The sequence below is a fragment of the Homarus americanus genome, unplaced genomic scaffold (genome assembly GCF_018991925.1).
Source record: "Homarus americanus isolate GMGI-L3 unplaced genomic scaffold, GMGI_Hamer_2.0 scaffold48406, whole genome shotgun sequence".
Classification (NCBI taxonomy): Eukaryota; Metazoa; Arthropoda; class Malacostraca; order Decapoda; family Nephropidae; genus Homarus; species Homarus americanus.
This window is the reverse complement of record NW_024753828.1, coordinates 64,646-205,000: the sequence shown is the minus strand read 5'-3', so window position 1 is coordinate 205,000 and position 140,355 is coordinate 64,646. Positions and strand designations below refer to the sequence as shown.

General features: G+C 40.3%; 1 protein-coding gene across 1 annotated transcript; it reads left to right on the top strand.

Moving 5' to 3' along the window:
* The first annotated feature begins 43,763 nt into the window (after positions 1 to 43,763).
* LOC121855483 (unextended protein-like) lies at positions 43,764 to 91,003 on the top strand. Its single transcript, XM_042350458.1, has 11 exons — positions 43,764 to 43,832; positions 49,898 to 50,069; positions 51,625 to 51,816; positions 57,202 to 57,348; positions 58,713 to 58,856; positions 59,898 to 60,037; positions 60,435 to 60,570; positions 63,128 to 63,246; positions 64,357 to 64,473; positions 65,213 to 65,284; positions 88,643 to 91,003. Exons 1-11 carry the CDS (start codon positions 43,764 to 43,766, stop codon positions 89,108 to 89,110), a joined length of 1,776 nt encoding a protein of 591 aa, XP_042206392.1. The 3' UTR covers positions 89,111 to 91,003.
* Positions 91,004 to 140,355: the final 49,352 nt, after the last annotated feature.

The following is a 140,355-nucleotide window of genomic DNA, read 5'->3' as shown; positions in this document are numbered from 1 at the left end:
GGTACACTTTGGCGGGAAGTGGAATCTGGAGGGGTGGTGATGGAGGGTGGAGGCTTGACTTGGAGGCTAGGAAGGCTATTCTTTTTTTATGCAACCTACTTTCTTCAGTTACTACTACCACTTAATTCATTATATCGTACAAGTCTGAGTGACAGGTGACGCAGGTGTTATGCTGATGACAACGGCTTACCTTTCATCACACACACACCTCACACTCTAATCAGGTATACAATTAGCCAGTCGCTCGAGTTAACCTTGTATCAACATAACACTGATACGACTTGTCTAAATTATAATCTAAGCCAAGTATTAATACAGAATACTCATACATACATACATCCACACTAAGTACTTAAGAACTATGTACACCATCTCAGGGACATTACTCAACGAGCTGTGTGTTAATAATCAGCAACTTTTAAGCCCTTGGTGTTATATTTGTGTTTATTTCAGCGACTTGATGTTTTTGCTGATGTAAAATTAATCTGGCCTCCACCGTCTTGTTGTTATAGCTTGTGTGTTGTGAACCATAGCAACAAGAGACTAGGAAGTTGACATGAAGGTTGCCCCTCCCCCATTGTTTCATCCTTCTCCCTCTGTTCCCCCTTCTCCCTCTGTTCCTCCTTCTCCTCTGTTCCCTTCTCCCTCTGTTCCTCCTCTCCTGTTGCCCTTCTCCCCCTGTTCCCCTTCTCCCACTGTTCCTCCTTCTCTGTTACCCCTTCCTCTGTTCCCCTTCTCCTGTTCCTCCTTCTCCCTGTTCCTTCTTCCTCTGTTTCCCCCTTCTCCCACTGTTCCTCCTTCTCCCTGTTACCCCTTCTTCCTCTGTTCCCCCTTCTCCCCTGTTCCCCTTCTCCCCCTGTTTCCCCCTTCTCCCTCTGTTTCCCCTTCTCCCTCTGTTCCCCTTCTCCCCCTGTTCCCCTTCTTCCACTGTTCCTCCTTCTCCTTTTACCCCTTCTTCCTCTGTTCCCCCTTCTCCCTGTTCCCCTTCTCCCCCTGTTCCCCTTCTCCCTCTGTTCCTCCTCCCTCTGTGCCCCTTCTCCCTCTGTTCCCCCCTTCTCCCCTGTTCTCCTTCTCCCCTGTTCCCCTTCTTCCTCTGTTCCCCCTTCTCCCCACTGTTTCCTCCTTCTCCCTGTTCCTTCTCCCTCTGTTCCTCCTTCTCCTCTGTTACCCCTTCTTCCTCTGTTTCCCCCTTCTCCCCTGTTCCTCCTTCTCCCTCTGTTCCTCCTTCTCCCTGTTACCCCTTCTCCTGTTCCTCCTTCTCCTTTCCTCCTTCTCCCCCTTCTCCTGTTCCCTCCTCCCTGTTCCCCTTCTCCTCTGTTCCTCCTTTCTCCCTCTGTTACCCCTTCCCTCTTTCCTCCTTCTCCCTCTGTTCCCCCTTCTCCTCTGTTCCCCTTCTCTCTGTTCCTCCTTCTCCCTCTGTTCCCCCTCTTTTCCCCTTCTCCCCTCTTCCCCTTTCTCCCTCTGTTCCTCCTTCTCTCTGCCCCCTTCTCCCTCTGTTCCTCCTTCTCCCTGTTCCTCCCCTTCTCCTGTTCCCCTTCCCTCTGTTCCTCCTTCTCCCTCTATTTCCCCTTCTCCCTCTGTTTCCCCCTTCTCCCTCTGCTCCTTCTCCCTCTTTCTCCTCTGTTTCCCCCTTCTCCCTTTACCTCTCTGTTCCTCCTTCTCCCTCTGTTCCCCTTCTCCCCATTCCCTCCTTCTCCCTCTGTTCCCCTTCTCCCTCTGTTCCCCTTCTCCCCTCTGTTTCCTCCTTCTCCCTCTGTTCCTCCTTCTCCCTCTGTTACCTTCTCCCTCTGTTCCTCCTTCTCCTCTGTTCCCCCTTCTCCCTCTGTTCCTCCTTCTCCCTGTCCTTCTCCCCCTGTTCCCCTTCTCCCTTTTCCCCTTCTCCCCTGTTCCTCCTTCTCCCTGTTACCCCTTCTCCCTCTGTTCCCCTTCCCCTCTGTTGCCTTCTCCCCTGTTCCCCTTCTCCCCTGTTCCCCTTCTCCCCTGTTCCCCTTCTCCCTCTGTTCCTCCCTCCCTCTTTCTTCTCCCCCCCCCCTTCTCCCTCTTCCCCTTCTCCCCTGTTCCCCCCTTCCCTCTCCCTTCTGTTTCCCCTTCTCCCTCTGTTTCCCTTCTCCTGTTCCCTTTTCCCCTCTGTTCCTCCTCCCCTCTGTTTACCCCTTCTCCCAGTTACCCCTTCTCCCTCTATCCTCCTTCTCCCCTGTTCCCCTTCTCCCTCTGTTCCCTTTCCCCTGTTCCCCTTCTCCTCTGTTTCCCCTTCTCCCTGTTCCCTTTCTCCCTCTGTTCCTCCTTCTCCCTCTGTTCCCCTTCTCCCTCTGTTCCCCTTTCTCCCTCTGTTCCTCTCCCTCTGTTACCCCTTCTCCCTGTTACCCCTTCTCCCTCTATCCTCCTTCTCCCCCTGTTCCTCCTTCTCCCCCTGTTACCCCTTCTCCCTCTGTTTCCTCCTTCCCCTGTTCCTCCTCCTTCCCTTGTTCCTCCTTCCCCTTGTTCCCCCTTCCCCCCTCTCCTTCCCCTACATGTCCTCCAGGTTTCCAACATTTTGTTATCTGGTGGGGTTGGGTTAGGTTAGGTTAGGTTACGAAAAAATGTCCAGGAGAGCGTAAGGTCACGAGAAATGAGAGAGAGAGAAGAGACAGGAATCCTATCTAAGAAAATCCCATCAGCCAATTTTCCACTGGACGAGCAGGGTCTCAGCGCCAAGATAATGACGTGCAGACAATCCCACCAGCCCGGGTCCTCTCACTACAGCTCTTGTGAAGTTGGTCCAGCTCAGGCTAGATTGAGGTTTGGTTAGGTTGGGGTGGGTCAGGTTAGGTGAGGGTGGGTCAGGTTAGGTTAGATAAGGGTGGGTCAGGTTAGATCAGGTAGATTATGTTGGGTCAGTTTGTTAAGTTAGCTTTAATGTGATTAGATTACACTAGGTGAGATCAAAGTACGTTAGGTTAGGGGAGATAAGAAATAGGTTTGATTAGGCAAAGTCACAATGGGTTAAGTTAGATTAAGTAAATAGTTACGGCAAATTTAGGTTATGGTAGGTGTAGGTTAGTTTAGGTTGAGTTGTTATTTGTCCACCAACTGTGCCTCAACCATTTACTGGGTATAGTTAGGGTCATGTTCACATTGGATAAATCGACTAAAGTTGTGTCCTTGTATAAAGTGTTAGAATACCTGGGACGCTAATTATAAGTGAAGGAGCTCCGGGTGGCAAGGTTGCTTGTAAACACAGAACACAAATAAGTGGCGTGTTGAACCATTAGCCACACAAGAGCAGATACTGTGGTAGAGTTGCGACATGTGTTTATATCTCTCTCATGGTCAACATCTCGTGGGGTCCCCGGACTGCCAGGTTACCGTGGGTGGATGGATGGATGGATAGCAAGTTGGCAACCGCCTGGAATGCGCAACTTTCTGCGGTGAATGGAAACTTGCCCCGGCGAGTGAGGATATACTGGGACGGATGACAACTTGTTCCGACGGGTGACAGACTATACTGTCTGGTTACCCCGACTTGGTGACAGCCTGTTTTGATAGGTGATGGCACCTTCAAATGACATTATTCTGATGCGAGACGAATCTCCTCAGTTAAATGGCAACAAGATTTGGTGGATGGGAAACCTAGTACCTCTCGTGACACTTGAGAACCTCCCTGGACGAACGCCCACCTTCACTGAGGGAGGAGAGCACTGCTTTAGGGCTGGGAGGTTGTAGTCCACTCTTGCACCTGAGTGAATACCAGTGGTTTTCTCTGGCTTCACCACAACTTCCTCAAGGTGAAGTGTCACTTGGGGTAGAGGTGAACGAGGTGGTGGTGGTCACATGCTTCATGGGCGAGGAACACCTTGTGTTTCTTCCTGGTTCCTTCAAGTTTAGATAGGCTCATGGAAACGGTCGTGCATGTAACACTTTGTGTGTTTGTATTTTGTATAATACCACAGGTCATTACGAGTGGTAATTTACGACCGTGTTTTCCACGAGTCGTTTCATGCAGCTTTTATCCTCTGACCCGAGCTGGTTGTGGTTTTTGACCTTGGCATTAATAAAAGGGGTTGAGTCTTGTCCCGTTTACCCGATTGCTTCACTGTGGTACCTGGCTGCCTCACTCCACCTACCTTTCATTACAGCCTACATTTAGTTTGTAAGTTGCCTTTTGTGAGTAATTTTTATTAAGGATTCGTTTTCTGTGATCATGAAAATTAGGTAACTCCTGCTTGTTACTTGCATGGTTAGGTTAGGATATATTAGGTTAGGCTCGGTTAGGTTATGCTAGTTAGGCTAACTTGGCGTTGGGATAGATTAAATTACATTAGGTTAGGTTAAGTTAACGTTAGTATTTCATTATCAAGTAAAATAAGCCGGGGTACCCAGTCTTCACGTGATTCGTTTTTGTTCATATAGGCTAATCCGGTTTCATCTAGTTCAGTGTGCTTCCCGGTGGATCCAGTCTTGATGTAAAAAATTTCTGATATATATATATATATATATATATATATATATATATATATATATATATATATATATATATATATATATATATATATATATATATATATATATATATATATATATATATAATTTTTTTATATATATACTAGTTTTGAACCTTAAGATTCACTCCATTCTATATTAATCCATTTACACTTGTAAATTACCCCTTTCTCTTTACCTTAAGCACATTAGACATAATTTTTCCTCTTAATTAATTTCTGTATTTTTAACTTACAATTTTTATGGACCTTTTTTTCTCGTCTGGTTTGACCCATTTGTTACGCACGTGTTGTTTAGACGAGCATAAGTCAGTTTCTAGCGTTGATACTTTCTCTTTTCGAACAAAGCTTTCTCTTTTTGAGTAGAACCCTTTTTCAGCAGAAGTCTCTCTCTTCGAACAGAACTTTAGATTTTTAACAACTTTCGCAGTCCAATATTAATTTTATTTGCAGACCTGTGCCCCTTTTTCTTGTTCTAACATCCTTTTTTCTTGTTTCTTCAAACTCGCCCTTTCTTTCTGCTGCCTACCTCCTCCTTTATTCTCTCTCTTTTCTTTCCCCTCTTCCTTTTTTTCCTAGTCCTTTCTTTCCTCATTCATTTCTATTTTCACTTCCTCGCTTCTTCAATTTTCAGCAACTCCTGCTTTCTTTTTTCTTTTCCTTCCCTCTTTATCGTCTCCTCCTTCCTCACTTTCCTCTCTCTTTCCCCTTGCCCCCCTCTCCTCCCTTCCCATCTTTTTCCTTCTCTCTTCTCCTCTTTTCCCCCTCTCTTCTCCTCTATCCCCCTCTCTTCCCCCTCTCTTCTCCTCTTTTCCTCCTCTCTTCTCCTCTTTTTCTCCCTCTCTTCTCCTCTTTTCCCCTCTCTTCCAATCCTCCCCTCTCTTCCCTCTTTCCCCCTCTCCTCCCTCTCTTCTCCTCTCCCCCCTCTCTTCTCTATCCCCCCCTCTCTTCTCCTCTTTTCCCTCTCTTCCTCCTATCCCCTCTCTTCTCCTCTTTTCCCCCTCTCTTCTCCTCTACTCCCCCTCTCTTCTCCTCTTTCCCCTCTTCTCCTCTTTCCCCCCTCTCATCTCGTCTTTTCCCCCTCTCTTCTCCTCTTTTTCCCCCCTCTCTTCTCCTTTTCCCCCCTCACTTCTCCTTTTCCTCCTCTCTTCTCCTCTATTCCCCTCTTTTTTCCCCCCTTTCTCCTCTTTTCCCCCCCTTTCTCCTCTTTTCCCCCCCTTTCTCCTCCCCTCTTCCTTCCCTCCCTATTTCGCCTGTCTTTCTCCATTCTCTATATTCCTCGCTTCTGTTTCGTCTTTCCCCCATTCCTCCTACAGTATTCACCACCTCTCTCCTCCCCAATCACTTCTCCTCCTCTCCCCTCCTTCTCGTCTCCTGCTCCCCACTACTTCTCCTCTCCTCCTCCCCCACCCCGCCTCCCTCTCCTCATCCCCAACCGCTTCTCCTCTCTCCTCCCCAACCACTTCTTCCCTCTCACTTCTCCTCTCTCCTCCCCAACCACTTCTTCCCTCCTTCTCCTCTCCTCCTCCCCTGCCCACTTCTCCTCTCTCCTCCTCCCCCCACCACTTCCTACGCCTGCCTCTCCTCCCCTTCCTTCCTCCTCCTCCCCAACTACTTCAAACCTCTCCTTCCCCCAACCACTTCTCCCCCTCCTCCCCCAACCATTTCTCCTCCTCCTTCAGTACCAACCTCCCCTTTCTTCGTCTTGCCTGGTTGTCTCCTGCTTCACCCCCCCCAACCCATCAATCCGCTTTAGGGTCTTGAGTCAGCAGTGTAGCGTGGTTCATGACGTGGTGGAATGTCCTGTTGCTAATTTGGGTCACGCAATCATACTCACACTACACCATGGGTCACATCACCACTCCCACACTACATCATGGGTCACATCACCATTCCCACACTACACCATGGGTCACGTCATCATACTCACACTACATGTACACCAGGGTCACGTCACCACTGCCACACTACACCAGGGTCACGTCACCACGCCCACACTACACCATGGGTCACGTCACCACTCCCACACTACACCAGGGTCACGTCACCACGCCCACAATACACCATGTTCATGTAATCATAAGGACATAAGAATGGAGGAAACTGCAGCGGACCTATTGGCCCATACTGGGCTGTCCCGTTTACACTTAACCCCTATTGCTCATATATCCATTCAACCTATGTTTGAAGCTATTCAGCGTATTCGAGTTAATGATGATGTTTGGTAACTTGTTCCACTCTTCCACTACTCTATTTCCAAACCAATGTTTACCTATTTTGCGCCTAAATCTAAATTTTTTTAATTTAAAATCATTGTTACGAGTTCGCTCCTGGTTGGATAGTTTGAGTACCTTTGTAATGTCCCCTTTGTTTAGCCCAGACTTCCATTTATACACACCTCTATCATATCGCCCCTCACTCTGTCTCTTGAGGGAGTGCAAATTAAGATGCTTTAACCTGTCTCTGTACTCAAGGTTCCTAATGCCCGGGATTAGTTTTGTCATTCTCCTCTGAATTCTTTCCAAGGATTCTATATCCATTCTGTAATACGGTGACCAGAATTGAACTGCGCAATCCAAGTAAGGTCTCACAAGCGCAAGATATAGTTTTACGATGACCTCGCTAGTCTTGTAACTAACACTCCTTTGTATGAACGCAAGTACTTTATTAGCCTTGTTTCGAGCAAACGCACATTGTTTACTTGGCTTAAGATTCCTACTTATCATTACTCCTAAATCCTTCTCGCAGTCGGATTTCTCAATAACATCGTTGTTCATCTGGTTTCCCTGTTTACATCTTCTACAATGAGTACTTTACATTTGTCCACATTGAATTTATCTGCCATTTTTCGGACCATTCGAAACATTTGTTTAGATCTTCCTGTAGTTTTGCTGAGTCCTCGTCAGATTTAATTACACGGCCTATTTTAGTGTCATTAGTAAATTTACTTATGTTGCCATCTACGCCGATATCTATGTCGTTTATGTATATAATAAATAATAATGGTCAAAGTACTGAGCCATGGGGAACTCCACTAGTGACGTTGCTCCAATCGGATTTAGTGCCGTTAATGCTCACTCGCTGTTTCCTGTCCTGTAACCACGCCCTAATCCATTTTAGAATATCTCCTTTAATGCCATGAGCCTCCACTTATCATATTAATCTTTCGTGGGGGACTCTGTCGAAGGCTTCGCTAAAGTCGAGATATACCACATCGTAATTGTGCCCCTCGTCCACTGATTCGAAAACAGATGAAAATAATGTTAATAGATTAGTTAGACATGAACGCCCTCTTGTGAAGCCATGTTGGGAATCATTGATCAGCTTGTGCTTCTCCAGGTGATTTCGAATAGAGTTTGAAATGATTGCTTCCAGTAATTTGCCTTCAATTGATGTTAGACTGATTGGACGGTAGTTAGAGGATAGTGATCTATCTCCCTTCTTGAAAATCGGTATTACCCTCACTATGCTCCAGGATTCTGGTACTACACCCGTTTTGAAGGACATGTTAAACAACTTTGGTGAGGGCATACTAAGCTCTTCCTTACATTCCTTTAATACTCTGGCAAATATCTCATCGGTGCAAATATCTCTTCGGGACCAGGTATTTATTAGGCTTTAGTTTGTCTATTTGCTTACTAACATCATTACTTGTCACTAATATTTCGCTTAATTTATTTTCTTCACTATCTCTGTATAGAGTCGGTGCCTCGGGTATCATGTTTAAATTTTCGGTGGTGAAAACTGTTGAAAAATATTTATTCAGATTATTGCTCATTTCTCCATCGTTATCAGTTACCTCGCCGGTATCTGACTGTATTGGTCCAATCTTTTTTCGTGTTTTAGTTTTATAAATTTGATAGAATCCCTTGGGGTTTGACTTCGCCTCCCTTGCTACCTTCAGTTCATTATTCCTCTTTGCTTTTCTTATCTCGGTCTTATCCCTACCGGCCAATACCTTATACATGTAATAATCTCGGAGGTAAACGTCACCACGATTTATTGTCCTACCTTTAGCCTCCCTTTGTCCAATAATATTCTTTAAATAATTATTTATCCATTTAGGGTCATTGTTGTTTGATCTGAGTTTTCTGTATGGTATGTTCTGCCTTTGTGCATTAATTAACTCATTATTTAAATTGTTGTGAAACTCGTCAACCTCAGATGTAGTGATCAGGTCATCCTCAACCGTCAGGGGTCTAAGTAAAGTGAGGTCGCCCTCTGTGGGTACATTGTGTGAGGTCACCTCATGTGAGGTCATGTAATTAATCCCCAAGTGTGATACCCCTTCTCTTAGCTGCCTCTTCAAACTATCAAAGTTTGCCTTTCTGAAATCTGGGACGTAAGTGGAATTTTCCTTGCGGTTGCCCTGAAATTCTAATTGAAATCTTATTTCTTTGTGATCGCTGTTAGCAAGTTTGTTCCCTACCTCGACATTACTAATGAGGTTTTCTCTGTTTGACAGAACTAAATCGAGTATATTATTACCCCGGGTGGGTTCGGTTATATGTTGGCTTAGGAAACAGTTCTGGATTGTTTCAAGAAAATCCTCTGATTCTGAGTTACCCGTAAGGTCAATCCAATCTATTTGGCTAAAGTTAAAGTCGCCTACCATACAGACTTTGCTATGTATAGAAGCCCTGCGCATTTCATCCCAAATAAGTCGCTCATTAACTCTTATCAAGATTAGGAGGTCTATATATTACTCCTGTGATTAATTTTCCCTACCATCGATTAATTCTGTCCAAATTGTTTCTGTATTCCGCTCAGTTTTTATTTCCTTATTTATTTCACACTTCAGATTATCCCTGACATAGATTGCTACCCCGCCTCCTTTCCTAATCTGCCTATCGGTATGGAATAATTTGTAACCTGTAATTTGGTATTCGACAGGTAACTCACGTGAGTCTAGGTTTATCCATGTTTCGGTGAATCCTATTATATCGATTTTTTCGGTGCATACTAACGCCCTGATTTCATCCATTTTGTTTCTCATACTACTAGTGTTTGCGTTGTAGACATTTAAGTTAGTCGTGTTCTGGGTCCTCTCATTGTCACGTTTAGGTTTTAAGTCCCTGCCTGATTTAGTTTTGTCATCATTCCTAGCACTATTTCCCTGTAACCTTTCACTTTGTTTACCCGCTCCCACTGCAGTCTCCTCCACCCCCGTGCTCATATGTTCTCTTAGCAGTTTAATGACTTCGACATCTTTTGAACTGCCCTCTCGAGAGAACCAGCCAGGGTTGCCACCCCATCCCTAGACAGATGCACCCCATCCCTAGCATAAAGGTTCCTTCTGCCGTAAAAGTTGTCCCATTTGCCAATGAATGGGACTGATATTGACTTGCAATGTCTGTCGAGACGGCCGTTGACACCAACTGCCCTTAACAACCATTCATTGCCAACTCTCCTTCTAGGCAGGACACCACATATGATAGGAAGCCCTCCCTTTGACCTAATGAGTTCTATAGCTGTCTTGAACTTATCAAGAGGCTCCTCACTCCTACGCCTGCCAATATCATTGCCTCCTGCACTGAAGCAGATAATGGGTTTGTTCCCATTACCAGAGAAGATAATTATTGTCCATCCTGTCAACTATATCCCCCACCCCAGCTCCTGGCAAACACACCCTCATCCTATTTTTATTTTTACCACAAAAAGCTCTGTCCAGATACTGTACCTGGGAATCGCCAACAATTAAGGTTTTCGTACCTTCCTTGACAGCCTTGTCTCTGACTATGCTAACGTCCAATTCGTCTATCAAACGACTGAAAGAGTTGGTACACTTAGCTGTTGATGTCGTATCCTTGGTGTGTTATTTTTTTCACCACCAGTTTAGTTGTCCCTCTCCTCACAACCTTCCATTCGCCTGAGTTTTCGTCAGACACATGCTTTTCTTGTCTCGTTTCTTACTTCATCCTCGCTATCACTTCCTTTAATTTCAAGGTTTCTTCCTTGGCCCTCTCTAACTCGGCCCTCTGAAGGGCACAGCCCTGTTCACAAGTAGCACCATTGATCACGTCATCATACACTACACCATGGGTCTCGTCACCACGCCCGCACTACACCATTGGTCACGTCACCCTGCCCCCACTACGCCATGGGTAACGTCATAATACTCACTACACCATGGGTCACGTCACCACGGGTCACGTCACCACGCCCACTCTACATCATGGGTCACGTCAACGTGCCTACACTGCACATAAGAAGAACATAAGAAAATAAGGAGTCTGCAATAGGCCGGTTGGCCTGTGCATGACATTCTTGTATAGAGTTACAACCACTCTCTATCATCCATGAATTTATCTAGCCTCCTTTTAAAACTTTCCAGCTTTCCAGCACTTATACAAAGTTGCTAAGCTTGTTCCACTCGTCCACCACCCAATTTGTGAACCAGTTCCTTCATATCTCCCACCTAAACCTAAACTTATCCAACTTAAATCCATTGCTTCGAGTCCTATCCTGCTCAGATATTATAAGAACTTTATCTATATCTCCTTTATTGATTCCTTTCACCCACATAAATACTTCTATCATATCTCCCCGCGCTCTTCGTCTTTCTAGGGAATGCAAGATTAGTTTCTTTAATATATCTTGATATGGAATGTTTCTAAGTCCCAGAATCATTTTCTTCATTCTTCGCTGCACCGACTCCAGTGAATGGATATCCATTCTATAATAAGGGCATCAGAATTGAACAGCATAATCGAGGTGCGGCCTGACTAGTGCAAGATATAGTTGCAATATGACCTCCGCACTCTTATTACGTACACTTCTAGATATAAAACCTAATACTCTGTTTGCCTTATTTCGAACATATGCACTGTTTTCTAGGCCGTAGGTCCGGGCTTACAAATACCCCTAAGTCTCTTTCACAAGTCGACTTCTCTCGGTTGTTGTTGTTATGGCTGTATACATTGACAGTATTTGTTCTTTCAATATTAAGTATGCTGCACCTGCTGGTGTTGAATTTCATTTGCCATTTTTCTGACCACGCCTGCAGTTTATTTAAATCCTCCTGTAGTGCATTTGCCTCCTGCCCTGAATTAATGTGCTGCCCTATTTTGGTGTCATCTGCAACCTTGCTAATGTCACTGCTGATCCCAGTATCTAGAGCGTTTATGTAGATTATGAACAAGAGTGGGCCCAGTACTGACCTCTTGGGAACCCCACTGGTTACACAGCCCCACTCAGATTTAACACCGTCTACGCTGACCCTTTGTGTTCTATCGCTGAGCCATGATTTTATCCAATTTAAAACTTTCCCCTCGATACCATGAGCCTTAACTTTTCTCAGAAGCCGCTGATGCAGTACTCTATCAAGCGCTTTGCTAAAGTCTAAGTAAATAACTTCGTAATTTTCGTCATTATCTGCTACCTTGAAGACTTTCCTAAAAAAACGTCAGCAGATTTGTTAGACAAGATTTTCACTTTGTAAACCCATGTTGAGAGTCGTAGATTAATTTGTTTTTCTCTAAATGGTATCGGATGCTATTTGCTATAATTGATTTAAGAAATTTCCCCACTCCTGACGTCAAACTAATCGGCAGGTAATTTGACGTTGATGCTGTCTCCGTTTTTGAATATGGGTACTACATTTGCCTGTTTCCATAAGAATGGCGCAACTCCAGTGTCAAATGATTTTGTAAATATATTTACGAGGGGTCCGCTAATCTGTTCCCTACACTCTTTCAAAACTCGAGGGAAAATTTCATCCGGCCTTGGGGATTTTGTGTTCTTTAATTTATTTATCTTCTTAAGAACATTCTCTTTTCTGATAGTGATATTCTTTAATTTCTCTTCTTCATTTCCCCTAAATATCATTTCCACCTCTGGCATTTCCTCGTGAATTTCTTCCCTAAAAACTGATAAAACGTCGCTGTTTAATGCTTTGCTTATTTTCTCACTATCATTGATCACTTCCCCTCTCTCTGACTTTAAAGGTCCCACTTTGTCTTTGACCTTTGTCCTATATACCTGGAAAAATCCCATGGGATTCGCTTTGGATTCTCTTGCTATCCTGATTTTGTAGTCCCTCTTTGCCTTCCTTACATTTTTCTTAACATTCCTAGATAGTTCATTATACCTATTTCTGAGATGCTCCTCCCCTCCCTTTAATTTCTTATAAATTCCTTTCTTTATTCCTATGTCATGTTTAAGGTTTTTGGTCATCCCCCTTGGCTCATTCTTATTTGACCTAATTTTTCTGTATGGTATATTTTGTTCTTGTGCTTTACGTAGTATACTAGTGAATATATTATAGTCATGATCAATTGTTGTGTCGCCGGTGACCTCACCCGATCCTACCTGGGACTGACCCGACTGTTCCCAGGTGACCTCACCTAGGTACCTTCTTAACCCCTCATAATCCGCTGATGGAAAGTCTAGGACTGACCATATTGTCATTGTTTTTCGTTTCCCAATTTAGGGTGAACCTGATTTCTCTGTGATCACTGTTCCCTAGTTCTTCCCCTACTGTGATATCTCTGATAATATTTTCTTTATTTGTTAATACTAGGTCTAATATATTGTCACCTCTACAGTAGTAGGTTCTGTAATAAGTTGTTTTAAAAAATTGTCGTGTACTGCGTCTAGGAAGTCTTCAGATTCATAGTCACTAACAATGTTGTCCCAGTCAATATTTCTGAAGTTGAAATCCCCATAATGCACAGGTTGTTGTATTTTGCTGCCCTACTCATTTCCTGCCATATGAGCTAAGCTGCTTCTTTCCCAAGACTTGGGGGCCTGTAAATCACTCCCATAACTATTTTTTCTCTTCCTTCTGCAATTTCTACCCATACAGACTCGGTTCCTATTTCAACCTTTATTGAATTATTAATACAGCATTTTAATGTATCCCTGACGAAGAGTGCGACCCCTCCCCCCTTCCTACCTTCCCTGTCCTTGTGAAAAAGATTGTACCCTTCTATGTGGTACTCTGATAAAAAGTTTTTGCTCGCCAGATTCATCCAAGTTTCGGTGATTGCTATGACGTCTACGTTCTCGGTACATACAACCGCTCTCAGCAAGTCTATTTTATTTCTAACGCTCCTACTGTTTGTATAGTATACATTTAAACCTACCCTTCCCTGGTCCTGTTTTACCCCTTGTCCTGAGTAACCAATTTTACTCCTCAGGACCTGCTTGTTTTTTTTACTCCCACTTACCCTGACCTCTCTCTACTGGCGAAACCCCCTCTTTGGAGTGACGCCACTCTGACCAGGGTGCGGTTGTCACTATATAATATGTAATTGCACCACCATGGGCCGCACCAGTCTTTCCACCTCACGCCATGGGTTACGTCACTCACCCACTTGGCTGTGTCTTATAGGAGGACTCGGGAGAACACCAGAGAGGGTGTTTGTTAACCCAGCCGTGTGTTACAATTACCTGCTTAATATTGTGGAGTTGGCCATTACTCCTGAGGTTTAATATTATAATGCTCCAGTCGTATCTCTCTCACACACACACACACACACACACACACACACACACACACACACACACACACACACACCAGTTGAATACTTGTTGTTGTTGACCGGGAGACTGATATACAACACTGGGGAAGGAGTTAGGGGGTAGGAGGAGGAGGAGGAGGGGGATGACGATGGAGGAGGGGAAAGGGAGGTTAAAATTCAGGTGTGCGGAAGGTGAGGCTTCGTGAGAAGGTTACGAGTAGCCGTAAAGGGTTGATAATGGATACTTCACCTGGATGTATTAGCGCTAATTATGTTTACCTGTTGGTGTGGGTGAGGGATGGCGAATACGAGAGGCACTTCCCAGCTCCCCATTGCCTCTGGATAGTGGCGTTGGGGGTACTAGCAAACATGAGAGCCACTTTCCATTCTCCCCTTGCCTGTGGGTAGTGGCGTTGGGGGTACTAGCAAACATAAGAGCCACTTTCCATTCTCCCCTTGCCTGTGGGTAGTGGCGTTGGAGGTACTAGCAAAAACGAGCGCCACTCCACCCCCCACCCCACCCCACCCCACACGCCCACCCCACCCCCAGTCCCCCTTCACCAGCCTGGCCACAGCTCGGCTCTGTAGTGATATGAAACGGTGATTGGTGCTCTTATGGTGAGTTTCTATAGTGACTGGTGATTTTTTGTTAAAGTCTCTCTTCCTCTCCTCCTGAGTTACGAAGCTCTGTATCAGGGATGAGGCAACATGTGTCTGGTTTCTGTTGCTCAGCCAGTCTGCCAACTCATGGTGCATGCTTGAAAGGATTTACCAGGTTATTCCTTGCGGGGGGTGAGTTGTGTTGCTGCTGTGTCATGGTGGGTGGGGAGATAGGGTGTTGAAGGTGGGGGAGAGTCATGGTGTTGAGGTGGGGGAGTCTGTTGGGGTGGGGAGTCAGGGAGGGTGGGGGAGAGTCATGTGTTGTGGGTAGGGAAGAGTCAGGGTGGGGGAGTCAGAGTCAGTGTGGGGTGAGCTCATGGTGTTGAGGGTGGGGAGAGTCAAGGGGGGGAGAGTCATGGTGTTGTGGGGTGGGGGAGAGTCTGGTGTTGAGGGTGGGGGAGAGTCGTGGTGTTGAGGGTGGGGGAGAGTCATGGTGTTGTGGGTGGGGGGGAGAGTCATGGTGTTGAGGGTGGGGGAGAGTCATGGTGTTGAGGGTGGGGGGAGGGTGGGGAGGTGTTGGGGTGTGGAGGGTGGGGAAGAGTCTGGTGTTGTGGGTGGGGGAGAGTCGTGGTGGGTGGGGAGAGTCATGGGTGTGTGTGGGGGAGAGTCAGGTAGTGTTGAGGGTGGGGGGAGAGTGAGGGTGGGGGAGAGTCATGGTGTTGAGGGTGGGGGAGAGTCATGGTGTGGGTGGGGGAGAGTCATGGTGTTGAGGGTGGGGAGAGTTGAGGGTGGGGGAGAGTCATGTGTGTGGGTGGGGGAGAGTCATGGTGTTGAGGGTGGGGAGAGTCATGGTGTTGAGGGTGGGGGAGAGTCATGGTGTTGGTGGGGGAGAGTCAGGGTGGCGTAGAGTCGTGGTGTTGTGGGTGGGGAGAGTCATGGTGTTGAGGTGGGGAAGTCATGGTGTTGAGGGGTGGGGGGAGAGTCGTGGTGTTGAGGGTGGGGGGAGAAGGGTGGGGAGTCATGGTGTTGAGGGTGGGGGAGAGTCATGGTGGAAGAGTGTGGGTGGGGGAGTCATGGTGTTGAGGGTGGGGAGAGTCATGGTGTTGGTGGGGGAGTCATGGTGTTGTGGGTGGGGAGAGTCATGGTGGAGGGTGGGGAGAGTCATGGTGTTGAGGGTGGGGGGGAGAGTCATGGTGTGAGGGGTGGGGGAGTCATGGTGTTGGAGGGTGGGGGAGAGTCATGGTGTTGAGGGTGGGGGAGAGTCGTGGTGATGAGGGTGGGGGAGAGTCATGGTGTTGTGGGTAGGGGAGAGTCATGGTGTTGAGGGGTGGAAGTGTTGAGGGTGGGGGGAGAGTCATGGTGTTGAGGTGGGGGAGAGTCATGGTGTTGAGGGTGGGGGAGAGTCATGGTGTTGAGGGGTGGGGAGAGTCGTGGTGTTGTGGGTGGGGGAGAGTCGGGTGTTGTGAGGGTGGGGGAGAGTCATGGTGTTGAGGGTGGGGGAGAGTCATGGTGTTGTGGGTGGGGGAGAGTCATGGTGTTGAGGGTGGGGGAGAGTGTGTGGGGTGGGGAGTCATGGTGTTGTGGGTGGGGAGAGTCATGGTGTCATGGTGGGTGGGGGAGAGTATGGTGTTGAGGGTGGGGAGAGTCATGGTGGTGGGTGGGGGAGAGTCATGGTGTTGAGGGTGGGGAGATGGGGAGAGTGGTGTTGAGGGTGGGGGGAGTCATGGTGTTGAGAGTGTGGGAGAGTCAGGGTGGTGTTGAGGGTGGGGGAGAGTCATGGTGTTGAGGGGTGGGGAGAGTCGGTGTTGAGGGTGGGGGAGAGTCATGGTGTTGAGGGTGGGGGAGAGTCATGGTGTTGAGAGAGTGGTGTTGGAGAGTCATGGTGTTGAGGGGGGGGGAGAGTCATGGTGTTGAGGGTGGGGAGAGTCTGGTGTTGGAGGGTGGGGAGAGTCATGGTGTTGAGGGTGGGGGGAGATGGTGTTTGGGGGAGAGTCATGGTGTTGTGGGGTGGGGAGAGTCATGGTGTTGAGGGTGGGGAGAGTCATGGTGTTGAGGGTGGGGAGAGTCATGGTGTGGTGGGTGAGGGTGGGGAGAGTCATGGTGTTGAGGGTGGGGGAGAGTCATGGTGTTGAGGGTGGGGGAGAGTCATGGTGTTGGGTGGGGAGAGTCATGGTGTTGAGGGTGGGGGAGAGTCATGGTGTTGAGGGTGGGGGAGAGTCATGGTGTTGTTGAGGGTCATGGTGGTGTTGAGGGTGGGGGAGAGTCATGGTGTTGTGGGTGGGGAGAGTCATGGTTTTGAGGGTGGGGGAGAGTCATGGTGTTGAGGGTGGGGGAGAGTCATGGTGTTGAGGGTGGGGGAGAGTCATGGTGTTGAGGGTGTGTGTTGAGGGTGGCGTAGAGTCGTGGTGTTGTGGGGTGTGTGAGTGTGTTATGGTGTAACAAGGATAATGAGTGTAGTTTAATTATGTAAATTATTATTATTGTTATGACCTTGGGAGTTCAACCGTACCTGTCTGCTGTTTGTGTTTGTGTGTGGGTGGGTGGGGGGAGGCAACAGACCTTAACGTAACCTAATCAAAAATAGTCTAATCGAATATTATCAAACCTAACCCAATCTAATCCGTTTTAACCTAATCTAACGGCTTTATTTTATTTTTTTTACTCTTTAAATTGATTTATTGTTTTTTTTTACTAATTTAACATTTGTTGCTTTTGTTATGTATGTTTTAATTATTTTATTAATTGTTTATTAGTAATCTTCTTATTAGCGTAACGCTAACAGTATATGTTTTTTCTTTTCACAGGTAAGTTGTCGTGTGTGGCGGGCAGTGGTGTCGGCAGATGGAGGTACTGTAGTGTACATAATATACCTTGAACAGTTTCCCTCTTTCACTCGCTCTCTTTCGCAACTCTTAGTTAAGGGAGTGTTTTATTTTAGTTTGTTGTTAACATAATATAAAACAGCTTATGAGAAGTTATATTTTTCTTTAATATTTAGAAATTTTGTCTAGTGTGTTGAGGCTAGCCGCTAACGCTTTGTCACCAGAGGCTGTAAAGAAGGTGTTAGCTGTTGAAGTACACACTACTTTCTAAAAACTAGAACAGGAGAGTAAGATGCCAGTTATAGCTTTATGAATGAACTTTTTGACGTGAGAAAGTATAGGGTATGTGTTGCTTATTTGATTATTATTAGGTAGTACTGTACTAGTCAGATGTGTTCGTCTGCCTTGTTACCGGCCGACTGAGGGAGGTTTGTTTGTTTGTGTACCCGACGTTGCATCATCACACTAACCAGCCGAGAGCAAGTTTTTGGTCACTAACCCTCGGCATCACGTGAGGAGGGGGGAGGTAAGATTGGTGGTGGGTGTGCGTGAGAAGTTAAAGTGGTAAAGTTTTAATGTCATTTGAGTCATGTTTTGAGTGGTAAGGTTGCGACTGTGTTTGTTTATTTTAGACAGCGGTTATTCAACCCAATGCACGCAATGTCCTGACCTGGCCGAGGGGAGTTGTTTAAAATGTAGCCTCACCTATCGTATTTCTGGGGTTAAGTCATCGTATTCAAAGGGTTTGGTTAGTCCGTTCGTCTGTCCGTCCGTTTGTCTGTTATATTATTTCCATTTAGCTGTAAAGTTTGTGTTTAGATGTGTGTCTCGGGAGCAGCGCCTTCCATGTAGCTGTGAACTGCCTCCTGTTTATCCACCTATTAAAATATTAAATGTGTGGCTGTATCATAAGAGATGAGGTGGTAATGATAGATATTAATTGATAACAGTGAACGTAGTGGGTACTAGGGGAAGACAGATATTGGGATGGATGATGGAATGTACAAGTTGTGGTCCCTGGAAGATACAAAGTCTTGGAGGAGTGTTAAAGACCGCACGATACTGTTGGAAGTAGATGGACGTGGTCGCCAATCCTCATACCTGGAGGATGGTACCTTGGTTGATTGGAGGAGGTGGGAGGGGGCTTATATCCTTGATTTTTTTTATGTAAATAACTTTCCCTTGAAGAGGAAAATAATGAAACTGGGGTTGGCGTCCCCGTAGATTTGAACACTTAAGCAGACGAGAGAGAGAGAGAGAGACTTCATTTTACATCATGATACACACCGTAATGACAATAACAACCTCGATTCCTTCAAGGTCAAGTTACACCGCTATCAAAACTTAATTGGTTCCATTAAGTTTAGTATTTTTTAATATAGAAATATCCAATTAAGATGATTAAGAATTAAATCGTCGTATCCCTTATGCAGGTGAATAAGTTTAATGTTTACGTAATGCAGTATTTCGGAGGTAACTTAATATATTTTAGGTAGTAGGCAGCTACCAAACAGGGAGGTACTGCCGCCTGGGAAGATATTGGAAACATAATGTGTTGTCTAATGGTTGACCCTGCTGCCATATGACACCACAAATATTGTGACCAAGTCCCAGGTTGCTGATCTGGCTTTCTGCCTCATTCACACACAATTGCAGGGTCTCAGTTGTTTTTCTTACTATTGACAACACAACATACATATATCGTTGCTCACTTTTGATCTTTTTTTTCATTCTTGTATTTCTTTATGGTTCTTTATTATTATAATTATTATTATTATTTTTTTTTTATTAGTGTTATTATTGTTATTATCATTACATTTTATTTTATTTTAAAGTTTTTATTATATATTATAACATTTATTTACTATGAATTATTGTTGTTATTATTATTATTATTATTATTATTATTATTATTATTATTATTATTATTATTATTATTATTATTATTATTTCATCTCCCCAGGCCCTGATGTGGGTCAGTGATCTGTACCCGGGTGGGCTAATCCCCCTCCCAAAAAAAAGGGTCACCTGTTGATTAGCTCCCTGCTTAGTTCACATGAAGATTAACCACCCAAACGTTACCTGGGGAGTTAGATTAGATTTAGGTTACGTTAGCGTTAGGGTGAAATACGCTGGGGGGGGACTAACCGTTAGATGATCCCGTGATTTATGTTGGGAAGAAAGTCAACCCAAACACCTTGTAATTATATCTAGTGTCATGGTTTTCTTATATCGGTGGTAGTCAGAGTGGATTATATTATATAAAGATTATAATATATTGTGTTTCTTATATTTCTTACCGCAGAGTTCGATACCTTCACACTGGTACTTACAGGAGACTATGGTGTATCTACATAGAAGTTCACTCCACCACCCGACATTCCATGATTTATACTTGATAAATGATGATTTAATGAATTCCGTTAATTTCCAACATCCATCTAAGTTATTGGTTATACTTTGTCATAACCAATCAGTCATTACCTTTAGTAATAATAAGATAGGATCACAGATATGGGCAGATAATTGCACTTACATTTATTTGTCAAGCTTCCATACAATGATTTACAATTTGCATGGATATATGTGTCACTCACGTTCACGCTGTAATAAAATTAGTCTTCTAAAAGAGGGAATTTTCAACTTGGGAACACATGTGGTTACTCTACTATGGGTATGACTTAACAGAGCCTTAATTATTCAAGTGATACATTTACTGCCAGCCTGGATTGCTCTTGTTGCAACCAGGCTTCATCACAAGAACTTCTTTCACGGGGAATAACAACAAAAAGTTCTCTTGTGTTACCACACATAGTCTCGCGTAACTGACAGTCACTGTGGACGGTTGTCGCGGCAAGGAGAACTGGTAGGCGTGACTTGAATTAACCACTTAGGTGCAATAGACCAGCCTGGATTGCTTTTGTCGCAACCAGGCTTCCACACGTGATATTTCCACGGGGATAACAAACCTAGGTTAACACACTTAGTCTCGTGTCGATCATGGTCACTGTAGACGGGTGTCATGCAGGAGAACTCTGTAAGCGTGAATTGATTAACCATTTACTGTAGGTTTGGTAGGCCAGCCTGGATTGCTCTTGTTGCAACCAGGCATCCACATGTGATATTTCCAAATCTAGGTAACACGCTTAATCTGCAGTCGACGACGGTCCACTGACGGGAGTGGCTGTGGGAGGACTCTGTGGAGGTCTCGTTCTTCAGGAGGGAGAGGATGGGGACGTTCAGTTCAACCCATGGCTTTCAAGAGGATACTACTTTAAATGAGGTTTTGTGGTTGTGAGAGGCGATGAACAGTACAACACTGGCTCATTGGCCCTTAAAGGCTGGCTAACATACCACTAATGGAAAATATATGTCCCAGTTATGCCTAGCCAGGTGCCTTATCTCTAGTAAAACAAACTTTGGAGTTGGTTGCGTGGGTAAACCTAACGCAACCCATGACATCCAGGTAAATGCACGTTAGCAGGTAACTGGTTGACACGTTTCCAGAGAAACAACAAAGTGTGAATTACTGAAACCCATTAAAAAGTTTTTCTTAAACGTTTCAAGCACACGAGGTGTTGCTAGTGACAGAAACGTGATGGTAATAATTACTAACTGGCATGTGCTGAGTGCTCATCGTTGACTCACGCAATGGTTGGGTATGTGTGTTGTGGATGCTGCCGTGATAGTTTTTTTTAGTTTAACAAATTTATTGACAAAGCTTGTAGTACAGTTTGCCTATTCTGAGTAATTGAGTCAGATCTTGACACTGAGGGTGGTATCACTTCTCACTGCCACGCAGGACAGAGGTTCATACACAAAGGAATAGATCATATTCATTAACAGTATATACAGGTCAGATTCATGTGGGTTGATGTCGCTGTTCACTGCCATGCAGGACAGAGGTTCGTACACAAAGAAATACATCATATTCATCAGCAGTATATATAGGTCAGAGTCATGTGGGTGATGTCACTGTTCACTGCCATGTAGGACAGTGGTTCATATACATTGGACGTCATATTCTAATTGAAGACTAATCAGTGTGGGCTGGCAAATTTTGGATAAACAGCAAGAACGTCCTCAAGCACCCCTGATTCAATGTAGTAATTACAAAGTTCATGATACAATAAGCCAGGTGGCCTGAAGTCTTTGACAGTGTCACATTCAATAATATAGTGTTCAAGAGTATGCTTTAAAGGTTTATCAAAGTTTACATGCTGAGTGTTCCGGTATGGGTACAGCGTTACTAACTTGCTAGATGTGTCTGTATCCTTGCCTAATTCTGGCCACAACTATATCACATTGTCTAGTTCTGTCCTTATGCTGGCCATACCGGTACCTCTTGTCACAAAATTTGTCATATTTACTAATGCTACAACTGTCAGGTCTCTCTGCATTTCTCACTTCTTCTAGATCAGAGTTCATGATTCTGACTTGTATGTCTTTAAGTACAGCATTGGACAGACCAAGGTAACGGTCAACATTTTCTTTCTTACATGCCTCATTGGCCAGTTTATCAGCACGGTCATGATACCAAATTCCAACATGGGACGGAATCCACACAAATTCGATACGAGAGTTGTTCTCATTGGCAGTTATTACATTTCTTTCAATTTCACATACCACTTTAGACATAGAACCCGACGGGCTGTTCATTGATTTCAAAGCACTTTTTGAGTCACAGAATATCACCCCACCTCCATTTTCTTTAAGGTAGTTGTGCTGGCCCAGTTGTTCAGCCTGTGCCTGTTTGACACTATCATCTCTTTTTATTTATATATTACAATTGCACAGCCTGTTCTACCTGTGTTTGTCTGCACATAACCATCAGTAAAAGCATAACATTCACTTGATTTAATAAGAACATAAGAACATAAGAAAATAAGGAGTCTGCAATAGGCCGGTTGGCCTGTGCATGGCAGCTCCTGTCGAGAGTTACTACCACTCTCTATCATCCATGAATCTATGTGTCTGTTAATAGTTTCTAGTGTGACACATCTCACCACATCGGTGTTTAACATTTGCTTACAACCAACAGGAGTGTAACTAATAGGAACTGATAGATCCAGCCAAGGAGGAATGGCATTAATGGGTTCGTCTGGGGTGATTGGGACATTCAGTTTCAAGAGATCTGCAACACTTTTATGAAACCACGCCCCATAGAGAGTCTGTTGTAGAAGGTTGGTGAGATAGTCAGGATTAGATAGATAGAACATCAACTCAGTTTGAGCTGTAGTTTGGGAACCATTGTTCTTCAAAACTTCGACACAAAACATGGTATTAAGTAGAGCTATCCTCTCAGATAGGGAGGGTAGCCCGAGCTCTTTAAACCTCATGTTTACAATTCTGGTTGATTTTAAGCCTCCTAGAATGATGCGCATGGCTTCATTTTGCACTACCTCAAGGCTGTTGAGTTGTTTAGGCGTAATAGTCACAAGATGGAGTAGTAGCAGTTACAGTAGAAAGGAAAAGTAACAATAGTTGGAAAACAAACCAGCACCAGTTGGAACAGAAACAGCATAAGGGATATAAATGACACCATTAAAGGAGAAACAACAGAGCAACGCTGCAGAAGAAACGGCAGCAGAACACCAGCGTGGGATCACCCTGGACCGTGCTGGCTAACCCTCCACTACGTTACGTAAGCGTGCTGGTGTGCCGCGTCTGGAAAGGGCGGTGGTGCCGCCTCTGGCCACACCTCGTGTGTTTACATACCGATCATTCACTCTCACTGCTCAAGTATTTACAAGTGTTCTGCTGTGTATCCAAGTAACTGTTGAGTGACTCTGGGTGTGTGTCAGCGCTTCCTGTCTTCTTTTTCATCCTCTACGTGGACGCTAGGCGCTTCAGCAAGAATATATCGGGAGCTGCGATCTTGCATCACATAAACGGGAACGGCCCGAGCCACTCTCAATAATGCTGACATTAAAATTTTATTCTTCATTATATCTTCCACGTCTATACTTTACTCTTCCCTCCCCTCCCGAATGTTGCTTACGAGGTAGTACCTTGACTTATTTGTTTTATTTGTTGACCCTGAACCATCTTGTTGACTGGTATCTTAGTGGATGATGTTTGTACAGTACACTAGGCTGTACTGATGGTTATGTCCTTAAGTTATGGGGGTCTTGTAATTGTTATTCCATTGAATTAATTCACAAACGACAGTTCAAGTAAAGACACAGGTTGAAGTAGATAGATGTTAAGGTGTAGTATATAACACGACTGGGTGTGTTGGGGGTCTCGGTACACAACTAAAAAGGCCGTTTTAACGTTTCCAGGTACGACATAACCGGAGACATGGCCGCTAGTCCGAGACGTGACCTTGTCTTACGGTGTGATGTTTCCCGTGTGGCTCACCTCATAGCAAACTGTAGGCGTTATATGTATCATGATCGTCACAGAGGCTCCTTTCACCACACTCAGTGTGGACGCATGCGTCTCCCAAACCCTGGAAATGCACCTGTCAGTGAGGTGTTGGTAATGATAGGATACTGGTGGTTGATGAGATAATAGTTTTGGACGCGGTGACTCGCTGTAACCTGGACGTGGCTTTAATATAGTAATTTTAAAAGTTCACTCGTTTAAGTTTTTCTTTAAATGGGTATAGTACAGTATTGTAAGAAAACATCCAACTCGCTCTTTAAGGTGCGACACAAAGCTCGAGTCCGATGGGGTGTTGACCTATATTGACATTCTTCCGTGGCGAGATATACAGTATTCTCAGGTTCCCAGTACGAACCTTGAACAGTCCGGAGCCTTCTTTATCTCAGACTACAGTGGGTTTACTTGTTGGTGTCTAGGCAGTAGCAGTCGGCTCCAGGGTTCCCAAGACAGAGTGACTTTCTATTTAAGGCACTTACTGACACTTCTCTGAGCACAGTTTATAATTTGTGTCTCTATTGTCACAAATATTGATGTTGGCTCTTAACACAAGCATGGTGGCCGTGATCAGAAACAACCCTGAAGGCAAATTTATTTTAATGTTGACGTAATGGTGACAGTTAACAACACGTGGTTCCCAAGTTGTGAACCATGGCTGGGATTGTGCGTGGTTCATCATTGTAACCAGAGATTTGAGGGAATATATCTAATAGTTAGCTGCTAACTCACGTAAGCTATGTTATTGGGTCAAGGTTGCCATAAATGTCGCGTTCTTGTAACGTCTTATGCGAGTTTTGTCGAATCCGGATTCAAGTCAAGAACTGTTCGTTTGGTTCTTATACTACAGCCGTTGTTCAGGCTCAGCGTGGAGGAAGAAGATACTAGGATGATACTCATGGCTGTGAATTTTAGTGTGTTGAGCGGGTGAAATTGTTTATGCACTCACTAAAAAAATATTCTGCACCCTTGATTTTGAAACCATCCGCAACGATCACTGCGACAGAAGCCGTGATGATGTCAGATTTCTTGGTCCGGTGTGTCATATTGCATAACTACGTAAAGATGCAGAATAATCTTTTAGTGAGTGCGCAAGTGCATGGCGTTTACATGGCTCTAAATATCAGGTGTTTTGAGCAGGTAGCCACGGTGTGATGTAAGTAATTTCATGTTGAGGAGGAGAGGTGGTGATGATAATGGTGGTAATGGTGTTGGTGGTGTAGCAATTGATGGTGGTATTGGTGTAGTTGGTAGTTATGAAGGTGGTGTTAGTGACGTAGATAATGGTGATGGAGGTGGTAATTATCAACTTTTCTATGCAGCCCATTATTACTTTATTAATTTAGGTTAGCGTTCGTTAAGGTTAGGTTAGGGTAGGGTGTTACATCATCAGATAAAATAAGCCCCAATTATACCTCCTTGAATTTTATCGACAGATCTGATGGGCTTTCTGTTTATCATATTCTGATGGGCTCACCTCTGTCTTCTGATGTCTAATACTTTTCCTCGTTTCCCACTCTCTGATGGCCTTCGTCTTCCATGATGTTCCACCTTTTTGTCTGATTGTCCTGCTGAGAGAGAGAGAGAGAGAGAGAGAGAGAGAGAGAGAGAGAGAGAGAGAGAGAGAGAGAGAGAGAGAGAGAGAGAGAGAGAGACTGCATGTGAGAGTGAGTCAGCCGTCTCAACACTTGACTCCTCTTTGTCCTTCATCTCTCTTGTAATTCTCTAGTCCGTAATCTTCTCTGTTGTAATGGTCTCTCTTATGGCGCAATGGTGGTGATATGGTGTATTGGTGATACTGGTGTTATGGTGTATTGGTGATAGTGGTGTATTGGTGACACTGGTGTTATGGTGTATTGTGTATTGGTGATAGTGGCGTTATGGTGTATTGGTGATAGTGGCGTTATGGTGTATTGGTGATAGTGGCGTTATGGTGTATGGTTGATAGTGGTGTTATGGTGTATTGGTGATAGTGGTGTTATGGTGTATTGGTGATAGTTATGGTGTATTGGTGATAGTGGCGTTATGGTGTATTGGTGATAGTGGTGTTGTGGTATTGGTGATAGTGGTGTTGGTGGTGATACAGGTATGGTGATAGTGTTTTGTTATGTAGTATTGGTGGATGGTGGTGTTATGGGCATTATGGTAGCATTAAGGTATTGGTGATAAAGGCGTTATGGGTGTATTGCGGAGAAAAGGGTGTCGTGGTATTGGTGAGAGTGGTGTTATGGTGTGTATTGGTGATAGTAAAGTTATGGTGGGATAGTTGGCGGTGTATTGGGTGATAGTGTCGTTATGGTGCATTGCGATGGTGGTGTTATGGTGTATTGGTAGAAGTTATTGCGGGTATTGGTGATAGTGGCGTTTATGGTGTATTGGTGAGTGTGTTGTGGTGTAATAGTGTGAGTGGTGTTATGGTGTATTGGTGATAGCGGCGTTATGGTGTATTGGTGATAGTAGCGTGTGTATTGATAGCGTATGTTATGGGTGTATTGGTGATAGTGGTGTTATGGTGTATTGGTGATAGGTGGTGTTATGGGTGTATTGGTGGAGTGGTGTTAAGTGGTGTATTGGTGATAGTGGTGTTATGGGTGCATTGGTGAGTGGTGTTATGGTGTATTGTGTGATAGTGGTGTTATGGGTGTATTGGTGATAGTGGCAGGGCAGGGTGTGCATTGGTATAGTGGTGTTGGTGGTGTATTGGTGATGGTGTTATGGTGTATTGCGGATAGCATGTTATGGTGCATTAAGAGAGGGAAGTTGTGGTGTATTGGTGAGAGTGGTGTTATGGGCGTATTGCGGATGGGAAGTATGTTATGGGTGTATTGGTGAGAGTGGTGTTATGGTGTAGCTGGGTGAAAGCAGGTGTATTGGGTGGGATAGTGGTGCGGCGGTAACAGAGTGGTGTTATGGGTGTATTGGTGATAGCGGCGTTATGGTGTATTGCGATAGTGGTGTCGTGGGTGTATTGGGTGAGAGTGGTATTGGTGATATGATGTATTGGTGAGAGTGGTGTTGTAGTGTGTATTGGTGATGGTGGTGTTATGGTGTATTGGTGATAGTGGCGTTATGGTGTATTGGTGGTAGTTATTGCGTATTGGTGATAGCGGCGTTATGGTGTATTGGTGATAATGGCGTTATGGTGTATTGGTGATATGGTATTATGGTGTTATGGTGTATTGGTGATGGTGTTATGGTGTATTGGTTATAGCGGTGTTTTTGTGTATTGGTGATAGTGTTATTGCGGTGTATTGGTGATAGTGTTATTGCGGTGTATTGGTGATGATGGTGTTATAACGATGGTGGTGTTACGGTGTATTGGTGATGGTGGTGTTATGACGTATGGTGATGATGTTTGCTGTGGTAGTGGCCTCGTCCTCCCTGACCTTAGTAAACACACACACACACCACACACACATATTATAAATAATAATGGAAGCCCCTCGAAATCGAGGATGGCCGGCCCAAGGGCCACCTAGGCGTGAATTTGTTTAAGGTGTAGAAGCTGACGCCAACACAACAACCACACCCTAAGTTAACGAGCTGCATGACCCAGTGACAAGGAATGGTCCGAGAAGACCGGACAACTCGCACACTGCACTGGCTAACCATTACCCCGGAATACGATCCGCAAATCGATTAACATCCAGGTTCCCAATTACTGCTGGGTAGACCGAGGCAAATGGCGAAAAGAAACTTGCCCATAGTTTCACCCTGCGCGCGCGCGCACACACACACACACACACACACACACACACATTCATACATTCATTATCTCTCACCGTTCTAAAGCCTTTGTGTCCTCTTCCTCTTTTCTCGTTTATTCTTCTGTTTTTTACTGACCTATTTGTATTTTCTCTCGTCAGCTTAACCATATACTGTACGCTGTTTGTGTGCTCCTCACTCTGTTGTGTTGGGGAGGGGTAACGATCCCGCGGGCCTACACCGACACTAACACTATACTGCTACCACCACCACAGCCACCACAGCCACAGATTTAACCTTGACATTGGCTCGAGTCTAACCGATCGATGCATCCAACGGACCCCAGCCACCACCACCGCTGCCACCACCGCCACCACTACCACCACCACCACCACCACCACCACCACCACCACCTGGCCTCTACCACCACCACCTGGCCTCTACCACCTCCATTTGGCCTCGACCATCACTACCCCTGGCACCTACCACCACCACCACCACCACCACCACCACCACCTGGCCTCTACCACCATTACCTTGTGTCAACCACCACCACCGACCATCCCCCATGTGTGGGTGAGGGGGCCATCAGCTCGTCGCGGACAAAGAGTCATTGTACTGGATGTAGCCCTTTAATGGGAGCTCGATGCGTTCCTTGCAAGCCTCTTCCACATTGATTAACTGGTTGTTGACGTTGTGATATTAGGCGGAGGACGACTGCAGTACTCTGGAGGAAGTCCTGTGTGTGTGTGACCCTTGAGTAGGACACACATGGCCGATGGTTAGGGTTTACTGCTACAGGGTCTCTCTCAGGGACAAGCTGGTGTGGGCCAGGTCTAGGGTCCGACACATCAACAAAAGAACCAGTCCTGCGTAGTGAATATACCCTGTACGGAGGGCGCCTTCAGCAGGATTTTTATTTTATTTATTTTATTTATTTTTTTATTTTTATTTTATCGGTATTGACCCACCAGTGGGACCTTGGCCATCCTGTACCCGTGTTCACTCACGTAATATCTTCATCTGACCTTTAGGAATTTTACTGTTGGTGAGCCCTCTGCCCACCTTGTCCCTATGGATGACCTTAATGATGTTGGGTTTATCGTTGGTGATCTTGCCTGGTTTAGTACAGAGGATGGGCTGGGCACCTCTACCTCCTTCATCCATACATTACTTAGATTTATTAGTTTGAGCTTATTGTTATACATAGTCCTTTTGTCCCCTTACACGGAAGTAAGTTAAACCAAGTCAGAAAGTAATTTCAGGTGGGGTTTGTTTGCGTGTGTGTACAGGAGACTTTAACAGTGTGTATTTCGGATCAAGAGGCAATCAAATCGTGTTTAAGGGTAACCCTTAAAGAACGTACAAAATTTCGGCTGTGTTGTGGGAAAAAAAATAAGAAAAAAGTGATGTGAAAAGAAAATCGCTGACTTTTAATCGCCACCTCTGGGACACTGGTCAGTCTTCACCTTCCTTGTGGGGGACCTCAATGCCCGACACCCCAGTCTCTGCTCCCAGGAGCCTTACCCAAACTCCCGGGGTAACTCCTGACTTTCTTACCTACAAACCATTGATGACCCTTTTACCAACACCTCTTCCTTCCCTGACCAGATATCCCTCCTCCTAGAGACAGGCCTGGCACTTGACATTATTAGGGACCTGCCACGCTTTGTCATAAACAGATGAATTGTACCGGGAATTTTCCCCCCACATACTCCTCATTCTGTCACTTTTATGTAACTTGCTGACAAAACCCATGACCCTTCAGGCTTTTACGCCCTTAATGCATGAGTCATGAAGGCAAGCATGAACAATGCATGCTTCCCAGATGGGCGCTGTAAACGCTTTTGCGCTTCACCTTGCGCAGGATTATTTTTTATATTTTTTTTTACGGGAATTAGCCCACCCGGGCACAGGTCAAACGACCCACAGCGGGGCCTGTGGGGGGGGGGGTGAGGATGACAAGGGGGTGCCCAATAAATTAGCTCCCTCGGGGGAAAAAAAGTCTTCAACCCTACCCTGCCATTCTACCGTACATAAGCTGAAGAAAAAAAACAAAAACAATATCGTGTCACCCCTGAACTGCTAAAAAAAAAATCCCATCGAACTTATTAAAGGAATGATTTACAGACATTCCACGAGATCACGGTAACAGAAATAATGTTGTGCAACAGTCCGGTGAAAAGTAGGAAACGCGGCATATGCGTGTGGGAGGCCGCCAGTGCAACACAATACACTCGCACCTCAGGAACGCGTGAAAACACTCTTCTCGTATACCTGTTCAAGGTCACTTCCGTTCACTGTTCGGGGGGAGACCTTTACTAGATTTAAAACCAATGTAAAGTAGATAAAGCCTATGGTAATATTTTTTTCTGAACGCAACTCAAATTGGAATCGAAAAAAACCGCTGTATAATTTCGTATTTTTATAACATTGTGACGCCATAAAATGCTTTCACGATTAAAACTGTCAACATAAACAGCGGTTTAAGTAGCGTCTCAGGCTTCTGAGTAAACGAGTAAAACGAGATTTAAAGATAATATCACGTCTTTTAACTCAGCATTGTTTCTAAAAAAAATCGGGGGGGGGAGGGGGGGTAGATTAGGACGGAAGTGTGGAGGTGGAAGTAGCGGTGGTGATGGGTCAGTCAACAGAGGTGTGAGAGAGAGAGGGGAATCTGTAGTTAAAGTCTACGCGCCACACACTACCGGTTTCAGTTGGGCGTGTCAGCCTTCTTCAGCCCCATTCCCTCCCCCTAACACACACACACACACACACGCGGCAAAAGTGAATATAGTACAAGCTATGGATATAGAAGAAGAAAAAACATGCACATTGGAAACAAGAAGCAAAATTTTTTATTAAAAGAGCAGTTGTCATAATAGTTTTGGAGAAAAAGTGTGGGAAGTGATTATAAGAAACCAAAGAAGGACGCACTAAGACATGCATTGTTGGTGGATTGGATTAAAAAAAATAAAGCCCTGAATTATATAGTGTATTGTTTAGGTGTTTAAATAAGTATCAACAAATGAGACCAGCTTAGAATACCGCTAATCTGGCATCACTATTTAGACCCGGGAAAATGAAACCGGATGCGCCACAATGCATGAACGACAAATAATCTATATTTGCATCTATTTCACGCATGATTATACTTTACATAGACCAGTGAACATTATTTTTACATATTCGGCGTACAGAGTAATGGAGAGATTTTTGGTCCCGTTATTGACACATAGAGAGATAAGGATGAACAGAGATAGGCCGTCACGCTGTCTGTGGTGCCGGTGGCGAAATTTTGTTTTCCTGAGGGCTTCTGTCATTTTGAACAAGCAGCAGAGTCGCAGTGTTTGAAGCGCGGCACCATTGTACAATCAGCTGGTGGCAGCAAGAATTCGTTCCATCTTGGCCGTGCTGGTTAGGTTAGGTTATTATTTGTTTGTATTAATATCTATTACGTTAAGATTAAGCCAAGCATGAATGATCGTCTCTTATTCTCTCTTTCTTACGGAGTGTACAGTGGTGCCGCGCTTCAAACACTGCGACGGTGCCGCTTGTTCAAAATGACGGAAGCTCTTAGGAAAAAATTCGCGTGCCGGTGTGAGGGATAGAAGACGACACATCACAAGGTTGACCCATGGGCACATCAGTACTAACACAAATTTAGTTATAAACTATAGATTCAGTTATTTGTTTTATGACGAAAGTAAGATAAAGGAGATATGTGGAAAATATATCTCAACATTTTATATATATATATATATATATATATATATATATATATATATATATATATATATATATATATATATATATATATATATATATATATATATATATATATATAGTGTGTGTGTGTGTGTGTGTGGAAAGTTCATTCATAATACTTTACTTGTTTATATACACGTGTTGATTATGGTTCCTTAGCTTAAATAAGAATAGAAATACATAGAAGAATTCCATACTTTCATCATGAAGGTCAGAGTAGGTCTCATAACAGTGGGAATAGACCGCGCTGTATTATTAAGACCTCGACCCACAAGGAAGCAGCGTGGCCGATACTACTGCACAGTAGGCCTACACTAATAGTCAGTGACTAGACCGCGCGCCGCGTTCCTTCACCAAGTCTTATACGCACGTTTAATGATCGTGCCTTAGCATTTACACACTCTGATGAATTCGGCTGATGACCTTGTACACCTGTTAATTTCTTCACAGTAGATAAGTCAAATTGGCTGCAGGGGATCTCTCCCGTTGCCAAATTGAGTGCCACCTGGGGGACCTGGCACTAGCACTGGCACTGAATCCTGGCACCCAGGTATACTGCGCCCTCGTGGGGTAGGTCTGGCTCGTAGAAAGTGTGTTTGAGCGAGAGGGAGAGTGTATGAGACAGGAAGAGTGTCAGAGTGTGAGCGAGAGGAAGAGTGTCTGAGAGTGTGAGCGAGAGGGAGAGTGTATGAGAGAGGAAGAGTGTCTGAGAGTGTGAGCGGGAGGGAGTGTGTATGAGAGAGGAAGAGTGTCTGAGAGTGTGAGCGAGAGGGAGAGTGTATGTTGGGGAGGGGGGATTGAGAGGATGTAAAGGTTGAGGAGCTCGCCGACCTACATGTTAGGGATTACTGGAGGAAGCCCCAGCCACTCGCCCACCACAGACCCCACAGTGATATTAGTGAACCCTCCTTAACCTTCGACATAACATGGTTGGAAAACAGGTTTAATGATTGGGTATATGTGCATCATGGTGTTAAGAGGCACTGTCCCAGGACTTTAGGAGTGGTCTGCCCTGAGAGTTGTTGTACACTGATGACTTAGTGTTGATAGCGGATACTATTGAAGAGGCAATGGAAGGATGGACTAGAGTCAAATGGCTTGAGCGTGAATGTGGACAAACAAAGGTATTGACTAGTGGTGTGGGTGAGGGACCCGTGCTGGAAAGTCGAAAATGGCCATTTGCTCTCTGTATGAAAGGTCTTGGCAGCAACTCAATAATCTGCAGCGAGTGTGGAAGGTGAGTACACAAGAAGTGCAGTGGTGTAAATGGCAGAATGTGGAAAGTTGCTGACTTTTAATTTTGTGTGTGTAGGTAATCATGTGGCCTTCGTAAGGCTGGAAAAACACAATATTGGAGTTATATCCTTGGGTTATGTTGATGAGTTATGCTACCTGGGTGACATGAACAGTGCTGGAGGTGGTGCTAAAACTAGCTCAGTTTCAAGAGTAAGAAGTGGGTAGAGAAAGTTTAGGGAGTTGCTGCATTTATTGATGTCAAGAGGACATTCTCTTCACATGAAAGGAAAGATGAATGCAACTGCTGTGAGAAGGTTGTTGTATGGTAATGAAACATGCATGGGTATAGAGTACTAGTATAAAAGAGCTGAAATGAAAATGGTGAAGTGGATGTGTAATGTGACACTAAAATATAGGAAACCTTGTTTAGAGCTAAGAGGGCGGCTGGCTATTGAGAGTATGGTCGAAGTTTTCCGTGGATGTAAGTTGAGGTGGTTTGGGCATGTAGAGAGAACGGATGAACCCAGCAGGGTCAAGAGGTGCATGACTCATGAGTAATATGTAGAGAGGAGAAGAGCCGGATATAGGTTGAGAATGACACGGAGATAGGTTTTAAGGAATGAAATCAGAGTTAAGAACCTAAGGAGAGAAGCTGCAAAAGGCCGTACAACATGGAGAGCAGCCACCAGGTTATCGCGGCTAACCCACACAAGCGTGGAAAATGGCCTTAAACTTTGATGGTAATTATACATGTAAATATAAATGTTATGCCGACGAGCCAATACGTAGCACGATAGTGGGTGGCCAAAATTAAATACAGAAATGGAATTGTTTTTACTAGAGTGAGAAAGGATATACTGTATTATGTTGTGGTGTCAAAGAAGGAGTAACAATGGAGACCCTGCAATTTTGTGTTAATGAGGCAGAAAGTCATATCAGCAACCTGGGACTTGGTCACAATAGATATGTCGCCAAAGTAATTATACAGTGATTAAGAAGTATTACCTTTTTGACCATTGTGATATATATATATATATATATATATATATATATATATATATATATATATATATATATATATATATATATATATATATATATATATACACACACACACACACACTGTGTGTGTGTGTAGTCAAATCTAATTTGAAGTGTAAGCTTGTCGCTTTCGATAAACATACTGGAAGATGTGTAATGGATATAATGTCTTAAGTGAACAATATAAATCAACACGCTAACATATATCCTAAGTAATGATGAATGAAAAGTGTAATTAATAATAGTAATAATAATAAATACGGTACATAAGAAAGAAGTGAAGAAAGAGTAAACAGCGCTGGAAGGTTAGAAAGTAGGCACGTAGTGTCCTTGTGAAGGTGAAACTGTTGCTGACCCACCCAACTCTGTGCTCCGCCTCGCAGGAGGCCGTGAGGGCTCCGTTACGACACCCTTGTCAAGGTCAAACTGTTCCTTACTAACTTCCTGCTAATGAGATGGAGAGGAGAGGGTAGGGGAGGTATAGGAGGGGGAGAGAGTTGAACCCAGCACGCTTGCAAAAAAAAGCATGTTACTATGTTGTGCGACTTATTGTGGTTCTCACCTGTCGAATGCCAAGTTACTGGAATTATATAGATATCGTTTTGTCATCCTGCGTGTCGTAAAGCTTCTGCCAAGAGTCAGTAATGACAAGAAAAAGTAAACGGGTGGCAGGAAGTGAACGTGCATGCACCCGTGAGGGTTATGCCGAAGGAGTCATAAGAACATAAAGATGTAGGAAACTGCAGCGGGCCTATTGGCCCATACTGGGCAGTCCCATCTACACCCAACCCCTATCGCTCATATATCCATCCAACCTATGTTTGAAGCTATCCAGGATCTCTTGTTATAGTATTTTTTTTTATCATCTCACTTAAAATATTTTAGAAAACCTTAAACAAAGAGTCGGTAGGAAGTGCAAATATAAAGGTAAACCAAATGGGGGGTTAAGGTGGGAGGCAAGGAATGTGCTGACTAGTGTAGTGCTGTGGTTCCCCCTCGCAACTCATGACCGCTAGATCATCCTGCCTCCGCCAGTAAACAGTTCATTGGAGTCGATCCCATTTGTTTTTTCTTTTATTTAAAATTTTACAGTTTACATATATATACATAAATATTACATATTAATATTGGGATGACTTCTTTTAAAACACACTTGATCATCCATTTAATTTAATATATCCTGCTTTTAATAAAGTCTATAGTCTGCTTAACATTATAATTTTCCTTCCTACTTAACCACATACAGTAAAATTAAATGTAATCTGACATTAGCATGATCATTGTATTCTTATCCTCATTATTACTACAGTTAATATTAAACATTAAAAAATGCAGAAATAATTTGCTATTGACATTGCAGACTGTATTCAAGAAATTTTTCAACCATTTAATTATCTCTTTGTTATCGAAGCAGAAGTAAAATATATTGTAGGGGTATCGAAATATTAAAGTTGTCTCGCACTCAGGATGGAAGGAAACTCTAATGTGGTTTTCTTGTATAATATATATAAGATATATGATAGACAGTCTGGTGCTGGAGGTGCCGTGTGGTGAGGGGCTGCTTGGTAGAGACGTGCGGTGAGTAGCTTGTTGAAGGAGGTAGATGTGCAGGAGCTTCGTTAGAGAAGATGTTGCCTGTTGCTGGATTCCTGGTTGAATGAAATGTTAACAGCGTGGAGCTTGCTGGAGGAGATGTTGCTTGTTCAGGAAAATGGGCAGAATGAGAGTTGGTTGGTGAGGAAGCTCAGAGAAGGACATGCTCGCTGGCGGGAGCGAGGACCGCCAGGCAGGCGGAGGAGAGGCGAGGGTCGCCAGGCAGCGGCAGAGGAGGAGGTGTTGCTTGTTCAAGAAGATTGGTCAGACTGAATCTCAATGGAGAGACAGAGCTTATATACACCCAGCAGCAGCTATGAGTCATGGTGGGAAAACCCGAGAAGTAGCCGGTGACTAGTTCCGTTGCTAAGATACGGCGGGCATTGGAATGCGGATACGCTTGGTTGCTAGGGAAGACGGTAACAGGTGGTGGCGTGGCTACGCAGTTAGGCAGTTGTAGGGGAGAAGTCCACTACAATATATAGTGGATATTCTACCTCACCACATCTTATACAACTAGCATCTTGTTTATGTTTAAAATTGTTCGTCTCTGATTTGTTGATAGAGATTCATGAATATACCTATATATGAAACCTCTCTGGTGAGGATCCATATATTTACAGTCGACCCCATTAGTGGACACACTATGATACGAGCTCTCTGATACACTCGTACAGGGCTGGGTACTGGGTTTTCCGGTGCCGAAAAGAGGTTTGGCGCGAAGTTCGACCTTCCAGTTCGCAACCTTTGATTTTTATAAAACACAAGTATAGTGTTGTAGCCCTTACCCCACGCACCATTAATGCTGGGTGGAAGTGAAAAAGACAAATAAACATTGTATAATGTACATACTCCCTGTGTTGAACGTGCAGTATTATGTCACCTTCCGAATACTTTTACAAAATACTGAAGGACGATTATGTGCGTTAAGACGTAATGCAAAGGCTGGTATTACCACTACAATGTCATGTGTCCGTATTACATCCCACCAGTTTTACTTGCACATGCCCAAGTGCTCTGCGCACAATCAATAAGGTCAGAGAAAGCAAGGCAGGAACTTCTGTTTTGCCATGATTTATTTTTCACCCTAGATTGGTAACATGATCAGTCTAAAGGGAACTTCTATTGGTTGAAGATGATACTGTAAACTGACACAAATGCAGATAATAAGTACGTGTGCCAAGAGTGGAATAAGTGTTTGGTAATAGTTACGAAAATAAGAATACTATTAAATACTAATTATTGGCTGGTCAAAGCATTCACTGTAAAACAAGTTAATAGTAACACAATTGCTTACTGACCCTTTTAAGTGGCTTGGTGAGGAAAGTGTTGTGTAGGTTAGCCCAGGGGTCACCGTGTACGCACTGTGACCGACACTTACTATGCAGGGTTGCCAATGTACTAGGCGTGGCCGCACTGTTTGTAAACTTTGTGGTCAACTCGACTCCCACACCCTCTCTTACTACATCCTCACTTGCCCTATGACCTCCTCCTACAGGTCCCCAGCCATTACCAACACCTCTTCCCTCCCTGACCAGATATCCTTCCTCCAAGTAACAGGCCTGGCACTTGACATTATTAGGGACTTGCCACACTTTGCTATAAACAGATAAATTGTACCGGGAATTTTCCCCCACACACTCATCATTCTGTCACTTTGTGTAACCTGCTGACAAAACCCATGACCCTTCAGGCTTTTACGCCCTCAGTGCATGAGTCATAAAGGAAAGCATGATCTACGCATGCTTCTCAGATGGGCGCTGTAAACACTTCTGCGCGTCACCTTGCACAGGATGTAAGGGGGTGCCCAATAAACTAGCCCCCTCGGGGGCAATCTAAAAAAATAAAAATAAACTTACTATGCACTTGCCTCATTCACTCACTTATTCACTAAAAGCAGACTTTTTATGATGCATATTATTATATGACATTAGCTACTAGCAGGATTTAAAATTTTACTCTTAAAAACATTTGGTGGAGAGGGTGAGGAGTAAGAAACCGCGAATGTTGTAATAGTGATGACGTCTAGAAAACCGTTTCACCTTGACTTGCACTGGACGCCCAGGTGACAGGACGCCTGGCCCAGACCCTGCCACTATATTACTACGCTTCATCTCCCCTTATATTTACCTCTCTTACCTACCAGCTCTTGCCAACTTACCCAGGGGGCGACAAGCCTTGTCACAAGACAATACAGTCAGACACTAAAACAATGTCACTCGTGTCTCGCAGGACACTCTGTGACTTCTGATGTGGAGACAATATTAATATGATTTAAGGACAAAGGGAGTTAGCACCCACCAAATCGCGGGTAGCATACAAGAATTAAATCTAAATTACTGTGAATAAGTAGGTGGTGACATATAGTGGCTAGTGACTCCCTGTGGTAGGTGGTCACGGACAGTGGGACAGTCAAGGCAGTAGTGTTTTAACTGTCGAATGGTTCAACAGTTAAATGACGTCACTTCTTAAGGGTGAGAGAAACCCACAACGTGGACTCATTCAACGTTTATTGATTGATATGGTCAAAACCTGGAAAAGTGAGACATTCGTTAACTACTGATTACATTCCATTACATTATACGTCGGTTAGTAAAGACACTATTCTGTATAGTTATTATCCAAATTCCCTTACACTATGCACGTATTTAGTTCACAACATTTCACCATAATACAAACAATCACTGTGTTCTTTCACTCATGTGTGCGGGCTTATAGCTCCACTTAACCCCTTGTATCACTCCAAGTAACTCCTGGTTATAGCTAGTGTGTGTACACTCAAAGTGGCTGGACGATACTGTCAGCCAGAGGCGTCCTGAGCCCCTATCTATGATCATAACGAAAAAAACTTGAGCGTCCACAAACATCAAACATCAGGCGAAGTCACAGGTCGCATGGCCAGATGGGTTCAGAGGTCGCTGCATCCTGCTGCACCCCAGTAGATGCTGATGAATGTTGCCACATCCTAGTGAAACGATTCCCCTTATACGCTGACATCGAAGATGCGTGTGACTTTAATTTTAGTATACTGTACTGTACTCAGTATATGTCGACATTACCGGGGGAACACCCCACAAACTGCTGTCATTGTCAAGTGGAAGGGAAGGGAATGCCCAACCACTGTGGAGGCCCACCCAATCCTCCCTCCACTTTATGCAGAACCCTATCATCCTTGGCCTGCTTTTTGTGTTATCTGTTCTCATTGGGGTGACACTTTCACTGCCTGCTGCCGACGTGATCGTCCCAGATGTCGCTTCTGTTCAAGTAACCATAGCTCCGCTGCCTGTGCCCAGAAAATCAAAGACCACCTTAATAGGGGTGGTGTGGGCTATGTAGTTGATCCCAGGTGTTGTAACTGTGGCGGCCGGCACAATGCTGACTCACGGCAATGCCCCAATCGCTCATCTGTCCCAGGGGAAAAACCTCCCCGAAGGCCGCGTCTGCCACAACGCCTCCCCTCTGTCTCCAGCAACGCCTTCTTCAACAACACCTGCCCCTGCCTGGCCTCACCTGGCTGCAACACAGCAGTCCCGGCCGTCTCCTAACTCAATTACTACTGGGCCTCCTCCCTCTGCTCTGACGCTGTCAGGCCTTGTGCTCCCACTGCCCCACAACCCCCCCTCCGGTGACACGACACAGATCATATTCCTCTTCCACGAATTTACGAACCTTATTGAAAAACTCTTCGTTACATTCTGTAATACCATCTCCGACCTACTCTTGCCCTCTGTTGCCACCCAGTCACTCCTCTCTTCTGGTTTGACACAAGCTGGTAGTACCCCTGTGAGCCTCCCTGCTCACGGCCTACTTCACCGCCGGCGACCTTCACTACTGGGCCTGCCCTGGTGTGTCCTACTGCCCCTGAGCAAAGTCTTGCCTCATCTTCACGACACGTGGTGCCTCAACCTGTCCTCCACCCACAACAAGCCGTGCCCTCTACTGTGTCTGTTCTGTCTCCACCAGGGCTACCTATTGGACCCGAGGACACCACCCCCGGCTACCCGTACCCCGCCGGCAAGTCGACGCACACGCCATCACAATCACACTAAAAGGTATGTCCCTCAATATTGTCAATGCCTATGTGCCTCCCTCCACCGCTACTGTACCTGTCCTACCACACCATATCACCTCCACCCCCACTGTACTTCGCCACGCCTAGTACATTGGCAACCCTGAGCCTGGCAGCACTGTTTGTGAACTTTGTGGTCAACCCGACTCTCACACCCTCGCTCACTACATCCTCACTTGCCCTATGACCTCCTCCTACAGGTCCCCAGCCGTTACCAACACCTCTTCCCTCCCTAACCAGATATCCTTCCTCCAAGGGACAGGCCTGGCACTTGACATTATTAGGGACCTGCCACACTTTGCCATAAACAGATAAATTGTACCGGGAATTTTCCCCCACACACTCATCATTCTGTCACTTTATGACCCTTCAGGCTTTTATGCCCTTAATGCATGAGTCATAAAGGCAAGCATGAACTCAACATGCTTCCCAGATGGGCGCTGTAAACGCTTCTGCGCTTCACCTTGCACAGGATGTAAGGGGGTGCCCAATAAACTAGCCCCTTCGGAGGCAATCTAAAAAAAATCTAAAAGACGGCGATAGCAAGTGTTGAACAGTCTTAGCATTGGGACAGTTACAGAGTTTACAGGAAGAGAAGTGCGGGTCATTCCCCGCCTTACATACTTGCCAGATAAGTCTGCATCCTAACCCAATGCGACAGAGACAGCATTATGTCCACGTCGACGATGCTTATGTGGATAAGGAAGAGTGATCATAGTGTTGGACAGATATACTTTCAGCCCATTCACTATGCCTGTGATAGATTGTTGGGAGAAGAGTGGTTGAACATATTCTCTTTCGGTAGCAGAGGAAGGAGGGTGTAGCCCCAGCACCAGGGAGGTTCTAATGACATGAGAATAATGGGGGGGGGGGGCAAGGTGGGGAGAGAGAAGACATTTGACACTGAAGCAGGAGACATGAGCGTATATTCTCTCAACAAGGGAAGGAAGGTTGAGTTCAGTATACATGTTGACTATCCTGGTGGAGGTGGAAGAACCCAGGATAAATCTCATGACTGTTTTGAAACTTTTCAGGGGGATCTAGAGATTTTTTGGAGAGTTGATATAGAGCAGAAGGAAGGTAGTCAACAACAGATTGGTTAAACATAATGTAAACAGTTCTGGCTTCAGGGATAAAATTCCCAGAAGCATTGTTGGGGAGCCACATAAAGAGGGGTTAGATGCTGTTGCAGTCGATCTATGAGGTCCCGAACGATGGGATGGACATGTTGTCATACAGGTGTAGCTGGAGTAATCCGTACAGGTGCACCCAGGTAGATGTACTACATACACGAAAGGATAACACTGTCTCCCACAAGGAATTCTGGGAGTGTCCCCGGGTTGCAATGAGAGAAGATCTTATTCCTGTCTGGGGAGAGGATGAGACAACAAGCCGAAGATAACGCTGAGAATGAGTTGAAGAGGGTTGAAGATCTTCCGGCGACTCCGAGTGAATGCAGATACCTGTATAACAGTTAACTGTGGTACTGGGAATGTCAGGGAAAAAATAAAGTCGGCAATGCATAAGGACATTAAAAAGAAGTACCAAGATTGAAGTGTTTTGTGGAGCTACAGGTCTCTTTTAAAGAAGACATGGGAGGTTCTGTTCCGGAGATATCCACGAATCCATCTTAAGAAATTACCTTAACACTGAGGCTACTGGTTGATTGAGGATAATATCAAAGGCTTTTAATAAAGGTCGATGAAGGCTACGACACTCATGGGGGAGACGCAAGTATAGAGTTCCATGAGACAGTGATGCATTCCCTGTTGTGGTAAGAAACCATACAAGCTGGGTGAGAGTTTGTCCTCCAGCTGAAACATGGGACAGGTAAGGAGAATGTGTTCCATCACCTTGCTGAAGCAAGAGGTGAGGGAAATGGGTCTGAATTTGGAAGTGTCACATTTTGGAATGGGTATTATTGTGCTAGAGGTCCAGGCATTGGGTACATACCCCGTGTGGAGACAGAGATTGTAAAGCAGGAGGGGGAGGAGGTTGCCGAGGACTTTCAGGAGGAGAATTGAGTAGGTGACATCTTTATCACTGGGGGCTGTTGCCTTACCCCGAATGAGGGCACTGCGGAGTTCCTCCATAGTTATCTCCGTATCTTCTTCATCGGCCTTCAGCAATGGTGCCATGATACGGAGGACGTGGAGATTTGACTGGGAGGTGAGGTCCTCTTGAATGTGCTCCGGGAGATTATGGGCTTGGGATTGTTCAGACCGTGTTTCAATAAGTTCTTGTGCGTACTCTGCAGAGCTGTGGTGAAGGGAACTAGAGGACTTTTTCTTGACCACCTTGTTATGAGGTGCTACATGACCCCCCCCCCCCACACACTCGCCTTTTTTCCTGCCTGTAGGATACGTTGATCAAGGGTCCAGGCATAGTCTTCGTAGTGACGTTTGATGTGTGGCCAAGAAACATAGTGACTGGAAGTTATATGTGGAGTTCACCAGGGAGGAGAATAATTTCTCTGGCGACTCTAAATCGAATGTGTGGAGGTTAAACATGTACGAGGTGTAGGTAGGGCAGTACTTGGAAGGGATGATAACACAGGTACAACTCTGGGTAAGGAGTGGTCCAGCTGGGAGTGAGTAATGGAGTCTGAGGCGACGTGGTCGGATGTAAAGATGTGATCAGGAGTAACTCCTGAGAGTGGCATCACCAATATCCCAGGGAAATAGAAGACGAATCCCATTTTGGTTGGGATTAGGAGAGAGGTTCCCAAGCTCAGGGTGTCAAACATTGAAATCTTCCATGTAGATCATGCCAAAGATTGGAGGAGTAGGGAAGAGAGAGATTTATCCTGACGGGCTGGGTAGACATAAATACATAAACGTATCTTGGCTTCACCCACTGCTATCTCAAAAAGCTGGAAGGTCATATTGTCATCCTCAGCGCAGCAAAGAAGTCGATGTGGTATGGAGGAGCAGGCATAGCTGATGAGACCATTACTGGCAAGATGAACAAAGGGAATGTAGCCAGTAAGTGGATGATGGTGAGAAACATAACCTTTTAGTGCAGCCAGTTTTGTATTGTTTCTGATTCCATAGGCATTTCATGAGATAATGTGAAGTGGTATCTGGTTATCGAACTTGACGTTTACCGACATGATGACCTGTTGAGTTTCACAAGAGGGGCAAGAGTGTTTTCAGTACTGTATTGGTATGCCTGCTTCCCAGACCACCAATGCAAGTTTCAATGGCAAGTGAGGTATACTGAGACATCGAAGAGTTGACAGCATCACGGAGGGCAAGAACTTCGACGGAATCGGGAATAGTAGCGGTGACAGGTGGTGTGGCGCCCTGTGGCAAAGATGCGGGTGCACAAGGACCCCACCAGCGACACATCAGGCGGCATTGGTGGCGAGGCTGGAGCGGTGGACTGGTGTCTTGTGCAACCGTGTCAGCGTGCCAGACATTGACTCCTCGTTCATGGCAGAGAGGCATTTTCCATGAGAGGTATAAGATGCAGATGAGAGTGGTACCGGTAGCCTCGAGGTAGAGGCATCGGAGGTAATGGGTGGTGAAGGGATCCGGTAAGGGCAGGAATGAGAGTCGGGTCTCAGCACACCAGGCACAATTCTCTGGAGCATAGCAGTAATGGGATATATGACTGATTCCCCAGCACCTGAAGCACCATGGTTGTTTGGTCTTCATTCTGCGTAGTTCACAGAATGGGAGACATGGGAAGAAGCCTGGTGTGTGGGATGGGGGTCTGGAAGACTCCAGACAACAAGCCAGTTGATGGGTTTACCATTCTGATGGAATTGACAGGACAAGCAGAGTGGATACTGGGAATTTCTTTGGCAAGGGAAAGATCAATGCACATAGGATAGTGAGTGAGCAGGTAGCTAGGGAATTTGTGAGGCCTGTTGGGTGAATCCTGAACATTGAAGAGCAGGGACAGGAACTCGCCAGTCTTAACCTTATCTATGATGTCTGTGTATCATCTAGAGATGTAGATGAAGCAAGAGGTAACAGCAGACATTTTGACCCCAGCAAAGTCCTAGTCCAGGTGAAAGGTCCTGGTGACCTCGGCTAGCCAGCATATTTTTGTATAAATGGAGGGGTTTCCTTTGAATAGGTGTTTCATGGAGTCTGCTCAGGGAGCAAAAGTCGGATGTAAAGGAGCGAGCTGGGAAGCAGCCAGAGAGGAAGTGGCCCTAGAGATGTGCTTAGAAACTGTTTGTGGTCAGGTAGGTTGCATGTTCCCGGTCTGGGGGCTTCTTGTGCTGAAGTGCAAGAGAGAGGAAGTGGCCCTAGAGATGTGCTTAGAAACTGTATGTGGTCAGGTGGGTTGCGTGTTCCCGGTCTGGGGGCTTCCTGTGCTGAAGTGCAAGAGGGTTGATATGAAGGAGCCACGTGTTGAGAAGCAGAAGCCTCTGTATTCTTGGGGGTTTGGGGGGCAGGAAATGGAGATTCTCTGTCACTGTCTGAAGTGGACTCCAAGGGGCATTTGGTGGTTAGAGGCCTGGTGGCTAAGCAAAGCAGGAGGGGGCCAAACTTCCCCAGAGGGCTTATCCTTGTCACTTAGCGCTAGGTCGGCCTCCAGGTTGACAAGGGTGGCGGGTCCAGAGTACTCCATAATGCCCTTGGACACCATGACGGGAAGAACTCAGAGTGGTGGCGACAACGTCACCACAGCGTCACTGCCCTCTCACAGTGCTGGAGTAGGGTAGAGGTGTTGGGGGTGGTTGGGTAGTTTGGTAAATAAGTCACTACCACGTCACACTCTTCGCACTGTGCATTCACAGATGCGAAAACAACCAACCAAAGGGTCCAGGCAGAAAGTCCAGATATTTTATCTAAAATTCTAAGTCCAGAAACTTGAAATTTCATAAGTGACACTGTGCTGATAACTGGGTCTTACTGTAGTTCTCTGCGCAGACTAGAGGTAAGCGAATCACTAGATTTGTCAGAATTGATGTTTCACAGTGCACATGTATGTCATCATCTGATATCACTCGGTACAGTATGTAATTTAACACGTGAATCATCGCTCTACAACTGGTCGTATTTATTACTACCTCGTCTCTTCGTAATATATATATATATATATATATATATATATATATATATATATATATATATATATATATATATATATATATATATATATATATATATATATATATATATATATACAGTGGGTATGCTATAACGAAAAGGATCCTACTGCGAATATTCCTATAACAACGGTTTTACCTATAAAATTGAGAATGCTATAACGAACGAAACTCCTACAACAAACATTATTTAAAAAAGATTTTTTTTTTTTACTAATTATTGTTTTTTAACAAGTATTAATGATATTCTTTATTTCAGGGGTTTAGATGCATACACTTTTATAATTTTAATTTTTATTATATTTTCAGTGTTAAGTGGTTGTATTTGGGGCCTGGAGCGGATTAATCCTTTATGAACGAATGCTATAACGAACAAGGTTCTAGAACCAATTGAATTTAGATATATATATATATAATATATATATATATATATATATATATATATATATATATATATATATATATATATATATATATATATATATATATATATATATATATATATATATATATATATATACATACAGTAGTACCTGATTTACGGTCAATTGAACCCACAGGGTACCACGTTAAGTGAAATCGCGTAAATGGAACAACAGAACATGGGATTAATTCCAATAGAGACTGGCCCGACCCCCAAACTCCACTTTTTCGACACAATACCTATGTTGTAGTAAAAATAACATCTAAATTTTATGATGGTATGCTCACACAATTAATATTTAAAGAAATACAGTTGCCAGGTTAATGTCCATTCAAATAATAGACTCAAATCCCCCTCTTCCCAGCTCACTGGCCCTACCTCTCTGAGAAATGATTGGGTGAAACACTAGATTTTAACGTTTAGTAATAAATAATACCTCAGACTAAAGTTAGGATAATATAATTGACATTTCTGGATTCCTTGCAGGTCAGGAATATTTTTGAATGTAAACTTCATATATTTTGCACAAAAGATATAATACTTGCTTTGTGTAAACAAATTATTACATTAGATCTAAAATTTGTATGTCTAATGCAAAATCCATGATGTTTATATTCAAAATGATCATCATATTGTAAGAATTCAGCAATGTAAATTATATTCTGGTCAGTAATTTGTATGAATTGTATGAGCTAAAACAAATATCTTCAGTTAATAAAAAAATATTCTTCACGACACTATCTGTCAATCAAAACTAACCCACTCCACCCTCTTCCAACCGCGCCAGATGGTCGGTCGGTCCCAACCCTCCACACCCCACCTTCCTCCTACCAGAGAAATGTTGGGTGAAAAACTAATTTTAACTTTTAGTAACAAATAATACCTCAGGCTAAAGTTAGGATAATATTTGACATTGCTGGATTCCTTGTAAGACCAGGAACATTTTCAATATAAATGTCATATATTTTGCACAAAGATAACATATTTACTCAGAGTAAACATTACATCTAAAATTTGTATGTCTAATGCAAAATCTGTGATGTTTATATTCAAAATGATCATCAAATTGTAAGAATTCCAGCAATGTAAATTATATTCTGGCCGGGTAATTTGTATGAATTTTATGAGCTAAAACAAATATCTTCAGTTAATAAAAAAAAAAATATTCTTCAGTTAATAAAAAAAAAAATATTCTTCACACCGTGCCAGATGGTCGGTCGGTTCCTCCCTACCATGATAAATGTGTGGGAAAACCAGAATATTTACCTTTTTAGTAATAAATAATACCTCAGACTAAAGTTAGGCTAATATAATTGACATTGCTGGATTCCTTGTAAGACCAGGAATATTTTGAATATAAATGTCATATATTTGCACAAAAGATAACATATTTACTCAGAGTAAACATTACATAATTTGTATGTCTAATGCAAATCTATGATGTTTTTTCAAAATGATCATCAAATTGTAAGAATTCCAGCAATGTAAATTATATTCTAGGGTAATTTGTATGAATTTTATGAGCTAAAAAAAAAAAATTATACTTCCGCGTATATGGGTAGATGAACCACGTAAAGTGAAAGTTAGGTTCTGTGGGGCACGTATGTGAAATCGTAAAGTGAAACGCGTAAGCGAGGTACAACTGTATATATATATATATATATATATATATATATATATATATATATATATATATATATATATATATATATATATATATATATATATATATATATATATATATATATATATATATATATATATATATATATATATATATATATATATATATATATATATATATATATATATATATATATATATATATATATATATAACAGATTTTTTCACATATCCGTGAGGTATCATCTCGAGATGCTATTTTTAGATTTGCCCCACCCGCCACCTGCCTGACTGCCTGTTTTAGCTCATAAAATTCATACTTACCGCCAAATTTAATTTACATTGCTGGTCTTATAATTTAGTGATCATTTGAATAAACATCATATATTTGCATTAGACATACTAAATTTAGATAAAACTCAGAGTAACTATGTTATCGTGCAAATACATTATATTCAAAATATTCCTGGTCTTAAGGAATCCAGCTGTCTAACTTTAGTTTGAGGTATTATTTATTAAAATTTAGTGGTTATCCCACACATCTCCTTGGGACGGTTGGTGGGGGGGAGGGAGGGACCGACCGACCATCTGTTACCCCGTGAAGAATTATTTATTTTTTTATTAACTGAAGATATTTGTTTTAGCTCATAAAATTCATACAAATTACCCGGTCAGAATATAATTTACATTGCTGGAATTCTTATAATTTGATGATCATTTTGAATATAAACACCATATATTTTGCATTAAACATACAATTTTTAGATAAAAATTTTTCTCTAGGTAACTATGTTATCTTTTGTGCAAAATATATGACATTTATATTCAAAATATTCCTGGTCTTACAAGGAATCCAGCAATGTCAATTATATTATCCTAACTTTAATCTGAGGTATTATTTAATACTAAATGTTAAAAACTCTGGAAGGGAGGATTGGTGGGGGGTGGGGGGGAGGGTTGGGACTGACCGCGCGGTTGGAAGAGGGGGGGAGGCAAGGTGGGGTACTTTGATTGACAGATAGTGTCGTGAAGATTATTTTTTTTTTTATTAACTGAAGATATTTGTTTTAGCTCATAAAATTCATACAAATTACCCGGTCAGAATATAATTTACTATTTTTTTTTTTATTAACTGAAGATATTTGTTTTAGCTCATAAAATTCATACAAATTACCCGGTCAGAATATAATTTACATTGCTGGAATTCTTATAATTTGGTGATCATTTTGAATATAAACATCATATATTTTGCATTAAACATACAAATTTTAGATAAAATTTTTCTCTAGGTAACTATGTTATCTTTTGTACAAAATATATGACATTTATATTCAAAATATTCCTGGTCTTACAAGGAATCCAGCAATGTCAATTGTATTATCCTAAATTTAGTTTGAGGTATTATTTTATAAAATTTAGTGGTTTTCCCCCAAAAATTTCTCTGAGAGGGAAGAGCCGGCAGTGTAGTGTGAGAGGGGGAGGGAGTCGAGTCCATTATTTGAATGGACATTAACTTGGCGACTGTATTTCTCTATTTCTCTTAAGTATTAATTGTGTGCATGTACCATCATAAAATTAAGATGTTATTTTTACTACAACATAGGTATGTGCCTTCAAAAAGTGGAGTTGGGGGTCGGGCCGTTTCTATTGGAATTAATCCTATATGTTGTTCACTTAATCATGATTTCAATTTAACGCGACCTCTGGGGTTCAATTCACCTGGACTGCTAAGGGTATAATCAGATATATATATATATATATATATATATATATATATATATATATATATATATATATATATATTTTTTTTTTTTTTTTTTTTCATTTACCCAATAAACACGTGCTGACTTCTAATAATCAATACTATTCGCCAGGATTCTATCTCTCATTTAGCATGATCAGACCAGAACGCTACACAGCCTGTTCAACGAGCTTATGGCGCCGTGAACCTCTAATGGGGAAGTCCGCGTGTTTATTGAGCTAGTGAAATATATATGGATCCTCGTGTTTCGAAGCCGGATTTGGTAAAACGTTACTCTGACCACCTACGTGATACGGGTAATCCCCATTAGAGGTTCACGGCGCCATAAGCTCATTGAACAGGCTTTGTGTGAAATACAACAGAGTCTAGGACTGCTTTTAGTATCCTGGTGGTCCAGCGGTTCGCGTTCCCCGGTCACAGTCATGTGCTCGTGGGCCGTGGGTTCGAATCCTGTCGGGTTGAGGTGTTGATTGTATATATATATGTATATATATATATATATATATATATATATATATATATATATATATATATATATATATATATATATATATATATATATATATATATATATATATATATATATATATATATATATATATATCTCACCAACCTGGCATTGTCGTTGTTGGTAAGTAAAATTTTTGCATTTAACTTTGCAATTTTAAACGGAAGCTTTTGCATTCTGCTTGTGGTTTAATTATTGTCCATTGATGCAACCTTGCAGTGGGGAAGGGGAGGAGGGGGTGTTGATATGCTACCGTCCAATTCATATTGGTTAGCATGATTAGACAAAATATTATTCGATTATATCTGGGGTAGAGCAGTCGAATTTTGTCATATCTTTTGTGTATTTTTGGAGTCTGATTAGATCCTCAAGGTGTTAAGTAGATTTTTGCTGCCATTTTGGGATGAGGGTCTCACCAATACAACTATTGTTTTCTGATCATCTATTTCTCATCATCTATCAGTTACTGTACTTTGCTCTCAATATAAACTACTACTTTTTTTTTATATATATATACTGTACAGTCAGTTCTGCTATAACGCGATAGTTGTGTTCTTGTAAAACATCGTGTTATAGAAATTCGCATAATAGAAATAACAGGGCTTATGGAGAAAATAGGGTTAGGTGCAGATTACTACTAGAAAATAAAAAAAAATTTAGTAGTTAGCCTAACACAAAGGATAGCACAGTCTAAATAAATGTTTCATTCATATCTAATAATGAAATCATACTGTAAATGTAACACTTTACCTTGAAAAAATATGAATATAACTTGATGGGGGAGAAGGGTGATTTTGAGGTTGATAACATCGAGCTTCTCTTCAAGGGTTATAGCCTTTCTTTTACGATCATCACCGGGAATGCGATCACCAGAACGCTTCTTGGAGATATTCTTCTTTACCATATTCACAGTTAATACCACAAAATTGGAGAAATAGTAAGCAAAAATCGCGTTACAGCAAACAAGCGTTCGCGTTATACAAATATCGTTCCTCTATTTATAAATCGCGTTAGAGCCCATTCGCGTTGTCAAAACACGTGTTATAGCAGAACTCACTGTAGCTTCATTAATTTAATTTTTGGCTCCCTGACTGGTATATATTTTTTCAACACCTTTTCATGAGGAGTTTAATTTATTATTCAGTGCCATGCTTGCTACAAATCATATAAAGTTATTCAGTGAATACTATTACAGTACTGTACTGTATTGAAGTTAAGCTAGAATTTTGTACATAAAGTACTGTATTATGATAATGTACTGTACTGTACTACCTATTCATTTTGACAATGAATAACATCCTTAACTTGTAATGAGTGTGAAAACTTAAATTAGTTTTTTTTCATGTTTGCAGGTAACACATGACCACAATGATCTTCAGAAAGAGGAACAGAACATCATATGTGGCGCCCTGGAGCTGCACAAGAAGACTGTTGGAGAGGTTATGACCAAACTCGATGATGTCTTTATGCTTAATGTTGACACCATTCTAGACTTTAATTCCATCAATGACATAATGCAGCAAGGTAAATAGCACAAAAAACAAAAGTTTTAACACAAAAACCACACTGTATAACAAAAACCAAAAATCACCTCTGGAAAATCACACATTCTGAGTAATTAACATTAAAAAGCCTATTAAATTTCTCCAAGAGTCATGAAGAAAAGTATACCGGTATACCAAATATTTTTTTTTCTTCTTTTTATCACAGATCCTTAATCAGCTTGTGGAGGACTATTATACCCATTACCTTTGTATACTGGCCTGAAACTTTGAACAAAGATAAATCTTATGACCCAAAAATGTGCAGAGTAATTAACAAATTGCAATGGTAATTACTCAGCATCTCTGACTTTTATGGTGATTTATCAGCACAGTATAATACAGTGCTTAAAAAAATATGAGACTTAAGTGCAATTTCAACTCGACAGTATTCTGGGTTGCTTACTTAGCTACCACTACCATTTGTCACTTCCAAAGTAAATACCGGGACTACATTACTGTACCACATCTTTCATAATTGTTGTTTATCTCACTGATTATATGAAGCTTGTAAGGGAATAAAACCACAACTTTAATTTCCTTGTGCAATTCTGTACTGTTAAATGGTCTAGTATGATGCAAATGTAATTGTTACTATTAATGCTGCCTCCCTCCCCCCCCCTGTATTTTGCTAAGTGGCTTTTTTTCACTATATTGTATTGTCTAGTAGCCAGTCACAAACCCACACTAGAAAATTTACATTTAGGCATTAAAAAGATAAACAATACCACCATTTGATTTGGAGACGTTAAACAATACGTGTACACTGTACAGTACAGCTCCTCTATTTGTACAAGAAAATGTAAAAATAAGAGGTTTGGTACAGTACATGTTCTATTTTTATTAGTGTAAAGTACAAAAATCTGTCCTGTAGTTGGATATTGGAAACTTTATTGATGAAAGTAAAAAAAAAAAAAGTTGTAAGGTACAGTGAGTTCTGCTATAACGCGTATTTTGATAACGCGAATTTGCTCTAACGCGATTTATGAATTAGGAACGATATTTGTATAACGCGAACGCTTGTTTGCTATAACGCGATTTTTGCTTACTATTTCTCCAATTTTGTGGTACTGTATTAACTGTGAATATAGTAAAGAAGAATATCAACAAGAAGCGTTCTGGTGATAGAATTCCCGGTGATGATCATAAAAGAAAGGATATAACACTTGAAGAGAAGCTCGATTTTATCAACCTCAAAATCACCCTTCTCCCCCATCAAGTAAAGTGTTACATTTACTGTATGAATTCATTATTAGATATGAATGTAACATTTATTTAGACTGTGCTATCCTTTGTGTTAGGCTAACTACTAAATTTTTTCGATTTCGAGTAATCTGCACCTAAACCTATTTTCTCCATAAGCCCTGTTATTTCTATTACGCGATTTTCTATAACACGATATTTTACAAGAACACAATTATCGCGTTATAGCAGAACTACCTGTACAGTATTGTACAGTGCTGTAACTAAGGAACTGATACTGTACAGCTTTTTCCTTCATACTTTACAGGAAACTAATTTTACACTTCATTTTTCAGGATATTCTCGTGTACCCGTGTATGATGGAGAACGTACAAATATTATTGCAGTTTTATTCATCAAGGATCTAGCGTTCATTGACCCAGATGATAACACACCTCTCAAGACACTGTGTCAGTTCTACCAGAATCCCTGCAACTTTGTTTTTGTTGACACTACATTGGATGTCATGTTTAAAGAATTTAAAGAAGGTTTGTTTTCTCATTTTCTACATCTAGTAATATTGTAATTTGATGATGTACAGGGACTTTCATTATTATTTTCACCATTGTTTTTAATTTTATGTATTGCAAGAGGTCAACACAATTTTTAGTCTTTTTCAACATTTGTGAGATCTTATTTTATTTACATTATGGCACATTTTTATATTTATTGTACAGTACAGTAAAGCCTCGAATAATGACGGTAATGTGTCCTCCAATATTGCAGTGTAAGGTGAATCATCGTATCTTTTGTGTGGCTTTATACAGTACCCTCTTTTCCCCCCAAAGCAATACAATTAATGAAAATTGCAAACAATATTCTTTAAATAATGTTTCTGAATGCACCTTGTATAATATAAATGAATAATAATATGGTCACACAAGAGGAGATGGGACGCCATTGTTTTCGTTTGTGTTTACAGCTGGGAATCCGGGACGATAGTTCTACACAAGAAAATTAAGAAAATAAGACCAGGCGCTCTTCATTTTTTTTAAAGTAATTTTTAATTTTTTTTTATAATACATATCAGGATTTAGTTATTATTTATATGGACATTTAATTTTATTTTATTTTTATTATATTTTGGTCGTAAATGTGAATGAAATAAGGAAATAATTTGAATTGGGTCCTAAATTAACTACTGTAGGATCTTAAATATGAAAAGTTGTTGGTCGAACCGTTGTTATCGGAGGCTTTACTAATGTTTTTATTAAAGAAAGTGTATTACAGTAGGGTCGGGATACATTGTGAGATAGGGTCCAACGATGTTCGCTATATACCGCATATACTCGTGTATAGTTAGAGTTTTTAAGACCAAATTTTTAGGCAAAAAATTGGGGGTCAACCTATGCATGGGTAATAGTTTCATTAGGTTGAATCCGTGCATGATGGGAAGGGCTAGGAGCAACTTTTAGCTTTAGACATGAAAAATATTTACCAGTTACTGCCAGTAAACAATGGAAACATAAAATATGTACTAATTAGTAATGAAAAGCTGTGCAGTGCCTTCAGCAGATGAAGCTCACCAACTTACAATAGGTTAACTTACCTTACAACGTGCTTTCAGTAGTCTATGTTGAAGTTGAACCTGATGACATCGTCATCCGAGTAAAAACTCGCACAATATTCATTGACTGTCCTTATGTTTTAGACTTTACCACCATTGGTGAATAGAATTTTAGTTTTACATTCGTAAATATTATTTAAAACATATATGAACAGTAAATAAGTGTTGCTTTCATATTCATATGTAGAGAAATGACGATATGTTTTCACTTGTACGCACTTACTGTTCATACATTGGAGTTCTCAATCGTCGCACCTTATTAACATTAAATAGCATTACTTAAAACATACATACAGGTATTAAATTTTTTTTTAAATTAAGTTTTTTACAGCTACAACCAGGGTCTTATTTTCTTCAGTTTCTTATGTAGAACCATCGCCACTCACGAAAACAATGCCATCTTGTCTCCTCGTGTGTGTTTTAATATTCTACTTACAGTATAGTCTCGATTTACGCTGTCAATTAAACCCGTGGAGGTCCGCGTAAAAAGAGGAACGCGTAAACGAAATAACAGAACATGGGATTAATTGAAGTAGAGACTGGGCCGACCCCCAGACTACACTTTTTCCGACACAATACGTCCGTTGTAGTAAAAAGAACATCTTAATTTTATGATGGTATGGACACACACATAATATATAAGATAAATATCAATAAGAGAATAATATACTGTACTGTACAGGTATAAGAGAAGTATCAAGGTTTTTAACACTTACGTCAGTAGAAGAGATGGCTAGGCACACGGGGATGGCGGCTGGTTCTGAGGCAGAGGGCAGATTAGTGGCCCTCAGGTGAATCACTTGTATCACTATCCACCACAGAGGTTAGCAGGGCCTCCCTGACAAACCCCTCAAAGTCCATATTGTCACTGTCACTATCACTGACTTGGGCTGTCTGTGGTTGTGGTGGGTTGCGGGCGAAGAACTCGGTAATGTTACGTTGACGGCTAGCATTGATGTGGTCGTGATACATCTGGATATACTGCTCCATAAATTGCAACAGAAGGTTATTGGAGACTTCGTATCGGTGATTCACTGGGTCTTTGGAAAGGATGAGCTTGAGTTTCTGGGCAAACTCGATGGCCTCCTTTACATCACCATGTGTTAACTTCTGTTCTTCTTGTTCTGCCATACCACCTCACCTCCTCACTGACGTCATCATCTTCCAACATCTCGTCGGCAGTCACCTCAGGTTGCCTGATTACCTCCAGGATGTCGTCGTTGGTGGTCTCGGAGAAGCCTGCAGCTCTAACACTCTGTGCAGCCTTTCTTGCAATGTCCAATGCCACAGTAACAGACTGAGCCTCTCCAGCCACCGCTTGACTCTGCCTCCCACCTGGGATACCCTGCAACACATGCCGCCACGCGTGACGAATCGTTGCCACAGACAGCTGCCCCCATGCCTCCACCAAGAAATCAACAGCTTTCTTCACGTTGAACATCTTCCAAAACTGTTTGACTCGCACTTCATGCTCTGCCAACTCTTGTTCTGGATCCTCGCTCTCGTTATCGGTGCCACTCAGAAGGTTCCGCAATTCATCCTTGGTGTTGGTCAAGTCGTTCAGGAGCCGAAACTTCTTTGCGGAGAAAGCAGCCTTGACGTTACATATCAACTCCTGATCCATGGGCTGGATTAACGACGTAGTGTGGGGGAGAAGGAAGACCACGTTTACATTGGGGTGACGATCCAACAGTAGGGGCGAGTGTCCTGGTTCATTGTCAAGGAGCAACAAAATGTTGAATGGCACATTATTTTGCGCGCAGAATTTCTTCACGTCAGGAACGAAACAGTCGTCAAACCAGGAGAGGGACAGACCAGTGAACATCCATGCCTTCCTTGAGGTTAGCCAGTGGACATTTAACTTGCTCATGTCCATGTTTTTGTAGGCTTGTGGGCTGTGTGGATCACAGACAACTTGAGCTTACAGGTGCCGGAGGCATTGGTGGTGAACAGGACGGTGATGCTCTCCTTCTGCAACTTCCAGCCCCTACACTTGCTGGCAGACTTGACTACGAATGTTTTGGAAGGTAATTTCTTCCAAAAGAGCCCGGATTCATCCATGTTGAACACCTGGTCGTCGGTGGACTGTCCTTCCTCCATAATTTCTCGTAAGAATGGAGGAAAATCCATCGCCGCAGCACGGTCAGCACTCACTCCTTCACCAACAATTTCAATGTTCGTGATCTTGTTACGACGTTTATAAACCCTTGCAGCCACCCAGCGGAAGCAGTGAAGGGTTTGGGCTCTGCAATTCCCATCTTTCGCGCCACTGATACGTACAGTTCTCTCGCATAGTCCTGCACTGCCCGAGTGTCGACCGCCATATTCCTTCTCACCTGACGAATCAAGTAGCTCACCAATAAATTCTCCGTCTTGAGCAGCACCTTATTCTGACAATACTTGACCCTCGAGGCACCTGCAGACTTTGTGATGCTCATGTGTTCTTTTATCTTGGCGGCATCCTTCTTGATGGTGAGGATCGTAGATTTGTTAACGCCATGCTGTCGCGCCAGATCGACCTGCCTCGTTCCTTTTTCTAACTTCTGAACGATTTTATATTTCACTTCGTAGCTTAAGGCGCGTCTCACCTTCTTGGGCTTGGGGCGGCTTGGTCCAGGTAATTCAAGATTTTTCTGGGGTGGTGGGGGTCCAGCAGATGCCATTGTTGAACAGATTAGCTGGCACAAGAGAGAACTGTATACGCGGAGACTGAGGACAATGAGACTGGCGCACCTAAGGTCAGCGACTTATTCCCTCTGGTGGCAGGGCACGTCATGTTACATTAGACCAATCACAGCTAGCAGCGGAGGGAATACGTGGGTGGTAAGGATGCGTGGCCCAATCACAGTCCGATACGTCATATGACATCAGCGATAACGTAAGAGCGACCTACTGCGCACCCTCCCCGCGCCGTTTCCCCCGTACGGTCAAGAATGTACATCGCACGTATATGTTGGCGTTCCCAATCCATCTCTTTTTTTTTTCCTTTGCCATTACATTCGCTTTCTTTCGTTGTTCAAAAGATGTTACCGTAATTGCTTTTCGAATGGCTTTCAGTTAAAAAACCTGTTATATTACAATAATATTCTATCCTAATTGACTTGAATAAATATTTGAATGGAAATATACAATATTTTTGCTGAAACTACCCGCGTTTCAGTGTAAAGTGCCGTAATAATAAATGGTAAACAATTTGCCTTCGGAGCTCGGTGTTTCAGGCACAGCGACCCTCAGTTTATAGGATGTAGAGTGTTTTTAGTGAAGGTTTTCTGAAATGAGTTTTATATGCCATAAAATATGGTGCTTTATTACCCTAATTTGTTGTTCCATTACCCTCAAAAACTTGGGTCGACCTATACACGAGGCATATCATAAATTAATGATTTCTTGGTCAAAAAATCAAGGTCAACCTATACACAAGGTAGAATTATAGACGAGTATATACGGTACTAAATCGCGATATGTAATTACATGTAATCAGTGGAGAAAATAGGGGTTAGGTTCTGGAGGCCCAAAAAAGTGACTAAACTTGACTTAACGAGTTCATTTTCTTACTAACTAAAGCACCAATGAACACTAGACTCAGGAACAACAGGCTATTTCAATATCAATATTAAGAAACACCAGACTTGGCAGCAGACGAACCATCCCAGGAACTCCAGACTCGGCAGCAGACGCACCATCCTGAGAACAAACACCACACTGCCACCCTCATTCGACAATCCTACACCTACATAAATGAACACCAAAAATATTAGTTACAGTATTAAATCTTTTCCATTAAACTTTCCATTATCTTCAATTCACTTTTCATGTCACTAGCAACCTATTTACACTCACCTTAGAAGTCGTAATCTGCAGCATTGTCTGCTGCTTTCTCGTCACTCACTTAGAAAGACTGAGCGGACAAGGCTGAATGCGTGAGTGAGTAGCCATGGTGGAGCCTCTGGTGAGCAAATAACGCATTTGTTTGCCATGGCGGTACATTTGAAATATTTCCTGCCCGATTTCCCTCGCAAAAAAAAAAAATAAATAAAAAAATAAATATCGCTATACAGTATACTGTATATAAAAATTTCAATAATTTTGGTAGTAGCGATATAAAAAAATCTTTATATAAAGTTGCGATATATCCCAACCCTACTGTACTGTACTGTATAGTATACTCCCAATAAACTGCCTTTTTTTGAGAATGGCATGCCCTTGGTCCTGAGGATTCTATATGCTAAATAGTTCACTGTGTATCTGTACAGTACATCAAAGAAAAGTTTTCCAAATTTTTCATTCTGTTTTTTTTTCTCCTCAGGTGCAAAAGGTCATATGGCCTTTGTTCATCAAGTTAACAATGAAGGCGAATGTGATCCATTTTATGAAGTGTTGGGCCTTGTTACTCTGGAGGATGTGATTGAAGAGCTCATTCAGGAAGAAATTGTGGATGAAACAGATGTGTTCAGTAAGTTTCAGTCTTAAAAGTTTTACACAATACCCCAGAATTTACAATTGTAAATATTTATGTTTAAATAGGGAGAATTAATTAATAGTTTGAAATTATCTTTCTAGCATAGTTAAATATGCAAGATTAGGATGATATTGGGTGTATAGCAACTGTTTCATGCATGTTGTGTGTAAATGTTTTTATAAACCTTCCTGCTAGTTTATTTAGACTTTCTTGTACAAGTTCACAACTGGACTTATGTAAATACAGTACAGTAATTGTAGAAAAAAGTGGTGAATAGAAGTAACATGGAGGAACAGTAAAGAAGATAGATATTGCTCTGACATCGTCTTAAGCTGTTAGCAGGAAATTTATCTGTCTGTAAGGTCACACAAGATCCACAACTACAGGTCACTGCTCTATTTTTTATGACCTTGTGATGAAATTTGATACTCTTGTGATTACTGTATAAGGTATTGTTGGTTTTTAAAGATAAGGCTTGGTTGCTTTCTCTGTATTTTGTCTTAAAATTATTATTTGTACATTATAAGAAAGCCTTTATATTTTCTCAGGTGTACCATATAACCAGCTCTTTCACCCTTTTATTTCTTTTTTTTTACATACATTGTTTAGTTTTGTATGTAAAGGTAAATAAAATTAGTATGTTATGTCATCAGCATTGAATGAATATCATATGCTTAGAAAAAAATTCAATACAGTATAGTCTGCATTTATGAGGTCAATTGAACCCGTGGAGGTCCGCATAAAACGAGAAATGCGTAAACGAAATAACAGAACATATGGGATTAATTGAAATAGAGACAGGGCCGACCCCCAAACTACACTTTTTCTGACACAATACGTACGTTGTAATATAAATAACATCTAAATTTGATGATGGTATGCACACACAATTAATATTTAAGAGAAATATCAATAATATTAGGTTTTTTAACACTTACGTTAGTAGAAAAGATGGCTGGGCACACGGGGATGGGGAGTTGGTTCCGAGGCAGAGGGCAGATTATTGGCCCTCACCTGTATCACTTGTATCAATTGTATCACTATCCACCACAGAGGCTTGCAGGGCCTCTTTGTCAAACCCCTCAATGTCCATATCCTCACTATCACTATCACTGACTTGGGCCGGCTGTGGTGGGTGGCGGGTGAAGAACTCGGTAATGTTTTGATGACTGGGTGACCTTGTGCGCACCCTGCCCGTGCTTCTTCCTGCGTAAATGATGAAATTTACCGCTTAATTAAAACATTTCATTCTGGCAAGGCACCGCGTAAATGACCAAACGCGTAAACAAAATCCGAGTAAATCCAGTCTATACTGTACAGAAAAAAAAAATGCAAGTTAAATTCTGGAATTCTTTCAGCTGATAATCGCTCCAGGCGTCGTCGTCAACACGTTGGTCGACCTGACTTTGCAGAGTTCTCCCAACCAGGCAACCAGACAAATCACAAGCGTGCGCCCATCTCCCCCCAGTTGCAGGTAGCAGCTTTGCAGTATCTTCGTACATGTAAGTTGTCTTAAGTGGTTCAGAAATATTTTGCCATTATAAGTAATTTATGCAGTTAACAGAAATATTATTGAGAAAATAGCAAATACTGTATAAAGATAACTGATAGAGCAACAATGTAGATGAAGAGAATAAGTACTGTACAGCAAAATCCAAGAAATTTGACGAAGGAAAATTTGAATATAGGAGGAGAAGGAGAACTTTCTTCAGTGTTAGATTAGAAAGGAACAGAAAGCAAGGTGGGTTTATCAGTTAATAGTTTAAATTTCCAAATGGCAGGAAATATAAAACATAATGAGCATCTGCCACTGTTCAGAAATTACAAACTACTTTATAGATTTTTTCTGTCTGTTCATTTTCGTTTTGTCATTTTGAAACTATTTTGAAATCAATCACCCAATAACAACATGGATCAAACATTACCTACTATCTATTCTCTTACCACTTAACATCCACCAAAGGGTTCATTATGTGATGCTTTTTTGGTACATAAACTTGAGATTGATTGAAGGATCAATTTGCCTTCCTTCTTTATCTCTCCAGAATTTTATGGAATATGTATTTCACTCCTTGTGAATCACTGAACTAGATAAGGAATACAAATTTTTTAGTCGCTAACCACACACATTTCTAAATTGTCTAATCCAAATATTATGTACACTGTATGACTGTTATAGATAAATTGAGTACAATATTAGTCCTCTTGAGCAAGAAACTTAGATATACAGATTCATGAACTAAAATGCTGGACAAATTAGCACTGATACTATGCATTATGTAACATGCAACTAAAAGGTTTAAAATTTGACCTTTTTTGTTTTTTCACATTAGTTTGTAAATCTTGTAATCTGAAATTTTGGGGTCTGAATAATGCTTGTGGGTTTAAAATATTGATTATAAGGAGAGTGACAATAATATTATGACAGTAAAATAGATAGTAAGTTGTAGAAGCAGCAGTACAAAAATACAGACCGCCTCTTATTGATAATACAATTTAAAAAATATTTTGTGATTACTTCAAAGACCATTGTTGTGTTTCAGCTCTTGAACCATTTAAGGAAGGTCAGCTGTCAGAAATGATAGTCAAAAAGCTGCTAAATCAAGATGTCATTCACAGCATTAAGTTACGACACAAGGAACAGTCCAGGGTTGATCAGCAGCATACCTACTTATATACACAGGTGAGTGGCAATGTTAGGTTCTTTAATATTTGACTTTGTATACCGTAGTTCATAATTTTTTTATCATTCATTTTCTTAAAATTGGTTATAAAATTATTATGTACAGGTATGCTTGTTTTTTAAGAGAATTATTGTAGTTACTACATTAATGTGTAACCATTTTCAGTGTAATGCTGTATAGTGTAATAATTACTTATGGTTAGCTAGTGGAATGCATAATAAGTCAGGAAGAAAGAATAGATATTGCAGTTCTTATTGTAGCAAATGTCATAGTGTACTAGTCTTATTCTGAGCAATTGTGTGTACATTATTGCTTTAACGAAGTTCATTTTACTCATTTTTTCTGTACCGGTATGTCTGAATATGATGATCTCACTGGAATCCATTTAATTTTCAGGGGAAACCAGTTGATTTCTTTGTTCTCATACTGGAGGGTCATGTGGAGGTTACCATAGGAAAAGAGAACTTGTCATTTGAAAGTGGGCCGTTTACCTACTTTGGAATGGCAGCACTCTCTCAGGTCCAATCTATAGGTATGTATTTTATATTTTAAAGGTGGACTTTCAATTTTCATATTGTTTTTATTTTTAATAATTGTTATACTGTACATTGTTTAAAGGTTAGGTTTTTTCATTTACTGTTTTGTCATACTTTTCTTTTTCATTTATTTCTTCTAAGTTCCTATATCTGTTTCTCCTTTATGTACAGTTGCTGAGGCAATCCCACTTTTTGTCAAACTTTTTTATTTTATACTGAAAGTGAAAAGTAGCGTGTTTAAATGGTAAAGTCCATGTATGTTTAAGGCAAAATGTAACAAACACTCAATTCCAAGGTACAGTATTAGGTTATTTTTGGGCTAAAAGCAACTTTTTATTTGAAAAGTGAAAAATAATGTGTTAAGTGGTAAAGTCAGTGTGGGATGCGATGGCAAAGGATGTGTATTTGCATTCAGGAACATGACTGAAAATTTTTTAAAGAAGGAAAAGAATTTGTGTGTGGCATTTATGGATGTAGAAGGAGCACGTGGTAAATTTGTTAGAAAAGCATTTTGGGAGGTAATAAGTATGTATGGGATGAATGTGCAGTCGTTTAATCACAATCATTATACAGGTTGTACCTCTCTAGTCCGGCAACCTCGGGACCTGACCGGTGCTGGACCATGGAAATTGCCGGACCATGGAAATTCACCCTTTTCCTGGATAGATAGTGACTTGTGCTTATGCTTGGAAGCACCAGCACCACTTTCTCTGCATCATGGTCTCTTTGAAGACATATTGAAGGGTCGTATAGTAGCTTCTCAAATTTCGCGAGTTTTTAATTCTTAACGTATTTTATTGGAACACAAAAAAAAAATAAATAAAAATTTGACGGCAGAAACTTGAATTTCGACGGGTTTGATCGGCCCGCCAACGTGCAGACGACGTGCATAATCGTGTAAACAGCGTCATTTCTCTTATGTACAAAAGATTCATTATTGTTTATGACTGAATGTCTTTTTTATTGAATTAATGTTTATGTGTGCAAAATGAGCAATACAATTCATTAATAATACGTAGAATATTAAAACACACGAGGAAATGACACAGCATTGTTTTCGTTGATTACAAAACCAGTGACTGACTGGTTCTACATATAAAACTGAAGAAAATACGACCTTGGTTGTAGCTGTAGTAAAATTAATATGGTTGTTTTAAGTAATGTTATTTAATGTTAATAAATGGAACAATAGAAGGAGCTAACGATAATGGTAAAGAAAAAAGAGATCGCGTATGTAAGTGCGCATGCGCACACGTGAAAACATATCGTCATTACTTTACATAAGAATATGAAAGCAACACTTATTTACTGTTCATATATATTTTAATTAATGTTTCTGAATTTGTTTTTATTGAATTAATGTTTGTGTGTGCAAAATTAACAATACAATTTATTAATAATACGTGGAATCTTAAAACACACGAGAAGACGAGACGGCTGCCGGCATTGTTTATGTTAAAGCTTACAAAACCAGTGACTGATTGGTTCTACATATAAAACTGAAGAAAATAAGACCCTGATTTTAGCTGTAGTAAAATTAATGTAAACAAATTAATATGGTTGTTTGAAGTACATGTAATGTTATTTAATGCTAATAAATGGAACAATATAAGTAGCTAACCATTAATGGTAAAAAAAAAAGTGAGACTGCACGTATATAAGTGAGCACATGTGAAAACATATCGTCATTACTCTACATAAGAATATGAAAACAACACTTATTTACTGCTCATATATATTGAAGGGTTAAATGTTGTACTCTTTTTAGACAAGCAGAGAGAGAGAGAGAGAGAGAGAGAGAGCAGCCGAACTGCCGGATGTAAACAAACCTTAATTTCCCGCGACTTTTTTTTTTTTTTTTTAAGGGATTAGCCTACCCGGGCATAGGTCACTGACCCACATTGGGGCCTGAGGGGCAAAAATTTAATACTCCTGTAATAATAATAATAATTCAGAAAAAAAAAAAGTTGCCTATCTACCTATTGGACAAACTAAAATCGTTCCGGACCACTGGAGTTTCCGAACCACAGAATGCTGGACTAGAGAGGTACAACCTGTACTGTTTATAGAGAGAGAGCAAAGTAGTTGGTAGAGAATGTTGGACTCTTCAGTGATGCATAGTGTCACCATGTTTGTACAGTATTTTCATGGATGGGGTAGTAATAGAGGAGAAAGGTGGAGCACTGTTAAGGGGAACAAGTTTGGTAAATATGAACAAAACATAGAAATTAGAAATGAATCAACTGATCTTTGAAGATGATACTGACCAGTTTGACAATAAAAAAAAGTAAAAAGTTTTAGTGAACGGATTTGGAAGTGTCGATTGATATACCCTGTATAAGATCTCATTTCGATACTTTGCAATTAAACTTATATTTAAATAGCACCGACTGAACTTTCAGATTCCCTTAATACTTATTTGATCGAACTTGAGCTTATCAACTTTCCTTGAACTTGCATGCTGCCAACTGCAAAAAGAAATGTATTTGGTATTGTCGCTCACACAGTTAAAACTTGATATTAGATACAGTATCTTGTTAAACTTATTTTCAGGAGAATCCCCATCTGCATCCACTCAGCTCAGCAAAGGAAGCATGCTAGGGAGCGTTCAGTCTCTTGATTCCACAAAGTTCTCCTTCACACCTGATTATTCTGTTCGTGCTGTTACTGAGGTAAGAAGTTTGAATTGAGAAAAAACATGAACTACACTCAAAATGTCTAAATTTGGAAATAATCCCAAAGAACTCATAATCCAAACATAATCACATTTAGAGCATCAGTTGTGAATTACAAAATGGAAAGTTACTCGAGCAGTGTAAAAAATATAAATGGGATTGATGTACTAGGAGCACAGAAGACTATTAGTTAACTAGGAAAGCCCTGAGGAGAAGTCCATGTTTTCAGTATTATTCCCATGTACAGTATAAGGATTTGTAAGTGTTCAGCCAATACCTCCAACACCTGTGTCAAGCAGGAGTGTCCAGGTATAAATCTGTACTAGGATTCCTTCACAAGGTTGTTCTATTGTAGATGACCCATCATGGCATCAAATATACAGTAATGCTTTCTAGTACACATAGAACTTGCAGGTTAAGCTTACTGGCCTGTGATAATTCATGCAATGGTGATCACTCATTGTGAATACTGGACTCCCTTCTGCTAATTTCCACTTATTCAGGATCTTCTGTTTGTTTATACTTCTGCAGAACAAGGTACTAAAAGGATCTGTGAATTTGTTACAAATCTCTCTTAATACTCTAGGATGCAAACTATCAGGGTCAGGGCTTTTCTTTAAACTTGAGTTTTGATTATTTGGTTTGATATATAGTACTGTACAATATACTGTACATTCATGAGAACTTTATACTGTATATGTCAATGCTGTACTGATCTGACTTTCCTTAGATCAGTTTAGGTTATATGCATCCTCTGTTGTAAACACTGCAGTAAACAATTCATTTGATGCCTCTTTGTTTTGGTCTTAATCTGCATAACTTCCATCGTCAAGTTTCATTTCTAATACTGTACACCCATGCTTTTCCTTGTTTTTGATTCAGCAAAACAATAAGAAGCTTTGAGGTTTTCAATGGGCCTTGATTGTGGTCCTCCTCAGAAACTCTAACCTTTTGCACTCTAATGTAATTTACTTTGATCTGTACTGGTGTATATTTATCTGACCCACTGTTTAAGTCAAATGTTTTCTTTTTAATCAGTTTTATTAGTCTTATCTCCAGCTAATTATATTTAGGATAAGTAATTATTAATTGTTTGTATTTCTACAGGTTATGTACTTGAAGATTAGACGTTCACACTATATTGCTGCTCGTTGTGCATTCCTCCTAGAGCAAGCTCAGAAAGAACCACATGGAGAAGAACACTTTGAGAATGAGATTGCTAAAGTTAGTATTGCACAGTATTTGTGTTTATTTTGTAGACAATTGTTATTTTTATTTTTATTTTTTTTGACACCTTAAATGTGCATAGGTGGTCAGTAAAAAAAAACTCTTATAGAATACTTTTGTATTTTTGCCAAGGGTCTCCGTAGATTTACATATTTTTAGGAATTGGGCTTACAGTACAGTCACTATAATATGTAGTTTTCTGTTTCCTCACATCTGAAGTTCAAAAGAATTTACCTGTGTAATTTAGCGAGCCTTCAACAAAAGACATTACAGTATTGGAAACATTACCTCAAATTGGCATATGCAAGATAAGTAATAGTGTATTAGTCTTTTGGTGACTGATAAAAGTTTTGGAAGGAGATTTTATGGGACAGTTGTCCATGAGTGGCTGTGTGTAATACTACCTTGATTGACTGATGTTAGTCAGAAGTTGTATTGGTCTGTTTGTTTATTCTAAGAGATGTCCAACATATTATGAACATTTATTTATTAAACAGTATTTTGAAATGTAGTTAAGATGGCTAAATATAAAGGAATGAACACAACAAAAAGAATGGGATTTTGTGAATGAGTAATCCTAAACAAGGACAATGTGGGAAGAGAATGTTGTGGTTGAGTTGCCCTGAATAAGAAAGAAAAAAAATGGGGGGAGGGGGGACTTTTGCATGGAGAAATAAAACAATTGGAAATTTTGAAACATATTTTATAGATCCTTTGTTCTTTTCTCTTGTGGCAGATGCTCATTGAGGACGATGGATCAAGTTCACCAAACTGGGAGAACACCCAACTGTCAGGCCCTAACTCCAAGGTGAGATAATAAAAGGAGTTATTCTGTGACAAATGAACATAAAATGTCTTTTGACTTTCACTCTAGTGTGATGTCTTGTATTGATTCTTTTACCTGCCATGTATAAGGGTTTACATTACATAAATATAATTATTTATGAAACTACAGTACCTGTAATTTTATAAGTGTTTTGGGATGAAGAGCAGAATAGATTTTGCATGCTGGAAGGAACTCTTGGAGACTACTTGATTGAGGCTGACTAGTGTACATTACTTTAACTTACTAATATTCGTTACTGTTATTAATACCGGTGAACTGGTGCTAATTTTGGGTGCCTGAACACTTTTATTCCAAGATGAAATAAATCCCCGAAAATGTGAGCTTTAATCAGAGGGAGGTTGATTATTCAGATCAACAGTACTTTACAAATAATAAATTTTTTTCTGAATCACACAACTTCTTAGAGTGAAGCAGAGTGAGGGCAGATATGGTTAGGGGAGGGAAAGACAAGAGGAGAGGACAAGGCTGTGAATGCCAGTGTTCCAATAAGGACTATCTAGTTAGAAAACAATTATTTAGTAGGCCTATAATAAAGTCATAGTACATAGTTGGGTGGAATATCATATACTAGTCACGTTAATTTGTTTAAGGTGTAGAAGCTGTTAACAAGTCAGTAACCACACCCTAAGTAAACAAAATTTATGACCCAGTGTCAAGGAATAATCCAAGAAGACTGGACAACTCGCTAACTATGCTCGCTAACCATTACCCTGGAACACGAACCACAAATCAATTAATATTTAGGTTCCCAATTCTTGCTGGGTAGACAGGCAAATGATGTAAAGAAACTTGCCTAGAGTATTATTTGCATTTGGAAAGTGTGTTACAGTACATTTAATACTACAGTACAGTATTATTGATTCAATGAAAGTAAATCAAAGTGCTGTACAGTGACCCCTCGTTTAACGAACACCTCGGTTAACGTAATTTCGATTAACGAACTGCCTTCCATAAGGATCTTCAATTCGGTTAACGAAAACAAATTCGGTTAACGAAGTTCTTACGAACCGACCTCAACATGTTTTCGCTTGCACTGACCGGGCAACCAGCTTTAGTATCAGTCCGCCAATACATTAATCGGTTCTAGGGCTTAAATTCCTTACTATTTTTGTAAATATCAAGAAGTTTATACTATTCAATAATTTTAAAAGTTTAATATTCAATTTTTTAGTCATTTTAACAATTATTGAACATAATTGAAGGTAAAGTGACTAGTTTAATGCGCGGCATCCAGCCTCTTAACACAGCAAACAGGAGTTAGTCTCTCTCTGTTTTCACTGGAGGTAACATCTAGCTTGAGACTCTCTTCAACTAAATGCTTTTTTTCTGTGTTTCCAAGCAAATTATTGGTCATTTTGAAATATATTTTACATATTGACAATATGTAATGCAGTGCAGTGTTGATTTAAAGAAAATATCTTGAATTACACCAAGAGAGCTAAAATTTTATGGGTGAATTGGCACTATGGGGTGACTTCTCTTCCACCCCAATGCCTTCTCTTCTTCCTTCTCCTCCACCCCCATTCTAAATCCCATCATCATCATCATCATCCAGGAGCCTTCTACATACACACCTCAAAGTAAGTGAACTTTTCTACCATTTTTGTTGAATTTAGGAAATTTTCGGTGAGCTGGAACCAATTACCCAAAAACCCATTGAAACAATGGTTTCGGTTAACGAACGACCTTCTGGAACGGATTGAGTTCGTTAACGGAGGGGTCACTGTACTGTGTTTGAAATGTGTTTTGGGCAGTCTTTACCATACCACCTTCCTCTTCTGCCAATAGTTGCAGTCAGTTTATTATAAGAGCTGACTCATGTTGAATCATGCCTTTATTTCTTGTGTTGTACTTATTTATACCATATTGTGTTTACATTTTCTATTGCTGTGATAATCATTACATCACATTATAATTCTCTCTTGGAGTCTACATGTGTATAGGTACTGAATATTTTGGATAATATCATGTTTAATTTATGGTTTCATACCCTGGAAGGTGTGGGTGTGTAAGAGTTATGCATATTTTTTGCTACAATTTATTGGGCCATGGATTGGCAGATTGCAGATTGGGCAGGATATACCATATTCTTGTGAAGAATTATATATTTTTTCTTGTAATTACATTTTTATTAGCATATAATTTATCTGGTTACTGGATTCTCATTTTTTTTTCTTTAATTGTTGTCTGTCTTTGACTTTTGTTTATAAATTCAAATTAGTACAGGTATGTACCCAGAAGCACAGTGGTACCGGTATTATGTTATGACCTTGTTATTTGTTGACACCAGGTAACTTCAATTTCCCTGCATAGTCTTGGTTTCTTGATGCAAAATACCCATACAGGTGAAGTTAATTTTTTATAGTACTTACAGTTCCAGGGTTATCGGTGTAACATGCTTTTGAAGGGAGAAAGGTTTTATTTTGTCATGGTAGTATTGTTTTAACTAGGTGCAGTGAAACAACCTGTCCCTGATATAAAATCCATGGCCTAATTCTTAATTAATAATAATGTTTGAATAAGCAGCTAAGGTTCTTGGTCTTCTTCATATCTTCCGTAGTTGATAAATTTGGTTCAGGACTTCTTTTAGATTCTGGATGAAGGAACACATACAGTAATATATCCTAAACGTTTTGTGTGTACCTTTAGATAAATTAACCCAAGTAAACACTAGTGAATATAATTTCAGGTCAGCCACCTATGTCTATACCTTTGACATTATTCAGGGGCAGATCCAGAAATATCAAAGGGGGAGGGTCCAAGAAGTTGTGGGTGGGGGAACATGGCGAGCGCAGTGAGCCTACCCAGCTGGAAAGGGGGGGGGGGGTGCTGTAAGTGCCCCCACCCTCCCCAGAAACTTTTATGAAATCTGACCAATATCATCAGCATTTTGAGGCCATTTTGAAGCCATGTGCACTTGATATTAGGAGATATACTGAGGTCAATCATTATTACTTTTTACTATTCAAAAATACCTGAGTACAATACTACAAAAGAAAAGGTATTGGAATTTTCTGATGAAAAGGGGGGTCTGGACCTCCAGGACCCCCTTGGATCTGCCCCTGTTAATAATTTTTTTTTGTGTAGTTCCATGCGATATTTACTCCTATATGATGTACTAAATGGTACAGATTAATTATTAAAGTCAAGAAGGTCACCTGTGAATTTTAACTGCTTTTGAGATGAAGAGTTTTATTATCACTATCAATTTGGATATATGGTGTTAATACTGTAATTATTGCCCCTTGTTGACACACTCATCTTGTTTTTCAGTTGCAACAGTAGCTAGGTAGCTGCTTGCTGACCCCTAAAGCTATAATGTATCCCAAGGTATTGGAGAAGTGGTGGTTGGTGCCTAAAATGTTGGCCTTTTGCAATAGTAAATATTGTGCATTTGTGTGTGTGTGTGTACATGTGTGTATGTATGTATGTGTGTGTGTGTGTATGTGTGTGGGTGGGTGGGTTAAGTGCTTTGCCTTGTTGTATTTGCTGTTTCCATATTCATATACAAAGTAGAATATATTTTGTTGGTAACACAAGTAGATTGTTCTGTATGCTTTGCTTTGTCTCGTTTATCTTTATTGGCAGGCCGGTAAATGTTGTTAGCAGTAGTTTGTACAGTAAGAGGATTATAGTGTCTTGTTTACTGTGTTGGTATGAATATTTAACTTGGCTCTTTTGGCAGATTCATTATCATGAACATTTTACAGCCATATTCCACACTTGCATGAGTTTACTGTGAATACACCTGATGCAGCTCTCCAGGTTGCAAAGTATCTTGCAACAACTCTAGTCGGATTTTTTCCCCGAGATAATTTCTCACAACCTCTTCCCATGTCATTCTGTACCAACACTTAGGTCTCCTTCACTGCACATTCAAACTCGTGCACCTCTTGACCCAGTTGGTCTTTTTATTTCTCCACAAACCCAAACCATCTTAGCATACCTCTGCACTGAACCTCACCAATATTTTCCATACCCAGCCACCCTCTTAACTGCACTGGGTTTCTTATGTCATAATGTTGCATTACACATTCAGTTCACCATTCTCATTTCAGTTAGATTAAATTTATGTATGTCATCTTCTTTAATTGGCCAAGTTTAACTACCATACAACACATTTCTTATGTAGGATACATACAACTTTCTTTTTGAGTGAAAAGGTCCTTCTGATGTCAACAAAGGCAACAGCTCCTTAATCTTCTCCCAACCCCTTCTGACCCTTGCAACTGAGCTAGCTTTGGCATCACCTCCACCACTGATCACATCACCCAGGTAACAGAATTAATCGACACAGTCCAGAGATATATCCCCCAATGCAGACCTTTTACATCCTTGCTTGGGACACATGATTAAAAAAATATAGAGCATACTTGAAGTCTGCATCATACTACAGTGTGATTTACACTACTGCTCCTCTTTTATACCCTCATTCCCCACTCATTGTGCATTATTGAATTACAGCTAACACTGTTCTTATAAATAGCACATGGCCATTTTCCACTTTCCATTACAGGCCCTACATCCATGCCACTAATCATTACTTGTGTTTTTGACACATTCACGCTCATATCCTTTGATTCCATTCTATTTCTTAGATTTCACTTTTATCTCTTCAATACAATCTGCTGTCAACACTTAAGACCTCAGAGTAAAACAACTCCCAAGACAGATCAGTTCTAAAATCTCATGATAGTGCCTTTAGCACCATGATAAACAGAAGGCAGCTCAAGAAAGACCCCCGATGAACCTCCACTTTTACCTCTTATTCCTCGCACTCCACACGTTAACTTAAACCATGTTCACTGCTTCCTCTAACTTGACTTTTCTTTAGTTTTCAGTACAGTATTCCTTGTACCAGAGTTATTTCCCCAATAGACATCTCCATAACCTAATGTGTGTTCACCAGCATGACCATTTTAGGTCAGGTCCTTGATTTCCGAAGCTTTGGTTTGCAAAAATTCAAAGTTATAATTTTTTCCATGCTTTGATTTACCAACAAAAACCCTTATATAAAAAAAAGTTTCATAATTTTTCCTAAGTACAGTATTTTACGGCATATAAGACGCATGGCAATATAAGCAAGAAGTATTTAGGAAAAACCTTTTGTGTGTATTTTCCTCCTGTAACCATAGTTTTATTAAAATAATATCTACAGTACCAGTAAATGTGAGGAATAAGCAGTGATATCTCCGTTAGCCAGAACAATTGGTGCAGAGCACTTCCGGGAATGAGAAATTTCTGGGTAACGAGACAACTCTCTCAAAGCCGGAAACAAAAATCCCTTATCCCCAGAAATTTCCGGGTGACATAAAAATTTTCTTAGAAGTTTCAGAATGATGGACTGTTTAATTACTCAAAGCGGGTAATAATCCTTCGTCCCTGGAATTTTCCAGAATTTTCTGGGTACCGTATATGTCGGCATACAAGGTCACGGGGTGTATAAGATGACCCCCAAAATTTCCATTTAATACGTAGGTTTTGAGCTATACTCGCTGTATAAGACTACCGCAAATCTGACACTTACCACTGGGAGCTTACTGCCCCAGTAGTCCTTTACCAACCATCCCACTGACCATTGGAGTGATGCTGTTAAACACACTGCTAAGCAACACTTCCTTGGTTATTTAAAATAAGGCCAATTCACAAAAACTCACTCTAAAGGACATAAATAAACAAATAAAGACATCACTAGACCTTCGGTGCCAACTGTCAAATGTGTCACTGTCACCTCACCCCCGCCCCCCCACCCCCTCCCTCCCTCCCTCCTTCCCTCCTTCCCTCTCCCTCATCTTCCCAGCCAGGGTTTGGCTATTTGAAGACGGTTGTTTGTTTACTTCGGCGGCAGTTGAAAATGGCAGGCGGTGTGTGATGATACCTGCTTTTATTGTGTTGTTATTTTATGGCATGCTAGACAGGTTTATAATACATTTTTATTATTTTAATATACACACTAAACCACAGGCTGTAGAAGTTCGGATTTTATACCCAGCGTTTAAGATGACCCCTAATTTGGGGCTGATTTTTTTAAGGTTCAAGTTCCGTCTTATATGTCGACATATACGGTAACAGAAAATGTTTTTGGAAGTTCCAGAATGATGCACTATTTCATCTCTCAAAGACGGAAAAAAAAATATCTCATCCCCCGGAATTTTCCGGGTAATGGAAAATTTTTCCCATAATTTTCTGAAAATGCGTCTGATTTTCATCTGTCAAACCTAGAAAAAAACTCCCTTGTCCCCGGAATTTTCCGGGTACTGGGAAAATGTTCTCCGAATTAAAAAAAAAGTCTGCCCCTCGAAAAATCTTTTCCAAAGCCGGAATTTTCTGGAAAATTCCTGCTTTGGGAACTATTTTCCGAGAAAATTTCAATTCCGGCTATCGGAGAATTCCGGTTTTGAGGGGTTCTGGCTAGCAGGGATATTACTAATAAATAAGTTACAACATAAAATACTGTATTGCCAAACCAGTAAATAAAAGGCAAATAAAAGTTTAACACAATTGCCATTTGCATACACTCCCAGCTTCACCATAGTAACGCAGACCAGCAGGGATGCTACCTTTGCTGATTCCCTAGCAATGCTTTCCCCCAAAAGGCGCACCCTCTTCCCACTCTCCCACTGAGCCAGCTAACTTGTGTGCAAAGAAATATATACAGTATTCCCTTTATGTGTTTGCCCTTCAGACAATCATTTCTTTTACTTTTTTCACAATAAATGAAGAAAGCTCTGTAAACTATCTACCCCAAAATACGAGTTGAAAAGCAACCATAACACCTCAAAGCTTGGCCCAGTAGCCTGGTGGTTACAGCGATGAGTCTAACCTGGCTACAATGCCGCCAGCAATGTTAGCAGATGCAAATATGAAAGGAAAGTTATCTGTAAATCTTTATTTGTATCAGTTTATTTGTAGATTCAAAAATAAAATTTGCAGGTATGGCATTAATAGATTGTAATGCTTGTAAGAATTCAGAAATGGTTAGTGCTTAGTTACCTTTTAAGAGTTGGGTGTCTGCCGTACGGACGTTAATCGTCTCAGGTTATCATCATCGAGTTTTTATTTTTTCAATAATTATTTTTTGATTTATTAAAAAATAATAAAGTGTTTAAGTAAGCAATAACATATTTTTAATTCTGAAGTTGGGTTAGGTAGAATTTAGCCTACTGGAGGCAGCAACTGGAGGATTCATTAGCTTAAGGGAAACAGCAACTTCACATACAGGACGCAGGCTGAATTTTTTAGTTATTTTTCAGAAAAAAAGTGCATCTTATATGCCGTACAATCCAGTAACATAATGAATATAACTACTGTTAAAGTAATGCTTGCTTTCTTTTTTCTGTAAGTACTAGTAGGCTTGCTTTTTCCACTAACTTATTTCATTATTCTCTCACACTGACAATGTTATTAAGTCTACAAATGAGATTTCATTGTGTCATCCTTCTACTGTTAGGCTATTTGGTGTGATTTTAGAGCATAAAACAAAACACAAGCAAACTGACAGTAGGCATGTGCTATAGGAATGACTGCCTCAGAGGAAGAAGTAGCAGAGCTTCAGGCATTAAATAAATGCAGTTACTCCAAGTGGCTGGCGGGGTGGGGAGGGGGAGTGAACGCCATTGTCCGTATCACTGTCCCCACTGCTGGCTGCCTCAACAAATTCGACATCATCTGGGTTTGTTTTCTCCCCATCACTGTCTTCGTCACCCAATACTAATATTTACTATATCAATGCCACTCAATTCAAGCAACTCTTGATGAATAGGACTACTGTTGAGGGTGTGGAGGAGGGAGGTGGGTCATGAGACATCGAAGGAGGTGCATTCATCATGATAGCTGATGGGTAACTGGACCACTTGATTTGAGACAAAGATTACATGCCAGTTGAGTTGCTAAGTAAATAAATATCACATACAAAGTATTTTGTCCTGCTTGGACATTCAAAATATGCTGTGAAAATTAAGAACGTTGAGGAACGTCACTTGGGGTTGCCTTAGTGAACATAGAGGAACATCCCCGGTCTTTAAGGGTTATGCACGAGACGATAGACTGGGTGAGTCTTACCACACAAGCCAAGGGAGAAGAATTGGTTGATCCCATTCAAGATTCATTCCTCATACAACACGTGTCGGAACCCACCCCACGAGTGGGAAGAACATTTCAGATTAGTCTTGATAACAGAAGAGGTTATAGTAAGCGAGGTCCGTGTTGGTGAAAAACTAACTCTCAGTAGCGACCCCTAAATGCTAAGGCGGAACACTATCTTTGAAATTTGGAGATTACCAGCTCATGAGGGACAAACTATAGAGAATTAACTGGGAGGAAATCGTTAAAGAAGAGTCAGACATACGAGAATCAATGCAAGACATCATGGAAATCCTTGAGATAACAGTACAGGAATGTATACCCCATATAACAAGGAGAAGAGGGAACAAGACCAGGTGGATGAATCAGATCTAGAAATGCCTGCAAAAGAAAATATTAGTTATGGAAGAAATACTGGAGGTCAGGGCATCTTGCAGATTTTGTAGTGAACAAAAGAGGCCTAAATGTAGCCAATCAGGAAATTAGATCAGCCAGGTCAAGAGTAAAAGGAAAACCAAGGATACTGTCGGCCTTCTAAAGGATGAAAACAACGTGGCCCTGGAGGATGACAGACAACCACATGATAATTTAAATGAATACAACATGCCTTATAATTTGCGGATTTTTAATTCACCACCTTCAATTATACGCGGATGACACCTAGGATGTACCCAAGAATGTCTCTGGATGGTTTTAAAGTTGGTAGCATGTTAGCAGCTGGGACGGGGAGCGCGCGAGTTTTTTGGCGTCCCACAAGGTATTTCTCTTCTCTCGGGAGGCTGGCCCACGCATGCTCACTCCGCCTCAGTCCGGGATAAACACTTATCCATCTCGTGCGTGTGCTACTCTACTCTCTTAACAACTGTGCTCCTCGTGCTTGTGATGACTCCCAAAAGCCCTCAACCACTTTCATCCAGCCACAGGAAGGTGCCCAAACAAGTGAAGACAGAAAAGAATGTCATGACCCTACTGGAGAAGATACAACTGCTGGACAAACTTGAGAGTAGCCAACAGGAGCAGTAAGGGGAGTGAGCAAATGATATTTGCCCATTTGGCAATTTGTGGCCATTTTGAGCAAGGATTAGAGACAGTAAGGATAGACCACCTGGCACAGCTAGGTGACATCGTTGTTGTATACACGCATCATCTGGTAACCTCCGTGTGTCCCTGTGTCTGGTCCCGGGACCAGTGTATCAACAATTAAGGTTATTTGTGCAATATATGGGTGCACCAGCAATGCTCAAATCCCAAGCAGAACGATCATCAAGTATTACAGATTTTCCAGACACAAGAAAACTTGTGATAAATGGATTAATGCCCGCAAGTATTCTGATTAAATAAACACATTACCGTAGGCTAGCTGAGAACTTGTTTGAAGAGAGTTCATATTTCTTATGTATCTCTTTAATTCTGGAATGTTTGTTGATATCCAGGTATCTACAAGAAGGTGAGATTCATTTTGCTATATGTGGCCAAAAATAACTCTGAACATCTTAAATAATTTTGAAAACATGAAAGTATACAGGGTACATCAGTACATGGGTTTCGGGTATCAACACTGCACTTGTTTCAAGACATGAAGGAAGATTTCTTGTAGTTTCTTAATTCTGCAATGTCAGTCAATATCAGGTCATCCAGAAGACCGTGAGACATTGTTCTTGTTACGTCTGACAAAAAAAAAAAAAAATATTGCCCCAAATATAAGAAAAACCAGAGTTACATCACTTAATTCACCAGCGACGGTCATGATTCTTTACCCCAAGAGAATTTTGCTATATTTGCTTAAGTATACATTGTAAGTCAATATCCAGTTGTCCAGAGTACCATCAGACATTCACCTTGCCACGTCTGTTAAAAGGACATTCTTTGCATCGCTAATAAGCTAAAAAATTGAGCTGCTTCGTCCATGTCATTTGTTTATTTATTTTATTTTATTTTTAATTTTTTGCTTTTTCACTTATTTCTGAAGGACTGTGAGAACATAAGGCATTCATTTTGTTATACCTGGCCACAGAAAAGCCTTAGCCTTACGAGTATTAACCAAAAAATGAAGCAATCACATGTCAACCAGGGCAAGGTAGTACTCCTTGATCACCCTTTCGTCACCACAGCAATGTGAGGTCATTAAATATGGCGGAGCTAAAGTTTATGATGTTACAGCGGTGTGTCCTTACTGTATACAGGCCTTGATTTTGAGACCCAAACCCCTGCAAATTTTTTAGGGCATGCTGTACTTTGCATCAGTATTCACAGAAGAGATGATGGACAACATGCCAGAATTTAAGAGAATGTATACTTCGGGGGTGGAAAATGAATTGAGAAACAGCAATTACAGAAGATATCATCTAAAGGAAAATAGCTAACTTGAGCGAATTCAAAGCCCCTGGAGTGGATGGAGCACAGACCATTACCAGATCCTTAGTTATCAGTAGCTTCAAAACCAGTATTCTTGTATTTACCCTTTTCACCTGAAGCACTTTCTCTAATCACTTTTTAGTAATCGAGATCCTTTACCACTTGACCCAGAATCACTATCAATCCAGAAGAATTTTTACCTGTCATTCCTATCAGAAAGCAACTAGTTTTTTGTACACAACCGGCATCCACCTTTCTGTGGTTCGGTGTCTCCTTACATAGTACCAGCATTCAAAATTCCAACTCTGAACCCAGTTATGTTCCATATACAGTACTGTATTTCATAATCCTTAATATTCTTTTCATGCACGTGAAATTATCTCCATACAGATTCTGCCAAAAATATCCTAGTTACATATTAATGGGAATTTGAATAATCCCATTTTTTTAATGTATTTGATCAGCTGGTCGTAGTTGCTGATGACAAGTTTTAGTGTTTTCCTATAATTAGCAGCAGACGTACTTGTAGTTACTTTGGCTGTATTCACACAGGTAGATACAACTGTTTGTGGATATACGTGACAGGCATCATCTTGTCAAAATAACTGTAGGGGGAATAGGTAGTACTTTAATTTAACCTCTTCACTGTTGATTGGTCTGTTAGCCACTTGAGCTGTTGATCACATCTCCATTATGTACTGTTGGCAAGTATTGGGCATGTACTAGCTCCAGATTTATCTGTAACTACACCAGTGTTGGTCATGTCTGCCCTTAAATGAGTTCACATTCAATGCCGTTACAACACTCTGGCAGGTTACTTCAAGAGTTCTAAAGTCTTACTCCAAATAAATTAATTTTAACAGTTTTCTGAATTTGTGGCTTCTCTAACCTGAGGCTGTAAATATTGGTGGGACGCATCCACTAGTTCTGGCTATGAATATTCGACTGGATAATATGCTCTGAGGTGTTTATAAACTTTCTATCAGTCACACCTTACCCTTCTATATTATATGCTAGGTGTACTGTACAGTAGGCTCTCATATTTGGACACCTATTTAGACTGTAAAAACCTCGCAAAATTCAAATCGTTCAAATATAAATGCAACTTCCTTTGGAGAAAATTAATTTAAGTCTGGTACTTTTGATGTTTTGCTAAATTTTGCCTTATTTACCCTACCCTACTTTTTTGGCGAATTGCTACCTGTAATAAAGCAACATCCTAATAAACCAACGAAAATAACACAGATAAAGTTAAATTAAAACTTAAAACAACACAGAAAAAGTTCTTATGTTCTACAGCTTCAGCTAGAGTTGAACCTGATGACTTGGCAACTTCGTCATCCGAGTAAAAACACACACAACAACATTGACTATCCTTATGTTTTCAACTTTACCACCACTGGTGGGTAGAATTTTTGTTTTAAATTCAGAAACATTAATTAAAATATATATGAACAGTAAATAAGTGTTGCTTTTATATTCTTATGTAGAGTAATGACGATATGTTTTCACATGTGCGCACTTACATACGCGATCTCACTTTTTTTCTTTACCATTAATGGTTAGCTACTTTTATTGTTCCATTTAATAACATTAAATAACATTACTTAAAACAACCATATTATTTTTTTTACATTAATTTTACTACAGCTACAACCAGGGTCTTATATTCTTCAGTTTTGTATGTAGAACCAATCAGTCACTGGTTTTGTAAACATTAGCGAAAATAATGCCGTATCGTCTCCTCGTGTGTTTTAATATTCTACGTATTATTAATAAATTGTATTGTTCATTTTGCACACAAAACATTAATTCAATCAAAAAGACATTTAGTAATAAACAATAATGAATCTTTTGTACATAAGAGAAATTACACTGTTTACACGATTGTGCATGTTTGAACGCTGGTGGGCCGCTCAAACCCGTCGAAATTCGAGTTTCCTCCAAAATTTTAAATTGTGTAGGGTAGTGTTTTTTCCCAAATTAAAAAACGTCTAATTAAAAACTCGCGAAATTTGGGAACCTACTGTACAGTACTAATCCCTCTGGGGACCAGAAGTACCAGAATGGAGATACCAGTTTGGTGGTCCTCTTTTGGTTGACATTCTCAATCATCTGACAGTCTCTACCATATCTTATGCACCAAACAAGATGAGAGTACCCAAAAAAGGGGAGCACCTCACTTTTGAATAATGTTTTGAGGGACGTACCATCTAGGTATGTGAACGACATTTGTTTAAGTTTTAATAGCTTATTTGCATGATTCACCTTCTTCTCACAATGGTCAGCGAAGTTTAAGTTATATTTTCATCACATTAGGACATATGATATGCCTCCTTATTACAGTACCTGTATTAGTATGACCTAGGTACATCCTTCTGCATTTTGTGACGTGAATCTTAATAACCATTCCTTTAACCACTCCTGAAGCTGACAGAGATCTTCCTGTAAAGCTTCATAGTCTGTGTGGTTCTTAATTTTCCAGGATAACTTAGCATCGTTTGTAAACATTTGTGTGGAGGAGTGTACAGGGGGTCCCCTGGTTATGAACGGGTTCCGTTCCTGAGGTCGTTTATAAGTCGGATTTGTACGCAAGTCGGAACACATGATATATGCATGCCGTACTTACAAAACAATGTTTAAAATCCCACGATATCATAGCCTAAGTTCTTATATACATCTAATATCACTTAATTTACGACAAAAGAAGAAATAGAATGACAAAATACAGTAAATGAAAGTAAAAAATTAGTCATCAGGTAAATAAAATACTGTAAATTTCAAGTTTAACCCAGTTCCTATTGGTGGGCATTTTTAAGTCGGGGACCTCCTGTATAACATCTGGTTTATCATTTATGGGATAAACAAACAACAGTAGTCCCAGTACAGTACACTTTCCTCTGGTACCCCACTTGTCAAATGGTACACATGACGATTTTGTGCCATTAATTACCACACAATGCTTGCGGTCATGAAGAAAAACTCTTCCATATTAGGGCATTCCTTGAATTCTGTATTCTTTCAGTTTAATTTTCAGCCTTTTTTTTCAGGTAAGTTATCGAATGCCTTAACAAAGTTTAGGTACAGGTATTGTTAGTATTACCACCATGCTGCAGAATCTCTTTCCTCACACCCAGCACCAAAAGTGATTAGTAATATCTCTGTTAGCCGGAATCCCTCAAACCCAGAATTCTTCAATAGCTGGAATTTAAATTTTCTTGAAAAATCGTTCCCTAAGCCAGAATTTTCTTGAAAATTTCGGCTTTGGGAATGATTTTCTGAGGGGCACATTTCCGGGAAAAATTTTACAAATTTTCCCGATACTCAGAAAATTCTGTGGATGGGGAGCCTTTTCCGGATGTGAGAGATGAAAATCACCCGCATTTCCCGGAAATTCTGAGAAAATTTTTCCGGTACTTGGAAAATTCCGGGGATGGGGGTTATTTTTCCGGGTTCGAGAGATGATGTAATGGGCAATTTCTGAAACTTCCGAGACCATTTTTCCGTTACCCGGAAAATTCCGGGGACGAGGGATTTCTTCCAGCTTTGAGAGAGTCTTCTCGTCACCCATAAATCTCTCATTCCCGGAAATGTTCTACACCAATTGTTCTAGCTAATGGAGATATCACTGTATATCAAGCAGAAGCGTCTGGACATAAAACTGTGCTGGCATTCCTTTACAACATAGAAAGTGTTCCATCACAGTATTGTATATAATACTCTCTAGTAGTACTTTACACACTATGCTTTAAGTAGTGGCACTTGAGGGAAGTAACTACCTCAGCATTTCAGGTTTAGTAGCGGAGTGATTGCCTGTATTTAATTTGAGTACTGTACTCTTTGTCCCCTCTGTTTGACTTGATCCACTTTTCTACTCTGATATGTCTTAAGTATTTTTTAATGCACGGGAAAGTTGAATTGCAATGATGTGTGTGTTTAAATCAACCAGTTACAGAATAAGATGGAGTGTAGTCATTTAAACCTGTATATGGAACTATTTATTTAAGATTTTATATCATTTATTTAATTTCCATGTTTAGTATTACAAATATTTACTTGATATTCTTATTGAGGTAAATTACCCTGTATGTGTCAGTCCCTCGTAATACTCATCTAAAATGTAATGCTCCCCCATTCGGAGTACTGAACTGAACTTCTGTTTGGTCCCCAAGATATAATAAAGATTGCCAGTTGATATGAGAAGAGAAAGTTGTGATTTAATAGAAGTTGATACAGTAAGCACCCCCTCGTACTCTTTCAATGTAGATTATGTCGGGAAAATCTCACCTGCCAATGCTTTTTCGACACATCCAGGGAAATATTATTTATTTAGGTTTGCTTTGTTTAATGTTATATAGACAACACAGATGCCCTTAGTGACACATTTGATAGTGCATGAGCCTTGTGCGAATAGATTAGGCCTTTGTTCTGGGATGGTGACCTTAGACGGGCGGGCTGAGTGTCTTCCCACACTTTCTGGTCCAATATTCTTTAATTTTCTGCTTAGATTGTTCAGATTGTTCCTCATTATTCCAACCAAGAAACATACTCAGTTACCATGCCTTGGCTGCCACATAAAATATTCTATTTGTAATTACACTACAGTCAACCCTTGCTTTACGCGGTCCCACTTTACGCGTTTCCACGTTTACGCGGTACCCTGCCGAAACCGGAATGCTCACTTTCCGCGGTGTGTGTACCCTTTTACGCGGAGAGCGGCACGAGCATGGTGCGCACAAGGTCGCCCAGTCATCAAAACATTACTGGGTTCTTCACCCGCCACCCACCACAGCCGGCCCAAGTCAGTGATAGTGATAATGATAGTGAGGATATGGACTTATATGGACTTTGAGGGGTTTGACAAAGAGGCCCTGCAAGCCTCTGTGGTGGATAGTGATACAATTGATACAAGTGATACAGGTGAGGGCCAATAATCTGCCCTCTGCCTCGGAACCAACCCCCCCATCCCCGTGTGCCCAGCCATCTTTTCTATTAATGTAAGTGTTAAAAAACCTAATATTATTGATATTTCTCTTAAAATTTAATTGTGTGTGCATACCATCATAAAATTAAGAAGTTATTTTAACTACAACGTAGGTATTGTGTCTGAAAAAGTGGAGTTTGGGGGTTGGCCTAGTCTCTATTTCAATTAATCCCATATGTTATGTTGTTCACTTAACGCGTTTCTCACTTTACGCGGGCAACCGTGGGTTGAATTAACCGCGTAAAGTGAGGGTTCACTGTATATTCCCTCATTAATTCGACAAAAAAAGTGGCTCTGGGATCCTCGAATTACCAAAAAATCCAGTGCTTGAGAGATGGTGAGTGCTGGCAACATTATTAGGGAGAGCGGGACTCATCAGCTGTTACCGCTCTGTAAACAAGAGACCAGGAATATACTATGGTCCAATAGCTCATCTGGGATTGAGAGTGAGATTTTTTAGGGAAATTTTATTTATTTTTCGATAATGTTTTTTAATCCGGCACCAAATGAACGTAAATAATATGGGAATTATGATGAAATTGTATACTGTCGTTATAAAGGGATGGCTGAGTGACGAACATGGGAGGTGAGTTGTCCTGTCCTCCCTCCCCCTCTGCCACCCACCACTTCCTCTCCCCGGCTACGCAGTATGAACCAAGATGTAGTTTTGTACAGTATCTTATTATAATTCATTCATCTTAAGCTATTTCATAATATATTCCTATAATAATATTATAGATTATTGCACTTTGTATGATCTGACTTGATAAATCTGTCATGTTCTTTGATAATATTTCCTCTAGTATACTGTACAGTATTTAGTATTAAACAAAACATGTTGAACCAATGTGAAAAAATGTATGATAATTTAACTCAATAAATCTATCTATCTTAACTGAAATATCAGTACATTTTCAGAATTAAAAGTACTGTACCTATACAGTATTAATCTATAATTCCAAGATTCGACCTTGAGTTTGTGAGTATGACCGCCATACATTCCGTGCGCTGCTGTCACCCTTCCGGCTACACGGAGGATGTATCGGCTGTTTAGTCCACAACTACAGACAATTTAAAATACTGTAATAGGTTGCTTTATAAAGGTTGGATTGGCAAATTAACATTAGTCACACATTTATCATTTTTACCATCTACTGCATTAAGTTTTTAATTTCAATATTTATTGAGTTATTTGGTAGAAATGCTGTACAGTACCTGTACTGGGTGGCTGGCCCGCCACATGGACTATGATTGGAGAAATTACTTTGTTTATTCACAAATATTTATGGTACTTGATGCACAGTAAAATGATCATAGTCACTTCTGAGTATGTTGGTATATAACAGACCAAGTCGGTTATTATTCCGGATCCGGATATAATGGACTTTCAGCTTTAACCGGCCTTCCCCAAATTAGTCCGTTTACTGTACAATGGTCCCTCGGTTAACGAGCACAATCCGTTCTAGAAGGTTGCTAGCTAACCTAAAAACTCGTGAACCGAAACCATTGTTTCAATGGGTTTTTAGGTAATTGGTTCCAGTTCACTGAAAATTGCCTAAATTCAACAAAAAAGGTAGAAAAGCACACTTACTTAGAGGTGTGCATGTAGAAGGCTCCTGGATGATGATGATGGGAATTAGAATGGGGGTGGAGGAGAAGGGAGAAGAGAAGGCATTGGGGTGGAAGAGAAGTCACCCCATGGCGCCATTTCACCCATAAAATTTTAGTTCTCTTGGTGTAATTCAAGATTATTTTCTTTAAATCAACACTGCACTGCATTATATATTGTCAATATGTAAAATATATTTCAAAATGACCAATAATTTATTTGCAAACACAGAAAAAAAGCGTTTAGTTGAAGTGAGTCTCAAGCAAGATGTTACCTCCACTGAAAACACACAAAGACTGACACCTGTATGGTGTGTTGACAGGCTGGATGGCGCACATAGAACTAGTTTCCTTACCTTCAATTATGTTCTATAATTGTTAAAATGACTAAAAAATTTAATATTAAACTTTTAAAATTATTGAATAGTATAAACTTCTTGATATTTTTTAAAATGGTAAGGAATATAAGCCCTAGAACCGATTACTGTATTGGCGGACTAATACTACAGCTGGTGGACCGCCAAATGCAAGCGAAAACATGTTGAGGTCGGCTCGTAAGAAACTCGTTAATCGAGGGATTGCTCGTTAACCGAAGTTAAGAATCTTATGGAAGGTAACTCGTTAACCGAAATCTCGTTAACCGAGGGACCACTGTATATACAGTCATGTGCCGGTTAAAGTCCTAGATACGTTCTTGGAAACATGACGTTAACCGAAATGGACATTGTCCTATCATCACATAAACTTTGTATTTATACTTATGTGTACAGTGGGGTATGCTATAACGAACGGATGCTACTACGAATATTCCTATAACGAACGGTTTTACCTATAAAATTGAGAATGCTATAACGAACGCAACTCCTACAACGAACGCGGATGAATACCGGACTATTTCGCCTGGCGCATGAATATTGTTGTACCGCGACCCACAACAAGAGCTTTAGGCGCCATCTTTGTCTCATTGTGTAGCCAGTGCACCACTGTTATTGTTGAAATTTCGTCTTTTGATGTGGAAATTCGCGTTATTTGTATAACTATTTTGTTATACAAGTATACAATTGTAACAATGAGTCGTCCAAAGCAAGTGAGAAAGCTAATAACCCTTGAAACTAAGAAAGAAATTATAAAGAAACGTGAGAATGGAAGAAGCATTGCGAAACTTAGTGATGAATATGGGACGGCTAAATCGACTATATGTACGATTTTGAAGAATAAAGAGGAGTTAAAAACTGTGCAAGTGGCTAAGGGAATCTTTAGACTTAGCAAAGCAAAGTGTAATGTGATTGAAGAGATGGAAAATTTACTCTTAGTGTGGATAAAGGAGAAAGAAATGGCAGGTGGTAACATTAGTGAAGCTATAATTTGTGAGAAGGCTAAACAATTGTTTAAGGACCTTAAAGCCAAGACTCCCAGTGGAAGTGATAGTGCTGTGCCAGTGTTTAGGGGTACCTGCATGCTGAATAACACTAAGGTAAGATAAAGTACCGTATTTTTTACATTTTCCACAGAATTTTTTCAGTGTTAAGCGGTTGTAATTGGGGGCCTGGAACGGATTAATCCTATAACGAACGAATGCTATAACGAACGAGGTTCTGGAACCAATTACGTTCGTTATAGCATACCCCACTGTATGTGGAATACTATGTACGTACATATACACTTTTACTCTTAAATCACTACTGTAATGTGATACAGGTGATTAATTTTTATCTCTTGTGCAAAATACATGACGTTTATATTAAAATTATTCACTGTTTTACAAGGATTCCAGCAACGCCGGGCAGATGGGGGAGAGAGAGGGAGGGTGCGATCGAGAGGGCGTGGGGGGAGGGGAGGTAGTACTTTTGACAGTTGGCCCAGGTCTAACGCGTGTATATTTATCAGTTCTTAAGTGACTAAGCTTCTCTTATAAAAGGCCAGTGAAATGACCTGGGTGAATATAATTAACATTGCTGGGATTCTTGTAACATACTGATTAATTTGAATATAAACATGCTATAATTTGCACTAGACAAAACAATTTTAGTACCATAATCAAATTAGTACATGTGCACTCCAGCTTTGCACTAAGGTCATTTATTTCTATTACGTTTCTTTTAGTATGGTGTGTGCATGTAAATGGATGAAAATAAATGAAGAAATATATGTAAATCTACCCAAAAATGCAGTTGAAAAACTTTTTTATAAAATGTACTACAGTACTGTACACTAATGGACAACAATTTTTTTCTCTTGAACAAAATATATGACGTTTATATTCAAATTATTGGCTGTCTTCATAGGATTCCAGCAATGCAAATTATAATCTCCTAACTTTAGTCTGAGATATTATATAAGATAAAAACTGTAAGCCTAAAACCCTGGCTGGGGGGGAGGGAGGGAGGGAGGGAGGGAGGGAGGGACGGACGGACGGACGGACGGAGCCAGCCAGCCAGTGAGGGGTTGGGGTGGGGGGGGGGTTGAGGTGATAAGTTTGAGCTGAAGGTCTCTGTGTGTTTATTTAACAGTCCTACTAAGCTTCTCTCATTTTAAAATGCCAGTGATATGACCTAGGAGAATATAATTAACATTGCTGGGATTCTTGTAAGATACTGATTTATTTGAATATAAACATGTTGTAATTCGCACTAGACATAACAATTTTAGTACCGTAATCATTTATTACATGTACAATACAGGTTTGTACTTAGGTCCATTGTTACTGTACAATATTGACTAAATTCACTAGATAACGTACGCCTGGCAGCACAATCTATAAGAATATGCGATGCGTACGTGAATGTGCCCGCTCTAGGGCCATTTAAGTTTGCTACGTCCCATTAATTGAATGGGTTTTTTTATTTTAATTTTAATTGTTTATTCCTTGATAGAGGAAGCGGGATCCTAGTGCTGTCACTTGGTACCCCTGTACCATAACACCAGAAGCAACTGACCAGTGTCACAAGTATATACAGTTACGTACAGTACAGTCATCCCTTGGTTATCGCGCCTAATTGGGACCCCGCCGATAATGAAAGTACAAAACCTATGGGATTTATTCTAATTGGTTCCAGGCACCCAAGACCCAACCCCAAGTTTCCCATTTTACGACCATTTAGACCCACTAAATATATATACAATATTACCCCGCTTTACATGGTTTCACTTTCCGCGATTTCTCATTTACGCGGTACCTTGCCAGAACCAGACTTTCACTTTCCATCTACTCATATACGCGGTGAAGTATAATTTTTTTTTTTTTATTTAGCTCATAAAATTCATACAAATTACCCGGCCAAAATATAATTTACATTGCTGGAATTCTTACAATATGATGATCATTTTGAATATAAACATCATGGATTTTGCATTACACATACAAATTTTAGATCTAAAGTAATAATTTGGTTTACACAAAGCAAATATTTTATCTTTTGTGCAAAATATATGAAGTTTACATTCAAAATATTCCCTGACCTGCAAGGAATCCAGAAATGTCAATTATATTATCCTAACTTTAGTCTGAGGTATTATTTATTACTAAACGTTAAAATGTAGAGTTTTCACCCACACGTTTATCTGGTAGGGAGGGAAGGTGGGGGGGAGGGTTGGGTCCGACCGACCCAGCTGGCGTGAGTGTGAGGAGGGGGGGAGGCAAGGTGGGGTACTTTGATTGACAGATAGTGTCGTGAAGAATATTTTTTTTTTTATTAACTGAAGATATTTGTTTTAGCTCATAAAATTCATACAAATTACTTGACCAGAATATAATTTACATTGCTGGAATTCTTACAATATGATGATCATTTTGAATATAAACATCATGGATTTTGCATTAGACATACAAATTTTAAATCTAAAGTAATAATTTGGTTTACACAAAACAAATATTTTATCATTTGTGCAAAATATATAAAGTTTACTTTCAAAATATTTCCTGACCTGCAAGGAATCCAGAAATGTCAATTGTATTATCCTAACTTTAGTCTGAGGTATTATTTATTACTAAACGTTAAAATCTAGAGTTTTCACCCAAACATTAATCAGAGAGGTAGGTGCTAGTGAGCTGGGAAAAAGTGGAGATTGGGGGTCGGGCCAGTCTCTATTGGAATTAATCCCATATGTTCTGTTGTTCACTTTACGTGGTTTTCACTTTCCGCGGTACCCTGTGGGTTCAATTGACCGCATAAATCGGAGTACTACTGTATAATGTTATGGTAATTATCATAAACACACATAGGCACGGCTAGGTTTATCACAAAGTGATGAAAAGGGTACGCTTAATACTGTAGTCCACAAAACATGTAGCAATGCTTTTTTTATTTGGTCCCCCATCATACGAGTCCGTTTTCTCTCGCATCAGGACGCCTGAGTCCTCCGTTTTCTCTCTTAATCTTAGAGTGCACCAGAGACTTCGTTATTCTTAGTAATGCCACAGAATTTGAAATTGCAACCCCAATTGCAACTGTTGAGGCAACTAGATATGTCTGATTACAACAAATGTGTTATTGTCAATTTGTAGGTGAAAGATTTTATCCTCAATAGATGTAGGTTAACATTACACCTGGAGGCAAATGCTTAAAAAAAGCCTAAGGAAGGAAGCATATTCCTTTAACACATAATATCTGACCAGTATGGGGAGGATCATCGTGTCTCCGTCAGGGGGTCATGGAGTGGTGGTCCAGCAGGCGTCACGGATATTGTTTTTTTTTGGGTTGGGGGGCACGGACATATATGCGATCGGACGTTGTTCGGTCGGACGTTAACCGGCGCATGACTGTATTTGTATAAACATGTTATTTGCTGATGTCCAAGTAAAAGCATAATGAAAGGGTAGATGATGAAGTATAAATATAATGCTGAACAGGTATTTCATTAATAAATGACACTACAGGTATTATTTTTTTTATGAAGAATAAACTGATTTATGTGATGTTAAACTCCACATACTGTACACCTATACATACATTATTGTAAATGTTTTTAATTAATCCAAGTATCATTAATTAGCAGGTAGTGAGACAAATTCTCTTATTCCTAGAAAAATTAGCCAAATCAAAGAATTTTTCTGGGTATTGGTGAATGTTTCCATGTCTAAACTACACATCTGACATAGAACACCATTGCCACAGATGCTTAACTGCAGTTGGATAAATACAGAGCAGTGCAGTATTTATGCAAACGTACATTATATACCTACCTGTATACTATGGTATACTGTACTGTACTCTATTGTGCCCATCAGCAGATGCTGTCATCTTGAGCTTCTGTTGTAGGTAGGCCATTTGGTGATACAGGATGGCTTGCCTTTGTCCTGTACCATTTACTGTAGCAGGTGTTGTTAACTGTCACTCTCCACTCACTCCATGAAGGAGGGTTTGTACATAAAATCTTCAAACACTCCACTGCTATGTACAGTACTGTACTGTACACTCAGTACTTTCACACTTACTGAATGTACAGTACAGTACTGTACATAGTAGCTGTAATAACTTTTTATCTCTTAACACTGCAATAACAGTATTCTTGACTGATTGTATCGTGATACAGTAATATACAGTACTGCACTGAACAAAACTGATCATATGTCAAAACAGCAGTGAGCAAGCAAGCAAAGTTGTACAGTGGCAACAGACAATGAACTAAGAGTGTCATGATGCTAGAGTTTTATTTTTTTTTTATGGGGATTAGCCCACCCGGGCACTGGAGATAGGCTTCAAAAGGCTTCAGCCAATCATAGGCATTCCATGCAGTCACATGACAGAAGTAGCCAATTGTAATGCACGAGCACTCTGAGCCAACCTACTCATGCACTCAGCACATATCTGCATATGATGCAATCACTGGAAATTCATTTAATTACCTGAAACAGAGATATTTTTCTTGGAATGTTGAAATTTTATTTTTTTGGTAATCGAAAGTTCTGGGATCAAAGAATCTGGCTAATGGGAATAGTATTACTGTAATATAAAATATTTTTATATTATTTATGACTTAAAAATTTTACCCTTTACGTCAACTGAAAACTTATGAATATTTCATATAACTGTAATGTTCACTCATATTGGGTCATGAATCTGCCATTGTCATTTAGGAATTCATATGGCTTTCATATCCACAACAGTAACTGCAAGCAAAGTAGGCTCTAATATGGTACAAAGCAGATATTTATTGTATAGACCTAAGAATAAAGCCAACTTGCTGCATTGTGGAAGGTCAGTAAGATAGAAAACTAAGTGGTGGGATTTAAAAAAAAAATTACTTATTGATATTTTGATTCACTGAACATTTTCTTTTTCTTTTTTTAGGAGAGTTCGGGTTTGGCAAATGGATCTGCTGTGAACGCATTTGATGGAACTGACAATATCGAAATGACTATTAAGAACCAAAAGATGGGCTATGACTGGGATCCACCATCCCCAGTTGCACCAAACGGGCTTAAAAATTCCATTTCAGTACCTGGAACTCCAATCAGTGGCCAAAGTCAGAGCAGTATGAAGCCAAGCAGCAGTTTTACAAATTTACATGATATACCATCATCCTTCAGCAGCATAAGTGTCCACACTGACAAAAAACCTTTAATTTCAGAAAATGACAATATGTCATTGACCAATAATTTGAGTGCAAGTTCCATTGAAGACAATGGTGAACAGAATGTTGTTGGAACCCCTGATGTTTTGCCAAACATGAATCGTCACTTGAGCCTTGATTATAAACAAAACAATCTTGACAGTGAAGGGGTCATGGCTCATAAATGCGACTCATCATTTTCTTGAGAAAGGGCTATGCAGACAAACGTGAAAGTGATTTTCATATTATTACTTGAATTAAAAGGTGTTAATCATTTTTACATTAAGCCATTCATATTTACTACAAGAAATAAAATGTCAGAAGAAAAAGTGGTAAAATTAGTTATAGCATTTATTATATACAATTATAGAGATAGATGACAGGAATTAGCAACTTTTTAGGAATCAGAAATTGGAAAATATGATACACGTACAGTACAGGTTGGACCCCGCTAATCTGGGACCTGATAGTCCGGCAGCTTCGATGCTTTGGGCTGGTGTCATAGCCACTTCTAGTGGCTGTTGCCACTATTTTACTTTAAATACTTATAATTTACCCCTATATGTGCCTCCTAAGAGACCAGCAAGCAGTGGAAGTGGTTGTAATACGGCAAAACGCTAGCATGTAACATTAACTATTTTGGAAAGGTGTCTATACTGAAGAAATTATTGCTAATCTGGAACCGGTCTGGTCCTAAGCTTCCCGGACTAGCGAGGTCCAACCTGTATATAATTTTTATGTAATTTTTAAATACTATTTTGCCAAACATCCAAATTTATCCACCAAATTAATATTATTAATTTTAGCAATAATTTTGTGTGTAATTTAAGTACATTATATATTTACTGGCTAAAATTTGGGCCATGTAGAAAATTAACTTAGCTAATACAAGGAAGATCTGATATTAGAACTGGTAGTTTGAAATGGAAGGATAGTATATTTCTGTTAGCCTTAGCATAGAACTGGTAGTGTTCATCACTGGTGTTTAAGGGTGACAAAAATTGATGAAATTCTGTTCAGTTTCCAGTGTTGTTTACAGCCAATTATGGTATTTATTATATAGGCAGCAACTGTTACAGAATGCATATGGTGAGGTTACTGTTGTTTTTGACAAGGATTAGGTCAAAATTTTTATCTTCTCAGTAATGATGGATAGCAGATATTCAGATACAGTTCTGATGGATTCCATTCAATTTGACCTTTTTGGTCAATTTGATCGTGGTTATATTATTCAATAACTGGTTGATATACATAACAAGTATGACTTTATGCTTAAAATACACTATGGTGGATTAGTTCCCGGGAGTTTAGGGTTATGTATTATAGAGAACAGATATAATAAATTCATATTTCTTGGATAATACTTTTTAGAATCTGCATATTTGCATGTAATTTTTTAATAGTTTTTACTGGTGTTGTGACTAACATTAATATTTATTTAGAAACTGTTATTCTGAATTGGATTCATCTGAGACACAAACAGTTCTTACATTTAAGCAAGAAAAAGACATATTCTTACCTATATTTATCTCCTCCATATATTGAATAATACATGAAAATAGTCTTTTAATTTTTCATTTCTTAAGATGTCTGTCACATATTGTGGACTTGAGCAGCAGCATTTGTTGGGTTCTCATTATTTGTTGTCTAACAGTTTTTGCAGTTCTTAATTTTTAGTATTTTTATAAATCGTGATGAGTGTTAGTATACATGAAGGTTTTAAATTCGGCATCAAAATTGTCAGGTAGTTCATGAAAATCTACACTTATTTCCCGTATATTGTATTACAGTAAGCTCAGGGTCGAAAAATTTCTGTAGTCATTTGTTCTCAAAACAATATACTGTATTTATTTATTTTTAATAAATGCCCTTGAAATTAATTAATTAAAACTAACAACGAATTATTTAAACGAAAGAAGTTACAGTATTTGCATAATGTTAGAATAACAAATATCTTTTGTAAGTAATAACAACTTTTTACTTTACTTTTATCCTCTTCACCACTGATCGGCTCGTTAGCCGCATGGGCGGTTGGTCACATCTCTGTTGGCACGTAATAGGCATGCACTGGCTCCTGAGTGTGTCTGAACCTGCTCCAGTGCTTGGTTAATTCTGGTCTTGAAAGAGCTCACACTTGGTGCCATCACAACACTCTGGCAGATCTTTCCAAGAATTCACAATTCTCACTCTGAAAAAGTTTGCCCTCACTGTTTTCTGGACTTGTGGCTTCTTCAACCTTGAGCTGTGACCCCTTGTGGGGCAGGTGTCCGCCAGCTCCAAGTATGTACATTCGACTGAGTAGTGCCCTCTGAAATGTTTATACACTTCAATTCGGTCACTCCTTGCCCGTCTGTAGCTAGGCAGTGGCAGGCATTCTAATCTCTCTGAGTAGTTGAGGTTCTGTAGAGCATGCACCAATTTGGTGGCTCTCCTTTGTGCATTTTCAATCAATTGACAGTCCCTAACACTTCTTTGGGTCCAGACGGGGAAGCACCTCACTCTTGAAGATCGTGACGAGGCATGGACTATCTAGATATCTAAACTACTTTTTTATAAGACCCTCTAGTTTAATTGCTTGAGTCACCTTCTTTTCCCAGTGACCCGAGAACTTACATTCCTTGTCGACAAACACACCAAGGTCCTTTTAAACATTAGGTCACAATTAATGCAGTTTTTTTGCCCAGTTGGGACATGTAATATGCCTCCTGGCCATTGGTATGTCCCAGGTGCATCCTCTTACTCTTCATGACATTGAATCTTAGCAGTCATTTCTTCGACCATTCTTGAAACCCACAGAGATCATTTTGCAGCTCTTCACAGTCTGTTTGGTTCTTAATTTCCCTTAATAACTTGGCATCATCCACAAATATTTGTATGGAGGAGTGTATAGCTTCTGGCATGTCATTAATGAAACGAACAAACAACAACAGGCCCAATACACTGCCCTTTGGTACCCCACTTGTCACAGGTACACCTGACGATTTCGTACCATTAATCACCACACACTGCTTGCGATCATAGATAAAGTCTCTGATCCACGTTGGGACACTTCCCCGAATCCCGTACCCTTCCAGTTTAATTTTCATTTTTTCGTGTCCAAACATCCAGTATCTCGAGTAATTGTGTTAAACAGGAGCATCCCATCGTAAAACTGTGTTGGCAGTCCTTTACTTGGTTGTTTCATAGTAGATGTTCCACCATGGCATCTCTTATAATGCTAGCAAGTACTTTACATACTATGCTGGTTAGGCTCACTGGTCTATAATTATTCGTGGAGTGACGATCGCCCTTCTTGAAAATAGGCTAAAAGAAGAGAACAGTTGGTGTTGTACAGGAGTTAGTTGTATGGTTGAGGTAAAGCTTCAAGAATCAATGCCTTGCTGCCTCACACAACTGTTGAATATATTTTCCAGTTGTGTGAGGCAGCAACAATAAAACCTGTAGTTTATTTCTCAGTGACCATAAGGGAATTGTTTTACTTTTGCCAGAATATCAAACCACTTTGTGTAAGCTTTTAAGTTGTGTGTATGTATGTATTAATGTCTTTTATGTTGAGAAATGTTGTGTGTACGAAGATGTTTGATTTTAGTGTTCACATGTTTGCCCTTACCCACCAATACACATGTACTGCCATATTGAACAAATTGTCTTAGAATGGTGTGATTATGAATAGAAAAAAAACAAGGTCCCAAAGTGCAAACATTCAACACCACTCGACACATGATTTCTTTTTTAACACATGGAAACAATTATATGCAGTACGTTATAATATTATACTTTATATTTACTTTTACACACACACACATATATATACTGTATACACATTATAATTATTCACACACACATGCTACCCACACAAGGTAAAAAACTATATGGTATATTTACTTACCCTATAATATAAATTAAATAATATAAAGTAGGTGAGATTTATATTTAGTGTTAGGATAGTTTATTGGGAAAAAAGTGGAAGTGGCAGTGTATACTTGGTAAAATAGTGCTGTGATAGGGTCTTGGTCAGGAAATAAGATCACCTTTAATGTATATAATGTATCTACTGTTATATTGGTGTAAATAATGTTTAATTCTCTGTTTAAAATATTCTCAAATCATATACAGTATATAAAATATCAAGTATTCTTTATCAGGAGAAGGCACAGCTAAGAGTTCCCAGAATAAATGAGTTTCCTTGGTGGTGGACCATCATTTGTTTTTTTCTATTTAAGTGTACCAGTAGATGATTGTTTCTTGTTCACTTCTAACTTGCAGAATATTTTTGTCAGTGGGTCATGTTCAATGTGTGACATTTTTTTATGTGCAGTATATATGATCACAGATATTTTTAGTCACCTTTCATGTGCAGTTCATTTGGAATAAGGCAGTATTTTAAAAACGTGATTAAAGTTATGATATTCATAATCATAAAATTAATTAATTCAAGGGTTGAAAAATAATTTTGTATGGATTTTTTGGCTTCCATATGATTTGTGTGAAATATTAGCAGTGACATTTAAACTTAAAATCAGTTATGTGGTTTAAACTGCTTTTGTGCCTTCCTCCTGACTTGATATTCATATTGGAATTAGACTGAGCAAGACCACAAAGAAGCAAACACGGGTAATGGAAGCTGCTAAATAGGAACAGAGCATTGAAAAATAATGTGCTTTAGTAGTTAAGGGTGTACAGTATATTGCATTTACTTGTTGAATTCCAGTATGGAGTAAGGAAAATTTTAAAGTTTAGGGTAGAATTAATTGTTTTAACATGTGCTTTAGTGTGTTTGAAATATTGTAATGATTATATTTTCACATGTTATCAAAAGTGCAAATATGTTGATTAAGGGTAAATATTGCTACATCAAATGCTTGTGATTCAGATGTTTCCTCAGTAATTTAGTTTTCCATGTATTAAAGACTTTTAACGTTGAAAGATATTTATATTACAAAGATATATTAGTATTTCTGCCCTTCAGAGAATTTGATGTGAATTGGCTCCAGTATAATAATACAGGTTGACAATCCCTTATCCGAAATCCTTGGGACCAGATGCATTTCGGTTTTTGGATTTCAGAATGGTGAGAATTTATTTTTTTATTTTATTTTTTTACAGGGATCATCCCACCCGGGCACAGGTCACTGACCCACATTGGGGCCTGGGGGCTAAAATATAATAATAATAATAATAATTATGATAATAATAATAATAATTCATAGGTCTAGGTAGTGTTTCTCACTTTTGATGTTATTTTCATTCTTGTATTTATTATTATTATTATTATTTTATTATTATAGTATTATTGTTATTATTATTATTATTATTATTATTATTATTATTATTATTATTATTATTATTATTATTATTATTACAAGTATTGTTATCATTCTTATTTTATTTTTGTGTATTTTTTATTAAAATTTTATTTACTATGAATAATTATTATTATTACTGTACTGTATTATCATTATTATTATTATTATTATTATTATTATTGTTATTATTATTATTATTATTATTATTATTATTATTATTATTATTATTATTATTATTATTATTATTATTATTATTATTATTATTATTATTATTATTATTATTATTATAATTATTATTACTATTACATTTTCACGCCCCAGGCCCAGGTGTGGGTTAGTGACCTGTGCCTGGATGGGCTAATAATCCCCCCCTCGCCTCCCCCCCCCCCAAAAAAAAATTGCTCCACAAAAAAACTTTCGGTTTTCGGAATTTCGGATAAAGGGTTGTCAACCTGTACTCATTCAGAAACATTTAAAAGTAAGTTACTCAGTAGCTCATAATAGTTCTTAGCATTTAATTTTGAATTACTGCAACAAATAAATCTTCCTATATTTGCAGCTCAAGTATGACCTAAGATTGCCAGTTTCTGTACTTGAAGTTTTATTTTAAAAATATTAGTTTACCTTTACTTTTCATGCTCTGTTTTTGTGAATACTGTATTTTCAGTATATTTTATAAATACTGTATGGTACATACCTGGTAATATTTACCCTTAACAGAAATATGTCATATACTGTGAAATAAGAAATAGCCGTTGTGAATTGGTACAGGCAGTCCTTGAATTACGACCGTCTGACGTACGATCCTCTGCACATAATAACGGGATCCCAATATTCATTCCTTACCAAAATTTGTAATTAACATCCCATTTTTTGTTTTTACAATATTTTCATTATTCTATATTGTTTAACATCAATTTATTTACATTATTTGTTATGTATGGGATATTATTGTCTTTTTGTATGGGCAGGGTTGTGCTTTAACCTAACCTAAACTGGAATTAACACCTCCTGTATATATTTCCTTCAGGTTGTCATGATATTTACGAGGGCCATTCAATATGTAATGAGACTTTGATGTAGACGGCAAAGGGGAGGGACAAGCGCAGCGTTCATGTTACGGCATGTTTAGACATGCATAAGATACATCTTCATCTGTTTGTTTCGTCAGTTCATTCAATTAGTCTCAATTAAGTGTTGCATTAACGATGAGCGCTCCACTTGAATTTTGTACTTTGGAAGAACAACGATCTGTTATTTGTTTTTTAAATTCAGATGGGATAACACCAAGTGAAATTCGACGCAGAAAGTCACTGCAATACGGAAACAATTGCATCAGTTGAGCAAACATTTACAAGTGGGTTGAACATTTCAAGCATGGTTGAACAAGCGTAATGAACGAAGATTGTGCCGGATGACCTGTCGAAGTTTCAACACCCCACAGTGCACAGTATTCACAGGAAATGATTAGAAAAGTGGGCTGGGAGATTTTGTTGTATCCCACATACAGTATAGTCCAGATCTCTCAACATTAGACTACCATATGTTTGGTCCTCTCAAAGCAGCTTTACGTGGAAAGGTTTTTCCAAATAATGAAGAGATGTAGAAAGAAATATGAAATTGGTTACAGTGTCAGCCGAAAGAATTTTTCGCCACAGGCTTAAGAAAACTCGTAAAAAGATGGGGTAAGTGAATAGCTGTAGAGAAAGATAATGTGGATAAATAGGTATGTGATCATTTATAATTAATAATTTCTTCTGCAGTTATATTCATTTGTCTCATTATTTATTGAATGACCCTCATATATTGATGAAAATAAAAAATTTCCATAATAAATAAAAGGCTCTTGAGTTATTAACTTCATGAAGGACTGGAACTCAATTTTCACTTTATATATATATATATATATATATATATATATATATATATATATATATATATATATATATATATATATATATATATATATATATATATATATATATATATATATATATATATATATATACATATATATATATAAATTATATACATATTTACAGATATTTGACACACAAGTACTACGCATAGCCTTTTTATTTATTTATTCTTCCCATTATGGAGCTACTAACAAATATTGATGATACAAGACACTTAACTATGTATTTTATTAATAAGATATTTATCAAGGGTTGGGGAGTTACTTGTATGCTGTACTTCATTAGGAGGAGATTACCTGGTCTTCTGTGCTGTCAGATATGTTACTTAATTTTGTTGGGAGGAAAAGGTGCATAAAATTATCCATTTGTCTGGCTGATATATCTTAATCTTCCTCATTTATATGGACTTCTAGTTGTACATGTGTAAACAGAAACTTGTATACACCTTCAAGTTAACAATGTAAGGTCTCAGACAATCATAAGAATGTAGACCAATACATTTTCATAGTTGATCATACAAACATTACTGTTCTTTTTTTTTCTACTTACATGTGAATATGGAAGTTGTTGCATTCAAATAAAGAATAAATCAACAAAGGCTGGAAATGTGAATGAAACTGTTGTTCTCCTCTTGTCATTGGTGAACTGCACATGCTTTTAAGTGATCAGTGAGGAGTGGTGCTGTACTCACAACTTATTCTTAAAATATTTCCATGCATCAGAATCAGACCTTTTGTTTTATATTGTATTACTAATTTAAATAAGCTATATACTGTATCGTATTTTAGGAGTCTTAAATAAATGATTAAACTGTAGTCATTCACTCTAACTGTTTTCAAGTTTATGCTGAAAGAATCAAAATCTGAAAATATCAAAATGTCTTGTAGACAGGACCACCATGTTTAATTTTATACCATGTTGGAGGTCTTATTTAAGAATGATTTTCCTAGAAAAGGGAATACATACCTGCAACGAGAGATCATACAAGAAACATGTACAGTACTGTATTGAACACTCAGTTAGTCAATATAATTTCATATGGTATTCTCCATTTATACATTGAAGCATTGGTAATGCTTCTAAGTTTTAGTTGTTGCATTTATTGTTATTTAAACAGCATGGATATTTATTTTTGTATGCAGAGATGGTGTGAAGGGCATTACAATGATGTGATACAGTGTTATGATTCTGGATCTGTTACTTTGCTTTGCTCTTTGTATGTTATTAAAGCACACGTCTTTATACAGTAAATACAATTAATCTTAAACACTCAAAATATGATTTTTCAAAACATTTAAAATCTAGATTGACTAATTATGTCAGTAGTGTTGCACTGATTACTTCTTAATTGTTCTAACTACAAAGGTTTATCTTGGTTCACTCTCCATCCATTTTATCTTTAATAAGCCTTATTAGGATCTCAGGCAAGGTGATGGACAGAAGCAGTATAAACAATGACACAATCAATTGGTGGCCTTATTGTTAATCAAGTGTAAAGAATCCCAATTATTCCTCCAAAAGTAATTTAATCAGAAGAGATATAGGTGATTATGTATTTCAGATGAATAAATTTATAATGATTATCAACATGATTGTTATCATGTGTCAGGCAGGGTATGAGAGTGGATGTGATTAAAACAAAAGTATTATTTTAGGTATGGATGGAGGACCCGTCGTAGAAAGTTGAAAATGGCAATATACTGTTTGTAAGGTGTTGGCTGTGATTTAATAATGTGTATTGAGTTGATTAGATACGTTGCGAGAGATTGTGCATCCTGCTCAACCTACGTCAGTGTGGAAAATGGCTGTAAAACGGTGATGATGATGATGATGATAATGCTGGTCCATATGGTAGTTTTCAGATGGGATATCACTGCATGTGATTGGATGTTTGTATATCAACATTGTCAAGTACTTTGGTTTCCTCATTTAGATGTCACTAGTGGACTTAATAAATAAAGTCACTGAAATATTAATCACAATACAGTATATTTATGTTAAGTCAATCTTTTGGTGGAGTTTGTAAAAAAATTCTTAACAGCAAATCATCAGGAAGAAAAGATGGGCATAGCTATAGGTCATAGCCATGCTAGACAACAGGGCAGAGGTAACTATACTGTGGTTCCAATTTGTGGAACCCTATACAGTACAGTAAGATGACAGTACAGTACCATGATTTCACTGATGCACAGTACTGTACTGTATAGGGATCAATCTTTACTTGATAATGTGACTGATCTTTGATTATATGAGGGTTAGTTTTCAGTTTAGACCTGTCAAAGTAATTTTTTATTCTTAATTCATAATATCTCTTGATGGGATAATCTATGCTTGTTAAAATGTGTAAAATCCAAATGTTAGGGAGTAAAGAAAATAGAGTAAAATCCATTAAAAAAGTATATACCTGAATTAAAATACTGTAATCACAAAGTCTGGAGAACAATTGAAATGAAGTGGGAGGTGGGGGGGATGTGCACTTTAACTACAAGGTGGTGAGGGACCTATTATAAGGCCTGTGAAAGAGGGGACACTCACTAAGTACACCATCAGATACATATAATTAAAATTAAATTTCAATCAATTTTTATTAAATTTTTAGTTACCAGCACTCCCTAATTCTTGCAACATATCAATTACATACACGTAAGAGATTTAAGTAAACCATCATGGGTTACATTTATACATTACTACAAAGGGACGCAACATCAGATTTGGAAACAGACAAACACCAACTCGCCAGAATATGTGGTGTCAGCAACAGACCATGAGTTAGCACGGCCCCTGGCTGCAAATCTGGCAAATCACTTAAATTTGTCTCCCTAGTTGGCCTTGGCTTTTAAAGGAAACCCACACTAAGCTCCACCTACTGTACTTTTCCTAAACTACACTTACACTGTGCTTCTCATACCTCAGTCAATGACCTACAGCATCTTTGACCTATGATGTCATACTGTTCAGGTTTACCCATTGTTAATGTGGTTAAACTGACGAAGTGTAGGTACTGTACAGTGTTCTTGCACTCAAATGTTGCCACAAAATCCTGACATCTGGTTTGTTGCTCTGCAACAAAACCCATTTGATCCCACCACAATATTCTGTGTGTGTTTGGCAGGCTCCAGATTTAGAACTGGCTGGTAACTTCAGTGCTGTACTGTATTTCTCATAGCACAAATATATATTTCTTATATTTTTTCCTGGCTCTGCCACTTTATTGTAAGTAGATTACACAAACCAAACATGAGGATAGGTCAGATTTGCTTTCATAAAGTCTTCATTCATTTTTCTTTTACACCACAAGAAGAAAACTCTATCAAAAGGGATCAAGAAATAGTGGCACACCCAAAATGTATACCTATATGGAGAGTTCACTGAGAATTTACAGCATGGTTGAGAGGTCTTTGTGTATACAAGTAAACATTGTTAAAATCTCTTTAGTTATGAATGAGACTGGGGCCTCGACAAAAGGGTTCTAAATCGCTGCAAAGTGGGAAAATTTGAGATAATATTCAAAAGAAAATGAGTTAGTTTATCAGCAGTGTTAGGATTGCTGAAAATTAGTTCCTTATCCATAAAGTGTTAACAATTACACATTGAATCTTAGGTAATTAGTTGTTATTTTCTGTTTGGTAATGAGCCACCTGTCAAAATCTGACGGTTTTATATAAAATTCCCTCAATCACTCACTTTCCTTACAATCTGTACCTTGCACACAATTGTTTCCATCTTTCAACAATAATTTTAGTTTACCACTTTCATAAATGTCAGATTTATTTTTACACGATTAATTAATACATTGCAATGCATAAAAAAAGGAGAAAAGGATGGTAAAACTTGTACCTAATCTTTGTTTATCCTGTGGGGAGAGCACCCTTTGCCAAAGCAGCCAATAATGTGTTTGTGTCTTAATTGAGATGATGAATTTGTCTATTCTAATGCTTTTAATTTTTAGATCTAATTTACGTCAATTCATAATACTGTACTGTACAGTATATACAGTAGTTAAATTCCTTTTTTTAAACTAAGATTTACACAAGTGGAATTACATGACTCTTAATACAAAGTTTGAAATAAACCTTTTGGTGAAATCATTATACGTGCTGTATTGACCTTTATGGTTACATATATACAGTATCCTCAGCGTGGAGAGTGTTAAAAACCCGACCAGTTTATGGAGATCAAAAGATAAATTCGTCAACGATTTATTTTTTGAGAAGTAAAAATTATTTTAGTTAATATGGAAGGACTACACCTCAGCGTATATTTTTCAACCCAATGGAAAGCATGTACACTCGGTAAAAACTACCGCTACAATTTCCTGCCTAGACTTTCCAGAATTATCGACCGTATGGTAAAACGTCATTGGGCCGGGTTCCATTATGACGGCATGCTTAAACTGTGGAGCTAAAAGAATGACATAATGTGGCATTAGCCCAAAGTGAAGTAGCAATACAATTACAGACTCAAAATTCGGTTGCAAAATAATCTTTTACCTTTATTATATCCACTAATTCTGCCAAACATATAATGCATTCCTATATGGCAACTCATCCACTTCCATGGTTGCTGTAGTCCACAGTGTGTGGAACATTTAATGTAACATACAGTTTAACTTATCTAGATATACTGACTTTCTCCAGTCATATTGTAACAAAGTAATTCAATATTGTCAATGAAATAGCTAATTTCGGCCTACCAAATTAAGTACAAAATGCCACATTCAGGCTTCCAACCCTCAGGAGACAATGGGAATGTTCAGTTGGAAAATCAAAGGACCCCATCTGTACGGTAGTATTTTGCCGAGTGTACAGTAGATGAAAAATGATGTGGCCAACAGATGATATTTGTGTGTGTTAGATATGGTGTATAATATTCTAATCATTTAATTATAAAAGTACCGGTACAGTACTGTACTTCTTTCTGCTGCAGTTTTAATATATACACTTTGGGAGTTTTTTCCACAGATAAAGAAAGTACACCTATGGACAAAAATATCCCAATTTGTCAAAAAAGGGGATGTATTTTGTTTCTAGGTACTACTTATCTTCATATTTCCACTTTATGATTACTTATAAAGCACATGAACCCATTGACATACACAAAAAAATGCATCACATTTGAAAACAAAATTAACATTGTTACACCTACAATTTTAATCTATTAAATATTGCTTCTGTTATTTTTCTATTATTCAGTCAAATATATAATTGAATGCACCATACCTTCAGGCCTTGTGGCATACCCATGTACACCACTGTAAATGGTTTATTACTTTAATAGATAAAATGATGTGGCTTTTTGCTATTAAAAAATTTCACACTCATGTATGACTATAAATTTATGTATGTTGGCAATATTTGTCTAATGACAAGTTTGCATAATGTGTGTGCACTTGCAAATGTAAAACCTCTCACATTATGTGGTAGAGTACAGTACAGTATAATATATAGATCACCATTAAGGTTGTGTGAGTGCTAATCTTGTATGTTGTATATGAGTGTACAAGTGGTCATATGATGTGTATGTACAAACCTCCATATAGCATGAATGCAAGGTGCTGTTGTACATAATTAATTTCCAAAGTGTCATATACAACCAAGTATTTTTTGATGAATGTTACAACTACAATATACTGGTTAATTAATAGAGATATCATGTTACAGTTATAAAGTTTTAAAAATTAATATGGATATATATAAATATATATATACAGTATGTACAAAATTAATAATAAAGTGTACCCTCATAATGTATTTACTAAGCCTTACAAAAAATTACTAAAATTATAAATACAGGGGTCCCTGACTTACAAACGCCCGCTGATACGAACGGGGTAAAAATTTAAAATTTAAAGTACAGTACTGCATTTTATTTACAGTAGAACGTCGATTTAAAACAATTCAATTTAAGATTACGTACAGTATAGTCTTCATTTACGCGGTCAATTGAACCCGTGGAGGTCCGCATAAAATGAGAAATGCGTAAACGAAATAACAGAACATATGGGATTAATTGAAATAGAGACAGGGCCAACAACCAATCTTCACTTTTTCCGACACAATACGTACGTTGTAGTAAAAATAACATCTTTATTTTATGATGGTATGCACACAATTAAATTTTAAGAGAAATATCAATAATATTAGGTTTTTTAACACTTACGTTAGTAGAAAAGATGGCTGGGCACACGGGGATGGGGGGGTTGGTTCCAAGGCAGAGGGCAGATTATTGGCCCTCACCTGTATCACTTGTATCAATTGTATCACTATCCACCACAGAGGCTTGCAGGGCCGCTTTGTAAAACCCCTCAAAGTCCATATCCTCACTATCACTATCACTGACTTGGGCCGGCTGTGGTGGGTGAAGAACTCGGTAATGTTTTGATGACTTGGCGACCTTGTGCGCACCCTGCCCGCGCCGCTTCCCGCATAAATGACCAAATTTACCGGGTAATTAACGCATTTGCATTCTGGTAAGGCACCGTGTAAATGACCAAACGCGTAAAAAAAATCCGCATAAATGCAGACTATACTGTATTGATTTAAAACAACATCCTTAATTAAGGACAATGTTTTAATTTAAAGCGAACCTTTCCTATTTTGCACGAGTCAATCTGGCGCATCATATTTAAAATTTTGCGCCTAATGTATCTCTGGGCACGCTACACTGTCCTAAGAGCAAAGCTGTACTGTACATATACTCAAAATAATGTACTAAATGATTACTAAAATTTTTGTCTAGTACACACTATAGCATGTTTATATTCAAATTAATCGCTATCTTATAAAGAATTCCAGCAATGTTCAGATGAAGCTCTTGTGCTTCTTCTTGCTCATGAGCATTTTGGTGTGTTCTTTCTCGGTTGTACAAGTCTGTCAGGCAGCTAGGGTGATACTTCAGTTCTTGTGCCACAACATCTCCTGCACTTAGTTTGGCAGGGAATTTTCCATTGCTAAGTGTCTTCGCACAATCATTAAATCTTTTATTAAGTTTCATTTTCATTGCATGTCTTATGTCATCTCCCGAAGCTTCTTCCTCACATAGAAAGCATTCTGTTGCTTTGGGGGGTCTGACCATTCATGGTATCTTGCTACTGCTGCTCTCCTCTGTAGCAACTGCAGAGGTTCGCCTTTTCTGAGCTCTATTTAACTTTGTGTTGTTGAACAGAAGTCTGTAACTCTCATGATACTGTATCTTGTTCTTCCTCAAGATCTCCTCTTTCACATTATCTTCAACAAGTCTTTCAGGGTCAAGCTTGATTGGCAGTGCATTGATTGATGAAATAGAGGAATATTCCTTGCCAAGCTCTTGTAACCGTCATCTCCTTTTTTGACAGGATTTGCATGTGGAGACTTAAGAGCTTCCTTCTTATTCTGTTGACAAAGACAACACTTTGCCCAGTCAGTGAGGAATGATTTGTTGGTAGATTTTGTGTCCATAACTATTTTTGATCTTCAGGGCTGAGGGTTTATCCTTTTACCACCCAGATGAGCACTTTCTTGTGTGGGATACAACTAGGTTCATGCCTATTGCACTACACCTAGTCGTATCGTTCATCCAGTGTCATTAGTCCCGTGTGATCTGTACACCAGCCAGATAACTAAAACCCTATTATCCTTGGCTCGGCTCTCCCAAGCTGGCACATCCTGTCAGTTCAGGTACGGCTGCTTAACTGATTTGGGGTTGTTTAAGCAGCATTTGGAACACTAAGCTGTTGCAGTATGTCATACTTTTTCTTAGCTGACACTGAACCCCATGCTGGGTTGCACAGCAGTGATGTCACCAGTGTGCCCTGGTAGTGCCCGACAATCACTCCCTCACATGCTTTGCTACTCTTGGTGGAAATGCGGGGTATGCAATTGCTTGCTTGAGTAAGTAGGGATTCACCCCTATAGAGCAAAGAACAAGCAGCACCCAGGCAGTAGTTATTATAGCCAAAATCACCAGGGGAGGAGCACGGCACCACTGCCTGTTGAGGATCGACAGCGGAGTGGAGAGCTTGGACCGGTGAAGCAGTTACCTACGCAGAGGAGGACGGATCTAGAAGCAGCCAAGCATGAGTTACCCATCCCCACACCACGTTCTAGAGGAGAATTTGATCGATTTGAGAAGCTCGGAGTTAAGTGAATTGTATCACCAGAGTATCCTACCCTTATGTAATCAAGTACAAAAACTCACAAACCAGATGGAACAGGGGGTGAGCAGTCCCACTAAGAGTGTTAAAATGGAAACTGGGGTCTCAAAGTCTAAACACTGAGGATGTGGCTGATGAAGTCTGCATCACGTGGGCAGCTCACCATGCAGCACAGAAGAGGAGTCAGCCATTTGAAGTGAGCATTACATCTGCTTCCTCTGCTTCGAGATCAGGCACACTCTGTGGCAACCATCAAGCATGTCATGGAAAAGGTTTGTGATACAGTGGCTTTTCTGAACCCAAGTCAGATACCAGTCATAGCTGCTGACCAGCCACTGTATGCCCTGGCAAAAGAAATCCAATTGCATTGGCCTGAGTATGGAGAAGACAGGTATGTTATTATGTTCGGGGGACTTCACATAGAGATGGCTGCACTGAGATCACTAGGAACGCTACTTCAAGACTGTGGTTGGACCGGTTCCCTTGTTGAAGCAGGAGTGGCTTCATCTGGTACAGCAGAGTCTTTTCTGTCTGTATCAAGTGTAGCTAAGACAAGACTAGCACATCAAGTCACAGCATGCAGCTTGTACAAACTGATGAAGGAGGCATACCAGGGCTATTGCTCTGATGAGTCTGAAAGGTCAACTTTGAGCTTTGAAGACTGGTGTAAACAACGTAGGCTTGAGAGTTCACAGTTCCAATTCTGGAACCTTGTGCTGGACATGGAGCTCACTATCTTCATGTTGATATGCTCATTCACGGAAGGCAATTTCAAACTCTACCTTGAAGCACTCTCAAAGCTGATCCCCTACTTCTTTGCAAACAACAATGTTAATTATGCCTGATGGCTTCCAATTCACCTTCGAGACATGATGTGCCTTGAGCAACAATGTCCAGAGGTAGCGAGGGAGTTCTACAAGGGGAACTTTGTTGTCCACAAGTCAGGAAGAGAGTTCTCTGCCATTGCTATTGATCAAGCCCATGAACAAAACAATGCAGTGATTAAAAGCGATGGAGGAGCAATTGGGTTGACTGAGGACCCAGCAGCACTTCGTAGGTGGATGTTGGCTGGATCTGAAGTGAGTTGTCTTGTTGCTGGATATGAAGCTGCGTCAGGTGCAAAAGATGGAACCACCACCAGCAGCTGACATCATGAGCAGACCCTGAGTGCACAGAAATCTTTCTTTGAGAAGGTGGAAGCACATTCCAAGGTGCTGCAGGAGATGGGCAACCCTTTCCAAGAAGAGTCATCTGACCTTCTGGTGTTAGACACAAAGAACATTGAAGATCCAGATATTGCTAAAATGGTTGGTACACACCATGACAGTGTCATAGTCACGTTGACTGCTAGTCTGTACCCTTGTTGAGTCTTATTACACTCCACGACCGCAAAACATGAATGGGTAGCTGGTTAGCTACCCCATAGAAGAGAGGTGTTTTTCCCCATCGACGTTTATGCCCATGACCCCTCCCAGTAAGTCCTGCTTTCGAACACAGTTGTCAATACTTTGTTATTCCACTTTCTCCTGGTAAGCTCAATCTTGAACTAGTCTATGTAAATCAACTCAAGTAATTTGCCAGACCTTTGTCAACCGAGGGTCATCCTTGAATGAGTAACAGTTGGTTTGTTTGTGATTTCTGTCATTGCATGAGTAGCGATTGCTGGCATCTCAGGGGTACATAAACCAGTGAGAGACGGAGTATCAAGCCTTCCGTAACGATCTCCAACTTCGTTGTCCTACAGGTATGTAGATGTGTTCCCTAGCCATTCAGTTTAATTCAGTCATTGTAGTGAATTATCAGTGTTCATGCTTTAACAGTGGAATTGTCATTCGCCCAGTAAGAAGTAATATAAAGTAAATGTCGTCTGACGTTGCGAGACAAAAGATTGTTTGTGATTGTCCATGCTGCCTCCCGTAGCACTCTCCCATTTCCTTGTCCTACAGATCCAGGGTGGGCTTATTTGAACATTTACCGATAGACCCGGAGCCAGTGGATGTCTAGTGGGATCAATATATCGACGATGTCGTTGATTCGACATGATTAACTTAACTGCAGGTCCGCCTCGTGGGCTGGACCCCAGACTGTCAACACGTGTCAGAGTATAACCGACCACAACAGCGATCGTCAGTGTTACTGGCGCCAGTGCTATACCCTGGGACATGCCTTGGAGTTATATGGCCCACCGTGTTGTTGTATATGTTTGGGGATAATTAACTGGAAATAATTATCCCATGTTGGGTAGCGGACCCATGTATTTGCTGGTTTCAGTATTAACGTGTATGTTGTGAGTGCATCTCAGATGCAATACCAACAGTCTGTGAAGTATCATAAGTAAGTTTGTCCTCTAACTGTACTATATGCCACTTACCACCAGTATGTAATGTGAGTAGGGCCAAGGAACTGGTCCTGCTATGTAATGTAATGTAACACCAGTAAGGTTGTGTGCAGTAAGAGTATAATTCTGAGTAATTGCTGTTGAGTAAAAATAAGAAAATACTGAGTCTCCAATAAGCCGAGGAGTTGCCCCTTGAAGTTAAATGTTAATATCTTTTTCCCTTTGATTTCATATTACTAGACATGTTCTTAGAGTATTTGAGGAGTATTCATTTCCCTGCAGTATTTCACCTTTATTTCAGTCCAAGTGACTTGATATCAGAATTACCATACCCATGTGCCTAGGCCCTCGACATGCTACCAAAAAGATCTGAGGTTATGTAGTAACCATTGAACTGAAGTAAGTAGAAAGAACAATTGAAAGAACTAAGACAAGAGAAGTAAGAGTAAGATAAGGGCAGAGAGTAAGAGAGAGAATCCGCCGCTCGTACAAGAGGAAAAGAGCAATTCCAGTCATTCTTAGAGGGACTAAAGAATAAAGGTAAATGTCTGTTCCACCATCCAATCAAGAAAAAAAGATCCTCCTTCTTCGAATATGACCACGTTGTTAGCAGTTCCAAAAAGAAGGTACTGAAAGATGACTGTCAGCTGTTCTCGCGACTCTTCATCTCCAGTCAGAACAGATAGTATGACTTGCAAGAATTTTTCATGCATGAGAACCAGTCAGCTCCTGCCTCCCTCAGTGACAATGGCAAGCTTCATACCTGTCAGAAGTCACAGCTGACTGAAATTCTTCAAGCACAAGTGAATGCGACAGAGAGAGAACCACATGGAGATGCTATCATCATAGATGGCTCAGCACTGATCAATGCCCTGCCTCCACGCACCTCAAAGACTTTTGATGCCTATGCCAGAGAAGACATCCTGCCCAAAGTGGGATTCTATGGTGCCAAATACAATAGGGTGGATGTAGTGTTTGATGTGTACAGAGAGTCAAGTCTGAAGTCTGAAGCCAGGTCGAAACGAGGACAGGGGATCAGGAGAAGAGTTACAGGAACCAGTAAGACTTCCAAAAACTGGAGAAGCCATCTGCGAGATGACAAAAACAAGACAGAACTATTCCATTTTCTCGCGTTGAAAATGTGTGAAGCACAGACGACAAGCACGGTGGTTGTGACAAAGGGAGAAGATGCCATTAGCAACACAGACAAGTCCCTAGAAGCTGTGGCTCCATGCTGTCATGAGGAAGCAGACACACGAATATTTGTGCATGCTAGGGATGCAGCAATGGAAGGTAGCAAGTCCCTCATCATCAAAGCCAATGACACTGACGTGGTCGTCATAGCAGTATCTGTACTGCCATCACTACAGGAGCTTGGTCTTGATAACATGTTGATTGCCTTTGGCCAAGGAGCCAGTCATCGATGGATTCCAGCTCATGATGTAGTTTCTGCGATAGGGCCTAAGAAAGCTCGTGGGATCCTATACTTTCATGCTTTCACTGGCTGTGACGTTGTGTCTGGCTTCCGTGGGAAAGGAAAGAAATCTGCATGGCAGACATGGAATGTCTGTGATGAAGTTTCAGAAACATTCACCAAACTCAGCCATGTCCAACAACAGTTGCTGATGTTGACCTGCAGAAGCTGGAAAGATTTGTTGTCCTCATGTGCGACAGATCTAGTGCAGCCACTGGTGTAAATGAGGCAAGACTAAATCTCTTTTCCCGCAAGCAGAGACCATATGACTCCATTCCACCAACCCGGCAGCCCTCAAGGAACATGTAAAGCGGGCTGCCTACCGGGCTGGTATCATCTGGGGCCAGGCAACAATCTCCAATCCAGAAACCAGCAGTCCTGTCAACCGGGGATGGACACAGAAGGGAGAGGCATGGCAGATACGTTGGACGACTCTTCCCCCGATTGCGACATGCTGCCAGGACCTGACCAAATGTTCCTGTAAGAAAGACTGCAACCAGAGATGCAAATGCTTTCGCTCTGGACTTTCCTGCACAGCACTTTGCAGCTGCATATGTGAACAGCAGTAAATGCACAAACATGAACTGTCAGGAGAAGTCACAGGAACCAGTGTTAATAGTGATTACTTTTTTTTTTAGTAAGTTCTTTTTTGTTATATTTTTTTACTAAAAGTGTTATTTTATGTGGATAAAAATGTTACAATGGACTTAAAACTATAAAAAAAATCATCTGAGCATGCTTGAAAACATACATATCGACACCAAGATCACTCAGATTGACCAACTACATCAATTTCTATAAGAAAAATAAAAACGTTTGAAGGTCAATATGGCGGCCATCTTGGATTTTCAAATGGCCAATTAGGCAGACTTGACTAGTAACCATTAGAGAATTACCATGCCAAATTTGGTGCTTGTATCACCATTTGCATGATTCTCTTGAAAAATTGCATTTAGCTGCCCCACTACATGGAACTCCAGGCTTGTGGGTAGTTGCAGAAGTCTTAGGAATTATTAAATCTGCTGCGTATATTATGGCTTGATTTATGTGTGCAATTTTGGTGTTGATGTCTTCTCCAATGGTGTCTATAAGAACGGCTCTTGAGTAGGCCCCCTAGTCTGCTTTCTTAAGGTTTTATTGCACCTCGGGAGTAGCTGCTCGGGCGTCACTCTCATATGAAATGCAGACCGGAAAATGATCGCTTCCCAGGGAGTCGTCGTATGTAGAAAATTTACAATCTAATAACAAGGAAGCATCAACTATATAGAGATTTATAGCTGATGTTGAGCCAACTCGTTCGTTCACTCAAGTCCCACTATCGTCGTTCAAGAGAGACAAGTTGGGGTTGAATATAGTTGTAGCCACCTGCTCTCCCCTCCCGTCATTCCGGGAGGGGGGCATTGAGGTCTCCAAGGATCATTTTTTTTCCTGGTAGTTGGTTGAATAGCTCCTCAAGCTCACCTCCAGCCATGAGCCCGCCCGGCAGACAGTATAGCGAGCAGACGGTTACATAGTCAGAGCGAAACTTGATTCTGCATGCCACCGCCTGCAGGTTCACGCTCAGGTTAACTCTCTGTTGGGCGAATTCACTCCTAATAAATAGGACTACCCCTCTCAGGTTGTCTCTCCTGTACGGCGTGTAGTTGTCAAATACCGGTGGGTCATCCTGACCTGCAAGTAGCGTCTCTTGTAGGCAATAAACGTCTGGTCGAAATAATTACTTTAATAAATGAAATTGAGCATTTTTATTCCTAGCACCTCTGCAGTTCCACTGAATGATATTGAATTTTAAGTCTGGTAGTTGATATGGTCAGCGTTTTGGGTTTTCTTTTTCTTTTCTTTTTTGTCTCGGGAGGGGGGGGGAATTGCCTGTCTTTGAACGTCCCCTCCTATTTCTTGAGCAGTCCCTTGGCTCTGTAAAGCCAGCTTTCTGCTCGGCAGATGTTCCCAGCCCCCGGAGTGTTTCCACATCAATGCGCAACACTGGATATGTTGTGAAGTCTTTTTTCATGTTGTCGACATATTGTAGGAATTCGTGGTAAAATGTTGTCTAGCACTCAGGATGGATGGAAACTCTAAGGTGGTTTTCTTGTATAATATAAGTTATATGATAGACAGTCTGGTGCTGGAGGTGCCGTGTGGTGAGGAGCTGCTCAGTAGAGACGTTCGGTGAGTAGCGTGTTGAAGGAGGTAGATGTGCAGGAGCTTCGTTAGAGAAGATGTTGCCTGTTGCTGGCCTCCTGGTTGAATGAAAGCTGGACAGCGTGGAGCTTGCTGGAGGAGGTGTTGCGTGTTCAGGAAGATGGGCCAGAATGAGAGCTGGTTGGTGAGGAAGCTCAGAGAAGGACAGCTGGTGGGTCGCCATGCTCGCTGGCGGGAGCGAGGACCGCCAGGCAGGCGAGGAGAAGCGAGGGCCGCCAGGCAGCGGCGGAGGAGGTGTTGCTTGTTCAAGAAGAGAGACCAGAATGAATCTCAATGGAGAGACAGAGCTTATATACCCAGCAGCCGTGAGTCCTCTATGAGTCATGTTGGGAAAACCCGAGAAAGTCGCCGGTCTTTGGTTTGTTGCTAGGTTACGGTAACATCTGCTGTCGCCGCTCGCTTGGTTGCTAGGGAAGGCGTCGCAGTTGGGATGCAGCTACGCAGTTTGTAGGGGAGACGTCCACTACAATATACTGCCAGACTGGGGTCACTAATCCTGAGGGGAAATACTTAACTCTAATATTAATTTCTAAGGGTCGCTGCCACCAGACCCCCTCTGGACAGTAGGTAACTCGTTAGGTAGCGTGCAGAATGGACTAGGCTTTGGGTTCGGTTTTTCATTGACCAGATCGATAAGGGGAAAGAAGGGTGAAACCATAACATGTCTTAACTAATTTATTCTTTACAAACTATATGGTAACAAAAAAATACAATTGAGCTGGCCTTCCTCAGAAGAACAACGATGAGTTTGGTTACCCTGCTTACAGTATCATTTAACACTTCGGACTGCTCCACCTGTATGGAATATAGCACCTTAGCATGGGCGTCCGCAGGGAGGGGCAAGGGGGGGGGGCATTTGCCCCCCCCCCCCTGGAAAATAAAAAATTTGAAAAAATTACATGGAAAATACAAAATGAATAAAATGACATAAACATTTCTCAACAGTTCATTCAGTTAGAGCAGGTTACTACTCTTGGAACAGGAATTGGAGCCGTCGGGGATCTCTTCCGAAATTGTCAATGATGTCTTCACACTTCACACGTCGAATTCAGGATAACATTGCCCCCCCCTGCATTTTTTCTGCGGACGCCCATGCACCTTAGGTCATCATACATAGTAACACCATCTCACCTCCCTGTAACACCAGCTCACCACACCTGTTATACTCCACACCTGCAAGTATGGGACTCCTTGTGATTTCTAGGTGCACACATCAGGCACCTCGTTCGCACACTGGAGGTGACTCAATTATTCGCTTTGGACGCTGACCACGCCACGCTCATAGGAGGGGATATCAATGCACATCATCCCTTCCTAAGCTTGGTAAGCCCCACAATTGAAGACGGCCTACACCTATACACCACCTTTCAAGACACACCCGAGTTCGGCGTCCTGAACACCGGAGAGCCCACCCACATTAGGGGAGGAAGGCTAGATGTAACCGTCGTCTCCAGTGCACTACAGCCTTCGGCCTCCTGGCAGCTACACCCCGCGCTGACCAGCGACCACTTTGCGACCACAACACTGAAGGTGAACAAACTCCCCACGCCACCCCCGCCGAGATGGAGATACAATACCCAAAAGGCGGACTGGGAACTCTATAGGAAACACCTGGCTAAGTGGCACGCAAAATCACAGCCGGCTGGTGCAGCACCCGTGGACGAGACAACCCTCCACCAACAGTTGGTCGAGGCCTTTCACCAAGCGGCAGAAGAGGCTATTCCAAAAACAAAACCTACTTCAAGACAGTACAAGGATTGCTGGTACTACTGCCCCAGGGTGAAAGAACTCAACCACAGAGTGAACATGGCCCGAAAAAACTACAGAAGACATCCCACGGATACAAACAGACATCTCCTGCAAGACATAGTCAAGGATACCAGGGAAAAGAAGAAAGAATTCAAAAGCGCAAGCTGGCTCAAGTAGTGTTCCGAACTGAACGAGCACACCTCCCTCAGCAAAATGTGGGCCCAGATCCGAAGAGCATCTGGGAAGGCAGCACCACCACCACCAACCCATCCCAACCCAGAAGAGGAAGCCGAGAGACTTGCAAAACTATTCTCCGACCGAGTAGCAACCAAAAACCTCCCTAGACATTGGGAGGAGACACAACGGCGTCTGCGACAGACCAAACTCCAGATGATCGAAGAGGCCTGCAATGTTGAAGATGACACCGACAGACCCTTCAACCAGCAAGAACTCCAGAAGTCGATAAAACGAAGCAAGGACACAGCACCAGGGGCCGACATGATCACCTACTCCATGCTTTCCCATGCCGGAGAAACCGGGCACGAGGCGTTGCTACAAGTCATCAACGCCTCGTGGATAGCACAGAAAATTCCAGAGAACCCCAGAGAACCAGACAAACCAAGACCCATCTCCCTCCTCAGCTGCATAGCGAAGAGGGGAGAAAGAATGGCTCTCAACAGGCTCAAGTGGAAGGTCGGCAGCCCACACCCTCACATTTTTGCTTACACCGAGAACACCGGCACAAGCAACAACATTACCGACATATTCAGCACAGTGGACAATAAACCAGCTTTGGTGGTCTGCCTCGACTTGGAGAAGGCCTTCGAACTAGCAAATCCACTGGCCATTATAACGACGCTCGCCGAAAATGGCGTTAAAGGAAGGTTGCTAGGGTGGGTCCAAAATTACCTTACACAGAGAGAAGCAAGAGTACGCTTTCAGGGGGCAACGTCAAGCTACAGGGCCCACGAAAACAAAACCCCACAAGGAGGCATCCTCAGTCCAACGCTGTTCAATGTCCTGATGGAAAATCTAGTCAGACTACCTTTCAGACAAACAGCCAAGCTCCTCTGCTATGCAGACGACTTACAGCTCATAGTAAGAGGAGCAAACAGACTAGTCAATATGCAACACGCACTCCAACTTACAGTATAGAAGAGGAGTGCAACAGACTTGGACTCAAGATAAATCCATCCAAGTCGAAAGCGATGGCCATCTGCACAGACACACCAGACATGATGGTCTCCATACAAAACACGCCGGTAGTCTGGACCAACACCCACCAGAAACTCACTTTTAAGCCGCAACTCGAGTATCTCAGACACAGGATGAAGAGCAGACACAGCATAATGAGGTCGCTCACCAGCACAACCGCAGGAGCGAACATACACGTGCTCAAAGCCTTCTTCACGGCCGCCATCAGATCGCTGGTAGATTACAGTGCTCCAGCGCTCATTGGACTGAGAGAAGACCAGATAGCTAAGCAAGAAGTTATCCAAAATAATGCTCATAGGACCATGCTCGGAGCACCAATGTGGACCAGAATTTGCAATTTGCAAATGGAAACTGAATTACCACCCCTGGCAGTACGAGTCAAGCAGGTGACAGCCGGACTCCTCGCAAAAATCTGTAGATCAGATAAGCCCACAGCTGCCAAAACGCGAATCAGTGCCTCCCTCCACCTCGACCACAGAGCGCGAGGGGTCACCTGGTCGCACGAGGCAAGCGAGGTCATCAGGCACCGGCAAACAGAAACACTCGCCAAGAACAACCAAGACATACGAGACAGGGATTATGTAGTTCCACCACCATGGAGCCCTCCACCAGCCACATTCAAAATCACCGAATCAAGTGATAGCAAAGCCAACCTCCAGAAGTAGGACCTCAAAAGAATAACTCAGGAAGCCATAGCCACCAAGACACCGGCAGATGCAGCATCATACTTCACAGACGGCTCGGTGGACCCAAAACATCATAGATCCGGAGCGGCCTTCTACACCCAAGGTCAGACCCTCCTATGGAGACTTTCTAATGACTGCTCCACCCTACAAACAGAGTTGGTAGCAATCTCAAAGGCCCTACAACACGCTGCAACAGAACACAACAAGTCCATCATAATTCACACGGACTCGAAAAGGCCATGCAGGCGCTGCAACACAGTCAACCAAGAGACAACGTCAACATCATTGTAACGACCACGGTCTTACACGTCAGTTAGCGCCAAAGTCAAATGATTCATATTACGCTCAATAGCCCACAAAACATGTAACTCGGCTTTCGTTTGAGTCCTCCATCTGAGGAGTCCGTTTTCTCATCACTTCAAGACACCTCAGTCCTCCGTTATCCCATTTTCTCTGACTTACTGAAACCAACCTCTCTATAAAATGAATTTGAGTGTGAGAGAGAACACCCTTGTTTTGAGTCAACTTAGATATGTCTGTTTACAGTTGGAACATTCAAGATCCGTTGTGAGTGGGGTAGAACGCTTCAACTGTCCTTATTGTTAGTTTGCCAGCTAGAGTGGCGTATTTTATGTGGTCCGTGGGGGTATCCATGCGTTTCTGATCGCGCCTGAAGTTATATCATTTTGTCGCCCTGACATCAGAGAATCTGATGTTTATAGTTTAGTTAGTGTCAGCTGTCTATTTAAGAAAGTCAATAATCTCCTGAACTATTCTGTCAACTGGTATAATCTAGCGCCTCTCCGTGAATAGCTCCTTGTTCGCCTCAGGCATGAGCTTGCAGAATTAATGGTATCGACCTGTATATTCCACCTTTTCCTGGGAAGCTCGGCCTCTGATTAGATTATATGAATAGACATAGGAAATTACCCTGATCAAGAACACCGGAGTTCATAACTAAGTATACAGTGATCCAAAATGGTAGAGAAGTTATGTTGTTGGTAAGGTCGACCCTTCTGGTATGAATACGGAGGCCCAAGCTGCCCCCCGGGTGCTAGTATATACCTCTACACGAGGGAGAATCACGCATCCGTGAGTCTTCCTCAACGTCTCTCTAGGTATGTTAACGTGTGTTCCCCGCCGCCTATTAATTCAGTTTAACTTAGTCAATTTTGGTGAATATCAGTGTTCATGTGTTAACATAGTGAATTCTGTGCCAATTAAGTCGAGTAACGTAGAGATTTAGATATCGTCTGAACCGTTGCCAGGCGTATGTTTTGTATAGTTGAAGTTAGACATTTACGCATTCGTGACTCTTCCTCAACGTCTCTCTAGTGTGTTGAGCTGAATACTAATCGGCTAACGTGGGTCGGTAACCGGGTTGGACGATGCCGTTAATTCGACAGGATTAAACTGAGAAGTCCGTTTCCTGCAAATCAGACGCCAGCTCCTTTGACGTGTGTCGGTCTACAACCAACCCCTAACAGCGATCTTCAATTGTTGTAGGGAGACCAGCGTTACCCTGGGGCACTCCTCACAGTTAAATGGGCCTAAGTATTATTGTATCTTGTTTGGGGGACAACTAGCAGAAATATAGTATCCCAGGTTAAGTATTGAACCACTGAATGAGAGTTAAAAGTGCCATGTTGTTCCTTGCGAATTAACAGGAGGTATTGCATGTTGCTATAATTGTGGAGTTGTCCAGTGTGCTATGTATTCATTGGTAGTGACCATGAAATGATAATCTGAGAGTATAATGATATAACCAAGAAGTGAAGAGTTAATTTGCTACTTGGTAAGGTAAGACCTGAGGGTCCAGTGATATCTGGTGTATACCCAGTACTGAATATCATTTGGCAGAGTGACAATACCACAATTGTCGATTGAAGTAATAAGTATTTGGAGGTATTTAATGAGGTAATAAGTTCTTGAAGTGTTTGATGACTTAAGAAATAAATTGCAGTTCTGCTTTGTCTGAGTGAATCTAAGATGCATCTTATCCAATCACTGTGTTAATAAATATTGAATTAGTAATCTACGTCTACGAGTATCACCACTCTATCCTTTCCCACATTGGTTCTCAGAAAATAACTAACTCACGTGCCTAGAAGCTCGCTACCTAACAGTTAACTAAGAGATGTTATATTCTAAAAAATCCTGGGTGGTGGCAGGTCTACCGTTGTAAGTATAATAAGTGTGGTAATAAGAAAGACATGGTTTCCCAGGTTAATCCATGGTTTAGAATATAACTAGAACAAAATATATGGAAGAGATTATAATATATGAAAGGAAATGAAAAGAAAGAACATTGACTTGGAAAATATAAGCAGAGAAGCATACGAGTTACTTATATAAGAATATATAAGAATATAAGGTATATAGAGATAAAGAACATATAAGAATATAAGCAAGAATATATAAGAATAAGTATGTATGTAAAGAACTGAAGAAGGAAAAGTATATGAAACAGGATACTCATTGGAAAGAATGCTACAACGAACATAGAAGTATATGAATAAATAAGAAGACTAACAGAAGAATAATATCTGGATGGTAAATTATAACAAGAGAAAACTCGGCCCGTTACATCATAACCTCGATCCTCGCACAGCTACAGGACTTCCAAAGACAAAATCGCCCAGTCGTCTTACATTGGATTCCCAGTCATGTAGGGATCGGAGGAAACGACGTGGCAGACGAAGCAGCCAAGACAGCCACCCGTTTTAGAAGCGTGGACAATCAAGTTCCAGCAAGCGTGCAACAGATCAATAACCACCCCAGAAAGACTACCAAGCTCCACATCCAAAAGAGCTTCCTTGACGCATTCAACGCTGGTTTCCAATCAGCCAAATGGTACCTGGTGGCTACAAAAGGGGAACCACCATTCGCAGACAAGAAAACACCAAGACAAACCCAACTTAGCCTTCATCGACTACGACTAGGGTACAAGTGCACCTGGCAGACGATCGGAAATGTCGTCAGGGAATGCATCTACTGTCAGGAGCCAGCGGCCAACCCACTGGAACACTATTTTTTCGACTGCGAAGTCACACAAAGTCTCCGAAACAGAATTCGAAACTACCAAGACGAATACACAACACCAGCGGCCACTCTAACCAGAAAGGTCCAAACAAACCACATTCACCACCTTCTCCGGGTCATCACACTATACCCACCACCCAGATAGCTTAGGAGTATCCTCCCCCAGCAAGTGCGGACCCCAGTTAGGGGGGCGCGCCACTCCGAAACTGACCCACGTCCAAGAGTGGGGGTTGGTGGTAAGCGTTCACTGACCGAGGGTCCGCTCACACTTGCAAACCTGCAGTATCCTTTCATATCTGCAGGTAGGACAACCTCCATCTCAATCCCAATTCCGGTCTGGCTGCTCCAAGAGCTACAGCCGGAACCACCAAATGGGCCGCCTACAGGCAAATCCCCCTGTCGGATTACGGTCCGACAATCTCAACAACAACAGCAACAGCCCAACAAACAAGTTAACTTGAGCGTGAACCTGCAGGCTGTGGCGTGCAGAATCAAGTTTCGGTCTGACTATGTAACCGTGTGCTTACTATACAGTACTGTCCTCCGGGTGGGCTTTTTGCTGAGGGTGAGCTTGAGGAGCTATTCAACCAACTACCAGGAAAAAAAATGATCCTCGGAGACTTCAATGCTCACCATCTACAGTGGGGCGGTGTCCGGAATGACAGGTGGCTGCATCTATATTCAACTCCAACTTGTCTCTCTTGAATGACGGTAGTGCGACTCGAGTAGACGAACGAGTTGGCTCAGCGACAGCTATAGATCTCTCTATAGTTGATGCTTCTTTATTATTAGACTGTAAATTTTCTACATACGACGACTCCCTGGGAAGCAACCATTTTCCGATCTGCATTTCTGATGAGTGTGACGCCCTAGCGGCTACCCTCGAGGTACGATACAACCTTAGGAAAGCAGACTGGGGGACCTACTCAATAGCCGTTCGTATAAACACCTTTGGAGAAAACATCAACACCAAAATTACACATATAGAACAAGCCATAATTCACGTAACAGATTTAACAATTCCTAAGGCTTCTGCAACTACCCACAAGCCTGGAGTTCCATAGTGGACACCAGATTGCCGACGAGTGATTTGTGAGCGCAATAAGAACATAAGAACATAAAAATGGAGGAAACTGCAGCGGGCCTATTGGCCCATACTGGGCAGTCCCATTTACACCCAACCCCTTTTGCTCATATATCCCTCCTACCTATGTTTGAAGCTATCCATCGTATTCGAGTCAATAATGATGTTTGGTAACTTGTTCCATTCATCCACTACTCTATTTCCAAACCAATGTTTACCTATTTCGCTCCTAAATCTAAATTTGTCTAATTTAAAACCATTGTTACGAGTTCGCTCCTGATTGGATAGTTTGAGCACCTTTGTTATGTCCCCTTTGTTTAGCCCTGATTTCCATTTATACACCTCTATCATATCACCCCTCACTCTACGTCTCTCTAGGGAGTGCAAATTAAGATGCTTTATCCTGTGTCTGTACTCGAGGTTCCTAATGCCCGGGATTAGTCTTGTCATTCTCCTCTGAATTCTTTCTAGGGATTCTATATCCATTCTGTAATGCAGTGACCAGAATTGAACTGCGTAATCCAAGTGAGGTCTCACAAGCGCAAGCGGTGCCGTGTTTTCAACAGAGCTCCATCTATGGAAAACCTCATAGAATATAAAAAAAAGCAAGAGCTAAAGCTAGGAAGGTTATCAAGGAGTGCAAGTGAGAGTCTTGGCGGGCATTCGTCTCCACTATTAACAAGGATACACTTTCTTCTGAGGTATGGTCGGCCATAAACCGGATCAGATCAAACAGAAGAAGGACTTTTATCCCACAGGTGAGTAGTGGAGGATGGCTTCTCGACGAACACCAGGCCGTTGCCAACGCCCGTGGCCAGAAAATCGCAGATGCCAGTAGCTCCACAAATCAGGATCCACGCTTCGGCGTGTTCCGTGATCGTGCCGAGCTCGGGCAACTCGACTTCGAGAATGGGGACGAACAGGACTACAACCGAGCATTCTCCCCAGAGGAGCTTTCCTTAGCTTTGGAAAAAGGCAAGGGTTTTACTCCTGACCTGACGGTATACGATGCGAGATGATTAAACACCTTGACCAGGGAAACCTGGACAAGTTGCTAGAAGAGTACAATGTCTCGGGCCATTGCGAGAAGAAGGTAAATCAGGCAGATAAATTGTTGGTTCTTATGAAGTGCTTTCCCATCTGGAGTACTGTCACCCTGTCTGGTCCCTGAGATATGCTAGGGACTGTCAGTTGGTTGAAAATGTTCAAAGGAAGGCCACCAGACTGCTGCCTGCACTTCGGCACCTCAACTACCCTGAGAGATTGGAGCGCCTAAACTTGCCTAGCTTATACTACAGACCGCCAAGGGGCGACCTAATTGAGGTGTACAAGCATCTCAAGGGGCACTACTCAGTCGAGTGTCCTTACTTGGAACTGGCGGACGCTTGCCCCACAAGGGGTCACAGCTCAAGAGAAGCCGCTGGTCCAGAAAAGTGTGAGGGCAACCTTTTTCGGAGTAAGAGTTGTGAACTCTTGGAACAATCTGCCAGAGAGTGTTGTGACTGCACAGAGTGTGAGCTTTTTCAAGACCAGACTTGACCAACACTGGAGCAGCTTCAGGTAAATTCAGGAACCGGTGCATGCCCAGTACTTGCCAACAGTGCGTAACAGAGACGTGACCGATCGCCCAAGCAGCTAACGAGCCGATCAGTGGTGAAGAGGATAAAAGTAAAGTAGATCTGGACGTCCAGAACGTTTCCAAACTCATGGCACTTTGCCCATGTCGTAGCGATCCTTAAGAGGGATAAATGCCCTACGAACATCAACTCATTCGGTCCGATTTCGCTCACAAACTCTGTGTAAGGTCATGGAACGTATGATAAAACGAAGGCTAATGTATTTTTTGGAAAGTAGCAACTTATTGAATGATCGACAATGTGGTTTCCGCCAAGGTAGAAGCAAACTAGATCATTTAATAAGTCTTGAAACAGACATCTCAAAGGCTCTTTGCAGTAAAGAAACACTAATGGCAGCTGCCTAGATATACATAGAAAAAGCTTACGACATGACATGGCGAACTGGCCTCATGATGAAGTTCCAGGCCTTAGGTCTGAGAGGTAATTTACCCATTTTGAGTAGAATTTTTTTGCAAGACAGAACCTTTTCCGTCAAATTAAAAAGTAACGTAATGTCGGACACATTTGTCCAAGAAAACGGAGTTCCACAAGGCAGCGTTTTGGGTCCTGTACTATTTCTCATAATGATTAATGATTTCCTATCACTAGCACCCAGCCTAAGTGACCTCAAATTCTCGTTGTTTGCCGACGATTCCACACGGCGCTGTTCTCGGGTCGAGAGACGGTCTGCACAAAGGGTGCAAGTCGGCCTAAAAGCCGCTGAAGAGTGGGCAATACCATGGAGATTTTGGTTCTCAATTGAGAAGACAGTATGAGTAGTCTTCACTGAGAAACGTAACGTAAATAACTCAGTATTGAAATTAAATGATACTCCTATTAAAATTCAGACTTCAGTAAAATTTCTCGGTGTTCATTTTGACCAGAAATTAACGTGGAAAAAAAAACATCAACGAGCTTGAAAGTAAATGTCTTAAAATCACAAACATCCTGCAAGTTTTATCAGGTACTACATGGGGAGCCGATAGGAAATCTTAATTAATGTGTAACGGCGCGGTTTCTCTCTACTCACACTCTGCCTTATCTTTTACTCTTACTTCTCTTGTCTTAGTTCTTTAAGTCAATTGTTCTTTCTACTTACTTCAATGGTTACTGCATAACCTTAGTTCTTTTTGGTACCATGTCGAGGGTCTAAGGCACATGGGTATGGTAATTCTGATATCAGGGTCACTTGGACGGAAATAACGGTGAACTACTGTGGGGAAAATGAATACTCCTAAAATACTCAAAGAACAGGTTTCTTAATATGAAATCAAAGGGAAAAAGTGATATTATTAACATATAACTTCAAGGTGCAACTCCTCGCTTACTCAACTGCAAACTCAGTATTTTCTTACTGCACACAACCTTACTGGTGTTACATTACATTACACAGCAGGACCAGTTCCTTGGCCCAACTCACAATACATAGTTACATGACAACTCCTTGCAGATTACTTTACTCCTCACACCTACTGGTGGTACGTGGTATTACAGTAGAGTTACAAGATCAATTCCTTGACTTTGCTCAGGTAGCCCCAAGGGGACAACTTCACTTCTCACACATTACTCGGTACTTCTCATGACATCCAGTTATAAGACAAACTTCAGCTGATACTTCACAAACTGTTGGTAGTGCATAGGAGATGCACTCACACACAACACGTTAATACTGAAACCAGAAAATACATGGGTCCACTACCCAACATGGGATAATTATTTCCAATTAATTATCCCCAAGCATATACAACAACACGGTGGGCCATATAACTCCAAGGCATGTCCCAGGGTATAGCACTGGCGCCTGTAACACTGACGATCGCTGTTGTGGTCGGTTATACTCTGACACGTGTTGACAGTCTGGGGTCCAGCCCACGAGGCGGACCTGCAGTTAAGTTAATCATGTCGAATCAACGACATCGTCGATATATTGATCCCACTAGACATCCACTGGCTCCGGGTCTATCGGTAAATGTTCAAATAAGCCCACCCTGGATCTGTAGGACAAGGAAATGGGAGAGTGCTACGGGAGGCAGCATGGACAATCACAAACAAAAAGCCTGTAACTTGCCTATCAAAAGGTGAAAATACAGAAACAGGAGCTTGACTGCACAGATATGGGTAGAGCCTAAAAAAAATGGTCTGGTGGATTTTGATGTGATTCGTTCAAATCTGACCTTCGTTTTTGTCGGAAATCACTAGTTTCTGATTTAGCACCCCCCTCCCCTCCCTATTAATGTACTGGGAAAGAGCGTGGGAAATCGTTTTTTCGGGGGGAGGGGGGGGGGGGACCAAAAAAACGAGTGATTTGTGGATTATACAATACAACCAAACTAAACCTTACTTAACCACCTAGCCAGGGGCTCCGCCCCTGGTTAGGTGGCCCTAGGGAATAACCCAAAGTCGCGTGGTCAGCCTCCGCAATAATATAAATAGCCGTTACAGTATTTCTTACTTTTTACTCCAGTAAGGGTCAAAGTCCGAGTCAGGGACAGGTGCTCTGATTTTATTCATTTTAAAATTCAAAAGCTTCATTATTATAAATTTGCGACGGAAGTTTATATATGGAATTGGCAATATAAAAAATAGTTCTATCGATTGCTGTAATCTGCACATTTACCCAGAGAAAGTAGAGAACGGCTGTGAAATGTAAACAAACATGGACACTGGTGTCACGGTCTACGATTACCCCAGTGTCTAAATTGTCAAAATAATTTATAATATCATAATTCATCACTCTTAAATATTACTTTTACTTTTTACTTTCATCCTCTTCACTGATCGGCTCTGTAGCCGCTTGGGCGACCGGTTACGTCTCTGTTACGCACCGTTAGCACGTACTGGGCATGCACTGGCTCTTAAATGTATCTGAATCTGCTCTAGTGCTTACCCAGTTTAGTCTTGAAAGAGCTAACACTCTGTGCCGTCACAACATTCTCTGGCAGGTTGTTCCATGAGTTCACAACTCTCACTCTGAAAAGATTACTCCTCACAGTTTTCTGGACTAGCGGCTTCTTTAACCTTGAGCTGTGACCCCTTGTGGGGCGAGCATCCGCCAGCTCCAGGTAGGGGCACTCGACTGAGTAGTGTCCTTTGAGATGCTTGTACTATCGTGCACAAAAGTCGTGTCCACTACCCAGCCACAGTGAGGGTTCGAATCCTGAGTCTGAAGTTTCGAAACAGCTGGGGGAAATGCTATGGTCGGCCAACAGATGTCACCCACTGTAGTGTGTGGGAGAGGGGGGGGGGGATAGAGGAGGTGAGGGCTTGATGAGAGGCAGGTTTATTTATTATTTGTACCACCATAATTTCAAGCTGCCTTTTTAACTACGTTTTGTCTTACAGTTGTTTCTTTATGGTTACGAATTCATGGAACAGGTGCAGTGCCCTGAGTGCTTATTGCCGCTCAGGTCACAATGATACTTTATAGAATGGAATATAGTTAGGATAAAAGTGAAATATTCAAGGACCAGGGTGATGCAAGGATCAGGGTGTAGGGCCTTGGTCAGCTAGTTTTACTCAGCGACCACGTCACAATTTTGTTGTTATTCCGACAGAGATTATGGTAATATTTATTTATATTCCACCCATCCTTTGCTTAATAAATATTTGTGATAATATGCAATATTATATAATTATACACTTATGTTAAAAAGAGTGGAGTGAAAAAGTTATCAGTATTGTAAAATAGTATTCAGACTTAATCTAGGTGACTGTTCCCAACCTGCCCTCATGACCTTGAAAGCCGTGTGTGTGTGTGTGTGTGTGTGTGGGGGGGGGGGGGTGCAGAGACTGTGCCCGTCTGCCTGCTTACACCACCACCACTGTAGCTCAGTGACGAACATCGAATCCATGTGAACTTTGTTTTGGGTTACCGTCACCTCAGCGTATTCTGCTACCCATTCTCAGCTCTTGCTGATGAGAAGAATAAGGCTGGCCAGCCTCTCTCTTTCGTAAGGGGAATGTGGGAGTGGCCCGTGGTAGCAGTATTCATGATCTTGCATGGGTTCTCCTCAACCCCTGCTGGAACACCCACAGTGAAGACCAGGAGTTAGACAACTGGTCGTGGAGTCTGCGGTGTTTAAGCCACCACCACAATATGCAAGCTTCATATTTGGGTGTGCTCGATTACCGTTAATATTGTGTGCTGAACATCGCAGAGCATTTCAATGATGAGTAGCAGTGTAACAATATAATTATGCTGTGTTATAAGACAACCACGTTCCATGGCAGTGTCATACAGATGTTATTATACCACAATACATAATTTGTGGCTGTTAAGTTACTTTGTTATGAATTTTCATGCGATATAGTTTAAGACATCATTAAGGACATGGATTTAAGATAACACTATAGGTTAGATTAATATATATTAATTTTATTTAAACAATACTAAAATCCAAACAATACGCAATACACACATCTTAGTATTTGGTCCAGCCATTGCATTCAAAGACTTCATCAAGGCGATTAGGGATGAGTCTGGCCAGCTTCAGGCACACCTGATTAAATAAACCTATACTCTCCCTGCGTGGTAAACTTTGGCCTCTATTGCTGCACAGGTTCGCTGCTCCCCAATATCCCAATCACGTTTCATCATGGCCCAAATATATTTCGAAATCGGATTAATATCATCAAATGTTGGCCAGTCGACCTCAATTTCGGGGTGATCCTGGAGTGATCCTTCTTATGTTGCTGGTATAGATGGGATTGTTGTCATGAACTCCCAGCTGATGGTGTGAGGGGGCTGGAACTGCCATAAAGTGCTTGCTCCAGGATGTCTGTACTGCTCACCAATTGAAGCAGCAGTGATCTTGACCAGTTCACCTGTTATGTGCTTATCCATCCCAAGGTATTTACTGACACCCCTACCACTCACTGTGCAGTGTTGAATGTGTTTCTCATGGTGGCGTGTGTTGAGGCCGCCAGCACTGCCTTGCTTAGGGCTCCCACTGACCTGAATTCCACCGTTTCATTGGTAAATATAATGGTTCTCGAAGTATTCTTCTTTATGTGGAAGGTGTTCAATGCAAATCCAGTCGACTCTCCTTGTGGTAGGTGTTAGCTACCTTTGTGAGCTGGAATATGGCAGTCGATCTCGGCTTCGCCAAGTCAGCGATCTGCGTCATCATGTGATGGCAGTTAGAGGCCAAATTTTTTATGTCACTGATGTTACGCATTAGTTATGCCGTTGCAGCTGCCACGATCATAGCGATCATCCTTGCTGACGTTATGTGGCCTTCAGTTCGAGGTTTCGTCTCCAATGAACCCTCTTTCTCCCGACGGATCCACCTCCCTAATCGTCTTGGTGCTCCTCCCACTTCGAGGTAATGTTCAGCTGATTTTGCTCTCGCCCGATGATTTGGCCTCGTTCAGCAATCTGCAGACGAATTTGCTGGAGTCCTGCAGTCATATCTGAAGCGAAGTAATAATATGTTGTATTAACTGATGCAGGCTTTTTATATGCTAAGTAAATTAATGGTATTAGTAACACCTAGTTTAAGTATTACTCTGACATAACATTTTGGTAAATCTTTTAGGATCAGCACTTAAAAATATATTCTATTTCATTTTATTGATGATGAACTGCAAGTGGATCTCCCCCCATCAAACCTCCACCACCACCCTGCGACTGTAGAGTGAACGATACGCCGATAATCATCATCATCATCAAGATTTAGTTTAACCAGACCACTGACACCGGGTCTCTCCTAGGGCTGGCAGGAGATTGAATTAACATATATTTGTGTTTTCTATAATTTAGTGCTATATTGTTTTGGAGAGATTACAGTACGTATTTCAAAAGGTCATGAAACTGAACTTAGAGAGGAAAATTTTGGGGTCTCTGCTAAAATATCTTACATTGTGAAGATTGGTAAAGCACATTGTTCATTCGACTATAAATAGGGCATTCAATGAGAATATGTTGGATATTATTTGTGTTCGGCAGTTAGACATAGACAGGGGCTCCATTAGGGAAAGGCATGAGTTGGCCATTACGTTGAGTCAATCGCGTATACCCAGTTAGACGATTCAGAATGGTTTCGTGATGTCGAGAGGATTATTTTGATGACCAGGATAAACCGATGATTTGATCATTTTTAACTATGACTTGATGGTTCATTTTCCAGGACTTTGCCAATCCGTGGAAATAGGTGTTTATAGGTAGTTAGCCTCGCCGATAATCAAAATATATGGTTTTCCACTGCTTTATATTTCTTTGACAATTTTCAGCTATGACATGTTCATTCAGATTACATATAACTGTAATAGGTTCCATTATGTTGGGGTTCGTTATATCAGCGTTTTCTTCCATGTTCATTGAGTCGTTCACGTTTATTTCTGCTCAAAATACTACATTACACCAACCCAAACTCCCAGGGGTTGCAGCAGGGGTGTATAACCGAGTAGACAACGTGCAGCAAATGTGACTACCAAACCTATAACATCAAACACCAACAATTTTATAGTGCAGAGATTATAAGGAGCTCATATAACAACTGTCATATAATTATAAATAGGGTGTCCCTAATTTACAACAGATATTTGTAGAGGTGAAAATATGTGATTCTGGTATAAAACTTCTCTATACATATAAGTTTTCGGTTTTACATTTAGCCGTGAGGTGGATTTTACAAATAACGCAAACAGCCATTACAAATGGCGAGTCGAGGCCGGAAATACCGATAGTGAAATATAGGAAAGGGGAAGAAAGGTTAGTAGTGAGAGAAAGAATGTGGGTTAAACGGAACAGACTTTTAGGAGGAGAGAAAGTGTGTAGCCTTCTGCCCACTGCATGGTATTGGGTGGTAAGTTAGAAATTTGACTGGGGCGATGGAAATTCTGGAAAGGATGTGGAGAAAAAGGCGAAATGGAAGCCTACATCCTATTTGAATTGGGAGTGCACCTCATCTTTAATTTGTTTGGAGGGGCCCATTCATTAATTTTCTCAATGAGGTTACACTTTTATTATAGATAGAAACAGATGGAATAGAGACGTGGTGGCTATGATTTTAAGTTGGGGCAGGGGGGTGGGCAGGGGTAGCCATGGGTGTTGCTTGTTTTCCACATATCTTAATCAGCTCAACTTACGTGGGATTGACCTTTGTTGTAAGGTTTTAACTCTAAGCACCTAAGGGTGAGCCATGTCGTCAGTTCATGAGTGTTCATTACAGTATTCAATTCTGGAAATGCACCATTGGTAGAATGGGGAGGGTTGGGGAATGCAGAAGGTAATGTGATGGGATGGAATGCTCGATTGACGTTAGTCATGAGATGATGAAGGGAGGTGGGGAAGGGAGAGTGGAGTGGGGGAATGGTGGAGGGGGAGTGTGGGGAAGATAAGTAGTCGATTAGTGTTTAGGTGTAGTAAGCCACGACGCTCCAAATTATGAGGTTTAATAGTTGGGTGGGTAGAGACGGGGGCTAGGCGCGGAGTTGGAACTCGTGAACGTGTGGTGTTGTTTAATGCAAGTTATGGAACATTACAGTATCTACAAACAGGTTTTCACGCTATTAATAGGCCTTATGTAATCCACCAATAAGAGTTAGCAGCACTCAGTATGGCTGCAATTGGTGAAAAAATTAAATATAACATGGCAAAATTTTTTGCCCTGCGTAATTTTACAACCCACCTCACATACAAGTAAACCGAAAAATGCTTATGTGTATAGAAGATTTTTTCAACTCAATATCATATTCTTTCACCTCTACAAATATCTACTGTCACTTTCATAGATTCCCTGCAATAAATATAAGGACGACATAGGCTATGCTCAGGGCGGATTACCTGTGGAGCCCCCAGAGCCAAACTCATCAATTAGGCCCCAAATTTATAAAAATATTTGCAGGTTTCAATAATCATATATATATATATATATATATATATATATATATATATATATATATATATATATATATATATATATATATATATATCCTGTAGTATTACTGTGGCTAAATGTGTATCACATAATATCATAATATTATAATGTAAGAAATAAGAAATTCAACACAATGTGACACATCATTACTTTTAATCAAATTAGTTCTATATCATGTGCATCTTATATATGGGAATAATGAAAGAAATACAATTAACTTGAAGCATAATCAATTTTGCAAGCACATGAAGTACAGCAAACTGTGTGAATTTCAAAATAACTTCTTCCTACTTTTTTTCATGGATAATTTGTCAATGATACTGTTTGTGTCAAGGGATTGTAGGAGGCCAGATTCAATGCATAACAATGAAAGTGAGTTTTATTTGGTTTTTCCCATGGTAGACCTCAGGTGATTTTTCACCCTATATAGAGTAGAGAAAGACCTCTCTCCTTCACAATTTGTAATGGAGATGGTAAGGAAAATTCTTACCAAGATACTAATGTTTGGAAAGGCAGTTGTCAAAATACCATCTTTGGACCTCAACAAAGTGGAGATGTTTGTCACTGACCTGTCAGATTCAGAAGACAAAATGTCTTTAAATTGCAAAAACTCATCTAGAACAGATGCTCCCAGGGCACTGGAATAGGTACTGACAACCAATTCCAGTTGAGTTTTGAAATCATCATATTTCATATTGTCATACTCCGTTAAGAAGCTAAACAGCTTCTTTATTTCTGAGTAGGCATTCACTCTGTGCTCTAATTCATTCCTAAGGCAATCTAATATGATGTAGAAATTATCCACCTTGAACTTCTCACGTGGATCAAGTTGAGTTTCAGTGCCAACTGATTCATCAAAGAAATGTTTTATCTTTTTTGTTCTTTTTGTTGTCTCTGTGTAGACAGGCTCAGCAAAAGCTTGACCCTGTCTAATTTCTGAGACGAAGGAGATCAAACTCTCATACAGTAGGTCGGTCTCAACTTTTTGAAGTGATAAGTTGGTTGCATTAAACCTTGTTAAGATTTTATACCATATTACAGTAAGAAGTGCTGTTTCAAATGCTTCCATTTATCTTATGAGGCCTTCACCTTCAAGCTTTGTAGCCACAGTTTGTCTACTGTCAGAACATATGTTCTCCAGTGCTGACTTTATCTCATGGTAATGTAAAAACACTGCTTTAACAGCATCAGCCTTCGCACTCCAGCGAGTTTCTGAAAGGGATTTCACTACAATCCCTTCAGCAGGTAGTGCAGCTTTCAAGTGATCCCATCTATATGTGGAGACTGAGGAGTTGTATAAGGCTTGCAAAAATCTGGAATATGAAACAGACCCAAGGCAACTGCAAGGGTCAAGGAGTGACCTGCACAAGGGACACAATATGCCAGGCGATTCATAGCCTTTATTCTGGCTTGGAGACCAGTGTAAATGCCTGACATATTGGCAGCATTGTCATTACTCTGCCCTCTCATGTCACTCAAATCAAGACCAACATCTTTAATTAACTGTACAACAGTTGAGGCTATGCTCTCTGCACCATGGTCATGTATGTCTATGAACTTTAGAAATCGCTCAACAGGTTTGCCATCAGGTTTGACATAACGAACTATGAATGTAAGTTGGTCAGTATGACTAACATCCGGTGTGGAATCTACACTAACTGAATAATATTTGGCTTGTTTCACTTCACTTATGATAATTGAGTGAATTTCTTCAGCCATCAGATTGACCATTTCCTCACAAATCGTTTTTGAGAGATTTGAAGTCTTTCCACTACCTACAGCACCACACTTCTCCAGATGTGCAAGAAAAGCGTCAAATTTTGCCAGGAGTTCCAGTACTCCAAGGTAAATCCCAATGTTGCTAGAGCCTATTCTATCATCACTACCTCTGAGAGGAAGACCTCGTGATGTTAAAAAGTTTAGTGTTTCAACTATGCGCAATAGAACTTCTTTCCAGTATTTTCTCTCCAATTCTACTTGCAAAGCCAAAGCGGAATCAATTCGCCTTGCTGTAATTGACCTCACACCCCAAGTAGTAACTGAGATTTTATGCTCTTTGCTACTTTCATGTTCAGCAACTCTACGCTGGCAGTTTTTCCAGTCTCTAAACCCACTGGTAAACAATGAGACTTGCTTGCTGAATAGCTTGCATGGAACATCTCCAGTTTTTGGAGAATACACAAGCCATTCCCTTTTAACTTTTTCATTATTTGCCATTTGACGTGTAAACGAGGATTTGGGCACATATCGAACTCTTTCCTTTTCACCCACATTTTCACTTCTTGCAGGTCTTGAGAAGTCACCTTGTTCACAATTTAGATCAAGAGGATAGTTTAGTAAATACTCAATCAGATTATCATCAATTGTCAGCCAGTCAGCTGCATCACTTGATACACACAAATCAACACTGACACCTTGTTCCACAGAATGTTTCTTATAAGTCAACTGAGATGAATCGGATGAAGCTTCAGTCACAGGTGGTACTTCCATTGCTGTAGGTGCTGATTTACTTTATCTCTGTGACTGTGACTCAGGTGACCTCGCTTCATCATCTGAATCATGAAAGTGAACATACGTATACTGTGTCATCCCCTGGGAGTTTACTGTCACTGGTACTTGGCTCTGAATCTCCTTTTGGTTTAAAAAATGTTGTCAGCTTTGGAACTGATTGCAGTTGTGCAGCTTTGGCTGCTTTTAACTTTCTCTTTTGTGAGCCACTCAGATTTTTTTTCAGGGGCGACATATTTATCTCATGAGAATCCCCAAGAATAATCTGTAAGCAAAAAAATAGTGCAAGTCTATAAGAGATACCAATATCATAAAAAAAATAGACGCAAAAACACACGTAATATAACACTGAAAGCCATTTAATGCAACATGTAAAATATCATTAGTAAATAATGAGTGCCGCGTACACAATATAAAATATCACTGAGCTGACGCTGAGAAGATACTGACTGGCTGAGCGAGCTGTCAGCAAACCAACGGTAGTACTGAACGTGAAACGATCCTGTCCTTCAGACGTCAAGGTGCTGAAGGTTTCTTGAACTTTATTCTCTCTCTCTCTCTCTCTCTCTCTCTCCAGTATATATGTATGTATAGATAGATAGATAGATAAATAGATAGATAGATAGATAGATCGATGGTGGGACACAGACATTTAAAAAATGTACGTACATATATATCTTTTTATTATCTTATTTTATCTTATTTTCTTCATTTTACTATAGGGCCTAGTCCGTGAACCACCTGAGAACCACCCCATGGCCCAGCCATGGCCCACCAGTTGAAGACCACTGCAGGCCTATATTTATTGTACAGGGGCCCTTAAGGTTGTGAATATATTATATAATGAAATACTCGGTGTACACTTGAAACAAGGTTATACGCTGGCACGCTGCGCGACAAATTAGTTTCAGTGGGCCCCCAGATACCGGTGGGCCCTAGGCCAATTGGTATATCTGGCCCTGGCTATGCTGACAAATTAATGTGACTTGCCTGTTGGTGACGACGATGGTAGGAATGAAACCTCGGCATGTTTCAGTGTTTGACATTGTAGGGTTTCGTGATATTATGTTGTCTAGCACTCAGGATGGATGGAAACTCTAAGGTGGTGGTTTTCTTATATAATATAAGTTATATGGTAGACAGTCTGGTGCTGGAGATGCCGTGTGGTGAGGAGCTGCTCAGTAGACACGTTCGGTGAGTAGCGTGTTGAAGGAGGTAGATGTGCAGGAGCTTCGTTAGAGAAGATGTTGCCTGTTGCTGGCCTCCAGGTTGAATGAGAGCGGGACAGCGAGGAGCTTGCTTGGAGGAGGTGTTGCGTGTTCAGGAACGTAGAGTAGAATAAGAGAGCTGGTTGGTGAGGACGCTCAGAGAAGGACAGCTGGTGGGTCGCCATGCTCGCCGGCGGGAGCGAGGACCGCCAGGTAGGCGAAGGAGAAGCGAGGGCCGCCAGGCAGCGGCGGAGGAGGAGGTGTTGCGTTTTCAGGAACAGAGGCCAGAATGAATCTCAATGGAGAGACAGAGCTTATATACACAGCAGCCGGAAGTAAATCCGTGGGAAGTCGCCGGTTTCTCGACTCCGTTGCTAGGGAAGACGTGGCTGGTTGCTAGGATACTGTGGCATCTGGTGACGCCCCCCCCCCCCCTGGGCCGCTCGTTTGGTTGCTAGGGAAGACGTAGCAGGTGGCTGGTTGCTAGGATACTGTGGCATTGGAATGCGGCTACGCAGTTGTAGGGGAGACGTCCACTACAACATCACCTCCTTTCCCTGGTGTGGGTGGCGCCAACCTTGGTAACAACTTGTGTATTCTCCGTGACTACCATAGCTGGTTTAATTACTGGTGTGCCCATCAGTCGCACCGTTGTAGCCATGAACGGCAGAGATATGGTCGTTGTAGTGCTTTTATTTACCCTTTACACATCTCTCACTATGCTTAATAATATTACCTATCTTCATGGCATTCTTATTGTTGTCAGTGATTGCAGAATTCACGATGTTATGCTCCACCACACAGCCTGTTTCTAGACAACCCCACCTCCTGCTCCCTCCCCTCTCCATGCCCCACATCCCCATCCACACAACACAGGGCGACATTTGTTGGCCGACCATAGCATTTCCCCAGTTGTTTGAAATTTCAGACTCCAGGATTCGAACCTCACTGGTTTAAGCCGTCTCTTCTTACTTAAATATCCAGGTTCTAGGCGTAACCAAACAAAAAAAGGTGAAGTAAATTAAAAGGAATAAAAATAAATAAAGTAAATTTAAGAATTTAATTAATTAAATATTAACACAATAAAGAGCCTCGTAGGCTGTCACAACAAATTGATTCACCATCGAAATTTTAAGACACAAATGATACTAAACATCGAAACATCAAAAGAGTAAAAATAAAGCATTGGATTACGTTAACACTGCATAAACATATAAAAACTAACACTGAAATTAACTAACAAACACTACTGAATTACTTAAATGTAACGAAGCAAATACTGATGGACATAAATAGGTACTCACATAGATATACCCACATTGGTGGCGACAGAACAACACAAATAAATTTGCTAGAAGTAACAGCAGACGAAGTGTCACCCAAAAGGATGTGGGCTGTATGACAAGAGGACTGAACTAACTCCGTCGGTGGGTCTATATATAAGGTCGGTTCCGCCACGCGACCCGCCGGTGGGTCGTTTAACGATGCAGATGGTCGTTAGAGAACAATAATAACCACTAGCGTAGCTAGGGGGTGGGGGGGGGGCGGCAGTCCGCCCAGGCGGCACTTTTGAGGGCAGCACTTTTGGGTCTGCTCATCACCCATATCTGCAGCTACTGGAGACGTTAATCCATCCTTTGTATCCACGGAAGTTAATCCTTGTCGTGTCACGACTAACACCTGACCCACATCATCACCACGTCACCAGGCTACACCCTATTTACATGCCCCCCCCGCCACACACACAACCTGTAACCTGTTGAGATTAAGGAAACAACTTCAAACAAGTATAGTGAGCTCTCATATGAGTGTGGGTCAGGTGTTAGTCAGACACTTTTATACTTTTCCCTATCCTATATGTCGTTTTTGCTTTTTGTTTAACTGTTACTTATAAAGTTTAAGTATGTTTGGGGTGTATTTAAAGCATACTATATTTGAGTATGTGAAAGTACAGTAATATTATAATGGTACACAAACTATTTAATATATATATATATATATATATATATATATATATATATATATATATATATATATATATATATATATATATATAAATATATATATATATATATATATATATATATATATATATATATATATATATATATATATATATATATATATATATATATATATATATATATGAGTAGTCACTGTGTGCATGTATTTTGTGGGGGGCTCGGAGGCCAACTCTAGGGCCACTTGAACATACCCACTGATAATAACAGTTAAAACCTTAACAGCACAGGGTTAAGGTGACTAGATTATATAATAGTAAATACAACACATCATTACAGGAATAATATGGAACATGGAAGCATGTTATATAAAAAAAAATAAAGAAAAATACGACATTCGTAACACAGGTAATGGACACGACTTTTGTGCACAATAGTACACCTCAATTAGATCTCCCCTTGCCTGTCTGTAGTATAAGCTAGGCAAGTTCAGGTGCTCCAATCTCTCAGGGTAGCTGAGGTGCCACAGTGCAGGCACCAGTCTGGTGGCCCTCCTTCAGACATTTTCAATCAACTAACAGTCCCTGGCATATCTCGGGGACCAGATGGGGTGACTACTCCAGGCTGGTAAACACTTCACTCTTGAACGACCTTCTTATAAGATTTAATAATTTAGTCACCAGATTGCAATGGCCCAAGAACTTCAGTTCATTGTCTACGTACACACCTAGGTCCTTTTCATATTCCTTCTCATTTAATGCAGTCTCTTTGTCCCGTTGGGACATATGGATACGCTTCCTTACTTTTGGTACGTCCCAGGTCCCAGGTGCATCCTCTTGCACTTCGTGACATTGAATCGTAGCAGCCACTTCTTCGACCATTCTTGAAGCTCACAGAGATCCTTCTGCAGCTCTTCACAGTCTGCTTGGTTTTTAATTTCCCCAAATAACTTGGCCTCATCCGCAAACATCTGTATGGAGGAATGTAGAGCTTCAGGCATGTCATTTATGAAGCAAACAAACAGCAGCGGGTCCATACACTGCCATGGTACCCGCTTTGACGGGGACAGATGATGATTTCGTGCCATTAACCACCACTCACTACGCAGTCATGTAGAAAGTCTTCTATCCACGCTAAAACATTTTCTCGAATCCCGTACATTTCCAATTTAATTTTCAGCCTTTCATGGGGTACACTGTCGAAAGCCTTGGTAAAATCTAGGTAAATATTGTCAATATTACCTCCCTGTTCCAGCATTTGGGTCCAAATATCCATTACCCTGAGTAATTTTGTCAAGCAGAAACGCCCCGCCATAAAACCATGCTGGCAATCATTTAAAAGGTTGTTTCGTCGTAGATGTTCATCATGGCATCTCTTATAATACTCTCAAGTACTTTGCATATTATACTGGTTAGGTTCACTGGTCTATAGTTATTTGTGGAGTGACAATTGTCCTTTTTGAAGATAGGACTCACATAAACCATTTTATGAAGACTGATAGCATGTTTTCTTTTTTAATCTTCACTTTATTAATTAAACTAATAAAATGTAGGAAAGACAACAGCATCTGGCGACCAGAGTACAATACTGTATGCTGTACATTTTATTGTGTTTATTTATAGAAAGCATAATACAGTACTATCGCACTATATGATGTAGAGTTAGAAGTCATGCTTTTTTATTATGTATTCCAAACAATGAAAAACACTATCACCATTTTATGTCTGAGTGTACCACCACTTCTGATTTTCCATTTATACCAGATTAAGTTACGGTAGTTAACCAAGATCTCGTTCATCAATTTCTCAATCAGTAACATCATTTCTCTCATTTGCACCTACTGTAATGTAGTAGGTGATATTCTTTTCCATTTAAAATTGACTTATTTAACAGTTCCAGTACAGTACTATGCAGGATGGGTATGCAGGAAAGTGAGACTCACAGTTATACAGGTTGTTGGGTTAAAGCACCAGTAATTTATTCATTGTTAACAAAGGCTGGTACAAAATGGACAATGTGCGACTTGCAACATGCACTAGTTACAACAATAATAGGATACTCTTAGCTCAAGCCTGAGGTTGAGGGCCTGCAGTCTCAAGTCTCGCATGAGGATACCGAAGTACTGTATACTTCCAAAGACTTCCAATCTGTACCTCTTGGATAATTTTGCATACAACATCTAGAATACTGTACAATATAGCAATTACTGTACAGCTTTGAGGTTCAGTAGCTTGTATGACATCATGTGACATATTTGGCCTGACCAGCTTGTACGATTTGAAATTACTGTTCCCTGTCCGTTTTATTATTTTTTTTAGGGGGGCGGTGTTAACCCATACGGGCACAGGTTACCGACCCACTTCAGGGCCTGATGGGATGAAAAATAAAATTAAAATAACTTGCACCATAAATAAAAGAAATTTAAAAATAAAACAGATTTAGAGTGGGAAACAATATATCTGTATATACTATGATGTGTTGTAAAAGTAAGAGAAACAACTGAGGCCCTACAATTGTGTGTAAATGAGGCAGAAAGTCAGTCAGATTAGCAACCTGAGACCTGGTCACAATATTGTTGATGCCATATGGCAGCAGGGTCAACCATTAAACAACACATTATGCTTCCAATGTCTTTCCAGACAGTAGTACCTCCCTGTTTGGTAACTGCCTACTACAGTACCTCTATGAATTCACAAAATTATATCTAGGTGTAAAACAAAGTGCTTGTTCAGAAATAATCGTAATACAGTACAAAGTTACAGTGCTTAACAAATTAAGTAAAAACATTAATAATATTTTGAAAGCATAAATTAAAATTAAACTTTTACAATATTATTCCTTCTCCTTGAAGAGGTACAATCTGGAGGTCATTGTCAGTAGCAGGGTGATGTAGAGTAGTTCAAGTGGACGACAGACTTATCTTCCTCAGGCACAAGGAACCTCAAGGATAATAATCCAACGAATTGTAAAAATCATACATGACCCACCAATTACTCCATGTTCATGTGAGGCTTCAAAGTTCAGGCCAATGCAGTAATGAAGCCCATTTGAAACAACAGGTAACATAGGAAATATATTTTTTTCATACTTGGAGCCTAGATTATTAAGTACAGTGTGAGGACCATCCTTTATATAACTTCTTCATGTTTTAGCAAACTTGCCTTAATCTAAGAGTGGAAATCAAGAAAAAGCAAAATGCTTAAGTCTTAATTTAATAAGAATTCTGACATTTTTAAAAGATCTTTCTCGGTGTTATTAAAGATTTTTTATAGAAAATAACATACTCTTAGAATGAACTGCCATTAAGTAATGTTCAGCCTCACACATACTTAAAGATCTAGTGCTTAAAATTATGTTGACATAGACTACAAGTAAATTTGATTTTATATTCATCTCTGGTCAACTCAAGAACAGTTAAAAGATTTTGATCATAATATGATATACACTCATTCTGACATATATTACACCAATATACTAAGAATAATTATAATTCATGTCCCTTGTGACACCAGTTATACACTCACATTAATAATTATCTACAACAGAGTTATTGTTAGGTTTGCAAATATTGCTTCTGCAGTCTCTACAAAGTTAAATAATGTATAGAAATCCGTATAAAAGATTGTCAGAACATAAATTAATCCAAACATTTGTTGGATTATGTAAACTGGTAACAGTGATTTATTAAACAAGAACAAATAGATTGTCCAGTCATGAACTAAAGCAAAAATTTCCAATATCACTGTGGAAGACCTATTAATACATAAGCTTTAAATCCCCTCACAGCATTACAGTAGTATATGTAAATGTATATACACTATGTAGTTGTTTGTATTTGCCTGCATGATGTATGACTGAGTCTGTATGTATGTTTGTTTTATACTGTATACATTTCTCTTGTGCAGACCTCAGCAGGCGGCCACTTGCTGTTGTAAGCCCTAATAAATGCATAATTTATAGGGCTAGAGTTACCTTCTAGTTGGTGAAAATTAAGAACCAAGGGACCAGTACCTGTCCAGCCACCTTTATTGATTTAATGTTTATATAAATTTATAATTTTCAACGTTTGTCGATTTACTATTGGCTGGACAGTTGGTCTGTTCTCTGTTAGTGAAGAGGAAACTAAAGTACCTGGAGAAAACCTACTACTGTATGTTTGGTCACACAGGAAAAACCATTCTCGCATCTGATCCTGGGACAGAACCCCTAGATGCAGTGGTGAGAGAATTTGTATACAGGTACTGTATTTGCACATTTATGAATTCTTTTCTCATGTGGCTAGGCAGGTGATGATCTCAAGACTCTTAATGTTCACTACCTAGAAAGTAACCCAAACTCCTTGACAGGATGACATCCACCAAAGGGTTGTTCCCCCATAAGCAAGTGTACTCAACATTTACAGCACGGTACATGTATTGGTAAGTGCAGAAGGTCAAGTGTACAAGGAGGACACCCAATCCTACACTCTGGCAAAAGTTATGCCAACTGAGCTCTTTTATATATATATATATATATATATATATATATATATATATATATATATATATATATATATATATATATATATATATATATATATATATATATATATATATATATATATATATACATATATATATATATATATATTGAAAATACACTACACATTATCGCACCATTTTACGACTTTGTATACGAGCATGTTTCTGTGTTTATAACTGTGTATACCCTGAAACAAAGATATTAAAAGGTTAAGAAAAATATGCCCTTCATTTGATTGCTTCTGCCAACACAGACCAAGGGTGTGGAGCTAGATGATTGAGAGAGCATGTAAGAAAAATATTTGGTATACCAAAAAAGTAATTACTGTATACCCCCTGTACTGTATAGTGCTTGTTAAACTTTTTCTTTAAGTACTGTTACTTAATTTTAATAAATGCTTTCAACCCCATCTCTTTAATCCCACTGTTTACCTGTACAATGAGTAATACTAATACAATAATAAGCTAATAGGTTTTCCATATTTTAACTGCTTTTGTTCATTATTATTATTGTTGTAGTGAGTGACCATGTGATTTCCTGTAGAAACATGACTGAACTGCTGTGATCAGAGGGATAATCTTAACAAATTAGATGAAGAATGATCTTGGTGTAATATATAGAGCCTCATCCCAAGTAGACTTAGTCCACTAGCGATCATCAAAGTCTTGTCTTTTACATTGGTTATGCCTTCAAAATTGGCAGCAATTGAGATCACCTTGTACAACCAGTATATTGTGTTAAAATTTTAAGGTCAAAATCTGATAAAACTAGATAATCTTCATATCACTTTCATGGCAAAATCAGAGCTGTGATGCACCACCAATCTGTGAAGGTTTTGGTTCCTTCTCTCTCCTATCGTCTTCGCTTTCATATCCTTCTAATCTCATGTACCTCTCCACTTTTCCAATCCCACCCTCTATTTACTCATACTTCCATCACTTACATCCCCCACCCCTAAATTTCACACCTCCAAACTTGCACTGTATTGTCTTTGCTCACTTGACAACCATGTGGAATCTGGTGTGTTTTACTTATTATTCTGCTGTGTGAGGTATTTTGGGTGTGTTTGGTGAAATGACAGCAAAACATTAATGAAGAAATTTATCCTGAATAAGTTCCTGAATACCCAGACTGATAGTAAGAGTAATGGGTCATTATCTGAGGAAAGAAAGGATAATGATATTAACCTGATGGTTAGCTTTCATGTAAACTCAATGAATGAGAATGATGGATGCTCTGTAAAAGCCTGTTTCATTATATTATTCAAAATTGCTCTAATAGAATATGAACAAAGTTTTTGGCAATACAAGAATTGTAAAGGATATGAAGACAAAAATAATTTCAATTAAAAAACTAATTTTTAAGTACAGTATTGTATATAGCACTACTAACAAATTTCTAAGTGAGAGAAGTAACACTAGAACATGATGCATGAAGTCCATTCCAAGACAGCTTTAAGCTGCACACTAATAAGTGAGGTTCCCACTTATTCTCTAGTTACCAATATTGTACAGTGTATATGCTCAATTACTTAGATTACCAATACTTCAACATATTCTTTGTTTTCTGACATAACTTGGAATGAAATATGAATGATCTTATTTCAATTCAGTGACAAGTATTGTATAAGATCATAACTCAAAGTTTCAGTTACCTGTACAGCTAATTCTTATACTGACTGTTATAAATCACATTTGAGTAATTTCGATTTCTTGAAAAACAGCTTGTGAGATTACTGTCTTGCAATAGTCACACTGGTAGTTGCTGTTTGAAGTGGATGAATCTTTGGAAGGTTTAATAATGGAAGCCATCACCAAAAAAACATTTAAACAGATGCTACCATATACTGTAGGTATACTGTACTGTAATAGGATCCCGGCAAGATCCCATGAGTAAGACCAGAAATGTTTTAGTCCACCAACAGTTGGCTTTCGAGTACATCACACAAGAATAAGTGGAGGTCTACTTGCCAAGGGTAGGAACCCAGCCCTCCTCAGATATACAGTGCTTAGTTTGAAATAGCATGTTATACAGTATTGTGCATTCTATTTCCTATATGGTGGAGATTCTCTTGGAATGTGACACTCTTCTTTTTATGGAAAATGCCATACAGTATGGATTTTGACAAATACCATTCTTTCAGTGCTAATTTTTATAACACATCAATTGTTTTCTGACATTAGTTGTACAGCATTGTAGTTCTAAATAGTTGAGGATCACACCTTGTTACATGAAGAACAATTTTATGACCATTTCTAATAAAATTAACTTATACAGGTAATATATATATATATATACTGTATATATATATATATATATATATATATATATATATATATATATATATATATATATATATATATATATATATATATATATATATATATATATATATATATATATATATATATACTGTACTGTATATGATTCCAATTATGAAATTTTACAATTAAGTATTATGCATTCAAGTCCACAAGCAGATATTGAAAGAATATGAAAGAAGATAGTTGTTCAAAACAGTCACTATTCAGTAATGTATAGTAGTATTTACAATATCAATACATTTGATAACTTTCTTTCATATTATGAAACTACTTATTGTAGATTCTCA

Bases quoted from the DNA above. Each gene is read 5' to 3' on its own strand.
- LOC121855483 (XM_042350458.1), top strand. From the start codon at position 43,764: ATGACGGGAAGAACTCAGAGTGGTGGCGACAACGTCACCACAGCGTCA. The intron at 57,349-58,712 runs GTAAGTTTCAGT...GAATTCTTTCAG, and splicing joins GGATGAAACAGATGTGTTCA to CTGATAATCGCTCCAGGCGT. The intron at 64,474-65,212 runs GTTAGTATTGCA...CTCTTGTGGCAG, and splicing joins TTGAGAATGAGATTGCTAAA to ATGCTCATTGAGGACGATGG.